The sequence below is a fragment of the Myotis daubentonii genome, chromosome 16, assembly GCF_963259705.1.
Source record: "Myotis daubentonii chromosome 16, mMyoDau2.1, whole genome shotgun sequence".
NCBI classification, from domain to species: Eukaryota; Metazoa; Chordata; class Mammalia; order Chiroptera; family Vespertilionidae; genus Myotis; species Myotis daubentonii.
Window position 1 is genome coordinate 56,626,160 of NC_081855.1, and position 102,739 is coordinate 56,728,898.

The window sequence follows — 102,739 nt, forward strand, 5'->3', positions numbered from 1 at the left end:
GTGCCAGGACGCACGGCTCCCGCCCAGCCTGCCGCCTCCGTGAGGCCCACGCCTCCAGGGGCCTCGCGGGGGAGGAGCCGCACCGCCTGTGTCCTTGGTCACGCCGCTTCTCGGAGCACCGTGTCCCGTGGGTCCCCACGTGGCAGCAGGTGGCAGTCCTTCCTGCTTGGGGCTGAATCCTGTTCCATCGGCTGGACAGACCCGTGGTTCACCATCGCCTGGGGAGGCCTGTGGGCTGCTCCTACCTTCATGTTTTTAAATATGTTATTGATTTCCGAGAGGAAGGGAGAGGGAAAGAGAGAAACACCAAGGATGAGAGAGAATCACTGATCCGCTGCCTCCTGCACGCCCCCCACGAGGGATCAAGCTTATAACCCGCGCCTGTGCCCTGACCGGGAATTGAACCCTGACCTCCTGGTTCATAGGTCGACTGAGCGACACTGGCTGGGTGGGTGGGGGCACTGGGCGGCTTCTTGTTGTGCGGGAAGAGGCGATCGGGGTCCAGTGCCCCCCTCACCGGCTCCCAGCCCCGCCTTGCTCCTCCGCCAGCATCTCACTGGCCAAGACCCGTCTCAAGGCCCAGCCTGGGTCCGGGTCGGGAAGCAGGCCTGCCTCCAGGGAAGAGCCGAGGTCACCAGGCAGAGCGGGCGCAGGGAGGGTGCAGAACTGGTGCAACGCTGCTGCCTTTCTGGAACGTTCCAACCGGAGCTGGGTGAGCACCGCCTGGGGCCCACCCTGGCCGGGACGGAGGTCTGAGCTCCCGCCGCGGGTGCTCGGTTCCAGCCCCTGTTCCCTGACTCTCAGTAGGCAGCTGAGCCGCACACGCGCAGGCGAGGTTCATGGCTGCGGGCTGACCCGGCCTCGCGGGCCCTTCCTTCCTCAGCCCGCGGCTGGTTGATGGGGATGCGCAGCGCTCTGGGGCTGGCTGGGGGGGGGGGGGGGGGGGGCGGGGGCGGGTTGTGGAAAGTGGAAAGTGCCTGGATCTAAGGGAGCCGTGCAGGCTCTGGGGGGAGGGCAAGCCCCGAAATCCTGCCTGCGTGGTGGCTGTCGGCCACCTCGACTGCCAGACTCACTCTTTTGGGGTGCATGCGTGTGTGCATTCCTGTGTGTGCACGACGGCATGTGTGGGTGCATGTGTGCACATGCGTGTGCATTATGTGCACGAAGTTGTATGCGCATGTGTGTGCGCACGTGCACCTGTGAGTTGCATGTGCATTTATGCGGAGTGCGTGTGCACATGTGTGTGCGCACGTGCACCTGTGAGTTGCATGTGCATTTATGTGGAGTGCGTGTGCACATGCGTGTCTCTCCCTCGCTCCGGGCTGTGATGTAGCTTCCTTGCTCTGGCTGTGCCGTGAGGGCCTGGATTACCAAGAAAACCCAGGCCCGTGTCCAAGGGCACACAGGCCTCCTCACCGCTGGCTCACACTCCCCGCAGCGCCTGGGGTTTGACGCTAAGCAGGATTTATGTCTCCCGACGGCAGGCGGAAAGGAGGGGCCGGCCCTCAGCGTGCGGGAGGCTTGGCGGCACCTGGCTCGCCATATGCTCGATGTGGATTTAAGGAGAGGCTTTTGTTATTAAAAGGGCTGCGTGGAAGCCGGCGCCGATGCTCTCCAGCCGCGCTCACGGAGCCGCGTGTGGCTGCGACGGGGCGCTGGGGCTCGGGAGCCGGGCGCTGCCTGGGCTGGACGCCTCCCGGGAGGCGCCCCTGTCCCTCACGGCCGAGGCTGCCGGCAGGAGTCGGGTCCTCACACACGCGTGGCAGGAGCCGTGCTCTCAGCCAGGGGACGCTGTGTCCGGGCCGTTTGGCACAGCCGGCAGCCTGTGCTGCCTGCGCGGGAGGAGGAAGAGCTGCGGCAGCTGGGGGCGGAGGCCGGGAGCTCACCCCCCCCCACGGGCGCCCACGGCGGAGTCATCGCCCGGAGCGTGACTCAGCGCAGGAAGGAAGGACGCTGACACCTGCCTCGGGGACGCTGTGCTCAGTGAACACGGCCCGTGACAGGGAACAAGCCCGTGTGACTCCTCACATGAGGCCCCGCGGAGCCGGACCCAGACGCGGAAGGGATGGCGGTGCCAGGCGCTGGGGAGGGCGGTGGAGTCTCAGACTTGCAGGGAGGAGTGTGGGCACGGTGGGTGACGGTGGCACAACAGGGATGTCTCTGTCCACTGGACAGGCACATCGGATGATTTAAAATACTGTTTTGTTATGTATATTGGCCAGACTTACACACACACACGCACACACACACATATATATTTTATTGATTTCAGAGAGGAAGGGAGAGGGAGAGAGCGATACATCAATAATGAGAGAGCATCATGGACCGGCTGCCTCCTACATGCCCCCCCCCACCCCCCCCAATGCTGGGGACCGAGCCCGCAACCTGGACATGTGCCCTGACCGGGAATCGACCTCCTGGTTCCTAGGTCCACACTCATCCCCCGAGCCACGCCGGCTGGGCTTTCCCAGTTTTTTGGATTTTAATGCCGAACTATAAACAAAAACAAAAACCCGACCATTTGCCCGAGTGCCAGGGGTGCCCGGCTGGGGGCCCTGTGCCGTGTCGGGCGAGTGGGGCCTGGCCTTGCCTGTGTGGCTGCAGCCGTCCAGGAGGGAACACACAGGGGGGTCCTGCCCAGCCCCTCCTCCTGCCACCCCCCTGCCCACAGGACCTCAGTCCCTGTCCCGAATTAGACGGGTGCCCATCCCCGAGGAGTCTTGCCATCCAGGTGGCTCCCCAGAGACACCACCTACACGACAGACAGATGCCCTGCCCGCCCGCTTGCCTTCCAGGGGCAGCGGGCCACACACCCATGCCCGGTGCCTGGTAAATGTGCTGGTGGTGGTGAGGGCTGGGGAGAGAGGAGAGGCAGGGTGAGGGGACGGGGGCGGGAGGGGGGCTTCTGGAGGCGTGAGGTCAGCGAGGCCAACGGCGGCGCAGGAGCAGGAAGCGCTGGGCAGGGAGGAGCAGGTGCCAGGCCTGGAGGGGAGGGGTGCGGCCTGCGAGGCCTGGGAGGAGCACAGAGGCCGGTGTCATGGCTGCCGATGGGCGGGGGCTGCGGCGTGAGGCGTGGTCAGAGCGGTGAAGGCTCAGGTCCAGGAACCCCGGGGTGGTGGGAACGGGTTTATCCTGCGTGAAGCTGGGCCGGGGAGGGTGGAGGCCCCGGTGGTTCTAATGTGCTTGAAGCTTCAAAGAGTCGCTTTGCAGAACATCCACCCAGCCCTGTCGCAGGTCAGCCTCACACCCAGGGCGTAACCGCCCCCGCCCCCCCCCAGAGGTCAGGGAGCTGCCCGGGTGCAGAGCTGTGAGCTCTGCGGGCGCCGGGGGCGGGGGTCTCACGCAGGGCTGGGCAGTGCCAGCCACCTGAGCACTCTCCCGCACCCGCATGCTGGGCGGCTACAAGGCCCCTGTCGCCTTGGGAATGGAACTGGCTCCTGGGGAATGCAGCCACAGGCCTGGACCCATCGCCTTTGAGGTGTAACCCTGGGCGTGAGGGCCGTGCGGTGGCGGAGGGACCCGCGGGCACAGCCTGTGATGTGACCTGGGCCCCAGGTCCGGGCTCTGACCTTGGCTGTGTTGCTGTCAACCTTGGGCAGTTTTAGTCCCACGGCCGCTGGCTCCGGAAGTGGGGTTCCCAGGCTGCCCGGAGCCCCCCGCGCCCCCCGCAGTGAAGATCTCGAACCCGGGGAGAGCACGTGACAGCTGCAGCTTTTACTGTTCTCACTAGAGGCCTGGTGCACTGAACGCGTGCGCAGGTGGGGTCCCTGGGCCTGGCCCGATCAGGGCCGATCTGTGGGGTGACTGACGGCGTTTGGGGGGCAGGGAGGGGCCCGCTGGTACCCTCCTTGGCTGGCCTGGGGCTTAAGGGCTGGGGGCAGCTCCTGTGTTGAGCGTCTGCCCCTAGTGGTCAGTGCTCATCATAGCGAGCGGCCGTACTGCTGTTCGGTTGATTTGCATATTAGGCTTTTATTATACAGACTAGAGGCCCAGTGCACAAATTCGTGCATGGGTGCAGTCCCTCAGCCCGGCCCGTAATCAGGGCTGGGGGGGGGCAGCCACCTAGGGGAAGGGGCCACAGAAGGTTGGCCAGCTGGGGGGAGGGACTGCAGGAGATTGGGCCAGCTGCCCCCCTTCCCGATCTGGGCTGCTGAGGGGGGCCAGCTGGCCATGGGAGATTGACTGGCCACAAGAGGTTGGCTGTAGGAGCACACTGACCACCAGGGGGCAGCTCCTGCATTGAACATCTGCCCACTGGTGGTCCGTGCACGTCATAGCAACTGGTCAGCCGGTCATTTGGTCGTTTGGTTGCTTAGGCTTTTATTATACAGATTATTTCATTCCGTCCAGTCAGCCTGCGGCTCCCATTGGGCTGATCCTCAGCTGCCAGGAAAGCCCAGCTCAGGGGTGGGGCAGGCGGCTCAGGGGATCACTGCTTCCCGGGGGCGGGAGGCGGGGAACCATCCCTCGGGGGAGCAGGGGGGCCGTCCCTGGGGAGGGGGGACGCTGCGGAGGGACAGCCAGGCTCCAAGGAGAGGGCCGGGTTCCCCGCTCGCCCCTGCACCCCCACACTCTGGGGAACGTGACTGCAAGATGCACAGAAGCGGAGCCACGCTCCCCACGGTGACGGGAGACAGGTCAGAGGAGACACCAGGCCCCGCGGTTCCTCGGGCCGGAAGCACCAGCTGGGGCAGGACCAGGCTCAGGCTCCTCCGGGCGCCTCCCTCCACCAACCACGCGGAGACGAGCCGGGAGGGAGCCGAGCGTCCGGGGGAGGATGATGGCCGGGCCGGGAAGGGCTCGCAGGAGCTGCCCTGCACGTGCTCCCGCTGGCACTCACCGGGTCCGCCGCCGTCACAGGGCGGCTGCCGCGTGGGCAGCTCGGGGGCGGCGTCCCGGACCCAGCTGCCTGCAGATCCTCGGCCCATCCATCCCGCAGCCACCAGACCGCGCCTGGGACAGGCCAGCCAGACGCCGCCCTCCCCGTGGCAGCTGGGCGTCTGCCGACAGCCACCCGCCCTCCCGGGGACATTAATCTCCGAGGGAGAGACCGGCATGTCTGTCCTTCTGCCCCTGCTGCTCGCTGTCTGCGAACAGAGAGCTGTACGCTGCGCATCTGCTCCTGCAGCCCCCGCACCTCACCCCCAGGCCCCGCGCCTCACCCCCGGCCCCGCGCCTCACCCCAGGCCCCCACCTCATCCCAGGCCCCGCACCTCACCCCCAGCCCCACACCTCACCCCCGGCCCCCCGCCTCACCCCCAGTCCCCACACCTCACCCCCGTCCCCCCGCCTCACCCCCAGCCCCCGCACCTCACCCCCAGCCCCGCACCTCACCCCCGGCCCGGGCCTGGCCGTGCGCCAGCCTTCGGTTCCAGCGAGACGTGACTGGTCGGCGCCCTTGGCGCTTCCCGTGTCCCCGGAGAACTGTCAATCACAAGGAAGACGGGCCGAGCCGGCGTGGCTCCGTGGGGGAGCATCGACCTTTGAACCGGAGGTCACGGTTCGATTCCCGGTCGGGCCTTGTTCGTCAGAGCAGGTGGGACCCAGCTCTTGTGGTGTGAGCCACTGCGGCCGCCATTAGGGAGGGTCCTGCGCTGGCATCGGCTCGCCCCATCCTGGCGGCGTCCACGGAACAGGACCGATCCGTTTCCCTATTTCACTCGTGAAATCGGGGCCTCGGTGCTGTCAGCACCGCTCCCAGGTCCCAGACACGAACCCAGAGTGAGCGTCCGACTCTAGGCTGTGCCCCCGGCCATCTCCAGAGGCTCAGTGTGCAGTCTGGGGGGGGGGGGGAGGGAAGGGGGGGGCCCGGCGCCGCACTGCGACTCCTGTGGGTGTCAGGGCCCGACCCGGCCCAGCCCGGCCCGGCCCAGCCAGGCACCGGATGGTTCTGTCTCAATTTCCTGGCAAAACGGATGCAAACAGGAGCTTTGAAGGAGGCTGTTGGGAGGGTTACACGAGTTAATTCTCAGGAAGAGAGCCGGGCTCCCCCGGACACGGCGGGTTAGGGCAGGTTCAGGACAGGCGTGTTCTCTAGGCCCCATCTGAGGCGCAGGCGAGGCCGGTCAGCCAGGCGCCGCCCCCCCACGCGGCCCGGGTGCCGGCTGAGCCCCGAGAAGCGTTGGGGGATGTGGACGTTCCAGCAGATAAACGGGGAGCTTGAGGGACGCTGAAGAGGGACCGTCGGCCCCCCAGCCTGTATTTCCGTCGCGTGGACTCAGCACAGGCGAGCCACCAGCGCGGACGGGGCCGGGACGCGGTCTGCATGTTGGGGGCTGATAACCGAGCTCCCCGTGCAGCCCCTGCTGAGGCTGCGCTGCTCTCCCGCCCGCTGGGGGGGGCGCGGTCCCGGGGACTCCGCGTCTGCCCTGGGGTGGGCGGAGGCCTCCCCTAACGGAGCCGGTCCCTTCTCCACGGGAAGCGGCCCTGAGGGGGCCTGAGGTCTGCCCGAAGGGGGGGCCTCAGCTGGTGCCCCAGCCCTGACGGAGCGGCCAGGGGCCCCGGGGGCCTCTTGCTCCAAAGTCCAGGCTCCCGACAACCTCTTCACTGCCCCGCCCGCCCCCCCACAAACCGCCCCTGAGGGGGCAGAAGGCGGGGGAGGCCCTGCTGTTAAGGACCCACGGTCCCCTCCTCTGCGCCCTCCTCGGCGCTGTCCGCTGTCCGGGCTGCCTGCTCCAGGCCGAGCCTAAGCCCACGCTCAGCTCCGAAGGCAGAAGCGTGGGCAGCGGGGGAGGTCGGTCCCCAGGCGACTCGGGCCCCACCCCTTTCTAGAACGCGGTCACACTGTCTGCTCATCGGAACCACTGCCATGTCAACAGAACCTGGCCCGCGGAGGCGGTGGGCTGGGGCTGCTGAACAGTGAGACGCTCAGACAGGAGCCAAGGGCTCGGCACCTGTCCTGGGTTTGAAGCAGAGATTTCTCTGGGAGGGACGGAGCTGGCCGGGCTCCCGAGTGGGAAACAGCCAGCCAGCGCCGGCTTTGCGCATGTCCTCCGGGCCCTGGATGGACCGATGCTGGAGGCGGGGAGGCAGCGTCCCTTCTCCGGGGCCTGAAGAGCGCAGGTAGGTCCCGCGAGGTGGCCCCGCTGCCCTGGAAGCCCAGCCTCCCGCGTCCTCCCCGGCGGGCAGCGACCGGCCTCCGCTCAGCCCGCTCCCCGCGCCCACGGCCGGGCCTTGCCCCTGACTTGCGGCTTCTGCTTGTTTGACCCGCACGCTCAGGTTGGTCTGTTTATTCTCTGCCCCCTTCGCTGGGCAGGGCTGGCAAAGCAGGTTTCCAGGTGTTTGTACGGAACACAATACAGAATCAATAGGCAACAGCACAAGAATCCATTCTGTGTCTTTGTCGTTGTTGCTGATCCTCACCCGAGGATATTTTCCCATTGGTTTTTAGAGAGAGTGGAAGGGAGGGGGAGAGACAGAGAGAGAGAGAGACATCGATGTGAGAGAGACACATCCATTGGTTGCCTCCTGCACACGCCCTGACCAGGGCCAGGGATTGAGCCTGGGATGGAGGTACATGACCGGAATCAAACCCGGGACCCTTCAATCCTCGGGCCGACGCTCTATCCACTGAGCCACACCTGCCAGGGCTAAACTCCGTGTCTTGCCGACTCACAGCTGCACCCGGCTTTGGCCCACCCACAGGTCTGTGGGTCCTGGTGGCCAACAGCCCAGAGTTTGGCTCCCACGGGTCCTCTGGTTGCCCTCCCTGTAGACCCAGGGCCCCGCCCGTCCAGGCAGGCGGGAGGTTGTTCAGCTGCTTCACGTCAGAGCCCAGCCTAAAGCCCCGCCCTCGCCCAGGGCCACCCCTGCAGCGAGGCTCCGGTCAGCAGGCTGTGCCCCCTCCCCCACTGCCATCACTCGAATCAGACCAGGTTTCTTGTGGTTTTTGAGGTTCACAAAGCTTGTCCTCGACCCGAGCCCATCTTCCCTGGAGGCCCAGCTGGTGAAGAGGTGGAGACACGGGAAACGGGTGCCGGCCGCCAGGGGAGGGGGCCGGGCCTGCGTGCCCAGCCTGTCCGTAGTCACAGACGCTCCCGGAGCCACACGCCCAGGTGTTGGCGGGGCTTGAACAGTCCCAGGCGGCCGGAAGCAGGCTCCTTCCCCGTGTGCATGAAGCTCATTCTCACCTTCGGGCCCAGGCCGCCCGGCTGCCCCCGCCCCCTCTGGTGTGTATGTGACTCACAGAACTTGACCCTGAAGTGTCCTTGGAGCCTCACCTCCTGCACATTCCTGGCGGCGCCGACTTGGAGATCGAGGACAGAAGGGCAGCGTGTCCGCATCCGTGTCCGTGTCCGTCGCCGGGGACGGGAATGTTGGGGTCGGGGGAGTTCGAGGCACCTTTATTTTAAAACAGCTTCCCCGGTAGTTCTGAAAGCAGCCAGGTGGGCGCCTTTCCTGTCTCCACTGAGACTGTCAGACAGTGAGGCGCTCTGCAGGCACCGAGTGTCAGGCGGGGGGCGGGGGGGGGGGGAGCAAGTGCCGTTGCCCAAGGTGAGAATAAGGTCTGCCCAGGGCCCGTCCCGACCCTAAGCCTGCGCCGCTGACTCTGGAACACGCGCCAACGTGCAGAGGGGGGAGGACGGTCTCGCCTCCACCTGTGACTCTGGGACTCGGGGACTCAGGGACTCGGGGACTCTGTCCTGGGTGTTGATGGGAGAACCAGGCGCACAGAGATGTGACCGAGTGAGTGCCTGGAATGATAATGACTTAATCCAAGAGCTCTCATCATGCGCTGCGTGTAGGCCAGGGCGACTGGGCTCGCACATTCCCTCGGTGCCGAAGGAGCACGGCGCCTGGGGAGCTTGAGGGGAGCCACAGCGGTCAGCGCCCCGCAGCCACGCTGAGAGCAGGGTCTGCCCAGCCCGCCTGAGGCTCCAGGTTAATCACACACCGTATGGCCACCGTCCGTGCCGGCGTTGCCCTGGGCGCCCACTGGCACCGCGGAGGGTGCAGTTTACCCTCAGGGTGGGTACTGTGCCCCAGCTTCACAGTCCAGGGCGCTGAGACCCAGCTGGGGAAGGGCCTGGCACGGCCACAGAGATGGGAAGCGAGAAGCCAAGACTCAGGCCCAGGTGAGCCAAACCCAACAGCGCCAAGGAAGACCCGCGTCTGGGCGCCCGGGGGACACCAAGCTCATAGGGAGGCGCGCGCTGGCCGGGCTCTCTGTCCCCCCGACCCAGGTCCTGCGCACGCTGGCGAGTCCAACCAGAGAAATAAAGCAGCGCAGGGCCCTGCCTCCCGCACAGGCGCCTGCAGCTTCTCCTTGTGCACGCACACACGCACACACACACACGCACGCGCACACACACACGCACACGCACACACACGCGCGCACATGCACGCACACACACGCACACGCACACGCGCGCACACGCACACGCACACACGCACACGCACACACGCACACACGCGCGCACACACACACACGAAGCTGCATCAAGATAAAGTGCTCAGCAAGGAAGATGGATTCAACAAGAAACCATAGTCGTTGAAATTGTTTCTCCACCAACAAAAAGAGAATCTGATTGACGCTGTGAGAGATACGACAGGCGCAGGAAAAAAAATAAATGAAAAAGACCCCTGTCTTCCCTTGGCATCTTATCCACGGTTCTCTCTGAAGCTTTCGCTGCGTTTTCAAAATCTGGAAGAAAACAAGAAAAGGGGTCGATCCCTTTAATCTCAGAAGCACGAAGGTCCATGTCTAATCACAAAAAGATTTTTTTCCAAATTAATTAACATCGTTTCATTTGTAGGGTTGACTTTGATCTCCTGCAGCCAAGAACAGCGGCGATAAACCCTGGAAAGCAGAATTGTGGTAACCATGGTGACGGGGCGGGGGCGGGGCCCGCTCTCGCCACCTCCTCGGAAGCGCGGCCGGAAGGCTCTGAGGTCGTTTGGCCTCTGGGCCGCGCCGTAGGGCGCGGTGCATGCTGGGCCCGGCAATATGGCGTCCTCCTTGACGCGCTGATGAGAGGAGTTTCACTGTAGCTTCAGACCCGAGGACCACACTCCGCAGACCCAATAAGCCCCCGATACCCGTGTTGGGCGCGGCCCCGCCTGGTCCCGTCACCTGGGACGCGCGCTCGGGCAGGAGAGGGGCGCGGGCGCGGAGGTCAGGACCGGCCAGGTCGCGCGGGCCCGGCGTGAGCAGCCGGCTACGGGCAAGCACGATGGGCCGGTCCTGGCTGCGGTTGCAGCCGCTGCGGCGAGTGCGGGACCCGCAGGGCTGACCGCGGCTGGCGGAGCCCCAGCGCCCCGGGCCCCTTCCCTCCGGCCGGACACCTCCGCGCAGTCGGGAACCGGCGGCCGGAGCGGGCGGCCGGCCTGCGCTCGGAGGCCGCGAGCAGGGTCATCGTGAGGCCTCGGGTGTCGCCCGCCCGTGACAGCTCGGCTGGCGGCCTCGGGAGCGGCCCGCGGCCCGGGACCCGGGGGCGTTGTGCGTCCGTGCGGCGCCCGCCGGGCTGCCCCGTCCCCACCGGCGAGTCCCGCCCCGACTTAGACAGAAGGGCCTCCGCAGACCCGGGCCCGAGTGAGGGTCCCCGCGCACCGCCCCCCGTTGCCTCCGCTGCCCCCCGGTTCTCTGCGGCCTCGCCGGCCGTGGTGCACACGACCTTGTAAGGCTGGAGGTGCTCGAGCGCCTGCTGCCCCGGACCCCCCCGCCCCCGGCCGCCCTGATGGAGGCCGAGCTGCTGCAGTCGCCTCTGCTGGGGCTCGGGGAGGAGGACGAGGCCGACCTGAGCGACTGGAACCTGCCCTTGGCCTTCATGAAGAAGCGGCACTGCGAGAAGATCGAGGGCTCCAAGTCCTTGGCCCAGAGCTGGAGGATGAAGGACCGGGTAGGTGGGCTCCCGGGCGCCCCTGGCATCTCGGTGGTCGCCCCCAGGGCGCGTCCTTGGCAAAGCGGCGATGCGTTTTCGTGGTTCCTTTTCCCCAGCCGCGTGTCGCGAGGCAACTAAAAAGCACAACCCGTGTCAGCCTCCAGCTCTGGCCGCCACGGGAAGGCTGTGGGTTGGTTCCGGGTGTTCGCTCGCCGAGTTCTGATGGAGGTGGTAGCAGGGAAGCGGTTCCGCGCGCGGGGATGTGCTTGGTGCTGCGAGCACCGAGCACCGAGCACCCAGAGGAAGGGCCACTGGGCTGTTACTGCTCGCCCCCGAGCTCATCTCCGCGGAGTTCAGCTCCTGCCCCGGGGGGCAGTGAGTGGGGCCTAAGCTAGTGGCGAGGAAACAAAGTTGCGGCAGGTGTTCAGCTGGTAAATGGATACAAAGTCACCGTGACCGTCAGCACAGCCTCGAATCCAAACAAGGGGTCTGGACCCCTGACTTCGCTCCTTCTATGGGGTGTCCCGTCGCTGTGACCTGGAGACAGACTTTCTCCAGGAGCGGCGTTAGGGTATGAGGGGTTGGACTCGGGTCCCCAGGATGTTGGGGTGTGGACAGCGACTCCCAAGCCGCTGGTAGCAAAGAAAACAGCCAGGTTCGTTGACTCTGGCCGTAGTCAACCACCGTCTGCTCCCTGGTCCCGAGCAAAGGGGCGGGGCTGTGTCACGGTGCACGCTTGGCACCCGTCTTTTCGTGATTTATTTTCTCCAAGACCGTCTTTATTCATGTGAACGTTTCGGTGCTAGAAGAGGGGTCGCTGTCGTTATAACTCAGTGTGATTGCTCTGGGCTTATGATTATGCTTAGAGAGCAGCGGTTCTCAACCTGTGGGTCCGACCCCTTCGGCGGTCGAACGACCCTTTCACAGGGGTCGCCTAAGACCATCCTGCAGATCAGATATTTACATGATGATTCATCACAGTAGCAACATGACAGTTATGAAGTAGCAACGAAAATAATTTTATGGTTGGGTCACAACATGAGGAGCTGTGTTTAAAGGGCCAGAAGGACACAGAACCTGGCTATGATGATCACCTAAACGCAGTGCTGCCTCTGTGTCATTCCTTCTTTGCCGGCTCCGTCCACACCTTTGGGAACCCCTGGACCTGCTGGGGTTGGACCCCAACAATAAAATATATATTTTAAAATAAATAAATAAATAAATAAATAAATAAAGGGCCAGAAGGTTGAGAACCGCTGTTATGGAAGATTATTGATTTGGGTATGCAACGTCAGACATGGGTGAGGTCACTGTTGCGGCGAGTCTAGTTACCCACGAGCTTCCGTTGTTGACCTGGCGCAGTTTTAACCAGCGAACTGCCATGCGTCCAAAACGGAAACCATCCCCGCACGCCGCGATATTTTGAATTTAATTAAAAAAAATCAATTTGCAATGAATATTATAAAAATAAATGTATTACAATTTGGGTGTTCTTGAATATTTTCAGCTGAAAATTCTCACGAGAAATGATTTTAAAGGAAAACATTCTTTTTAATAGACGCGCGTGGCGTGGGGGGAAGGCCTGCCGCTGCGTCTACAGACGCTCATGGCATCCAGCGGGTTAAAAAGTTAGGAACATTTGTTTCATCCACAAGTAATTTAAGAAGTAGAAGAGGTGGTCATGGGAAAAGACCGCATAAAGCCGGTATTTAGTATGAATTACATCGCTCAGAGCTGTGGTGGTTGCTCGGCATATGTGAAAACACATTTATTTTTTTTTTTATATTTTTTTAAATATATTTTATTGATTTTTTACAGAGAGGAAGGGAGAGATAGAGAGTTAGAAACATCGATGAGCGAGAAACATCGATCAGCTGCCTCCCAGTGGGAGATGTGCCTGCAACCCAGGTACATGCCCTTGACCGGAATCGAACCTGGGACCTTTCAGTCCACAGGCCGACGCTCTATCCACTGAGCCAAACCGGTTTCGGCACATTTATTTTAAAGTTACTGTCTAGTCATTTCTTTCTTTCTTTCTACTTGGGCATCTTTTTCTCTGTTGAAATGTGGTTTCCTCTGCTCCCTAAACACATGCTCCAACTGTGCAGAAGCGATTAATGGGTATATTTTCTGACCTTCGATTTAAAGCATTAATTTGTCAACCATCCACATAACCGATGAGAAGGGCCCCGTAGGGTAATAGGAGAAAGAAAGCTCGGTGTCGCTTAGAGCGGGAGGACTTCGCTGTCTCTGACGTTGGCAAATCGTTAATGAAGAAGAAAACAGCAGCTAAGGGTTTCAGTTACGTTTGGGAAAACTTGTCCCCTGAGCAGTCCTGGGCACCATCACGCTGGTCACACCCTGAGGGGACCTGGCGCCCTGGGGCGGCCCCCTGGAGGGGCACACGCAGGACAGCTGAGGGGCACTGGGCCCAGCCAGGACCCCTTCCCTTTCTCTCTCTCTTTTCTTTTTCTTTGTAACCAGAAAGCCTTTTTATTATTTTTTTTTAATGTGAAATCTTCCGTTTCTGAAGTGTTGGCACTGATTCAGGTTACAGAACACGAGCAGTTCGTTTGGGGCTGTGCTGGGCAGGGGGCCACCTCTCCGCCCGCAGCTCTCTCTGCCTCCCTGGGGCCGCCGCAGCCGCCCGGGGCAGCCTCATCACAGAGCAGCAGGCGTGGGTCTAGTTGTCCTGTGCTCGCACCGACGCCAGCGGGTTAGGGGTGCCGCCAGCGGGTTAGGGGTGCCGCCAGTGGGTTAGGGGTGCCGCCAGCGGGCTAGGGGCTGCTGCAAGAATCCTTAAAACATGCAGAACCTGACTATTTACTGGGCACTAACCAACCTTCCTCCCTTCCTTCCTTTCTTTTTTTCCTCTTTTCGTTAATCCTCACCAGAGCACATTTTTCCCATTGGTTTTTACGGAGAGTGGGAAGGGCGGGGGGGGGGGAGAGACAGAGAGAGAGAATCATCGATGTGAGAGAGACACATCAATTGGTTGCCTCCCGCATGCACCCCAGCCATGGCCAGCAGTCGAGCCTGCAACCAAGGTATGTGCCCTTGACCAGAATTGAACCCATGACCCTTCAGTCCATGGACCGACACTCGACCACTGCGACCACTGAGCAAACTGGCCGGGGTGCACTGACCCCGTTTGCCTTAGGTTGTCCAATTAAAAAATTTGGCAACAGCCAATGCAATAGCTGTCCGTTGTAAATGGATAAAAACTGTACCTAATTTTTTTTATCAGATTGGCAAGAAGTATATTTTTCGGTGTGGCGCAGAATCTTGGTAATCAGTTCAGGTGCCATGAGATGAAAAGGCTGGAAATCGCTGGCCTCCACACGACTTCCCATGGGCCCTTGTCTGCCCTGAGTGTGGGCGGTCTTGGCTTCGTCCAGGGATCAGTGTGCAACGCCTGCACTCTTATTTTGTCCGTATTTAGTGGCTGCTTCCTGGTGTCCTATTTATTGACGTGGCTAAGGATCCCTGAAGGGGACTGGCCACTCCAAAGAGTGTTCTGCCACTCGGCATGGTGCTCTCTTACAGAGCTACCCCCTCCCCCCCTCCCACCCCCCGTGCGCGCGCCTCGGCCTTTGCTGTGAATCAGTCCTGCTTTTCCAATGCGGCCACTGTGTGTGCTCATTAAATGCTGTTACCAAATTGCTCTGTTGTTTGGTTAATTCTGTTATGAGGATACATATGCATCAATAGCATGTGTGGCTTGTAATTTTCAAATAACAAGACTTACGTGGATTACAGTTCAAAGGGAACCATTCGTAGACCCATGGCTAAAACAGACGCGTCTAAACCAACCGCCCCGTTGCGGTTTACTGTGACGCTTCACAGGGATCAGCGTTCATTTCCCGCCGGGAGGTGGGCATGGGGGCTCCCTGGCCTCAGGTGACCTCTGTCCTCGCGTCTGTGGGCTGAATGGGAAGCCGGGGGCAGAGGCGGTGACCTGCCTCCAGCAGGTGTGGCTGCGACGAGCCGTTTCCCAAACCCGCTTCTAGACGGGCGGCAGGCGGCGGGTTCTTTGTGAGCCTGGCTTTGAGTCCCTGGTGGAAGCGAGTAGATACATTAAACTAATGCAAGGACCGTGAGGGTACATGGTGGCACTTGGCGTACGTGGTCACACCGTAATCTTGCCTTCTCCACTCCCTCCTTTCCGGACCTTCATCTTTCTCCGTTTACTCCAGCGAGGCCCTTCCCCCAGGCGCCGAGGCCGCCCCGCGGGGCCCTCTTTCCTGTTAAATCTGAGGTCGCCCTGAGTCCTTACCCCGTCTGACCGCAGTGCTTTCCATTTGCTTATGGCCGCTCAGGGTCTCGCTTATGGCTTCAAATGCCATCTGCATGCCCCCAGCCTCCAGCCCCTAAGGCTCAGTTCTGACCTGCGCCCGGGACTCCGTCTCCGACGCCTGCTGACCTGCTTCGCCCTAGTTTCCCCCACAGCACACCACCACCACCACCACCACCACCACCACTCGTTCAGGCCGAGTCCAGAACTGGCCCTCCGCTCCCTCCTCGTCGCCCTGTAAGTTCATAGACCCGGCAGTTTTGTCTCCAAAGCGTGACCGTCTGTCGGACCTCCTCGCCTTGTCTCCGCCGCTGAGCCCGTCCAGGCAGCCGCGCCTTTTGTGACGGCTCCAGCTGTGCTGACCGGCCTCCCGGCACCGCACTCGCTGTGCTGTCCATCCTGCACCAGAGGCCAGAGGGCGCTCTTAAAAGTGAGTCAGAGGCCCTGAGGGCCGGCTCCTGGGTGTGCGGAGTGGCCTGTTGAAGTTCTTGCATCTGGAGGATTGGTTTCCACCAAAAGTTTGGGAAATGTGCTGCCATGTTTTTGTCCCCGTCCCGCCCCCGCCCCCTTGAGTCTTGAGGAACTGCGGTTACATTTCTTCTAGATCAGCAGTTCTCAACCTGTGGGTCGCGACCCCTTTGGCAGTGGAACGACCCTTTCACAGGGGTCGCCTAAGACCATCCTGCATATCAGATAGTTACATGACGATTCATCACAGTAGCAACATGACAGTTATGAAGTAACAACGAAAATAATTTTATGGTTGGGTCACAGCATGAGGAACTGTAATTAAAGGGCCAGAAGGTGGAGAACCGCTGTTCTAGATGCTTGGTGCCATTCTCGCAGGCCCCTCCTGCCTTTCTGTTTCCGTTCCCATGGTTCCGTAGCAGCGTCTTCCTGCTCCCTTGTTTGTTCTGCGGTGTTTAATAGGTTGCTAAGCCCATCCATTGTGTTTTCCATTTCAGATACTATATTTTTATTCTCTAGGAATGGTCTTTTTTCTTAATGTGTTAAAAATTTCTTTGGCCCTGGCCGGTTTGGCTCAGTGGATAGAGCGTTGGCCTGTGGACTCAAGGGTCCTGGGTTCGATTCTGGTCATGGGCACATACCCAGGTTGCGGGCTCGATTCCCGGGCGGGGTGGGGGGCGTGCAGGAGGCAGCCAATCAATGATTCTCTCTTCATTGATGTTTCTATCTCTTTCTCCCTCTCTCTTCCTCTCTGAAATCAATAAAAAAACTATATTAAAAAAATTTTTTTTTTGCATATTTTTATTGATTTCAGAGAGGAAGGGAGAGGGAGACAGAAACATCAATGATGAGAGAGAATCATTGATTGGCTGCCTTCTGCACGTCCACACCAGGGATCGAACCCACAACCCAGGCATGTGCCCTTGACCAGAATCGAACCTGGGACTCTTCAGTCCACAGGTCAACGCTTTATCCACTGAGCCAAACCGGCCAGGGCTAGAAATGGTCTTTTCATAGTTTATATTTCTCTTTTTTTGTTCATGTTTTCCTTTAAATCCTTGAAAAAATTCATAATGTCCTTTTTTTTTTAATCCTCACCCAAGGATATTTTTCCATCGATCCTTAGAGCAGAAGTGTGGGGAGGAGCAAGAGAGAGAGAAAAATATCAGTGAAAGAGAGACATGTCGACTGGTTGCTTCCCACATGCACTGGGGCTGGGATCAAACCTGCAACCCAGGAGTGTGCTCTTGGCTGAGAATCAAACCTGAGACCCTTCAGTGCGCAGGGCAATGCTCCAGCCACTGGGCACACCTTCTGGGTGTTGGGTGGGGCCCCTTCTCCCTGACTTGTTGGGACGTGGGTGCTTCCCAGCCTCACCTGTGCTTTGATCCCTGGCCTCCTGGAGACTCACTCAGCGCTTTGTGCCGGCACTCGGCCCAGGACTCGGCCCAGGACGTGGGGACCTTGAGTTCCGAGCTCCCGCTGCAGCACTCCCCCCCCCCCCCCCCCCCCCCGCGCTCCGCCTCTCTTCCAGCTGCGGCCTCCCTGCCCTGGTCTTGCCTCCTTAGCTCGTGACCCCTGTCTTGCTCTGCATGGGGGCCCCTCTCCACACAGACGCTCAGTGGGCCCGGGGCTCACCCCACATGCTGCTTCTCTCGGGATCACGCTCCTGCAGCGCCTGCGGGTCATGGTTGGCTTAGCTTTCTGGTTGTCTTGGTGGGAGGGCGCCCTGGGTCATTAGGCGAGTGGAGGTCCCCCTACGGGTGACGTGGAGGAGCCACGCGGGGAGACGAGGACTCGGAGACGTTTACGGTGCGAGGCCAGGCACCCGTGTGAAGCAGGTTAGAGGCGCTGAGGTTGCTCCTCGCATTAATAAACTGCGTGCAGCTGCTCCCCGCCCCCCCAGCGTCACTTTCCAGCTGAAATGTAGCAGTGACATGTGAGATGCCATCGTGCTGTGAATTAGCATACAGATGGGGCTGGAAGACCTGGCTGCAACCGACCCCGACCCGGACAATCAGTGCAGCCCAGAGGCGGGGCCTCTCTCCTGATGGAAGCATTTGCATCTCACTGGGGTCTGTGAAGCCGGGTGGGTCAGAGGTTGACGCTGAATGCTTGCTAAACATGTCAGAGGATTTAAGCATAAAACCCTTTCCTGTGGCGGCGTTAGATCTAAACTGGCACCTTGTCCCGAGGTCTCAGTGCAGGGCCTGGTGCTGCCTTCGGGGTTCAGGTGATCACACAGAATCCTCGGGGTGTCAATCACCTTTAGAGCCCCGGGAAGGATTGTCTGAGCGCTCTTCCCACTTAGATATTGATGAAAGAAGTCTCTCCCGTCTTATTTGATCTGGCGAAGTTCCTTTTGTTTTTAATCCTCACCGAAGGACATGTTTTTTATTTTTTTTTTTAGAGAGAGGGGAAGAGGGAGAGCGAGAGACATTGATGTGAGAGAGAAATATTGATCAGTTGCCTCCCGTGCACACACCGACTGGGAATTGACCCTGCCCCGTACGTATGTGTCCTGACCAGGAATCAAACCGGTGCCTTTTGGTGTACGGGACGATGCTCCAACCAACTGAGCCACCCGGCCAGGACTGAATTTATTGGGTGACATTGGTTAATAAAATTATGTAGGTTGACGGCTTTTGATAACTCTCACACGACTGTGCGGGTGTAATTCTCCTTGCAGCGCTGCACGCATACCATGTCCACGTGTTGAGGCGATTGATTATGTCGTGCACGTGTGAGAGCGTGTGTCGTGCACGTGTGAGAGCGTGCGTCCTCCGGTGAACGGAGTCCGCACCGGGACAAGGTCACTGTCTGTCCCTCATGTGCTTTTTGCTCCGCGTCTCTTGCCTCAGCAGCGTGGCTCCGGGTCCTCCCGGCGGCAGGTGCACTGCTTGTTTCTGTCCCTTTACAAACCTCTCTGTGTCCTTCTGCTTTTCATATGTTTGTTGTAAACAGCTTGTAGACGGAGTGAAAAAAAACTAGTTTGACAATTTTTGTCTCTTAACTGGAGCATTTAGTGTGTTTACATTTATTTCGGCTGAAATCTGCCGTCTTATTTTGTGTTTTCTGTGCCTGTGCTTTTTCTTTTTTATGCTTTTTGTGCATCGGAAATACTTATTATTTAACGCCTTCCTTCCCTGTTTCTACCGGGACATACTGGTCCCCTCTCGTTGCAGTCATTCCCTAGAAACGGCGGGAGACAAGGAAGCGGGGTCAAGTTCGTCTCGACTTGGGCCCTTTCCTGGCAGCTTAGAGCCGGCCGGCCCTGCAGCCTGTGCTCCTGTGTGTCGGTGTCCGCGCGTCTTATTAATTTATTTAAAATATATCTTTATTGATGTCAGAGAGGAGGAGAGAGGGAGAGAGAGATGGAAACATCAACGATGAGAGCGAATCGTGGATCGGCTGCCTCCTGCACGCCCCCTACTGGGGATCTAGCCCGCAACCTGGGCCTGTGCCTTGACTGGAATCGAACCTGGGACCCTTTGGTCTGCAGGCCAACGCTCTATCCACTGAGCCACACCAGCCAGGGCTCGCCGTGCATGTTATTTCAGGGCCAGCATCACCCGCACTCGCTGTCCCTTTGTCCTCCTGTCTGTGCTCTAGGTTCCCGTGTGTTTCTCACTCTGCTCGTCGGTCCCCTGGGAGCTCCGACCTCCGTGGGGTCCCTCTCACGTGACGGGAGACTTGAGGCTCCCTCCTGGAGGCCTGCGATGCCGGGTTCCGCGTGCTTCTCTGACAAGACCTTGGCTTCGTCCTGGTCGGAGGTGCTTCCCGGGCCTGGAGCTCCAGCCTGTCACCCCTGCAGCTCCGCGAGGCCCCCGCCTCCCGTGGGCCCTGCTGCGCTCTGCGGCCTTGGCCTCCATTGGCTGTTCCTCCCACAGCCCACGCCTGTCCGATGGCTCCAGGTTTCTATGGGGCTGGGCCCGGGGTGATGGCTGGCGCCGGGGAGCGGGGTGCCCTGTCCAGTTCTGCATGTGTGTGGGTGTTTCTGTCAGAATCGCGGTAGAGAGGGAGTTGATTGGGGGGGGGGGGGAGGTGTGAAGCAAGCTGGTCACATTGAGCGTCAGAATTCCGCAGTGAGGGCGGCAGGCAGGGCAGCAGCACCACTGTGGGCAGCGTGCTTCGTCCTTCTCCCTCCAGGTTCCGCTCAGGGCATGCGAAGCGGCTTTCGTGAGCCGCCATGGCTGTTGCTTTTCTCGGTCAGCGTGGGGCAGGGCTGGCTGTGCGCGGCGGCGGGGAGACCTCGCTTAGGCCCTAAGTAACATAGAGCGAGGAGCACTAAGTAACATCGAGCGAGGAGCACTAAGTGACATCGAGCGAGGAGCACTAAGTGACATCGAGCGAGGAGCACTAAGTGACACCGAGCGAGGAGCACTAAGTGACACCGAGCGAGGAGCACTAAGTGACACCGAGCGAGGAGCACTAAGTGACACCGAGCGAGGAGCACTAAGTGACATCGAGCGAGGAGCACTAAGTGACATAGAGCGAGGAGCACTAAGTGACACCGAGCGAGGAGCACTAAGTGACATCGAGCGAGGAGCACTAAGTGACACCGAGCGAGGAGCACTAAGTGACACCGAGCGAGGAGCACTAAGTGACTCAGAGCGAGGAGCACTAAGTGACACCGAGCGAGGAGCACTAAGTGACACCGAGCGAGGAGCACTAAGTGACACCGAGCGAGGAGCACTAAGTGACACCGAGCGAGGAGCACTAAGTGACACCGAGCGAGGAGCACTAAGTGACACAGAGCGAGGAGCACTAAGTGACACAGAGCGAGGAGCACTAAGTGACATCGAGCGAGGAGCACTAAGTGACACCGAGCGAGGAGCACTAAGTGACACAGAGCGAGGAGCACTAAGTGACACAGAGCGAGGAGCACTAAGTGACACAGAGCGAGGAGCACTAAGTGACATCGAGCGAGGAGCACTAAGTGACATCGAGCGAGGAGCACTAAGTAACATCGAGCGAGGAGCACTAAGTGACATCGAGCGAGGAGCACTTCTGCTGAATTAAAAACACATAAAGGCCATATTACTGAGTTAGTGAACTAAAATGCGGTTATAAAATATGAGCTCAAAATTCATAGCACATTAACTTGCACATAAATAGTCATGATTTTAAAGAATGGTATCCTCCGTGTCGCAGTCTTTCCTTATTTCAGGCTTCACGTGTCCCCACAGACCGTGTTCCTGTGCGACACCAGGTAATAGGGCGAGGAGTTATGTGGCTGTTGACACACACGCACCTTTTCAAGCTGCAGAGCAGAGAGTGGCCACGGGAGGTGTGTGGCCGCCTCCCGGCCCGACCGCAGCCTCCTCAGGCCGGTCCTGCCCCTCCCTGCCCTGGAGCCTCCCCACCCCCCCCCCCCATCACGCAGCACTGGGAGCCCCGGTGTCTGGACATAAATCTCCTTCGTCTTGTGGTTTGCAGTTTTATTACTTTTACCTTTTAAAAAATTTATACTCGTAAGAAAGCCATTTTACAGAAGATTTGAAAAATCGAAGAAAATGGTAATAATAGTGAAATAATACTGCGGGCTACTGGAATGAATTCTGGAGTTTCCTTTCCTGCCATTTTCAAGTGCACATATGATTACATTGTTGCCATGTGAGATTGATACAGTTTATGTTTGATTTTTTTTGTATTTACCTTTTTATATGCAGTTTTTTATATTGTTAAATATTCCTGACGAATTTTTACGGCTCCTCATGCGTCCCAGGGAGCTGTGTTCACCTGTTGTTGGGTAGTCAGGTTCCGTGGGGCTCCTTCCCTACTGTGGGGGACTCGTCAGGGCGGATCGGGGAAGGCGGCGGCTGGGCGAGGGGCACGGGAGGCAGTGGAGGCGGAGGCCGGGGCCGAGAGGCCCTGCCCCTCGGGCAGAGGCTCTGCTCCCAGCCTGTCCTGTGGGCAACCCTTTCTCCAGGGGTGGGGCCCTCACTTAGACCCACAGGTTCTGGACGAGGCGCCCCGTGGGATTCGCAGGGCTCATTCTCGCATTTCCGATGGTGGCTGCAGGGGGAGTGGGCGCGGGGATGGCTCCGGGCCGCCCGCACTTGCAGCGTGTGTTCGCCGACGTGGTTTTCCGTGGAGGGTTCTTGCCGGGCGGTAGTGGGCTGTTCGGTACGCGGCCTGCGTGTGGATAGTTTTGTGCCCCTTCTCCCTCTCCTCGCTCAGCCCCTCAGTGAGGGGTGACCTGGGGAGGCCAGCTTCTCCTCTCGTGTCCACTTCATGGCCTCAGTGTGCATGTGTGAGCCAGGCATGGTGTCCCCCTCGCGGGATTGCCGTGCAGGTGGTCTGTTCAGCGCAGGCTGGTGCGTGCCAGCCGACCCGCGGTCACGGTGTGTCCAGTGAAGAACAATGAAGGTTGTGCACATCTCTGCAGAGGCTGCGCAGGAGCGGGAGGGCAGCTGGGCAGGGCTGGGCAGGGCGTGGCGCTCAGCTGGGGGGGGGCTGCCTGCACTTTTTAAAAAATATATATTTTATTGATTTTTTTACAGAGAGGAAGGGAGAGGGAGAGGGAGTTAGAAACATCGATGAGAGAGAAACATCGATCAGCTGCCTCCTGCACACTCCCTACTGGGTATGTGCCCGCAACCAAGGCACATGCCCTTGACCGGAATCAAACCTGGGACCCTTGAGTCTGCAGGCCGATGCTCTATCCACTGAGCCAAACCGGTTAGGGCTGGCCTGCACTTTTACACACCTCCATCATGTCAATTCTTTTTTAAAAACAATATTTTTAAAATTTATTTCACAGAGGAAGGGGGAGGGGGAGAAGGATGGAAGCATCACTGATGAGAGAGAAACATCCATCTGCTGCCTCCTGCACGCCCTGTTGAGGGCGATGCTCAACCACTGAGCCACACTGGCCGGGCTATCATGTCAGGTCCTTGTCAGTCAGGTCCGAGATGTTTTTCCTTTTGAAGCACAGATGAGAACTACGGGCCTTGATTACTAAGATAAATGCATTTTTCTTTAATATACTTGATATTTACACACCATTGATTTTACTGTAACCAGTGCCTGGGAAGATTAGTTGAAGGGTGAAAATAACTTTTCCTAGTTAAAAACCAGATTTTGATTTACTGTTAAAGTCGGGAAAATGCTCACAACGTGACTGAGGAGGACATGGGGCCCGGGCTGCCTGTGCGTGTCCAGGGGACAGCGTGGGGCACAGCTCTCGGAGGACGGTGGCTCCGCGCTTTCGTTTGTAACCACATTTATGGTAAAACCGCTTCAAAGGAAACACGGGTCAGAAGTGAGTGCCGAGCAGTGAGGAGCGGGTGGAGAGGGCGTCCCTGCCCCGAAGCTCACGGTCCCCACAGATGGGAGCAGGACCCAGTGCTTTCTCTCTGGGGGGGTGAGAGCCAGAGCCACAGGCCCCTCCCCCCATGAGCCCACTGGGCTCGCCCGCGGCTGCTCTTCTAAATTCAGAGCGACAGTGAGGCGATTTCAAAGACGTCTGCAGTCATCCTCCTCGTAGGTGCCCCCCCCCCCACCGGCCATGCGGCGGCTTCGCGTGCAGTTGGTCTGACGTTAAGTGGTTAGCTCTTTATTTCCATTCGAGGCTTTCATCCCGAGGCTGTGCCAGGAGGAGGACCCAGGTCCACCGTGTGGTTGGCTGGTTGCTTCCATAGTTAGAAAGGCTTTGAAAAAGAATCGATTCCGCAGGGGGCGCGGCTCCCCTAAGAGCAGGCGGTGTGTCCGGCTGCGACTTCCCTTTTCCAGGAGAACGTCTGGAATCACACACCTGCGACCGCCTCCCCTCCACGAACCAGGGCGCACGTCCGTACTGCGTGTTGGGCCTTCGCGCGCGAGGAGGACGGGAGCAGCGAGCGCAGGCCGGGCCCTGAGGCGCCCACGCGCTCCTCGGAGCCTCGCGAGTCCGCGGCCCGGACTCTGTTCCGCTCCCTCTTGTCCACACCCGGATAGGGAGGTGGAGGGTGTGCTGACGTCGGGAGGGGCAGGTACTCGCGCAGGTGGCGGGTGGGTTGCCCGTGGTCTTGAGGGATGGCATGCTGGTGGAAGGTGGTCAAGCAGAACAGGGTGTGCTGACCATCCTGCCCTGGCTCCCACCTCCCCTCGTGCCTCCCCCATAGTTCCCTGCCCCCCCCCCCCTTCATATTCCTGTTTTCTCCGCAGTTGCAGGAGTTCAGGTAAACAGTTAGCAGTTCCCGGTGGGGCCTTAGACAGGGGAGCTCAGTGTTTGACGCCCCCCCCCCCCCCAGGCCCAGGCGTGCCTGGGCATCTTATTTCCTCCTGGCTGTTCTGTTTGGAGAGGCTTTCACAGACCACACCCAACACCTGACGGCCAAGGGCAGAGGCCCCTCAGGGCGAGTGGGGAAGAGCAGGGAATGAGTGGGGAAGGGAGGGCTCGCAGGGACTTGGCAGGCTCCCCTCCAGCCCCAGGACCCAGCACAGCGGACTCGCCCCTCGCCCGGACCAGCAGCCTGTCGTGCCATCCTGGTGGAACCCTCCAGGAGTGGCTGCATGGCCATCGCCGGGAGGTGAACGTTTTCCGTGTGGCCAGGGGGGTGCTTCAGGGGTGGGAAGGGGACAGCAGGCGGCCCTGGACTCCGGTGCTTTGTGGCTCAGAGTGAGGGGATCATTAGTGACTGAACATGGTTTCCTGTGAAAAGGGGTGTTGCTACCTGCCTCCCAGGATCGATGGTCTAGCGCAGCCGTGGGCAAACTACGGCCCGCGGGCCGGATCCAGCCCGTTTGAAATGAATAAAACTATTGAAAAAAAAGACCGTACCCTTTTATGTGATGATGTTTACTTTGAATTTATATTAGTTCACACAAACACTCCATCCATGCTTTTGTTCCGGCCCTCCGGTCCAGTTTAAGAACCCATTGTGGCCCTCGAGTCAAAAAGTTTGCCCACCCCTGGTCTAGCGGCCATGCGGGTGCGAACCAGGAAGGCACTTCCTGTCCTTGAAAATTGGACTGTGTGGACCCGAGAGCCCGAAGCTCACCTGCACTCAGAGAAACGGAACCAGTAGGTCAGGCTGTGCACAGGCTCATGCGGTTCCGGAGGCTGACACGTCCCAAACCTGCAAGGGGGCCCCCCAGGGACCAGGGGCCTCAAAGGCTGTCCGCTGCAGAGCCCAGTGCTGCCCGAGGAAGACCCTCTTTAGTCTACTCAGGCCTTCAGCTGGTCGGATGAGGCCCCCACGTCGGCAGTGGGGACCCATTGCTGGCACCAGGGCCCGGCGTACGGGTCTCTGCGAGGTGGGTTCTGGCCGCGCGGGGCCTGGCGCGGAGCCTGCGGAGGCCGCGGCCTGTGCGGGTAGGTGGTGCCCTTGCTCCGCTGTGTCCGCATGTGGCGTTGGTCCGAGTGGCACAGGAGACCCGTCAGCAGCCTGGACTGCTCTGCGGGTTCATTCTCCGCTGCGTAGGTTTCACTGGGAACGAGAGAGAAACGCTCGCTGGGCTCGGAGGAGCCGGGGGTGGGGTGGGGTGGGGGGTGGGGTGCTGTGAGCCGTGAGGGTCAGAGCTCCTGGGAACAAGAACTGTGAAGACCTAAACATTTCAACTCGACGGTGACTCCAAAGCTCAGCCTTTCGAGAGGAGGGGCTTCTTGGGGAGGCGCCGTGGGGTCTCCTGCCCCCGAGAGGCCCTGCCAGGCCTGTGACCCTCCCGGAGAGAAGCCCTGGGAGAGTGACTCACGTCGTGTCACCGCCGCACGTCCCAGTGGCGTCGTTTCAGCGTCTCTGAGCCTCTCCCTCCATTGCCTTGTGGTCGCCCCTCTCCTTCAGAGCCTCTCTCTCTCTTCCCGCCGGGTGCGCGTGGCCTCATACTTTTCCAGAAGCACTTGTTCTCCTGGGGAAATGGGAACTGTTCTGAACTCGTAGTTAAATCAAGTCTTGGTAGCTGGCGCATCAGGAAATTTGGTGAAAATAAATGATCTCAGATGTGTTGGGACATCACCGGCAAGATGCTGCCCGGGCCCTGGCCGGTGTGGCTCAGTGGACAGCGCTGGGCTGCGGACCGGGTTCGATTCTGGCCAAGGGCATGTTCCTTGGTTGCAGGCTCCTCCCCAGCCCGGGCCCTGGTCAGGGCTCCTGCAGGAGGCTACCAATCGATGTGTTTCTGTGACATCGAAGTTTCTTTCTCTGTCTCTGCCTCTCTCTTCCACCCTCTCTAAAATCAATAGAAAAATGCCATCAGGTGAGGATTAAAAAAATAAAAGTGAGAAAAAGACGATGCTGCCCGAGTTCAAACCCTTAGAGCAAGCAGGGTATTGATACCCTTTCAGCTGGGGGAGGAGCAGAAGCCGCCTGCACGCCCTCGCCCCTCCTCACACCCCTCCTCTGCCCCTCCTCTCGCTTGTCCAGGGGAGGGGAGGGGAGGGGAGGGGAGGGGAGGGGAGGGGAGGGGAGGGGAGGGGAGGGGAGGGGCTTTGCTGTGAGGAGCCAGGGGAAGCGAAAGTGGGGAGGGCCGGCTGGCGAGGGACTGGACCCTGGGCTGGGAAGGATGTGCTGGGTGTGGAAGGTGCCGTCTTGTTCCGGACTCAGGGTCTGTCTGTCCTAGGATTCTGAGGCGCAGGGAGCTGTGCATCCTGGGCCGGCCCTGCCCACATGTTGGGGGTGCCATCGACCTCACGTGTCCTTACTATTACACCAGGTCTGTGTGCCTTAAGCATCATGCAGCTTAAGGACAGGTGTTTGCAAAGAGAATACTTGTGTGTGTGTGTCTGTGTGTGTGTGTGTCTGTGTCTGTGTGTGTATAAAGAATAGTTTATTTTTAGAGAGGGAGGAAGGGAGAGGGAAAGAGGAACATTGATGTGAGAGAGAATCATACCTTCCACTGGGGATGGAGCCCTAAACCCAGGCATGTGCCTTTGACCGGGAATCGAACCAGCGATCTGGTGTGTGGGACGGTGCCCAGCCAACTGAGCCACACCGGCCCAGGGCCAAAGAGATTGAATTTAGGGCTGTTCACTTACCGTTAGAAAGAAGACGCTTATACTCCTCGTTGTGAAGAGGACCCCGGAGATTCACTTCATCAAGACGTGACTTTTATTTTATTTACTCATCAGGGTGCTTCCATTCACTTCATTGCTTATTCTGATTGGATTTATTGGGGCGACATTGGCTAATGAGATGATGTGGGCTCCAGCAGTCCGGTTCTGTAATGCAGCTGTGTGCTGTGCTGTGTGTTCACCACCCCAAGTCAGGACGTGACTTGCAGATTGGTTTAAGTACTGGATGCCCGTTAAGCAAACACTTCAGTGACGAGAGGCTAGCACATTGCCGTCGGCATGAAAAACGCTCATTGCAAATCTGCCTGCTCTTAGCCGCACGCATCTGCGCAGTCTGCTGCGCCCCGACAGGCACTAAATATTGTCCTGACGCGCGTGCCCTGTCCTCGGCCGGCCCGGGCTGGCGTTCCCGCATCCATCACGGGCGTGTGCGGGGTGGAGGGGAGCGGCGCGGCAGATGGAGGGCGCTGTGTGGTTCCGCCGGGAAGCCATACGTCAACTCCTGCCCGACCCCTGCTGACTGCGGTGCCATTTGTCTCCGCGATGGAGCCCGAGACAACTCGCAGGCTTTGCTAGACTGAGGGCCATGGAACAGGCTGGTGCCTCCTTCCTGCCCCGGTGCTCCCAGAAGTGGCAGCCACATCAGGATTCAGGTGACGTGTGTGGCCAGGATTCTGCCCCGAAGTCCCCTTTTTGAGAAAGAATTAAAAAGAGAAAACAGCACCAAGGTTTGGGCAAGCAGCTGCCCCTAAAGGTGTCTGAGAGTGTTGTGACCTCCCGCTTGCCCGCCCTGCACAGCTCCCCTTGGCCGCGGAGGCCCTGGCCAAGCTCCTGAGTGGACACAGGGCAGGGAGAGACCGTCCTCATGCCCAGGGGCGGCTGGCCCAGGGCTGAGTCCCGTGCTCCTGAGAGGCCGGCAGGTTCCCGGGTCGTCTGCCTCCTGCTGACGTTGAGGGCTTTGCCGCAAGGGGAAGCATCGATTTGTTCTCTGGAACCCACACTCACCAGCGAAGCAGAAACCTAAGGCTGCTGCGGGGGGGGGGGGGGCGCGGGCACCCCTGGGGCCTGAAGAAGCTGAGCCAAGGGGGTTCCAGGTGCAGGGAACATGGACACTGATGCCCAGAGAGGCGGGCAGGGCGTTTGCAGCGTCCCCAGGGCCAGGGGAGGGGCTGGGTCACATGGAGGGGACACCTGGGCTGCTGGGGGACCAGGTGGGGCCTCCTCTCGGAGAGGCAGGGGCAGCTGTTTCCTGAAGACGACTGAGCAGGCAGGTGGGGGCGGCGGAGCGGGAGCCGGGGGTCAGCTGGCGGCGCCTGTGACAGGGCTGGGGGCGCGCGATGTGCGGACACTGAGGGAGTCGCCGAGGAAGAAGAAATCAGCGCTGCGGCAGCTCCTTCAGTACGAGGGATGGGCGGGGAGCCAGCGGAACGTCTTTTAATTGCTTTCTGAGGGAGTCAGTGGGGGGGGGTGAACGGGGTTTCTGGGCCGAGCTGTTCTGGTGCTGTGTCCTCCACGGCCCCCCGGCCTGCTCCTCCCGGAGAACCCTCAAGGGCCTCTGACCCCGGGCCTGGGTGCGGGCGGGGGGGGCCGCATCCTCTTCAGTCCTCGTGGCGGAGGTCCTGTTACACCCCGAGCTCGGCAGTCGAGCTCACTGCAGAGCAGGCTCCTCCATGTGTGGCATGTGTGTCCCACGTGGACCGGGCCTGGGAGACCACGCTGGTGGTCAGGGCAGAGACCCGGAAGGCGGCCTCCCCGCCGGACACGGGCTCAGGAGGACCCGGTGCTGCGCGCTGACCGTACACTGTGGGGGCTGCTTGCCTTGGGGGTCGGTGAGGAGCAGCAGTCACCCACGCAGGTGCCCTGGGGAGGCGCTGCTCCTGCAGAGGCCGGAGGAGAGGAGCCCCACCCACCCCCACCCCGCGCCTCAGGAGCTGGCCGTGGTGCTGCCCGCAGGGCTGGTGGCCTGAGCGCTCTCCGGAGCCTCTCTTCCCGGCACTTCTGGGAGCATCTCCCTCCCTGGAGGGGAACTTATTCCTTGAGGCCTCCCCAAGCCCGGGAGCCTCTGGTGCCGGTGGCGCGGGGGAGGGGGGGGAGGGGGGGCGTGACGTGAGTGCGCAGTCCTGTCGGGCGCTGCCGCTGTGCTGCTTCACCTGCAGCCGCACTTTGTGCGAACCCTCAGGGAGCAGCGGGGGCAGCTGGCTGGCTGCTGGGGAAGCTGACCGGCTCAGTGCCAGGCTCGGTGCCAGGTGTTGACATGGTGCGAGGTCCAGCTCACGTCCTCCCGCACCGGCGCTGGGCTTCCTGCCCCAGGGCTGAGGAGAGCCACTTCCTCGGGCCTTTGCAGAGGCCCCCGAGTTACCGCTGGAGCGGGGTGGGGGGCCTCGACCCTGGTCTGGAGACAGTCCCTCTCGCCCTTGTTCACCCAGCGCCTCCTCTGCACCCACAGGGCCCAGTGCCCAGCGTCAGAGGTGACGAGGCGCAGTCCAGGAGGCCCCCGAGAGCAGGTGCCCGCCGGCCGGGCACTGGTCTGGAGGCCTGGCCTCCGTGGCCGCGGGCACAGAGCAGAGGCCGGAGGAGGGGCCGCCGCCCCTGGGGCAGCTCCGGCCTTGAGCTGTGATTGAAATGGTTCCTGATGGGTGTCATTTTTGAAATTGGTTTTGTTTTTGAAGAAGAAGAAAAAACCAATCTAAATGTGTTTATGAGGCCCAGATTGGATTTTTCTTTAAAATTACTGCATCAAGAAGGGATTTTTTTTTTTTTTTTTGCCACAGCACTAAATCTAGTTTGCTTCCCTTCCTTTTCTTTTAAATAATAAGTTTTGCTGCACTTATTAGTGATTTTTTTTATGGCTCCTTCAGGGATGTTGGATTCCTGTGCTTGGTTGTCTTGGCAGAAAAACCCATCAAGTGTGCAGACCTGCGTTTTCAGATGAGGCCTCTCTCCGTCCCGGTGCGGTGCCAGGTGGTGATGAAATGTGGCCGCTCGTGGGGCGGTCAGAGCAGACAGGGCGCTAAAGGAGAAATAGGAGCAGCACCAGTTGCCAGGCTGGCGGCAGGGAAGGTGCGCCCTGCGGGCAGGCTGCGCAACCCTCCCCGGCCTGCATGGCGCCACTGAGGAGGCTGGGGGCGCTGGCGGGATGTGTGGGAGGCCTGGGGGGGCTGGCGGGATGTGTGGGAGGCCTGGGGGGGCTGGCGGGATGTGTGGGAGGCCTGGGGGCAGCTGGCGGGGTGTGTGGGAGGCTTGGGGGCGCTGGCGGGATGTGTGGGAGGCCTGAGGGCGGCTGGCGGGGTGTGCGGGAGGCCTGGGGGCGCTGGCGGGATGTGGGGGAGGCCTGGGGGCGCTGGCGGGATGTGGGGGAGGCCTGGGGGCGCTGGCAGGGGGGTGTGGGAGGCCTGGGGGCGCTGGCGGGATGTGTGCTGTCCGCATCCTGTGAGATGCTGGGCCGTGGGTTTGATGATAGATAGACGTGGTTTAGGCGGCGATAATGCTCAGAGGAGAATGGTGCCTGTGGACACCTTTAGCAGCACGACTGTGAGATGAATGGAAATGTTGCTCTTTGTTATTTCATGTTTGTAACGCCACCTTTGCCCCCCCCCCGGCCCCCCCCCCCCCGCCTCGGCCTCGGGCAGCTTCTCATTAGAATCGCTGTGAATAATTGGGCCGTGGGGGGAGCTGGCACCGTTTTGTTAGGATGAGGCTGCTGGGCCTGCGTTCTCCGGTGGGTGGCCGAGAGGGCTGCTGGCAGCTGCGGCGCCCGTGGCCTGCTGGTCTCCAGCTGCTGTGTGCGTCTGGGCCTGCTGCCGGCTCTGAGGCCACATCTGGCCCTCCTGTGGGGACCCCTGAACCGCCTCCGCTCCAGACCTGCCACCTGGAGGATAGGCGTCGCCAGCACCAGTTCTAAATCCCAGGCCGCGGCCCAGAGGCTGCTTTGGGTACTGCAGACTGAGCGTGCTCAGGGCCCGGTGCTTCCTGAATGTGACGGTCAGCGGTCAGCGGTCTGTGGTCAGCGATGTTTCCCCGTGAGCTTTCTCTCCTCCTCCCTCCTGTGACCTGGAGGTGAAAGCCCGCCTGTGGGCTCACAGCACCTTGCAGCCGCGGGTCCTCAGTCCCTGGTGGGGGGCGGGTGGCCGAGTGTTGCTGATGCCCGTGCAGGCACACCTCAGGGACGAGTGTGGTGCCGAATGTTCCCTCCCATGAAGAGCCTTTGGAATTCTCAGTTCCGGGTGTCAGAACCCACACCGGCCAGGAGAAGCAGGAGAGGGACCGAGAGGCAGACCCTGACGTCACAGAGACGGGGGTGGGGGGGGGGGGAGGGGGGAGCCTGGAAGCCCTGCCGCACGGCCCAGCTGGGTTCAGGACCTGGTTCCTGGGGGTGCATCTGCCTGGAGGAGCACAGGCCGTGCTGGCCCCTTACCCGCAGGAGAGTGGACACACAGCGTGCTTCCCACTTGGGCGGCAGGGCCACGGGTAGGAAGCCACCAAGAGCCCGGGAGGGTCACAGTGTTGTGGGACCGCAGACGGCATGGTGACTGCAGGTCCCCGTGGGCATGTGGGCAGGACCTGGGACAGGCCTGTGCCTTTCATCGCTGCCCACTGAGCACAGCTGTCAGCCGTTGCGTCGAGTGCGTAGAGGGCTCTTCCGTTTTCTGCTGCTCCTGCCCCTTCCCCGTGGCCAAGCCTGGTGCAGGCTGCTGTTTCACGCTCAGCTCCCTGGCTCCCTCCCTCCCTCCACTGTCCTCCGCCCCAGGAGGGCCTGCTGTAGACTCCACCTCGCCCTCCACCAGGCGCGGGGACCTCGGCCCCACCCAGAGGCTGGGGGAGAGGAGGAAAAGCCACCCTCAGCGACCTCGGACCGTGACCTCGGACCGCCATGCCGTGCATGCCCGTCACCACCCGGCCCAGCCAGCGTGGCGCTTCCCGGCCGGGCCTCTGTGCTTGTGAAGCCTGCTCCGGCTGACCCTGCGGCCAATGAGGACGGAGAGATCGCCCTGGGCAGGCGGCTGAGCCCATGGTGATGCTGGGACTCTCATTTCCATGAGGAGCCGGGACGCAGCCGCCCGTGGCCGAGCAAATGAAAGAACTCTGAACAGCCTTGGGTCCTTCTGTGGGCCCCTGGGAGAGGCCCTGCGGGGGGCGGCGGGGGGCCTGGTGTCCTCCGGGCCAGGGCCGGGAGGGGTCGAGGCGGCTTCGCTTGCTTTGCCAGGACACGCGCTCGCGGGACCGAGGTGACTGGGTTGGGGGCAGCGCTGTCCGCAGGGACGCCATCTGCCTCGCACGCCTGCGTGCGCTCACCTGCCTCCCTTTCCTCGCCATCGCTTGCTGTTGCCTTGGATACCGGCCTGAGCGTCAGCGAAGCGAGCGAGGCCTGGTCTCTCTCTTCAGAAGGTAATAAAATGACGTATGCGTACACGCACACACATAAAACACCCTTGGCGGTGTGACGCTTTATTACTTTCCCCGCGCTCGCACCTGTCACACGTGTTGATGGTGGAGATTTGAAAACACACAAGAGGCCCGTGCAGGGACGAGGAGGCAGCGCGTTTCCGCTCCTGGGGGCCGGCCGCGCGCCCCGTGTGTCAGCCGGGTCCTTCGTGTGTGCTCCGCATCCGGAGCACCAGCCACACACCCTCGCACCCTCCTCTCCGCACAGGCTCTGCGGGCTGCGTCCAGGCCCCGACACCCCGAGAACGGGCCTCGTCTAAGGGCTGCTTGGGGGCCCCATTCACTGCCACTCGGCTCACCTTTACCGGCAGAGCTCCCCGCGGCTGTGCTCCTGCAGACCTGCTGCTCACTCCCGCTCCGCCCCGCACCCGGGCCCCTGGGCTCCCCGGAATAAAGTTCGCCACGTTTGGGCTTTATCTTGCCCGGTTACCCGGAGTTGACGTGTCCGTGTGTGTATGTCTGAGACAGATACGGATTCTTCTGTTTTCTCTCCCCCTTTGCGACAAGTATGTATTCTTTTCCTTTTCAAGGGAAGGGGACTGAGGGGTCAGTCGGATGTGTGTGTGTGTGTGTGTGTGTGTGTGTGTGTGTGTGTGAATTTCACCCCGGAAGGCGTTACAGGAAAAGGCGGAGTCATCGTGCCCTCCCCAGCGCCCAGGGGTCACAGCTGGGCCTGCGGGCGGCACAGGGACACCGCTAGTTCCCGCGGGGATCTCGGTCCCTTAGAAACCCTCTGAGAGGTTCTCCCGCTGAGAGCCACGCCGGGTGAGGGAATTGTGGGGAGAGATGCGACCAACTGGCGCGTCCAGGCCGCACACTTCCGCCGTCACTTCATGTTGTACCGTCTCAAAATGATGCTCTTTGCAAATTTAAAATTAACTTCTGGGAACATAACTGTCATCTCCAATCACATTGCCCTGGAGAGGAAATGTGTTCGAGTCCAAATGGTTATTTTATGTATTATTAGGCCATTTTTGGCGATTAAATGGATGGCCCTTACATTTTCTTAATGCTTAACTGTATTATTAAAAAACATTAATCTAGAATTTTTGGAATGAGGTTACCATAGAAATGAAAATAAAATACGGAAAAGACACTTCAGGGTACGGCTGAGGATGTAAAGCTCCCCACGCCTGGAGTCAGGCTGATGCCGCTCACATTCGCAGGGGAGCGGCCGCGCGACACGCTGGCGGCTCCAGACGCTTCCTGGTCACGTCTGTTGCCGACTGTGGCGTTACGTGGGCAGTTAAGTGTGGGGCAGACACGTCTTCCTAGTTCAGGGTTGTATTTTTGACGTTCGTTTCTTGTTTTCTTAAAAGGTGTAGCACAGGGGGTCGGGCGAGGTGTGTGTGTACGCGAACCCTTTCACGTCTTCATCTGCGGAGTGTGGCGTGTCTCGCCCGCGGTCCGAGCCTTGCTCCCCCCTGCTCCCCGTGAGGCAGCCACGGAGAAACCCCTGCGCGCAGTGCGTTGGGCGGGGCAGGGCGGAGCCGGCTCGAGGGCAGAAAAGTGATTCCTGCGCTTCCACTAGTATTTCTGTCTGAGGGACTTAGAGCTTCGGAAACAAGAACTTTAACAATCAAAGCAGAAATTACTTCTCTTACTAGAATTTTAAAAAGTTCATTAGCTGCGGCTGTGGAGGTGGAGGTGGAGGTGGAGGTGGAGGTGGAGGGATTGTAATTTGTCTGGAGCGAGGGCTGCGGGCAGGGCCAGGAGCGGGAGCGGCTCGGCCGGCCGGGCAGGAGTGGGGCTCACAGCTGCAAGGCCCCCTGCCTGAGATGCTGTCCCCCCTCCCTCGGGGGTTTTTTCTTTGAGTGACTGATGCACCTAACGTGCATCTGAGGGAGTGAACGAAGGAGGAGGACCAGGTCTCTGCTGCGCGTCCAGGCAGGTGGCCTGGCTCCCTGGTCCAGGGACGCTGGGGGCGGGGGGCAGGTGTGGGGAGGTGTCTCGGTGCCGCCTCCTCAGGGACCGACCCAGGCTGTGGTGTGTCAGAGACATGAGATGGTAAACGCCAGGCGAGGGCAGTGCTTTCCTGGGGAGGGAGGTGTGAGTCAGCCAGCAGCGGCGCTGGGGCCGGTGTGCACGCGCAGGAAGCCCACAGCGGAGCCAGAGGAGCCGCCGGCAGCGCGGCCTCTCCCTCAGGCAGCGCAGAGCGACCTGAGCTGACGGTGTGAGTCTGTGCAGGGGTTTTGCAGAGGAATTTGGCAGAATGTTACAAGCGCCTGAAATGGTGACGCTTTTGATCAAGCACTTCTTTCTGGAAACGTGTTCTGGGGAAGCCTCGCCTGCCGTCCGCCCCCTTTACTCCCCGCGCCCCCCCAGGGAGAGCACCTGCGTGCAGGAGGGGGCGAGGCTGAGGCGGGGCGCGGAGCTGGACGTCACGGCTTCCGGGACGTGTGCAACCGGCCTCAGACTAAATGTTCGTTCTTCCTGTTGCGTTTGCAGATGAAGACGGTCAGCGTCGCCCTGGTGCTGTGCCTGAACGTCGGGGTGGACCCCCCGGACGTGGTGAAGACCACGCCCTGCGCGCGCTTGGAGTGCTGGATCGGTGAGTCCTGCAGGCCGCGGGCGGGGCTCGGGCCGGCGGGCGTCCCTCCCGCCCTGGTCCCAGGGGCTGGCGCCCTTTTCTGTAAACCTGGGATGGGGCGTCTTTCCGGAGCCCCGGACCTGTAGGTTGTTGGTCACACTCATCTGTGGTTTGTGGTGGAGAGAGTTTCAGGGAAAATTAATAAAGTCATGGCTATTGGGTTACGTCCTTTTCTCCTTTAAATGTGCCTGCATCTGGCGCTAACGGCCTAGTCACCGTCTCACAGGGGGCTGACTGACACCGGCGTGCCCGTGGCTCCCTCCCCAGGGAGCCGGAGCCCCAGGCCTCACCGTCAGGGGGATGTGAGCAGAGGTTTCGAGGGCAGGGGTGCTGTCCTCGGCGCGTCCTGTCGGGTGCAGCTGACTGACCCATTGCTGCTCACAGCCGCCTCATCCCCGGGCCGGGCAGGTGCCCCGGCTCCGCAGCGAGGTTCCGCTCCCGCTGTCATCCGTGAGTGGTTTGGGCGCGGTGCTCTGAGACCGCGCAAGCCCTGCCTCTTCCCACGCCCCGCTCACTCCCCGTGAGCTCACCGTGTCCTCACGCAGTGGATGACGATCCGACATTGTCATCGTGGTCATCCCCGTGGGCCGCTGCGGCCTTGCTTCTGTCATCCTTTGAGGCCGTCCTTCCCTGCTGGCCACTCTCGTTTTCCTGCCGCGTTGCTGGGATAGCCATTGCCCCAGGCATGCGGGTCTGGGAAAGGCAGGGACAGGAGACATCGATGAGAGAGAAGCATCCTAGACTACTGCCTTCTGCATCCCTCCGCCTCACCGTCCTGCCCGACCGCACACACACCTCACACCAGAGACGCCGTGCTCTGCTCAGGGCAGGTGGGCAGCTGGCGAGGAGCCAGGCTCTTCCTTCTGTTCGTGTCTGTGGACCGCGTGCGCGTGGCCCACACGTGGGAGTGGTGGCTCCAGAGGCTCCGGGAGTCCGTGCTTGTGAAGTGGCACTTCAGGTTTTCAGGGCGACAAGAGCCACACGCCAGGAAACACAAGCAGATAAGGCACCGCTGCTCCGTGAGCGCACGGCCTCCGGGGCGCCCGCGTCTCCCGCTGCGGCCGCCGCTGCCCAGGGAGGCCGAGGCCAAGAATCCCAGCCACGGGCCCTTAGCTGCTGGGGGCTGAGCAAGAGGCGGCGGCCGAGGGCTGTATGGAGGCGGTGGCGGCCGAGGCGCAGCTGGGCCTACGGAGCATCGGCACAGGCTTCCCACGTGGACGTGGGGCCCACCCAGCGGGTGGACACGTTGTGTTCACGTGGAAACCCGGGTGGTGAGCTCAGCAGTGGCCACAGGGACCCGGGAGCCGTCCTCCTCACTGGTGCTGGGCTGTGGCAGGAGATGAGACTCACCAGGAACAAGGGCCCTCAAGTGGCGAGGAGCTCAGAAGTGCAGGAGGCAGCGCCAGCCCCAGCACTGTGGCAGCACCGAGCTGTGTGGCCCCTGGTGACCCCGAGCCAAGAGGAAGGGGCCCCGGGCCCTGGCACACCCCTGTGCCTGCAGCTGGAACCTTTGTTCTCGGGGCCCTCACACAGCTGTGCCCCGTCTCCCTGGCCGAGGACTGTGCCGCACCTGGGCACCTCCCACCTCCCTGTGCAGTGACATCTGTGGACAGGACAAGGCTGTGCTTTAACATAGGGCATCCCAGCCACGCCCCCCACCCTGCAGAGCAGCCACCTGCCCCTGGTGTCTGCGCCACCCGTAGATGGGGTGGCTTGGTGGTTAGCGCTGCTGGAGCCAGAGCTACTGGCCCGGGCAGTGCAGCCGGAGCTCCCGGCTCCGCCCTCGGGCTCAGGAAGATGCAGGGCCCTCTCACTGTAGCCTCTGCTAATTAAAACGCATGCGGATGATGTGGTGACATAAGACGGGGCCATTAAAAGCCATTTCTGGTTTCAAAGTGGCCCTTTGCGATTGCATGTTTTCTCAATTAAAATCCTCCTCAAGGTGACTCAGCTAATTGGTGGCAGAGCCCTTCAAAGTCCTGAGGAGAAACGTGCGGACTAGTCGTATGCTCGTTACTGAGGCAATTAGCACAGGCTTACGGGAGGGCCGCTGCTCTGTGCACAGAGCAGTGGGCCGTGTCGCCTTTAGCCTGTGGAGAGGACGCCCACAGGCCGCAGCGGCCAGCCTGGAGGTCAGGCCCAGGTCGAGACACAGGGCCCGCAGCGTCTCCCACCTTCTAGCCCCTCCCCCTCCCCCTCCCGCTCTGCAGCTCGCGCTTTATTAGGTTTGGCTGATTTTGCAGAAGCCCCAGAGGCCTTGTTGTTGTTGTTAATCTTCACACAAGGATATTTTCCCATTGATCTCTTTAGAGAGAGGCGGGAGGGGGGAGGGGAAGAGAGAGAGAAAGAAAACACGTGGGCTGGGTGCCTCCCGACTGGGGCTGGGCACAGCGGGAGCGCACAGGCAGGCCGAGGGCCCAGCGCACCTGGCGGAGCAGGTGTTACAGAAATGGCAGAACGGAAAGCAGTGCGAGTCTCATTGCTTCATAATAAATGTTTATGTTCAAATGTAATGGTTTCTTATTTTAAATAAATAATTTTTTTTAAGTTTCTCATCTGAACTTTGAACACATAAAGGCTCATAGACACAACAGAGTTTAAAAGTGTGCAGAGAGCTCCTGGGGCCCAGTCCGGAGGCGGGATTGCTGGCTTGCAGTGTCTTGCTCTAGAACCGCCCCTGAGACACGTGGGCAAACCCCGAGCCTCGCTGTGTCCGCGGGTGTTCCCAGGAGGGCGGAGGCCGCGGTCCAGACCTTGCCCCTCTGGGTGTGCCCCCACCCCTGCCCCTGTGTGGAGGGAGGGGCCGTGGTCTGGCTGCAGGCCCTCCCCGCACAGTGTCGGTGGACAGGCGCACACGGAGCCTTTGCCCCTGGGCCGGACTGAGCACCAGAGGGAGCTGGGCGGAGTGCAGGCCACCGGCACCACGAGGCCGGGAGGGTGAAACAGGCCTGGTGAACCATTCTCCTCTGAAAGGCCACCTGCTCAGCACGGACGAGCCCTGGGCCCTGCCGTGTGGTCTCGGGTCGGGGTGACCTGGAAGGGAGCTGTGTGCGGGGACCTGCCCCCGTCAAGCCTCTCTCCTTGCTTCCTCAGATCCTTTGTCGATGGGCCCCCAGAAAGCCCTGGAAACCATCGGTGCCAACCTGCAGAAGCAGTACGAGAACTGGCAGCCCAGGGTAAGGCTCTGCGCGTCCTTTCTCGGGGGAATGGCAACTCCTGGCCTCAAGCAGCCTGGGAACCCAGGCGAGAGCTGTGGGCGTCGTCACCATGCAGTTGCATGCTTGGCCCCCCGCTGCACCCCCTCTGGCGCGCCCCGACCTGGCCGGTGTGTTGCTTACTTCGCTGAAGAGTGTCCCGTGTCACGTGAGCTCATGGTGTGCCTTTCGCACGGGAAAGTAACGCCGGCCACTCGGCAGCTCCGTCAGAGAGCCAGGTCTCGGGTCAGAAGGTGGTGCCGCTGCTTCCTCTGTCACGCCCCCCCACCCCCCACCCCCGCCCCAGACCTATTCCCTTCGCCGTTCTCATCAGCTGGTTTGAGGATTTTAATGGGAAATGAGAAATGTTGGGTGTCTCCAGAGGTGCCTTTCCCTCCGCCCTGGGGGACGGGCCGGCTCTGGCGCCACCTAGGGGTGCGATGAGGAGAGCGGTCCCCACCCCCCACCCCTGGTCAGCCTCCTGGGAGCGGACTGCCTAGGCCAGAGGCTCCCTTTGTGAACATTTACCCCGCGATCTGGAACCGGGACTCTGTACAGCACTTACATGGGAGGGAGGAGAGGACCGGGAGCCAGTTGGTTCCTGCCCGAGAGGCCCGCCGTCCCTGCTGCTCCCAGCGCTGGTGACTGTGGCGATGCATCGCGTCCTCGAGGGCCCCTGGTGGTCACGTTTCTACTCAAGTCGGCGCCCGCTCGCTGCACTGAGATGCACAAGGCCGGGCGCTGGAGAGAAGGTGCTTCCTGGACCGTCTCCATGGCGCCGCCCTGGGTGGGGACGGGCGGGCGTCGGCCATCTCAGCCCCTCCGAGAGGAGAAGTCGGGACGGGACCCGCCAGCATCGCCACAACCTGCTCTTCCCTCCTCCCTCTTCTCCTTTAGCTCTTCCTCCTTCCTTTCCTCGCTGTAGGCGACACCGAACCTCTGGTGGAGCTGGTTTGGGTCGGGAAGGAGCTGGAGAAACGCGGGCACCAGGCTGTTGGGCCCAGGTCTCCGCGTGGCGGCCAGAGCCGTTTCTGCATAATTGACCGGCGTGCGCTGGGGAGCTAGTTCCTCGGGCTGAATGTCAGGCTCTGCACGTCAGCCTCCGTGAGAGGTGGAGAGAGGGTGCAGCCGCGTTTCCGCTGAGACTCGCGGGGAGGAGGCCACACTTAGTTCACGCATTTGCGCCCAGCACTTCCCTGTGGGAGCAGATCATGAAGCCGAGCATGTGGGGGAATCTCGGGCTGGACAGGGGGCAGGACCAGGCAGGGCAGGGCAGGGCTGGACAGGGGGCAGGACCAGGCAGGGCAGGGCTGGACAAGGGGCAGGACCAGGCAGGGCAGGGCAGGGCAGGGGGCAGGGCAGGGCCTGGCAGAGCAGGGGCAGGGCTGGACAGGGGGCAGGCCCAGGCAGGGCAGGGCAGGGCAGGGGGCAGGGCAGGTCCGGGCAGAGCAGGGGGCAGGGCTGGACAGGGGGCAGGACCAGGTGGGGCAGGGCAGGGCTGGATAGGGCAGGGCAGGGCAGGGCTGGGCCGGGCAGGAGCCCTGGGAGACGCAGTTGGTGGGCTCCTCTGCTCTCCCCAGAGGGTGCTCCTCACCAGCGGGGGGCGGGGCCACACACCCTCGGACGGATCCGGTTCTCAGTGCTCCTAGGTCAGGGAGCCGGTGACACAGTCCCCGCGGCAGGTGCCTGCCCGAGCCCGTTGTGTCCGCCTGCGGCTGCACAGGGGACAGGGACGTGCCCACAGCGGGCGGCAGGATCCTGCTCATCTGTGCCTCCTCCTGGCCTTTCCTGCCCTTGGGGGGGGGGGGCTCCACCCTTCTCGTTAGTGTTTTTGTCACAAACTGCAACGGCTCACGTGTGCGTGCTGGTGGCTCGCGGGGGGTCTGAGTGGCGCCGCCTGCTGGCTGTGAGCGCTCACGTCCCGAGGCAGCATTGTATTCACCTTCCCGCTCCGGCCTCCATCCTGTTCCCGTCGCCACTCCCCTGACAGCCTCTCCACGGCCGTGCCTGGCAGCCCGGGCTCTGCTCAGCCGCCGCCTCCCGCTGCACGTCTTCAGAGGCGCAGGCCCTGGGCCCTCCTGGATGTGGAGCGCGGGTTCTGCACCAGCTCCCGCCCGCGTCCACACCAGCCCCCCCCCACGGTTCCCGAGAACAGCGCTGTGGTCCCCTGCCTCCCTCAGTGGAGACCGACTATGAATGACAGGCAGGGGTGTCAGCCCAGCGCCGTGGGGGGCGCGGCCGGGGCTGGTCTCAGACTGTCCGCACCGATGTGCTCGAGGGGCTGGTCGAGTCTGCTCTCCACACGCCGCTCCTCCCCTTGTGCCCCAGGGTCCTGGGCAGCCCCTGGCATCTGTGCAGCCCCCCCCCCCCAGGGAGCGCACCAGGGGGCCTGGCGGCCACAGAGGGACATGGACTTGTTACGTCTGACTTTGCTCCCGTAGAGATGGAGTGGAGGCGACCGCTAAGCCTGTAAGTGGGGTTTGAGCAGAGAAGAAAGCGAGGAAGTGTTCGCAGCAGGAGGCCCGCAGCCCGGGGCAGACCCCTCCCTCCCTCTCCCAGGGGCGCTGGCCAAGGCCGCTGCCAGCACAGCAGGCGCTGGGTCCTGCCCAGTCACTCTGCTCCCCCGCTGGCTGCTCCCAGCTCTCCTATGCACTGACCTACTTGCGGGGCGTATTTTTAGAGGAACAGGCCTGGCTCTGTCCCTCACCAGCCTCTCAGTCCCTCACGGGAGAGTTCGTTCTGTGTGCGACAGACCGCAAAGGAGGACCAGCCGTCGGTGTGAGGCCTGAAGCGGTAGCGCCGGCTGGCCGGGCGGGCGGTTTCCCCAGCTGCCCTGGACCGGGCGCAGAGCTCTGGGGGGCGTGCGGGTGGAAACGGTGCTGCGCTGTCAGAAGCCGGTCTGGAGCACGGAGAACGGGCGTGGAAGTGGAGGTGCCAGGGCGCCTGCCGTCTGCTCGCCATCTGTGCCTGGAAGAAGTGTCAGATGACACCCAGCCGAGTGGGGAGGTGCCACCGAGCGGGGAGGTGATGAGTTGGAGGGACAGCGCTTCTGCTTCCCTGTATCTCATCTTCCATCGCGGCCAGCACCCTCTCAAACGGTAGGGTGACAAATGGTGGAGATTTTTAAGAAATTGAGATGAAATTCATGTAACAAAATTATAAATGGAATCTTACAACACGTGGCTCATGTGTCTGACTTCCCCACTTAGCACAGCATTTTCCTAGTTCGCCCATGGGCAGGCGTGTTGTTCGTGTTTCAGTAATTCGGTCCTTTTTATCTTTTAGCCGAGTAGTATCCCCGTGCGCGCAGTGCTCACCCACCCGATCACCTGCTGGTGGACACACTGCTCCCGCCTCTGGGCTGTGCACAGTGTGCGTGGGTTTCTCGTGGACGGTTCCCTTCCCTCGGGCCTGTGCCTGGGAGCGGAATTGCTGGGTCAGACGTAGCTCTGCTCTCCTCGTGAGGACTGCGCGCTTTCCGTTCCTGCGTCTTTCCCGTGTCTTCCTCGCCTTGCCAACACTTGTTATTTTCTGACTTCTAAACGAGTGTTATTATCACAGCCATCCCGTGGGCGTTTCTATGGTTTTAAATTGCGTCTCCTTAATGATGAAATATGTCGGACATCTTTTCATGTGCTTACTGGCCATTTGTCCGTCTTCTTTGGGAAAGCGATCTATTCCTGCTGGTCAGGTTGGTAGGCAGGTCGCAGGACCCGGAAGTGGAAGGATGGGCGTAGAGGGTGGGCCGGCAGGTAGGTGGACAGACGTAGGTCTGCCATCTCCCCACCTTCCAGTCCGGGCCTTGAGGCCGTTCCTCATCTTTCTCGGTTCCTGTTCCCTCGTGGGGTCTTGCTCACGGATTAATTCCACTCGGAAACACCTTCCCCCTCCCCTGCCCCTCCCTCCCAGCTGGTCTGTGAAGAAGCACTTAGCTGTGCTCCGTGTCCTTGACCTTGCGGTGAGGGGAGAGCCGGCTAAGGAGACGTGGGAGGGGGGAGCCTGGCAACCAGGTGGAGTGTTTGTCCCGGGGTCGCTCATGGGAGGCGCCCACCCGCCTCCCCGGGACCTGCACCTTCCCTGCAGGGACGCGCTCCCGGGCGCTAGACCCGCATGTAGTCTGGGTGTGAGAGCTGTTCCTCCTGCACTTGGGAGGCCGCCGCCCGCTTCCCCGTCTCTGTCGGTGAGCGTATCTGAAGGGACATTTCTCGATGGGGCTGCCTTTCGGGGTCCCCGTCACCGGAGGTAAGTGGCTTGCCGGCTGTCCCCATCGGCTCCAGCTCCCAGGGAGAGCCGTGGCAGGAGCTGCTGACGCTGCTGCGCGTCCGGACCCGGCTCTCCCGAGTCACCGTGAAGGTGACCTGAGCGTTCACTGCAGGGACCTCCCAGCCAGGGCTGAGGCGGCTGGTCGGTGCGCCGTGGGCCCGCGTCGTCTTTCCTTCCGGGGCCGTGGGCGCTGCGTCTGTCGTCACAGCATGGCCACCGCTCGGGGGCTGTGTATTCCCAGTGGTTCCCTCCAGGAAGAGCTGTATTTGTTTTCTTTCCATGTGAAATACTAGAAATATTGCCACTCGGTATTACCTGAAAGTTAGCTTTCTCCAAACTTGTAAAAACAGAGTATTTTTATGACTCACTCCTTCTCCCTGGTCTAACCTTGAGAAAATCTCGTTCCCTCTCCCTCCATCCGGTCAGCTGGAGACATTAAGATGGGGTTAGCCCGGCTGGTGTGGCTCAGCAGTTGTTAAGCGACGACCTGTGAACCAGGAGGTCATGGTTCAGTTCCCAGCAGGGCACGTGCCTGGGCTTTGGGCTCGATCCCCGGTGGGCAGTGTGCAGGAGGCCGCTGATCCGTGACTCCCTTCACCACTGATGTTCCTCTCTCTCTCCCTCCCTTCCTCTCTGAAATCAATAAAAAGACGGGGATCCGAACACCCTTGTCCTCTCCGCCTGCGGAGACGTTAAAGGGGGGATGAGGAGAGGCCCTCGGGCAAGTCACTGGTGTCGTCAAGGCCTGACGCAGGCGTGGCTGAGTGTAAGCGAGGCGCCTGCCCGTCCCACGCTGGCCACGCTGTGTCCCGGAGGTGGAGCGGGAGCACTTCTGCGTGGCTCAGGCAGCAGGCGTGACGGAGCGCTTCGCACAGGAAGCTCTTTGCCGGCTGCCGTGGATGAAAGCAAGATGCCGCCTGCTGGCGGAGCCCCGGGGCCCTGCAGGCAGCTGGTGTGGGTGAATGGTTGGCGCAGGCGCTCGTCACGGTGTTTATCGGGCCTGCGCTGAGCCAGACGCCGAGTGAAGCCAAACAGGTCCTGCCTTTGTGGAACGCAGGGCCCAGACCCGCCTCAGCGAGCGCTGCCAGTCCCCTGTCCCCAGGTGGAGGCTGAGGTTGCCCAGGCAAACTCAGTCCTGCCCAGCTCCTGTCCTACCACCTGCTCGCCTCTGTGAAGCAGAGGGAGCTGTCATCCTGTGAGCTGTGAGGAGCAGGCCAGCTCTCACTGGGGCTCGGGGGGCGGGTTTTGGCCTTTGGGTGGAGGTGGCTGTGGGACCGTAGGCTCTGTCCCCAGGGACCTGGCCTCCTGGCCGTGGTCGCCCCTCATGTTGCTGGAAAAGGACTCACAAGGGGGCAGCACAAAGGAGAACCAGGCACAGCACCAGCAGACGCATCCACCCTCACCCCTCATGCCGTGTGCCTGCCCTGCGCGCCCCCTGCCCTGCATGCCCCCTGCACTGAGCGCCCCCTGCCCTGCGTGCCCCCTTCACTGAGCGCCCCCTGCCCTGCGTGCCCCCTGCCCTGCGCGCCCCCTGCCCTGCATGCCCCCTGCACTGAGCGCCCCCTGCCCTGCGTGCCCCCTTCACTGAGCGCCCCCTGCCCTGCGTGCCCCCTGCCCTGCGCGCCCCCTGCCCTGCATGCCCCCTGCACTGAGCGCCCCTGCCCTGCACGCCCCCTGCCCTGCGTGCCCCCTGCCCTGCGCGCCCCCTGCACTGAGCGCCCCCTGCCCTGCGTGCCCCCTTCACTGAGCGCCCCCTGCCCTGCGTGCCCCCTGCCCTGCGCGCCCCCTGCCCTGCATGCCCCCTGCACTGAGCGCCCCTGCCCTGCACGCCCCCTGCCCTGCGTGCCCCCTGCCCTGCGCGCCCCCTGCACAGATGGTGGCGGGGCAGCTGGAGGCTGAAGCTTCCTCGTGCACGTGAAGGTGAGGAGGGGAGGGGCTTGGTGCTCCTCAAACGGTTCTGTTTCTCTTCTGTTTGACCCCCTGGCAGCCTCTACCTGTCACCCATTTCCCTGGCCCTTTCTGTGGATGTTCCGTGTGCAGAGCGGCCGCCTGGGGACTGTCGGAGCGGGTTCTGTGGTCCAAGGACTGCAGTTGCTCTGTATTTCGGCCAGAGCCTCGAACGTGCTGAGCGAGCTCAGAACAGTGTTTTAAGTGTCAGATGTCACTTCCTGCGCCCTGTTTTGTGAAGGGCAGGCTGGTGTCGGTGACAGAAAGAGGCCCTGCAGCCCTGGAGTATGCTGGGCGGCTCCTTCAGTGCCTGTGTGTCTCTGTACACCCCAGTAGGGGCTGGAGCCAGAGCCACCTCCCAGACTCCCTGGCAGCTAGGCCCGCTAAGCAGCGCTTATGCAGGCGGGCGTCTGTCGCAGGTTCCTGCAGAGGGCGAGGGTTGGGAGCTGCCTGGTCTGCTGGCACACGGTTTCTGGCAGCTCGCTCTGCGTTCTGCCCCCGTGGTCCTGCCCAGGGCTCTGACACCTGGTCATCCTGGGGCAGGAGGACGCTGCGGGCAGCGGGGCAGACTTCCTCGGCTCCTTCTCTGCCGCCTCCTCCCCTCTCATTCCTTTATTCTCCTCTGCTGCCGCCCCTGAAATTCCGTGCTCAGGTTTTATGACGTTTGGGCTCTGGCCCCCAAGGGGCGATGCCTGGCACAACGAGCGGTATCTCGGACGCGCTGTGTTGTTCCCGCCCGGCTCACACGGTCGTAAATCCCAACAGGTCGCAGCTCCTGCCACTCGCCCTCGGCTGCGGGGCCATTGCCCCCGGCCTCCGCTCCCATGCAGCCTCGGCCGTGCGCTGACATGCAATTTACTGCTGCTCATTTCAGAGCCTTAAAAATATTAATTAATTCCCACGGAGCCCTGGAGGCACATTCCTGATCTCCGCAGCGCCCCTCGCGCCAGCCCGTTAACGCGTCCTTTCGGGCGCTCAGAAGGAAACAGGCTGTCGTCTCAGCCGCCCGCAGCGGAGACCTTCGCGGAGCCACGGTCCCCGTTTTACTGCCGCCCCTGAGGGGTGTGGCCCATGGCCCGTGGCCGGGGGGAGCACTCCTGTTCAGGGTGTGCCTCGGAGGCGCCAGGCAGGCCAGGGCTGGACGTCCCTGCAGGGGAGCCTCAGGCCGAGCGCCAGCAGCGTGTGGACCGGGCCGTGGACTCCGATACCAGGAGCTGCAGCCTGGGGGGCCGGCCAGCCCCTGGGTTCTGGTTGGGCCCTTTTCCCTGCTGCCCCTTCTCGGCCTGGAAGCTGCTCCCCGGCGCTCCCTGCTCCTGGTCGATGCCGCTGGGGAGACTTCATCAGGGGGGCGGAGATTCGCGTCTGCACTGCTCCCGGCTGTTCTCACATGGGGGGGGGGGGGGCTTGGTGTGGGGCGGCTCTGCTCAGCGTCAGCAGTGCTTCTGAGGTCACACGCCGCCGGCCTCTGAGGGGCTCTGGGGAGGTTGCTGGAGAGCCGCCGGGTCCATGCACTGGGCTTCCCTCCAGGTGACCCTGTGGCTGCTCTTGGTGGCAGTGAGAGTGCTGGTGGCTCTCTTGTGCCCACAAGGAAAACGAATGAGAATTCAGACCCTTTTATGCCGTTAACATTAGTCTGTGACTCAGCTCCCATCTTCCCGTTCCCTCCAGGAGCCGCCCGTGTGTCCTGGCCCTTCACGCTGGGGCCAGCGCAGCCGGAGCCGGCTCAGTGGGGCGCCCGCCCTGGGCCCATGGTGCGGCTCACGGTGCTGGCGTGCTCCTCTGCGCCCTTGAGTCAACGCTTTTTAAAAAGTGCCCATCACCGTGCCCGGGTGTTGTCACTCACACGCAGACCGAAGTGGTGGCCGCGCCGGAGCGGGGTTTGCCACGCTGTCTGGCCACCACGGAGCCCGATGCTGAGAAGCATCTAAATCCGGGCGGGCACCGGTCACGCGCAGTGGCTGGGCGTTTGGCCATGCGGCTCCTCAGTGCAGGCTCGGAGGGGGGCCGTCTGGGTGCTCCCGCAAACCCAGTTACGTTTCTGAATCTTCTCCTGCGACAGGCGCGGTACAAGCAGAGCCTCGACCCCACCGTGGACGAGGTGAAGAAGCTGTGCACGTCGCTGCGCCGGAACGCCAAGGAGGAGCGGGTCCTCTTCCACTACAACGGCCACGGGGTGCCCCGGCCCACCGTGAACGGGGAGATCTGGGTCTTCAACAAGGTGAGCGCAGCCTCAGGTCACCGCCGGGTAGTCAGGCTCCTGGCTGGGCATTTTTCTGTGAGGGGCACGGGGCTGTTCAGGCTTCCTGTTTCTTTCTGGGTCGCTTCTGGTAAGTTGTATTTTTAAGGCATTTTCCATCTAATTTGACTTTTTAAAAGTTTGGCATAAAATGGTTGCTGTGTCCCTACCTTTTCGGTGCCTGTAGGGCCCGTGTTGATTGAAACGTGTTGACTGTGTCTTTTTATTCTCACTCTTTCTAGCTAGAGGCTTGCCCACTTTACCGATCTTTTAAAAACACAACAAATTTTAGCAACGTTAACTTTCTCTACCAGCTATTCTCTCTTTCACCGCTTCATCCTCTTTATCTCCTCCCCTCTATTTACTTCAGTTTAACTGCTCATTGTCTAGCTCAGGGGTGGGCAAACTTTTTGACTCGAGGGCCACAATGGGTTTTTTTGTTTTTTTTTTAAATATATTTTATTGATTTTTTACAGAGAGGAAGGGAGAGAGACAGAGAGTTAGAAACATCGATGAGAGAGGAACATCGATCAGCTGCCTCCTGCACATCTCCTACTAGGGATGTGCCCGCAACCCAGGTACATGCCCTTGACCGGAATCGAACCTGGGACCTTTCAGTCCGCAAGCCGATGCTCTATCCACCGAGCCAAACCGGTTTCGGCCACAGTGGGTTCTTAAACTGGACCGGAGGCCGGAACAAAAGCATGGATGGAGTGTTTGTGTGAACTAATATAAATTCAAAGTAAACATCATTACATAAAAGGGTACGGTCTTTTTTTAGTTTTATTCATTTCAAACAGGCCGGATCCGGCCCAGGCCTACGGCTGGTCTAGCTTCTTACGGCAGGAATTCGGGTCTTGGCTTTAGCCTTTCTTCCTTTCTCAGAAGGACCTAAGGCTGAGCCTCTTCTTGCAAGCACAGCTCTGGTCAAGTTTCAGCCCGTCCTGTTTTCCCTTTGTCCTGTTCCAACTGTTTGTGCTTTCCTGTGATCTCTTTGTTGACACGCATGTTATTTAATCTCCAAAGACTGGAGGGTTTCCCCGCTTCCCTGTATCTCACATTCCGCGATCAGCGGCTGTGCTCCAGCCACTCAGAGGGTCATGCCCCTGAGGATGGGGTTCGCCCGGCCAGTGGGGCACGTGTGTGGCTCAGCCCGGGCGATGGGTGCGTCCAGTCCTTCTGTTATCAGCACTGACCTTCCTATTAGAAAACATAACTGCTGTGAGGAGTCTTCTCTGGGGAGGTGCTTACCTATCGGCGCTGCCCAGGGGTTGTTCAGACCGGGGGCCAGGATTGTGGTGTGGTCCCTGGTCCCGCTGCGAGCGGAGCTCCGTGTTCAGTGCGTGCGCATTCAGGGAGGGTCCTGGCGTCTGAGGGAGCCGCGCTCGCCTGCACCTCACGCCGCTTCCCGCTCTCCCCGTGAACTGGGCGCCTAGGACAGGCGAGGCTGCCACCTGGGGTCCTGGGACCCTGTTGGCGATGCCCCCCTGGGTGCACCCGGCAGGACAGGCCATGGCAGGCCGTGTGGCCGTCGGCTGTGAGTCACCCACGTGCTGTGTTTTGTTTCCAGAACTACACGCAGTACATCCCGCTGTCGATCTACGACTTGCAGACGTGGATGGGCAGCCCGTCGATCTTCGTCTATGACTGCTCCAACGCCGGCCTCATCGTCAAGTCCTTCCGCCAGTTCGCCCTGCAGAGGGAGCAGGAGCTGGAAGTGAGGCCGCGAGCCGGGGGCGGGGCCGCGAGCCGGGGGCGGGGCCGCGAGCCGGGGGCGGGGCCGCGAGCCGGGGGCGGGGCCTCGAGCCGGGGGCGGGGCTGCGAGCCATAAATGGTCCGCACGCTGGGGGTGAGGCTCCGTCCTGGAGGCGGGACTGGTACGGGGCGGGGCTGCACGCTGGGGGCGGACGATGGGCTGCATGCGGGAGGCAAGGTAGGGGGGGTCGGCAGGTGGGGGGTCCTTCTTCAGCAGGGAACTGTGTTAAGAGACTCCCCGGTCGGACACATCACGTCACAGTCTTCCTTCGTGTTCTCTGCAGGTTGCGGCCATCAACCCCAACCACCCTCTGGCCCAGATGCCCCTGCCCCCGTCCATGAAGAACTGCATCCAGCTGGCCGCCTGCGAGGCCAGCGAGCTCCTGCCCATGATCCCTGACCTCCCGGCCGACCTGTTCACCTCCTGCCTCACCACCCCCATCAAAATCGCCCTGCGCTGGTAAGTGGGCTCGGCCTGCCTCTGCGGCACCCTCCCCCGCCAGCCGAGGCTCACAGGGCCAATGTTTTCTGATTTTTTTCATTTTTGCCTCCGTCTTTCTAATGACCAGAAAGCGAAACCTTGAGTAATTCTGAAAATGAGCACATGCCTTGCTCTTCCCATAATTGGTCCCCTCACCCCCCACGAATATCAATGTAGTGTGAGAGCCCACAGTACATCTTACCTTTGTTTTTTTCTTGGTCTCCGGTTGAGTGGCAGAATTCCATTTTAAATGCACATGTAGCACTTGTGCTTTCGAAGGTAACCCGGTCCCCAGCATGGGCGCCATGGCGCGGGTGAGGCCTCTCGGCCCGCAGCACACAATCGCGTTGTCTGCCAGGCACACAATGGATGATGGATGGACCGCGGTGGGAAACTTCCCATTACCCTGAGGAATTTGAAAGAGTTTAAATATTCATGGCCCATGTTGCCATATCCTATCAGCACAGAAAATTGCTCCTGGGTTCGCCCAGTGAGAGGTGGCAGCGTGCAGACCCCACAGGGCAGGGGTGCAGGCCCTGCCAGCGTGGGGTCGTGTGGTCTCATCTCCAACCCTCACCCCGACGTTTGCCTGGTGGGTTTTCTTGATGACTCACCGAGAATCAGAATGACCTTGGGACATGAATCCCCACGGCTTCTCGGTGTGGGATTAATGGTTTGTACTCCAGTGTTTCCTAAAAGGCAGTGTCTGTGGGAGAACACGCTCTGTGCACCCCCTCCTTCGCCCCCCACTCTGCGCTGTGAGCCCTCCTGCCTCGGCCCCGCCGTGTCTGAGGACAGAGAGGTCGGGGCCTCGGCCGGGAGCAGTGCAGACAGAGGACAGAGTTGTCCCAGGTTTTCCCTGTGGTGACGTCAGAGCTTGGGCTCCGGCCGCAGGAGCGATGGGGCTAACAGGGAATGGGTTCTCTCTGGAGGTCTCCACAGGGTGGCCCAGCGTGGCCTGGCTCTTCTGCTGAACCCCAAGATGGCTTCCGGTGATTTCAGTCTGTTGGGTTCTGTACCCTGCCCATGCCCGCCTTGAGTTAGTCATTTTTCTCCACACCAGACGGTGTCCGTCTCCCGACATGCACTCAGTTCAGATGAATGGCGTGTCGTGTCGCGAGCTCCACGGAAAGTGGGCGTGCAAACCTGACTCACGGCGCTGAGAGGGATGGCGGCAGGCACCGGGGCCACAGGGAGCGCAGGGGTGATGTTCCTGCGGGGATCCCCCAACAACAACCTCAGGAACCCAGGGAGCCTGGGGGAGGGCCCGAGGGGGAGGGCAGGCCTAGGGCACAGCGCAGGAGGAAGGGCGGGGGACGGAGAGAAAGAGGGTCCTTTATGGGACAGCAGAAGCACCGCCCACAGGCACACACGTGTGCAGATACACAAACACATACAGAGGCACACAAGTGGGCAAATACACGGACACACAAATAGAGGCTTTCTCTCTCACACACACACAGCGGCTCTCTCTCTCTCACACACACACACACACAGCGGCTCTCTCTCTCACACACACACACACACACACACACACAGCGGCTCTCTCTCACACACACACACACACACACACACACACACAGCGGCTCTCTCTCTCACACACACACACACACACACACAGCGGCTCTCTCGCTCTCTCACACACACACACACAGCGGCTCTCTCTCTCACGCGCACACATACACACACACACACAGCGGCTCTCTCGCTCTCACACACACACACACAGCGGCTCTCTCTCTCACACACACACACACACACAGCGGCTCTCTCTCTCACGTGCACACACACACACACAGCGGCTCTCTCGCTCTCTCACACACACACACACACAGCGGCTCTCTCTCTCACACACACACACACACACACACACAGCGGCTCTCTCACACACACACACACACAAAGCGGCTCTCTCGCTCTCTCTCACACACACACACACAGCGGCTCTCTCTCACACACACACACACACACAGCGGCTCTCTCGCTCTCTCTCACACACACACACACACACACACAGCGGCTCTCTCTCTCACACACACACACACACACACACACACAGCGGCTCTCTCTCACACACACACACACACACACACAGCGGCTCTCTCGCTCTCTCTCACACACACACACAGCGGCTCTCTCGCTCTCTCTCTCACACACACACACACACACAGCGGCTCTCTCGCTCTCTCTCACACACACACACACACACACACACACAGCGGCTCTCTCGCTCTCTCTCACACACACACACACACACACAGCGGCTCTCTCTCTCACACACACACACACACACACACAGCGGCTCTCTCTCACACACACACACACACACACACAGCGGCTCTCTCGCTCTCTCTCACACACACACACAGCGGCTCTCTCTCTCACGCGCACACACACACACACACACACAGCGGCTCTCTCTCTCATGCACACACACACACACACACAGCGGCTCTCTGGCTCTCTCTCACACACACACACACACACACACACACAGCGGCTCTCTCACACACACACACACACAAAGCGGCTCTCTCGCTCTCTCTCACACACACACACACAGCGGCTCTCTCTCACACACACACACACACACAGCGGCTCTCTCGCTCTCTCTCACACACACACACACACACACACAGCGGCTCTCTCTCTCACACACACACACACACACACACACAGCGGCTCTCTCTCACACACACACACACACACACACAGCGGCTCTCTCGCTCTCTCTCACACACACACACAGCGGCTCTCTCGCTCTCTCTCTCACACACACACACACACACAGCGGCTCTCTCGCTCTCTCTCACACACACACACACACACACACACACAGCGGCTCTCTCGCTCTCTCTCACACACACACACACACACACAGCGGCTCTCTCTCTCACACACACACACACACACACACAGCGGCTCTCTCTCACACACACACACACACACACACAGCGGCTCTCTCGCTCTCTCTCACACACACACACAGCGGCTCTCTCTCTCACGCGCACACACACACACACACACACAGCGGCTCTCTCTCTCATGCACACACACACACACACACAGCGGCTCTCTGGCTCTCTCTCACACACACACACACACACACACACACAGCGGCTCTCTCACACACACACACACACACAGCGGCTCTCTCTCTCATGCACACACACACACACAGCGGCTCTCTGGCTCTCTCACACACACACACACACACACACACAGCGGCTCTCTCTCTCATGCACACACACACACACACAGTAGCTCTCTCACACACACACACACACACACAGCGGCTCTCTCTCTCATGCACACACACACACACAGCGGCTCTCTGGCTCTCTCTCACACACACACACACACACACACACACACACACTGCAGATGGTCCAGAACGAGGCATCGGCAGGGAGCCTGCAGCACAGCGAGAACAATTAGCTCCGCGCCGGAGTCGTTCCAGAGGCGACGACGTCCTATTAGGCTGCCTATTAATGTAATTCATCATCGTAATAGGAGGACGGAGGACAGTTATTTGATAAAATTGAAAATGAATTTTAATAAAAACCTACAAGAATAGAAGCAAACTCCCTTTGCGAGAGGGAGGTTTTCTCTAGGCCGCAGCCCCCCCCCCATCCCTTCCCCCCCAGCCAAGCCCCCCTGCGCCCTGAATGCAGTGGGAGCTGCACCAGGGTGTTGGCCAACTTGGATCAGCCACCGGCTCCTGGGAAGCGTGGTCAGTCCAGCAGCTGGATGAGCCGCGGGATGGAAGGTGCACATGCTCTGAGAGAAGCAGATGTGCAGTGTTCATGCGTGATCTGGATTTCAACTTCGCAAAAAGCCCATAAAATGCGTTGGAAAACTGTTAGCAGAAACACGCGTGTTCAGCACAGTGGCCTTTGGGCCGTGAACCGAGTGCGCAGGCCCACATGGCAGTTAGGGGGCTGCCTCCAGAGGGCGGGGGCGGGGGGCGCCCCTGGCGAGGAGCTGAGAGACGTGGAGAAGCGAAGGAAGGCATTACTCAACACTGAGGGTTTGGGGCACATGGCTAACCATTAGAAACCTAAAACCCTACCCGTACCTCAATGAGAGAAATTCCAAATACACCAAAGACTTAGGTGCCAGTGAGGAAACGCCCAGGGAGCGGGCCAGGGGGGACAGGGCCTGGGAGCCGGGGTGGGGGCGGCCAGGGGGCTTAGCCAGGGCTGTGGCTCTCCCCATGAGGACATTCGGGGGCGGCGGCATCTCCCCGTCGCGCGTCCGCCGCGTGTGACCGATGCTCTCCCGCAGGTTCTGCATGCAGAAGTGCGTCAGCCTGGTGCCCGGAGTCACGCTGGACCTGATTGAGAAGTGAGTGAGGCGGCAGGGCCGGGCGGGGCGGGTCTCCCTGCCCCCTCAGGCCCGTCCTGCGCGTGCGTCCTGCTCTCCGGTGGAGGCTGTGCGTGGATGGCACCTCAGTGCCAGCCTAGGACACGCTCAGCTGGGGCCACTTTAAAGAAAGAGAATAAGAAGCCAAATCCTTTTGATCGTTTAAAAATCCTCCAACGCTGAGAGAGGCACACGACACGTCTGCTCCCTGCGGCATCAGTTCAGAGCCGGGGTCGGCCGGCCCCTGGCCAGAGGGCAGGGCCAGGGCCTGGTGGGCTCACTGGAGCTGGTGCTGGGCGTGGAGAGCAGCCACCGTGGTTCTCGTGGCGGAGACTCGGAGAAGAGTCCCGGGAGCACGGACGGGCGCCTGCTGTGTGTGCCAGGTCTGCCTGGAGCTCTCCGAGTCCTGGCCGGGCCTCTGAAGGGAGGCTCCGCACTAAACGGGAGCCCGGGCAGGTCCCCTGGTGGCGCTGGAGCAGGGCTTGGCCCAGGCCTGTGCGCGGAGCCCAGCGTCGCTGTCCCCAGGGAAGGGGCCGTCCTGCCCTCGGCCAGCGCGGTGGAGGGGCTGTGGGGGGTGGCCGGGCGGCTCCGTCGCTGAGGTTGGGATTCTCTCTGCTCTCGGGTCGGCGTCGGGCCAATGCGTCATGTTTGAAAGGAAATTATGAACAGCTCCCTGTCTTCACTCGGCCGGAGCCTCTTTCCAACATAACATCGTGTCGGCGGGGAGGTGGGGAGTCAGGAGCCCGTCGGTGCCCCACACGCTGGTGGGTGAGTGGTGACGCGGGAGCCGATTCAGACGGAAGCCGGAAGCGGGAAAGCACAGCCCAGAGGCCGCGGGGAGGGCGTGCGTGATGGCGGGAGTGCGCTGCGGGGATGGAACAGCCACGGCCCTCCTGCGCCACCGTCTCCCTCAGCCACCTCCATCTGTCAGCTCAGCGCCCGGCTGTCCCCGGACCAGGGTGCAGGGCAAGGGCTGGGCCTGAGGGGCTCACAGTCCCGTTGTGTTGGACACTCCCCCCGTGGCCGGCGCCTGGCTTGTCCTGATGAGCCCCTGTGAGGGGCTCGGCTCAGAGCGGACCTGTGGACCAGGGAGAGCCTCTGTCCAGGGGCCTGGTGCCTGCACACACTGGCTCCTCCCCTCACAGGGGCCGGCACCCCGCCCTTGTCACCAGAACAAAGGCCACAGAGGCTGTTTCCACAGCTGCGACATGGGGTGCGGTTCCGCCACCCAGCGGATCTGTCCGGACCCACCAATGCCGTCCCCTGCCGGGCCCCCAGGACCGCGCTCCGGGACATGCTCTGACCCCAGGAAACGCACAGAAAATCCACAGGGCGATTCTCCCGGCCCCGGGCTCCGACTGACTTCCGAGGGGCCCTGGAATCTGCCTGTTTAGCAGAGTCTGTCCTCGTGTCAGACGCGTTGAACAAGCAGGTGGGACCTGCCCTTTCTCCTCGAGCCTGGTCTCCCCGGGAGCCCCTGCGCAGCCTCTGGCTCCGTCCCGCGGGGGGTCTGGCTTGGAGACGGGGCAGCTCCTTATTCTGCAGGAACGTCAACACGAGGCGGGTTAGCTCCGGTGGCTGTTAACTCCTGCTCACCAGTGAGCCGTGGAGGTCATCACCCCTCTTCCTTCCGAATTTAACAACACTTTTCTCCCTGTGCTCCACAAGCCGATGAGCAGCTCGCTCTGCGGGAGCTGTTGCAGGCAGAGCGCGGCCAGGCCGCACCCGCGCACGAACGTGGGGCTGAGGGAGTGCCGGGCGTGTAGCCAGCAGGCGGTGTGCCGCCTGCGTGGCTGTGAACATCGGTCGGCTTCTCGAGTGGGACGTGCGAGTGCCGCGCGCCTCGGGCTCTGCTCGCCCCACGGCCTTGTGTCCTGGGGGGGCTGCCCGGGGCCTCGTTCACGCTGAGCCTTTCCGACTGCGGGTCTGCCTGCGCGGCCTCAGCAGGACAGAACACGCCGTTTCCCCAGGAACACGGCTGCTCCCGGGCTCTGTGTCCGAAAGTGTGTTGGCGTGTGGTGGTGTCACCAGGTGAAATGCATTTCTTGCTAGGACTTGTGTCCACGTGTGCATCCGTCCGTGTCCGCGGTGCCTGAGCACCTGGTCGTCCTCTCCTGCGTGTGGTCCCCGCCCCTCACGTGACAGCACAGCCGAGGGGGGAGACAGCCCGGCGAGAAGGCAGCCGTTGGCTCGCTGGGCAGAGCGCCCTCGGCAGACCCTCACCTTGCTGGCACCTGACCATGGCCTCTGGTCTCCAGACTCTGAGAAATAGACCCCGGTTGGTTGAGCCGCCCAGTCTGGGCATTGCATCATGGCCGCTCGAGCTGACCAGGCCACGGTGCCTGGAGGTTTTCCATCGGCCACTGCACCCGGGACCAGTGCTGCCCCCCCCTCCGCCCTCCCCTTCGGGTCCTCTGAGGCCCTGTACTGCCTGTCCACACCCCGTCTTCTCTCTCCTCCTGCGGGCCCTTCCGCATCCCGAGCCCTCCCCTGCCTCTCCAGGCTCTCGGGGGTGCTGTTCAGCCCCCTGCTGGTTTCTTCATACGCAGTATTCATAGGTTCTTGAAATCCTGGTTTGCAGACTTTCACAGTCCCCAGCTCTCTGCCAGCGTCCCAGCCTCTCGTTTAATTCCGTGGACATCTCCAGTGCAATTACTGTCGCAGCTGATCTCGCGCCGTCCATGTCCTCGTCCTCTCTCCTCTCGGCTGTGTCTCTGGTGTCAGTGCCGGGAAGGCCCGTTGGGCTGACAGTGAATGCTGCGACCTGGACACGGACATCGTACCGGGCCTCGGGGTGGTTGGAGGTGTGAGGTCTGAGTTGTTTCCAGCTCATGCCCAGTCCTGGCTCAGAGCCCGTCTCCGCGGCAGCCCCTCCCCTCCCTGCCCTCCTGCCAGCAGCCTGCCGGCCGCTGCTCCGCCTCTCAGCCCTGCGTCAGGACCACAGGTTCAAGGCTGGGCTTCTCTCGGGCCTGGCCAGCCCTGCCCTGACATCAAAAAGGTTCCCCAGCCTGTCTGGCTGCCTCCGCGGGAGGAGGGTGAGTCACCTCGGCTGCCACCGCCAGGAGGGAGCCCAGGACACGCGGGCGCAGCTTCCTCAGGCCCGGCAGCAGCCCTGCGGGCGGCACACGCTGCACAGAGCGTCTGAGCCAGTGATGAGAGTCGGAGCGCTTCCTGCTCCAGCAGACGCGGCTGCACTTCCCACCCGGCTCCCTCGCTGCCTCCTCCTGGCCTTCGCAGCCGCAGGCACCGTCCCCCAGCCCCAGGCAGCGGGCAGCTGGCAGCGGGAGGAGAGGCCCCTCCTGCTAACAGCAGCGCCCACACCGCGCACGTCACGCTCAGAGACGCGGGTCCGCGCTGAATGGGCTCCGACTGCCCTCCCCTGAAGCCCGAGGCGGGCAGCGGGGCCGGTGGGACGGGCTCGGAGGACACGCGGAGCCGGTTCTGCACGGCTTTGGGCAGGAGGCCCGAGAAGCAGTGACACGTGTGGCTGGGTTGGTTCCGGAGAATGTCAGCCAATGAAGAAACGTTTCCAGAAAATGTGCTGGTGGTGGTGGTCCCAGCCTCCCCACGGGGCTGTCTCCCGGGCTGACCGCGGCCGTGACCCACGCTGGACACGTGCAGGGCTGGTGTCAGCGTCGCACCCGACAGAGAGCGTAGGCCCAGCACACAGACCCCCCCAGGGCTCCTTCGAGACGCTCACTCCCCTCCCGGCTGCTGCCCAGCTGGGAGTGTTTTCAGCATAGACATGTCGCTCAGTACACAGAGGCCATAGAATCGGGGTCACCGTGTCCTCGCCAGGCAAGCGTCACGGGTAGTGCTGGGTGCAGCCCTTCTCAGTGTATTTGTGAGGTGTTGTTTTGTTTTTGTTTGTGTGTTGGTTTTTTTGTAGCTTTTTAAAAAATATATATCTTTATTGATTTCAGAGAGGAAGGAAGAGGGAGAGATAGAAACGTCAATGATGAGAGAATCGTTGATTGGCTGCCTCCTGCACACCCCACAGTGGGGGTGGAGCCCACAACCTGGGCCTGGGCCCTGACCGGGAATCAAGCCGTGACCTCCTGGGTCACAGGTGGACGCTCAGCCCTGAGCAGGCCGGCCGGGCTGTGAAGGCTTTCACATAACAAGGACGCAGCGCCCCTGCACAGTGTTACGTTGACTCATCTAAAGTGACCTGGCTGTGCACACAGGGACCCCTGGAGGGGTGGTCGGTGCCAGTGTGGACGATTGTCTGCCTTCCTATCACTGGAGTCGCTTTAGGGAGTTTGTATCGTTTGCTTGGAAAGCGGCAGGCAGAGGTGCCGGAGCGGCCAGGCCCGCACAGCGGACGCGACTGGCCTCTGTCTCTGCCGCCCTGTGCCCTGCGCCCGGCAGTCCGTGCGGCCCGTTCCTGCGGCCTCAGCCTCAGTGACGCGGCGGCTCCAGGGGCCGGGACGTCCCTCAGGCTCTGGTACAGACGGGGAACAAACTCCACTGCTGAGGGAGTTCACGTGCCCGTGACGGCGCAGTGTGAGCGGCCCAGGCCTGCGAGGCGTCGGTGACGGGCTGCCCACGCTTTCCCGGGAGCTCAGTGAAGGCCAGTGGGCCTTCCTGGGGGGAGGGGGAGGGCGTGCATTTATCCCTGCGATTGTCACAGTCAGAACTCGGGGCACACCTGAGTGCACAGCGACCCCGACGTGGCCTGGGAGCAGCTGGGCCTGCGTCCCGGCCCCGGGCTGACGGGAGCTGCTCAGGGCTGTGCGCCTGCAGGTCTGGAGACAGACCGTGGTCAGGTGTCTGTCCTCAGGAGTGCCGTCCTGTCACCCCCCCCCCCCGAACCCCTGCGGCCTCCGGCTCCACGCAGGAGGGCGAGGCTGAGCCAGGCTCACATCCAGACGGACGAGCGTCGCCTGAGCGTCGCCCCGAGGTCTTTCCTTCTCTCGATGGCGTCCTTGCTCGCGCTGCCTGGCGGTGACGGTGCCGTGTCACTTGGTCGGAGAGCAAGCGCGCCCCGTGCCGCCACAGCCTCCCCCACAGCAGCTTCGGGGCTGCAGTTACTTCTCCGTGGCTGTGCCCTCGTGACCCCTCTCCCGTGTGGGTGCCGGGCTGCTTCTGACGCGTCCCTGCTACACACGTGTCTTCCCCTCGGGGTCAGGACGGAGGTCGGCTGCGGGCAGGATCTTAGTCTGTGAAACCTTATAAACGGTTACACTCTCGCCTCCGGCCACTTCCTGGGGACTTCCCTGCGGGAGAAGGGTTTTCTGTGACTGCGGGGCCGCAACGAGCTTGCTGTGCGCCGGGCGGGGCACCCACGCTGCAGGTGGCCGGCTGCCTCTGCCGACAGGCCTGCCCAGGTCCCCAGCCCTCACAGTGAGCCCCTTCTGTGTCCGCAGCCATGGCTGTTCCGCCGTCGCTAACGGAAATGCACGTGTCTCTTAGGATCCCCGGCCGGCTCAACGACAGGAGGACGCCGCTGGGCGAGCTGAACTGGATCTTCACGGCCATCACAGACACCATCGCGTGGAACGTGCTCCCTCGGGGTGAGGCACGAGAGGGTCCGAGGGGTGAAGTGGGTTCTCGCAGGCAGAGAGCTGGCGGGGGGGGGGCAGCAGGCCCAGGCACCCGGGGTTCTGTGGGGCGCCGGTCAGGGCTGCGTGGTGAGGGGAGCTGCGCGCCCCTGCTCTGACCGTCGCCAGTGTCCTCCCCGCCGCTGGCCAGGTCCACGCTGCCTGACGCAGCTGCCAGGAGCCTCGCAGCGGCCGGGGCTGGACGTCGGGGCCTCTGGCTGGAGCGCGGGCGTGCGTCCTGACGGGCCCGCATGTCTCGCCCTCAGACCTCTTCCAGAAGCTGTTCCGGCAGGACCTGCTGGTGGCCAGTCTGTTCCGCAACTTCCTGCTGGCGGAGAGGATCATGCGCTCCTACAACTGCACCCCGGTCAGCAGCCCGCGCCTGCCCCCCACCTACATGCACGCCATGTGGTGAGTCCCGGCTCCGCCTGCTTCGGGCCCCGGGGGTAGCCTGGCGCTCAGCTGCACCAGGAGGGTCAGCCCACCTGTGCCCAGGGTTGCCAGCTGCTGCCCCAGGCCCGGGCGTCTGGTGGGCTCTGCAGAGCCCGTGGTGAGACGGAACCCTCAAGCGGCAGAGCGCCCTCCCTCCTCATGAACAGACCGGAGTGCGTGGGTCCCGGGGGCCCACCCAGGTGGTCAGAGCGGCACTGGGGCTAAATGATGGACAGCAGGCTGCGATCTCCGAGGTGCGGTGGGAGGAAGGGAGCCGAGCGCAGCGAACACGGAGTAACACCGTGAACACGTGGCGGGGGCGGCGCTAGGGAAGCCCGGCTCGGCGGCTCCTGCTTGTCATCAGGGAGTCCTTCCCCTTCATGTCCAATTTCAGCCCGTCCCGTCCGGAGCCCTTGCAGTTCTTGGCGGTCATGACCTGTGCCCTCCGAGCCCAGCGAGGGTGCCTGGTGCCGACTGATCCGTGTGGGCCTGTGTCCTGAAAGCCCAGCTCTGGTCTGGGTGGCCCGTCCTCCAGGTGGTGGTCCGTGGAGCACCCAGCCGCCCGTGGGGGACGGGGAGGGACCGAGAGGGAGGGGAGCCTGAGTGCGGGACCACCACGTGGGCCGGGCCGTAGGGGACGGGAGGCGGCGTGAGCGTCCCTGTCCCTCCGCTGGCAGCCCCGCCGAGCCCCCTGCCGTCTCGGCTCCCAGGGGAGCCCGCGGGGAGGTGGAGCCTGGTGGCGAGGCCCAGAGTGGTTGCGTGGGGCCCAGGCGATGGGCTCAACAGTGCTGACAAGCCAGCCCTGACTCTGTGGGCACCACGCGGGCATTGGGTTTGGTGGGGGCCTCAGACAGACCTCCTTTCTCCCGGCCTCACACTGGCCTGTTCCTAAGGAGGCGTGTGGCCTGGCCTGTGTTTCTCGGTGCCGGTGTGTGACGCTGCCCCTGCCTCGCTGGGCGGGCTGCGCCGCGGACGCTGCTTCAGACGGTGGGAGGGGTCCCTCTGTTGTTCCCAGGCCTCTTTCTCATTTCAGCTTGAGGAGAAAAGAGCTACAGCTGCTGCCCTGCTCCGCCCTGGGTCCTGGCGGGAGCCGGTCAGTGATGCCCTGTGTCCACTGCTCTCTCCCCAGGCAAGCCTGGGACCTCGCCGTGGACATCTGCCTCTCCCAGCTGCCCACCATCATCGAGGAGGGCACTGCGTTCCGGGTGAGCCCCGCCCTCTGACCTGGTCTGCAGTGCCCGTGGGGGTGGGGACGGGACTCGCGGTGCCCTGCACGCACCTGTACTTAGAGCTTAAAAGATGCGGGTCTGTCCCTGGCCAGTGTGGTCAGAGGACAGGGCATGGGCCCCGCCCACCAAAGAGTCAGGCGTGTGCGTGCAGGAGGCAGCGGCCTGTGTCTCTCACGTGGATATCTCTCTCTCCTCCTCCCTCCACTCTAAAAATCAGCGGGAAAATACCCTTGGGTGAGGATTAACCAAAAAAATAAAGACAGATGTGCGTCCACCGGGGTTCAGCGTTAGATTGGAGGCGGTCAGCTCGGGGAAGCCCCGTCCGCTGAGGCGCTGCTGTCGTACCTGCTCTCCTCGCTGGCACCCCCGCCCCCGCCACCTCCAGCCGGGGGCGCTGCACCCACCCCGCCCAGCGCCTGCAGCCTGGCCGCCTCCTGCGTCCCTCCCCTCCCCCCGCTGGCGACTGGGGTTGCACGTGAAAGGGACTTTCCTTGAGCTGTGTCCTGTGTGCGTTGCCCTGACCGTGGACGCGGTCAGCCGTTCCGTGTCCTCCTTGGCCCCTGGTGGATCCTCTGTCACCTGCCTGTTGAATCTGTCGGTTTCCTCTCCTGCCCCCCGTTTCTCACTGACGGGAGCTGGTTCGGGCTGCGCCTGCACGCAATCTGACTCCTCCCGGCGCCAGCACGCGGCCCGATAGGTGCCGGCGTTATGAAGTGACCGCCGCGAGGCTCGTTGTTTAAACTGGACGTTTGTCCCCTTGACCTTCACGGTCACCTGCCCCGACCCGTCCCTCTGCTGACCGACCTCCAGTGTGCGCTCCAGCCCATCGGTGTGGCTGTAAACAGTATCTTTTTAAATTTCATTTTCTATTTTCTCTTTCTTTTTCTATATATTGGTCACAAGTGACTTTGTATAGCAACTTCATTAAAGTCACTTCCTTATCCCAGTAGCTTTCCTATAACTCGCTGGCCCGTCGTCCAACGCACGTGGCCGCTCTCGGGAGCCTGAGCCCGTGCTGGGCGCCCGGAGTGCCAGCTCCCACTCCCGCTCCTGCCGCACGGCAACCCCACGGCAGCTCCCCCGGGGCCTTGCCTCTCTGCCGGACGGACGGACGGACGGACGGTCAGGAATGCTCGTGTCCCTGGGCGGAGCCGTCTCTCCCGCGGTGACGTGGGCTCCCTCGGAGAAGGGCCCAGCAGGCGGGAGAGACCCCGAGTTCTTCGCTGCCGACCCCCCCAGAGCCAGGGCTCCGTGGGCCGTGCTCTCCTGCTGCGGCGAGGCCGCTCTTAGCAAGGTTGTCTTTTTAAAGCCGATTTATGAATAACTCACACTCAGAAACAGGAGAGCCACTCGAGGCTGCATCCCTACCCCGACTCCGCACACCTGGTGGACGTGATGGAGCTGACGCTGCGGGAGCAGGAGTCCTGAGGTGGCGGGTTCTCTGAACCCTCACGGCACACTCTGCCCCGGACACGGTGCTCTGGGCGCAGGCCCTCGAGGGACGCGTGGGGTCAGTCACACGGCTGCCCCCACAGGCTTCCCCTGCAGCGTCCGCCTCAGTTCATGGCCCCTCCCGGGCTCGGCCGCCTCCCTGCCTGCATCCAGTCTGCACAGGGCAGACCCCGCCTCCCAGCTCTGCTCCGGCCGTACCCCGCTCTCCACGGGGATGGCGGCGGCCATGTGGCGTGGGGACGGAATTGAAGGAGGGGGCGTGTGGAGTAGAGGAAGGCGGGCCCCTAATGCCGTCCCTCTGCCTGTCCACAGCACAGTCCGTTCTTCGCCGAGCAGCTGACCGCCTTCCAGGTGTGGCTGACGATGGGCGTGGAGAACAGGAGCCCCCCCGAGCAGCTCCCCATTGTTCTGCAGGTGAGGCCTCGGGAGCTGGAGACCCCGCAGTCTCCGGGGACCGCGCCCCCCTTGGCACGAGCGGGCGTGGGGCTCACCCTCTCGCTGGGCTGGGGAGGTTGTCACAGGAGTGTCAGGTGTCGGCGGAGCTCAGTGAGCGTTTGTCCCTATGGGCTTTCCCGCCCTCCAGGGAGCCCTGATTTGGGTTGTAGTCATCACCCCGCTGCTCCTTGCTTCTTGGGGCTGATGGAGCGCCAGCCCCCCGTGGCCTCTGGGGAACGGGAGCGCGAGTCTCCTTGTCCGCCGGCCTGAGGACGTGGCGCACTTCCTTCCTCCGGCGCTGGCTGGTGTGAGGGACCACCCCTCCCTGGGCCCCCTGCTCACTGTCACCACGGGGACACAGCGCCCTCGGGCACGGCCTCTCCCACGTCGCCCGCGGACCCTGAAGGCACCGGCAGCAGAGCCGCGGCCCCCGGGGCTGGACTGTGGCCGAGTCCACCGGGGCCGCCAGAGAAGGGACGCGGGGAGCCTGTGAGATGCAGCCCAGCAGCCAGCGTGATGTCCCGAGACGCCTGCGCGGCCTCGGACTGACCGCTTCTTTCCGATGGAGACGAGAATGCAGGGGAGCCACGCTCCGCTCCTGGTCTGGATTCGCTCAGGGCCGCCTGCGCCCGCAGGGTGAGCTGTGACCAAACAAACGAGAACGAGAAGAGCAATAACAAGACAAAGAAGCGGCCCGCGGCAGGGCCCAGGCTTCCTGCCGGGCGAGTGCTGCACGGCCGCCGGTGCGAGTGCGCCGACAGGCGGGCGTGGGCACGCGGTGGCCCTCGCACTGGCCTCCCTGTCATGTGTCTCCCGAGCCGGTGCGGCGGGCGTGTGGAGCCGGTTCTTGAGTCTGGCAAGCAGCCTGCTGTAAATGGCCTGCCATCGGCGGGTCTCGCGCCCCGTTTCCCCTGCACTCCCTGGGACGGACACCCACAGAGCCGCTCGCCGGTCTGGAGGAGGGAGGGGACCGACGGGAGCAGGGGCATCTGCCTGCGTGACCTTCCACAGCGACAGCCGGTCCTGCTCGCCCCGGGCCCGGGGGTCCTCGCGGGAGCCCGGTCAGGCGACCGAGGAGGCGGCGCCGAGAGCCTGAGTGAACGTGGGGCAGGTCGTGGATTCGACCCCCACACCCGTGCAGCTCCCCAGCGTTGGCTGCTTCCCGCAGGTCCAGGGCAGCTGAAACGGGGATTTTTTTTAAGTATAAACACAAAAGCCAGTCCTGCTTGGGGAAGCCCCTCATCCTGGCCTTCGGTTCCCTACCGCCCAGGGTCCCGGGTGGGAAGGCAGGGAGCACCCGTCGAGGGCAGGTTTCCCAGAGCCCTCACGGAAGGTCCCTCACGCAGCTACCACGTTTGTTCCAATGCCTCTTGCGTACCGTGTGGCCTGTGGGTGGACCTGTGTGACCTGCGGGTGTACCTGCGAGTGTACCTGTGTGACCTGTGGGTGTACCTGTGGGTGTACCTGCGTGGCCTGTGGGTGTACCTGTGTGACCTGTGGGTGTACCTGTGGGTGTACCTGCGTGGCCTGTGGGTGTACCTGCGGGTATGCCTGTGTGGCCTGTGGGTGTACCTGCGGGTGTACCTGCGGGTGAAGAACAGTGTCTCCTGGCCTCTGAGCGGAGCAGCAGGGACGGAAGCCCCTGGGTGGGCCACGGTGCAGGACACAGGGCTGATCGAGGGACTGGCCTCGTGCCTGCACGGCCTTGCAGTGGTGCCGCCATGACACCTCCTCTCTCTGCAGGTGCTGCTGAGCCAGGTGCATCGGCTGAGAGCCCTGGACCTGCTGGGCCGGTTCCTGGACCTGGGCCCCTGGGCGGTGAGCCTGGTGCGTTTCTGCTGCGGGCACAGTCAGAAGGGGCGTCCCTGTGTGGTCGAGGGTGACGTGGGCGTGGCCGGTGGCCCGTGAGGCCCTGGGAGGGCGAGGTGGGCCTGTTGCCACCGTGTCGGGGTTTGGTTTCGCCCTCTTGTCCCACCTGCTATTATTAGGTGTCACTTGCAGCATAGAAAGTGCGCCAGCGTGTGGCTCTCCAGGGAGCAGCTCAGGCTGCCTGGCCCCACCCCAGCCACACGGCACGTTCCCGGGAGCCCGCGTCGCACTCGGCTCTAGGCGCGGTTGAGCCCTCTCCCAGTTGCCCTGCAGAGGAGGGGGCAGCCGGTTAGAACAGGAAAGATGGGCAAACGCGGAACCGAGGAGCAGTCGTTTTCCAGCAGAGCAGGAGGAGAGAGCTGGGGGGGCCTTTGGGTGAGGGGAGCGGGGACCTGCTGGTCGGGTGCCGTGCGAGGCCTTGTCCGCTCTGTTACAAATAACGGAGTGACGGTGTGGGACGTTACTGCTCCTGGAGCACGGGCAGCTGAGGAGCCTGCGCCACCAGCTGCGCGTGTCCGTGGCGGGCGGGCCTGTGTTCGCGGGCGGCCTGCTGGCCGAGGTAAACTCCGTGTTCGCAGTGAGGTGGGGTGGCTGCCCTGTGCTCGGCCCGGCTGAGAGGGCAGACGGCTGCTGCGCGGGCCCCGCGCTCTCTGTTCTCCGTGTGTGGCTGTTTGAGTCTCCTCGTTACACACGTCACCGGCCCTTGAAGGGAAGAGGATTGGGAGGGACAGTCCGGCCCGGCACGGGGTGGCCCCCAGGTGCCGCGGCAGGGTCTGCGCACCTGTCAGCGCCACGCAGTCCCCGTGGAAGCAGCAGGGAGACGGGTATGGATAGCATCTCAGAGAGGTGTTCATTCCATGGCGGACACACACAGCTCGCTCTGGCCCGGGGGAATGGAGCCAGGCCAGGGAGCGTGTGACTCACTGGGAAAGCGAGGCCCTCAGGTGAGGCCTGCATGCCCGTCCTCGTTAGATGTGGCCCTGCTGTGGCCGACGGCTGGTGTCCCGCCCCAGGAGGGGCCCCTGTCCGGGGGGTGCCCCTGTCCGGGAAGGCCCCTGTCCGGGGAGGCCCCTGTCCGGGGGGTGCCCCTGACTGGAGTCCCAACACATTTGAGATAAGTCAGCACAAAACCAATGGAATAGACACTGCGGGCTTTGCCCCTCGTCCTTCTCGCTAAGATGCCATCTTCTCCCTGACGTCCCCGCCTGAGCGCACAAAGGATCCCCTCCCCCAAAGGTGCTCCCTGCCAGGTACGGGGCCCGGGAGCCCCGAAGTTGCAGCTCCCCGGGTGCCTTTGTCCGAAGGCCCCTCCCCGTGTCCGTGTGCCTGTGGGGCTGGCGGACGAGTCGTAGAGAGCCAGACGCCGTCCACACCTGAGGGTCACAGGCCTTTAGTCCTGTTGCCGAGAGCAGGCAAGGCCCCCGGTGAGGCTGGGGCCCCGGGACGGGCCAGCCGGCAGCTTCCAGACATGAAGTCGGACCAGGGCATCGAGGAGCCCATGCTGTGGGCGAGACACTGCTGCTGCCGTCCCACGGCCCATCTTCCGGAGCCCCAGCGGCGCCCCCACCCCGGCCGCCTGCTCCCCGCTGACACGGACTCTCCCTGCAGGCCCTGTCCGTGGGCATCTTCCCCTACGTGCTCAAGCTGCTGCAGAGCTCGGCGCGCGAGCTGCGGCCCCTGCTTGTCTTCATCTGGGCCAAGATTCTCGCCGTGGACAGTGTGAGTAGTCCGTGTCCTCCCCGTGGGCGTGAGCCATGGCAGCGTGTCTCGAGGTGCCAGCCCCCAGGGCGGGCGGGGCTCCTGAGAGTGGGCAGGGCCACCGCGGGAGACGGGGTGGCAGGGGCAAGGGGGGCCTGCAAAGGAGCTGGTCCTGCGGCCAGGCCCCCTGGCCCATCCCCGCCGCCCCGGAAGCGTGTGTGCTGGGCGCGCACCTCGCACCCCGTGCCGCGGCGAACCTCTGGCTGTCTCGCTCACCGCCCCCCCCCCCCCTCCTCTCCGCAGTCCTGCCAAGCCGACCTGGTGAAGGACAGTGGCCACAAGTACTTCCTGTCGGTGCTGGCCGACCCCTACATGCCGGTGAGGCCCGTGCTGTGCGGTGGGAGATGTGTCGTGGGTCCTCTGGCCTGTTCTGCGGGCACCGCGTGGAGGGCTCCGAGAAGGTGCCCCCCCCGCCCCCCAGCTGGGGGCCGCGCTCATGCTGCAGCCCCTTCACGTCGGCGCGCTCCTAAGCTCCCCTGAGCGGGCGGCCTCTGCCGTGTGGGGCCCGCTCTCCCTCACGCCTGGGAGCCGAGCTAGCTCACGACCGCGCACACCTGCGCGGTGACAGCTCACCCGTCGAGGGAGGCGCCGACGTGCCCCGGAATCAGGGGGAACGAAGCTTAAATTCTTTTTTTTTTTTTTTAAATATATTTTATTGATTTTTTTACAGAGAGGAAGGGAGAGAGACAGAGAGTCAGAAACATCGATGAGAGAGAAACATCGATCAGCTGCCTCCCGCACACCCCCCACTGGGGATGCGCCCGCAACCAAGGCACATGCCCCTGACCGGAATCGAACCTGGGACCCCTCAGTCCGCAGGCCGACGCTCTATCCACTGAGCCAAACCGGTTCTGGCCGAAGCTTAAATTCTAAGTAGGTTTTATTACGTGGAGTCGTTCAAGCTCGGCGCGTGTGAGCAGCGTGTGTCACGACTCCTGTGAACACGCAGCCCCCGCCGCTGCGCTGTGGGAAGGAGGGGACGCAGTTTAGCCCTCTGGCCGGTCTCCCTAGTAAAGGCGTGTGAACCGCCCCAGCACTGAAGGCAGGTCTGTGAAAGGCAGGTGGGCGTGTGTTTTAAGGGGCATTGAGGCGGCGTCATAGGGGAGGGTGCAGTGCCCGGTGCCTGTGGCCGCCTCGGGCCCCGCTGCACCGAGGGAGGACGGGAGAGTTTTGTTTTAAATGTTTTACTGACTTCAGAGAGGACAGAAGAGAGAGAGAAACATCCATGATGAGAGAATCATGGACCGGCTGCCTCCTGCACACCCCCCACTGGGGATCGAGCCCCAACCCGGGCCTGTGCCCCGACCGGGAATCGCACCGTGCCCTCCTGGGTCATAAGTCAACGCTCAACCGCGGAGCCAGCCGGCCGGGGACAGTGTCGGGTTGACCTGTCCAGCGGACGCCCGGGGAGAGGAAGGAGCTCCCTGTGCCTGAGGGGGGCAGCCGGGCCGCGGGTGAGGGGGACCACGGCTGTGCCCATCCTGTGGCTGCACCGCGGGAGCAGCGGCGCTCTGCGGGCCTGAGGCCGGCCGACCCTCCGAAGGGCTGTCCGTGCTGCAGCTCAGGGACAGGCAGGCCGCTCGCTCGCTCTCGGTCTGGGTGGCGGGGTGCGGGGCGCGGGGGGCGGGGCGTGATTCTCCTCTTCTTCCAGGCCGAGCACAGGACCATGACGGCCTTTGTCCTCGCCGTGATCGTCAACAACTACAACACGGGCCAGGTGGGTGCCCGGCGCCACGGTGCGGGGTGCGGGCGGGCCCCCCCCCCCCCCGGCCACCCACAGGGGCCGTTGGAACGGGTGGGACTTAGGAGGAGGGACATACCAAGATCTCAGAGGTGAGGGCCGTGACCCCGGCCGCGGCCCTCAGGCGCCCTGGGCGTGTGGCCCACGCTGTCCTCTGTCGCGCAGGAAGCCTGCCTGCAGGGGAACCTGATCGCCATCTGCCTGGAGCAGCTCACCGACCCCCACCCGCTGCTGCGCCAGTGGGTGGCCATCTGCTTGGGGCGCATCTGGCAGAACTTCGACTCGGCCCGGTGGTGTGGGGTGCGGGACAGCGCCCACGAGAAGCTCTGCAGCCTCCTCTCCGACCCCATTCCCGAGGTGAGTCCCGGGGCCGCGGCGCTGGAGGTCCTGCCGGGCGTGTGGGCCAAGGGGCGCCACTGGGATGGCACCTCCAAGGGGGCTGCTCCCACCAGGGTGCGCCTGGCGTCCGGAAGCTGCGCCCCCACAGCCCATGCCCTGAACCCTGTCCCCCAAACCCCGTCTCCCTCACCGCACAGCCCCTCGGGCCGGGCCACGAGGCCCCCTTCCCAGCAGGGCGGGCGGGCGGGCGGGCGGGCTGTGACCGGTGCCTCCGCAGGTGCGCTGCGCGGCCGTCTTCGCCCTTGGCACCTTTGTGGGCAACTCTGCCGAGAGGACCGACCACTCCACCACCATCGACCACAACGTGGCCATGATGCTGGCCCAGCTCATCAGTGACGGGAGCCCCGTGGTGCGGAAGGTGCGTGCCCGGCCGAGCCGCAACCCTGTGCGCAGCCAGAGCTCAGCTCCCCGTCTGATCCCCCAGAAGGCGCTGCCCCAGACGCGCCTTTACCAGGCCGGCCCGCCCAGGGCCCCGGAGGCCAGCGTCCCCACCACCGGCGAGCGCAGGGCTCTGTCTTCGCCCTCTTCTCCAGGGCGCTGCGCCTCCAGCCGGGGTCAGGGGTCGCTGCTGCTCACGGGCTGTGACCGTGCCTCCCTCCCAGGAGCTGGTGGTGGCGCTGACGCACCTGGTGGTTCAGTACGAGAGCAACTTCTGCTCCGTGGCCCTGCAGTTCATGGAGGAGGAGAAGAACTACCCGCTGCCCTCGCCCGCCACCACAGGTACGGCCTCGCCGGGCCCTTCGTCAGAACCGTGAGTGGCCCTCAGCTCTGCCAGAAGCGGAGGAGGCACCACGTCCTCGCACCTGGACGCCAGCTCTGAGTGGCCTGGTTCCCCCTGCCGCGCGCCCAGCAGGACAGAAAGGGCGGGACGGGCTGCTCTGGCCCCTGCCTCGTCCTCCCGTACCCTTTTGGAATGAGATTCCTGGGAGTGACGGCGGCCGGGGCTCAGCGCCCGTGCCCCCTGCGGGGACAATGCCATCGTGGTGCTGGGTCCCGGCTCTGAGGCACCTCAGGTGGCGCCTAACATCTGCCTTTTACCCAGTCGGTCTCGTTGCCCCGGCCGCCCCTGCCCTGGAGCTCCGCCTTCCCTCCGGGAAGAGGGCTCGTGATCGCAGGGAAGTGAAGGCACTGCCTGTCAGTGCGTCAGGGAGGGGACCGGGGGTGCATGTGCCCCGTGGGAACAGCCGTGCGCCACCAGAGGGCAGCGGGGGTCCTGCCAGCGCCCACTCACAGGGCACCTGGTGCGGCCGCAGGGCCTGCTCACGAAACCACACGCGTGGGTCACCTGCTCCTCCCCGCCCCACCCCGCCCCACCCCGCCCCGCGCGTGACTTTGGGCAGCTGACTGGCTGCCTGTGTCAGACCCTCGCTGCACGCATGGGCTCGGGGTGGCATTCGCACAGCACCCCCAACGCCTGCGGTGATGCGGTCTCCCCTTCCCCCAGAGAGCGGGAGCCTGACCCCCGTGCGCGACAGCCCCTGCGCCCCCCGGCTACGCTCCGTGAGCTCCTACGGCAACATCCGCGCCGTGGCCACCGCCCGCAGCCTGAACAAGTCCCTGCAGAACCTGAGCCTCACGGAGGAGTGTGAGAGGCGGGGCCGGGCCCGTGGGGGGGGGGGGGGGCGCCGAGGAATCGGGTGCCGCCCCACAGATGTGTGGCCCCCAGAGGCACTGCGGGCAAGTGGCTCCGAGCCCCCTCCCCCGCCTGGGTCCCCCGCAGCCAGGTCCCCTTGGGAGGTCAGCGGCCCCACGGGTGTCCATCATGCCGCTACGGGTGGGACCGAAAGGGGGTCCGGGCGCCCAGACTGATGGCCTCCGTGTGCCGGCAGCGGGTGGCGCCGTGGCCTTCTCCCCCGGGAACCTGAGCGCCAGCAGCAGCGCCAGCAGCACGCTGGGCAGCCCTGAGAACGAGGAGTACATCTTGTCCTTCGAGACCATCGACAAGATGCGCAGGGTCAGCTCCTACTCGGCGCTCAACTCCCTCATAGGTGAGGCCGCAACCACAGAGGGCCCTGGCCACCCGGCGGGACGTGAGAAGCGCCGTCACCCAGCTTGGAGCGGGTGACGGGCCGCTTCGCCGCGAGGGAGGCTGGTGGGACCTTCCGTCGCTCGGTCACAGCCCGGGGCAGCGGTCTCCGCCGTGGCCCTGCCGCAGGAGGCAGCCCCCTGCCCCTGACCCATCTCCCCTCCCCCAGGCGTCTCCTTCAACAGCGTCTACACGCAGATATGGCGTGTGCTGCTGCACCTGGCGGCCGACCCCTACCCCGACGTGTCGGACCTGGCCATGAAGGTGCTCAACAGCATTGCCTACAAGGTGCGTGTGCTGCCCGCGCCCCGGCCCCGCAGGCCCCGCAGGCCAGGCCTGTCCTGGCTCAGACACGTCTCCGAACCCCGACACACCCACGTGAGCTTCCCCCACTACCTACCGAGTCGCACCGTCCCTGCCCGCTCCATCCCCGTGCCCCGTGTGGTCGCCCTCGTGCTGACCTGCTTACCCCCCTCCTGGCTGGAGCGGAACCTTAGGAGCCACCTTCTAGTTTCACGCTCCACTTCCCGGTTGGTTGGCACCTTCATCTTTTATTTTTTCGGCTCACTCTCCCCTGAGTGCCAGGACCAGGAGGGCACAGCCCCTCTCGCTGGCACAGTGCCAGGCCCTCGGCCCCCAGCCCTGCTGCCCGCGTGGAAGGAGGCCAGCCCTGGGCCCACTGCCCCAGGAAGAAGGGCGCGCCCACTGGTGCGGCGTCTCCTCGCCAAAAGGCCTTTCCTGCCGAAGCCGCTCGGAAGGCCCAGCCTGTGGCCTCAGCGTGTCCCCCGCTGACCGTGTGTCCCTCTCCCCTGGCTCTTCCAGGCCACCATGAACGCCCGGCCGCAGCGCATCCTCAGCGCGTCCTCCCTCACCCAGTCGGCGCCCGCCAGCCCCACCAACAAGGGCGTCCACATGCAGCACGCGGGGTGAGTGCCAGAGCGGCGTCCAAGGGGCAGCGCCCTGGTCCCAGGACGCCGGCTCGCCCACTGCTGCCTAGTGTCCTCACCGCCCTCCCCGCGCCCCTCACGCCTGCGCGGCTCCCATCCGGCCCTTCCTGCGATCCTTCCGCCTTCATGGCACAGACCGCAGCAGAGCTGGCCGGGGCCTGGCCTCTGGCCCTCGCTCCGAGGCTTGTGGGCAGCGTCTGTGTCCCATCGTGGCTGCGGCGCCGTGCTCACTGCGGGAGGAGGCAGCCTGCCTCCCGCTGGCTCCAGTGGGTCCCCGGGACCTGCCGGGCTCACTGCTCAGCATCAGCAGCTGTTGGAGTCGCTGGTGGGCGGGAGGAGAGGGGGCCCGGTGTTTGGCGTCCATGGCGGCTCTAGGTGACGCCGGGTTTCTGCTCCCTGACGGCAGGGGCTCCCCGCCAACGTCCAGCGCCAGCAGCTCCAGCCCCACCAACGATGTGACCAAGCAGCCAGGCAGCCGCGACCTGCCATCGGGCCGGCTGGGCGCCGCCGGGCCCACAGGGGCGCAGTACACGCCCCACTCCCACCAGTTCCCCCGCACACGGAAGATGTTCGACAAGGGCCCCGACCAGGTGCGTGCCGTGCGCGGGGTGCCCGGGCCCGGCTCAGACTCCTGCTCGGTTCACGCCTCGGGGACGCGGGGGCCCAGTCTGAGCGCAGCCTCGCACCATGTGGCCGAGGCCTGTGGGGATCGGGGACCAGGCGCCCAGGGGCCTGTCCAACCACTAAGGCAGGGACAGCCCAGGCCACCCCACCGGCCCCCGGGCAACAGGGTTCCTACAGCCCGTCCCCTCACTCAGCCCCAGGCTTACGGGACGCAGCAGCCAGACCTGCCTTTGTCTGGTCTGAGCGGCTCTGAGGCAGAGAGACCGAGGGCACAGGCTCACTTGTCTCCCCCCCCCCCCCCCCCCCCCCCCCCGGCACCTGGAAGTCCGCCGATGACCCAGACGACACCGGACACAAGAGCTTCATCTCGGCCGCGATGCAGACGGGCTTCTGCGACTGGAGCGCCCGGTACTTTGCGCAGCCCGTCATGAAGGTGCGCGGCCTGGGGCGCGGCCGGCCCTGTCTCAGACGGGGCAGGAAGCCGCCCGCCTGAGCGTCCTGTCTGCCGAGCGGGTCTGGTTCCCGGGGGCGGGGGTGGGCCAGCAGCCAGGGCCTGGCCCGATGCGCCCTGCGGCCCCCAGAGCGTGGGCATGAGGTCCGGCAGGAAGTGTCCTCTCCGCACTGGGCCCTCGGGGGCATCGGGCTGTTGCGGTCGCGTGCACACGGATTGTCCCGCGGCTGCCACGCCCGTGGGAACAGCCCCGGTGCCGGGCTTCAGGTGGCGCCCGGCGTTGGCGTGAAAGACGCTGCGTCTGCCGTTCCGGGTGCAGCTGACCTGGGAGGCCTCAGGACTTCGCAGATTTCCTGTTACGTTCGTTGGAGATCTTTGCTAAAAGCGTGTTTTATCTCGTTTTGTTGTTTTGGTTTTTTTAAAGACTTTTTTAAAATATATTTTTATTGATTTCGGAGAGGAAGGAAAAGGGAGAGAGAGATGGAAACATCCATGATGAGAGAGAATCATGGATCGGCTGCCTCCTGCAGGTCCCCCACTGGGGATCGAGCCCACAACCCGGGCATGTGCCCTTGACCGGAATCGAACCTGGGACCTTTCAGTCCGCAGGCTGACGCTCTATCCACTGAGCCAAACCGGCTAGGGCTGTTTTTTTTTTTTTTTTTTTTTCATTTTCCTACTTTTCCTAGGTGGTATGCACAGGTGTGCGGTGCTTGCGTTGATTTAACTAGCTGTGTAATGGCACGTGTGTGCGATGAAATGCAATGGGAACTTTTCTAGTAGCCTGTGTCCCAGGAGAATTAGAAATAGCTCAAGGCTGGGATCGCACCTCAGAAATGAAGACCCCCCCCCCCCGCCCCGCCCAGATGCCTTGGTCACAGGACCTGCGTGCTCACAGCAGAGCTGTCGTCACGTGACACCAGTTAGCAAGGCCGAGTCCCAGGCACATGGCGGGAGTGACCGCGTTTGCTGGTTTGTTCACGTCGCAGGGACTTCTCCCAGGTCCGAGTGGCCAAGAGGAGCTTCCCGGACAGGGCCCCCCTTTGATGGAGGAGACCACCCCCTCCCCACACGCCTCCCAGAGCTCACACCCCCTCCCCACACGCCTCCCAGAGCTCACACCTGCTTCAGAAAGAACATTAGGCACGGTCTGTCGTGTGCTTTAAAGAAGACGAGTTGAACTTTGCTCTGATGACGAAGGGTACGGGATTTGTGCTCAGCCCCTGGGCGTGCCAGCCTCGTGCCCTGTCCCACGCTGGAGCCTCCCGCTGATCCCACACCCATCAAGGGCGTCGCGAGAGTAAATAGCTACAAGCCAGTGTCCCTCGTACCATGGGCCCAAGTCCTCACCTGATTAGCAAAGCAGCCGCAGCCAATAGAACACGGACGGCCACAGGCCGGTGACCAGGGGCTCTGTCCCAGGACGGCAGGTGGGCCCCGCGTTTTACATGCTCCTGTGAGGACTATTCCCATAGAGCAGGGGAAGCCAGGGGCGCCTCCACAGCTGCAGAGCGAGGGTGGGCAGGTCTCCGCGTCCGTTCCCAGTAACTGCGCTGGGCGGGCCGGCTGGGCTAGGCGGGGCTTCCCTCGCAGGCACCTGGGGGCCTGTCCGCGTTGTCGGCGTTGGCGGAAGACAGTGGTTTCCCGGAGAAGCAGGGGCAGGCGGCCAGGTGGGAAGCCTCGGGGGCGGGGGGAGGGGCAGACCTGTGTGCAGATGGCCCTGTCGTGTGCGCGGAAGCCCAGGTCCTCCGTGTGCTGCTGGAGGGAGTGATTCCAAGCCGCCGGGCGCAGCGTCAGGGCAGACTCGTGCTTCTGTGTGAAATCACACGTTCCCAGTGGCACCCAGAGAAACACGGAATATTTAAATACAAGCCCCAAAGAACATCGCGTGCCAGAGCCACATGCCGAGAAGTACGGGCACCGGGAGGAGATCCGCCCTGAATCCATGGGGAGCCTGTTCGTGGTTGAACGACTCAGCAATGTCTTCCCTAAATTGATGTTATAAGTCCATACGGTCGCCATCGAAGTCCCAACAGGCTTTTAAGAACCAGCAGCCTCGTCTCTGATGCAGGAGGAAAGCAGAGGCCGGAGTAGCCCGGACGGGGGCGTGGTCGTGGCTGGGACGCACGGTCTCGTGGCGAGGCTCACCGCACAGCCCAGGCGGTCGGGACACGTGACGTGGTGGCAGGCCAGCGGGACCCGGAGCCAGGATTGGTCTGGAGCAGTGGGCTGTCCATTCTCAACTAAGACACTGGGTTCGGCGGGGAAGGGGACAGTGGGCCGCAGCCCCTCACACCTGCAGGAACAGGCCCGAGCGAGTCAGCCCTGAATGGGGACCACGAAACGTCGGGAAGGAAACCTTGGCCCAGGCGAGGCGCCGGTTCCTTTAATCCTACGTCAGAAGAGGCCAATATGCAAATGCCCCTCCACCAGGAGGGGGTGGGCCAGCTGGCCAGCCTCCCGTGTCCCCGTCCCCCCCCCCCCTCCCGGGCGCGAACCCGTGCCCTGGGCCTCCAGGAGGAGAATGAGATACAAGAAGCAGGAGCCTTCCGAAGAAAGGGCTGCGGGAGCCACGGACTAGAGACGCGGCCGCGAAGGAGTTTGGGCTGGCGGCAGGCCCTCCGCGCTGGGCTTGGACTGCGGGTCTGCGCTCGGCCCTCCCGACTCCGCCACGGCTGGTGCTCCCAGAGGGACCAGCGCTCCAGGGGCCCGGCTGCCTCCGAGGGTGCCCGGGGCCCTGCTCCGGCCACACCCCTCCATGGCCTCTAACCAGAGAAGGAACCTGGGCCGGGCCTGAGGGCTGCAGGGGCCGGACCAGCCTCTGTGCGGCGTGCGGGGAACGGGCCTGGTTCTGGCCGATCGGCGTCTGACGGCGGGTGTTGCGCTTGCAGATCCCGGAGGAGCATGACCTGGAGAGTCAGATCCGCAAGGAGCGGGAGTGGCGGTTTCTGCGCAACAGCCGTGTGCGGAGGCAGGCACAGCAGCTCATCCAGAGGGGTGAGGCGGCCGACGCGCAGGAGAGCGGGGGGGCCCTGGGGTTCCCGCCCCCACGAGTGTGGCTCCTGCGTTTGACGTTTCACAGGGGGAGCGGCCCGCCCCAGGCCCGGGTGCAGGCCCGCGTCTGGCTGTGGCTGAGGCTGCCTTGCGTCCCTTGCGCAGGCATCACGCGGCTGGACGACCAGATCTTCCTGAACCGGAACCCCGGCGTCCCCTCCGTGGTCAAGTTCCACCCCTTCACGCCCTGCGTGGCTGTCGCGGACAAGGACAGCATCTGGTGAGTGTGTGCACACGGGTGAGGGGGTAGGGAGGGGAGAGTGTGTGCACACGGCACCAGTGTAAGTGGGGGGGGGGGGGGAGTGTGTGCACACGGCACCGGTGTAAGGGGGGGGGAGTGTGTGCACACGGCACCGGTGTAAGCGGGGGGGGGGGGGAGTGTGTGCACACGGCACTGGTGTAAGGGGGGGGAGTGTGTGCACACGGCACCAGTGTAAGCGGGGGGGGGGGGGAGTGTGTGCACACGGCACCAGTGTAAGGGGGGGAGGTGTGTACACACGGCACCAGTGTAAGGGGGGGGGGAGTGTGTGCACACGGCACCGGTGTAAGGGGGGGAGTGTGTGCATAAGGGTGGGGGGCTGGGGGGGGAGTGCGTGCACACGGCACCAGTGGGGGGGGGGCGCAGGGTGGCCATGACGGCCGTCCTGGAGGTGGTGCCCCGGCTCCACCGTGTCCCTCTCTTGCTCCTGGAGCTTCTGGGACTGGGAGAAGGGGGAGAAGCTGGACTACTTCCACAACGGGAACCCTCGGTACACGCGGGTCACGGCCATGGAGTACCTCAACGGCCAGGACTGCTCGCTGCTGCTCACGGCCACAGGTGAGCGTGCGCACGCGGGGCCGGCCTGGGGCCTGGGGACAGCGCGTGGCACAGCTCCCTCGGACCCTGGCCATTCGCTGGCAGCGGGGCCGTCCTCAGTCACAGCGAAGGCCACTGTCCCCGGGAGTTGGGTGGCTTCTGAGGCAAAGGGCTTCCCTCACAGGAAGGCGCCGCAGCCTCTGTCCACGCAGCCCCCGCGAGGCGAGGTGGAGGGAGACGGGTCGCCAGGGGCCCTCTGCCTGGCGTTGACCTCACGGTCCCTCCAGTCACCCACACCAGCGGCGGGTCCCACTCTCCCATTTGGTCTAAATGCCGGCACTGCGGCCTCACCCTGGAGCCTGGTTTGCCCACTGAGCCGCCTGGCGAACCGTCACCTCCCACAGCACTTCAGACACGGCTCTGCTTCCGGCTTAAGAAGCCGCTGCCCATCTACCAGCACCTCTATCCCAGAGGGCAGAGGTCGTGGGGGAGCGCGGAGCTGGGGTGAGGGAGGAGGTGGGCGTCCTCCCGGGCTCCGAGCCCTGGGACAGAAGGGCTGGCCCCGGACTGAGCGCTCCTCCCAAAGGTCCCTGGCCCCTCGGGAGGGCGCGCCCACGGGGACAGCCTGCTGGTGGCGCTGCTCCCACCAGGCCTCCGCGAGGCGCGGGGCATCTTCATGCTCCTCCTCTTGCCGGAGAGCCAGGCCTGCGTGCTGACCGCCGTCTCTCCTCTCCCCTCCCCAAGATGACGGCGCCATCAGAGTCTGGAAGAATTTTGCTGATTTGGAAAAGAATCCAGAAATGGTGACGGCGTGGCAGGGGCTCTCGGACATGCTGCCGACGAACCGAGGTCAGTGTCAAGGCCAAGCCTGGAACCGCGAGCCGGCCGCTTGCCCGTCTCCACAAGCGCGTCTGCCTGGGAGAGGCGGCGGTGCAGGGGCCGTCGGGCTGACCTCTGACCTGGGGCGTCCCTGGCCTGCGTGCACCTGTCCTCGGCCTCATCCCTGGCTGGCGGGGTGTCGCTGGGAAAAGCTGACAGGGCTGGGGGACTGCGTTCTGTGCTCTTTGTACCCAAATTAATCCCCCTTGTGGGGTGAGTGTGCCGTGGTCACCAGCGTGTGCTTGTGTCTGGGCTGGAGGCCATGCGCGCGCCTGACCCACCCTGTGCTGGCCTGGCCCCCCTGTGCTGAGGGTGCGCTGGCCTGGCCCCCCTGTGCTGAGGGTGCGCTGGCCTGGCCCCCCTGTGCTGAGGGTGCGCTGGCCTGGCCCCCCTGTGCTGAGGGTGCGCTGGCCTGGCCCCCCTGTGCTGAGGGTGCGCTGGCCTGGCCCCCCTGTGCTGAGGGTGCGCTGGCCTGGCCCCCCTGTGCTGAGGGTGCGCTGGCCTGGCCCCCCTGTGCTGAGGGTGCGCTGGGCTGGCCCCCCTGTGCTGAGGGTGCGCTGGCCTGGCCCCCCTGTGCTGAGGGTGCGCTGGCCTGGCCCCCCTGTGCTGAGGGTGCGCTGGCCTGGCCCTGCCCTGTGCTGAGGGTGCACTGGCCTGGCCCCGCCCTGTGCTGAGGGTGCGCTGGCCTGGCCCCCCTGTGCTGAGGGTGCGCTGGCCTGGCCCCGCCCTGTGCTGAGGGTGCGCTGGCCTGGCCCCCCTGTGCTGAGGGTGCGCTGGCCTGGCCCCCCTGTGCTGAGGGTGCGCTGGGCTGGCCCCCCTGTGCTGAGGGTGCGCTGGCCTGGCCCCCCTGTGCTGAGGGTGCGCTGGCCTGGCCCCCCTGTGCTGAGGGTGCGCTGGCCTGGCCCTGCCCTGTGCTGAGGGTGCGCTGGCCTGGCCCCGCCCTGTGCTGAGGGTGCGCTGGCCTGGCCCCCCTGTGCTGAGGGTGCGCTGGCCTGGCCCCGCCCTGTGCTGAGGGTGCGCTGGCCTGGCCCCCCTGTGCTGAGGGTGCGCTGGCCTGGCCCCCCTGTGCTGAGGGTGCGCTGGCCTGGCCCCCCTGTGCTGAGGGTGCGCTGGCCGCAACCCCACAGGCACAGCTCTGCACGCTGCCTGTCGGGTGGGGGCGCCCGGCCGCATGCGCAGTGGGTGCCAGGCCTGCCTGCTGCCCTTCCAGGAGGCAGGCTAGGGATCGCAAGGGTCCCGAGGCCTCGGCTCACGGCTCGCTGTGCCCCGCGACAGAGCCGTTCGGGTTGGGGTCAGGCTGTCAGGGTCTGGGTTCCCGGGGCCCTTGTCTCCCTCCCTTGCCCGGTGCTGCTGCTGCCAGAGGCTTCTCTGCTCCACCCCCCACCCCACCGTCCACACTGTCCCCTCCTGTCTCCTCCCCCCACCCCGTCCAAGCGCCTTAAGGAGACTCCGGAGCGGGCACCTGGCTGCCAGCAGGGACGGCTCCAGGCCGGCAGCACGGCGTGTGTTTAAATCGTAGCCATGCTTTTCAGAAACAAACTGTCAGCCGTGCACCCACCCGCCACACAGCCGTTTCCTGTCGCCTGGGCTGCAGGCCTGGCGGGAGCTGACGGGGACGGGCCCTGTCTCGGCCTCGCCTTGTACCTAGGACTGCCCAGCACCGTCTCCGGGGGCCCTGCCGCCCCGGCCCCTCTCTGCCTCCGGGCGCAGCCGCCGGGCAGCTCCTGCCACGTTGGCTGCACTAACGATGTGTGTTTCTGGCCACGAACCTCCCCAAAACGTCCCCTCGTCCCCACCTCTGGACCCCCCACCCCCGGCCACCCACCTGCACGGAGGCGATTCCCAGCCCCGGCACAGGGACGTGCGGTGCCGTGTGAGGTCCCATCTCAGTGGCCACAGCACCTCCCACCTCCCGTCCAGACACAGGCTGTTTAGAGGCAAAGCCCTGCTGACCGAGGGGGCGTTTGTCAGGTGAACGCTTGCCGGCCAGCAGGTGCGGCGAGGCCGGCTGCTCCACCTGTACCTCCCCTCCCCTCCCCTGCTGCCTGGTGTTCTGAGCCGTCGGTCAATCTGGTTGGGTCAGTGCGTCTGGCCGCTCGCCTCCCATCAGACCACGTCCCTGTCTCCTCGCAGGTCTGGCCCGAAAGGTCTCCATCTATCTTGACCACAGTAAGCAGGGAGGTGAGTGCCCTCTGCCCCACGGCTGCCCAGGGCCGGTGGGCGCTGCCCTCTCCTGCTGGCGCCTGTCCCCGCGCCTGCGGTGCCCTTCGGGGCAGCAGAGGGTCAGGGCTGGGCTCTCCCTCGTTCCATCCGCACCGATCCGTCCAATGCAAGGACGTTAGCCGGAGAGCACCCGCTTCCCTGGGCGCGTCAGGGAGCGGGAGCCCTGAGCCGAATCCCAGCCCAGAGGGAGCCTCCCTAGGGCCGCCCTCCGGGGCCTCCTCCCTCCGCAGGTGGGGGCTCCAGCCCAGCGGCTCCAAATCTCACGCCCTGTGGTGCCCACTCGTGGGCTCACCCTGCGTTCATGGAGGGTCCGCATTCTCTGTCCTCTCCAAGCCACGCCCACTGGCCCAGGAATGGGAACAGCAGGTCTCCATCTGCTGGCGAGGGCCTCGGCCGCCCCCCCAGGCCCCAGGCCCAGACCCAGGGCGCACGCGCCGTGTCCCAGAGCAGGTGCTCCAGGGCGAGGTTGTTCCCACCAAAACCGTCGAAACAGAACCTTTTCCCCGAGACGTCCACGCAGGGCCTCTGGCAGCCTCTGTTCCCAGAGGAGAAACCCGCACGGCTTGACGAGCGCCTGAGCGCAGGCAGCAGCGGGGCTGAGGGCTGAGGGCGAGAACAGCCTGGGGAGCCTGGCTTGGCGGGCGGAAGCCCCATCAGATGGTGTCCCAGGAGGAGACGGGGAGGGTGCTGAGGGCCATGGTGTCCCAGGAGGAGACGGGGAGGGTGCTGAGGGCCATGGTGTCCCAGGAGGAGACGGGGAGGGTGCTGAGGGCATGGTGTCCCAGGAGGAGACGGGGAGGGTGCTGAGGGCATGGTGTCCCAGGAGGAGACGGGGAGGGTGCTGAGGGGCATGGTGTCCCAGGAGGAGACAGGGAGGGTGCTGAGGGCATGGTGTCCCAGGAGGAGACGGGGAGGGTGCTGAGGGCATGGTGTCCCAGGAGGAGACGGGGAGGGTGCTGAGGGCATGGTGTCCCAGGAGGAGACGGGGAGGGTGCTGAGGGCATGGTGTCCCAGGAGGAGACGGGGAGGGTGCTGAGGGGCTGGGTGGGGACAGCGCCACCCACACAGGAGGCTGGTCGGCAGGTCCCACTGGGACTCTGGCTCTAGTGGCGTCTGCGACTTGCAGCTTCGTAGCGCTTGCGGGTGCGGTGCTGCCCTGTCCCAGCCCAGCGCCCGGCGAGGGCTTTGTGTACGTTTCACATCACCACGTGGGTGACTTACAAAGAGGCGGAGCCTTACCACCAGGCACCAGTGTCAGTCTTTTTCTAGGTGCGTCGGTATTGGTTCTTAGAGTAACGGCCTGGCTGTCCCCACATGTGCCCTGGCCAGGGATCGGCCAGGGATCGGCCAGGGATCGGGCGGCCAGGTCTTGGTGCACAGGCAATGCTCCAACCAACGGAACCCCGGCCTGGGTGACACGTGATTCCTGTCCGGGGCCAGGGCCTGACCAGCCTCCCAGCGACTGTTTTTCCTCATCTGTTTAGTGGCTCGTTCTCCACGGGCAGGCAGCGCAGCGAGGGGCCCGCGTGTCCCTGGGAGAGAACAAGGAGCACCTGCGGGCCCTGGGGCCCACCCCGCGGGGCTGAGAGCCCTTACAGGGAAGCCTGCGTGGGGGAGGGCGGAGACGGCCCAGAGGAGGGCGGGGCCGCGGGGGCTGCTCAGCGGGAGGACCACCCCGTCGGGGACGCTCTCCGCCCACCGCCCACCGCGTCTGGAAGGCAGGACGCAGGCCGGGAGGGGGAGCAGCAGGGCCTCCCTTGGCGGCTGTGTGTATGTGAGAGGCTTCTGCAGGCAGAGGCCCCGTCTCAGGTGACCCCCGGGAGGTGACCCCTGGGAGGTGCCCGCCTGGGGGAGGTTCGTCCCAGGATGGAGCAGCCAAGGGAGGCTCCCCGGCATTAAAAATTTCTCAAAAAAAAAAAGCAAAATGTTAGCAACTGTGAGATCGGGCGGTGGGTACCAGGGTTTCTACCGCGTTCTTCTCTGTGTTTAAAACGTTTGCAACTAAACATTTAAAAGTAAATCTTATTCTGCCCCCCGTGTGGCCAAGTGGTTAGAGTGTCAGCCCAGGGCCGCGGGGTCGAGGGGTCAATCCCGGCCCGCTCAGGGCGCTGCCGGAGACAACTGGTCAGAGTGTCTCTCAAGTCGATGTTTCCCTCTCTCTCTCTCTCTCTCTCTCTCTCTCTCTCTCTCTCTCTCTCTCTCTCTCTCTCTCTCTCTCAGTGGGGAAAATCCCCTCAGGTGAGGGTTAACGACAACACAGTAAATCTCATCCTCAATAGAGTCCTCCCGGGAGGTCTCAGTGCCGTCGTCGCTCGTCCGTCCGCTGTCCCGTCCCGCGTGGGGAAGGCGGCTCCCGGCCCGGTGCCCGGCCAGCCTCGGGGAGGCACTGCCGGCTCCCGCCCACGGCAGGCACCGCAGGCCCCGAGCTCCCCGCGGCCGTGCCCAGGGATCCTGGACAGAGTCGGGGGGGGCCTGTCCCTCTGGCAGTGCCTGGGCCCCAGGGATCTGTTGCCCCGCCCAGGACGGGTGCCCCGGGAGCCCCGGCCCGAGCCTGCGTGGGTCTGGGTCCTGGGTGCCGGGGTGGCGTCTGCCCAGAGCTCCCAGGTGAGGCTGTGCCCATCTGTCCCCAGGTGCTGGGATGGTGGTGGACTGGGAGCAGGAGACCGGCCTCCTCATGAGCTCGGGGGATGTGCGGATCGTGCGGATCTGGGACACGGACCGCGAGATGAAAGTGCAGGTGACGCTCGGGGCCCCCGCCCCCTCCCGCCCACGCCCTCCCTGCGGAAAACCCACAATGAGGTCACTGAGCAGCTGTGACATGTCAGTGACCGGTGGGGGGGCGGGGACAGGGGGCCTGGGCACGGGGAGCCTTCAGACCCGCGGGCATCGGGATCGGGTCACATGGCGGCGCCCTGCCCAGCGTGACAGCCCAGCCGACCCTGCTCATCCCAAATGCTGGTCACCACGCAGCCAGGGACTAATGACCGGGTTGTGCGCTCCCTAAAGTCCCTCTTACTTTCCCTGTTAACAAAGGGACCGGAGTACAGGGGTTTGTCTGGCCCTCCGGGGAGGTGCCGGCCCGACCCCCAGGGCTGAAGGCTCTGCTCCTCCCTGCGCCACCCTCTCTCTCTGCTCCTCCTGCACTTACAGCGGCCAAGACGAGGGCGGGTGCTGCGTGGGCCGGGAGCTCCCCTAGGGCCTAGGCCCTCCCTGACAGCAGGCGTTCCAGCGGAGCTGATGCTCCGACTGCCCAGGGGCTCGTCTTTCTGTCCAGGAAAGAGGGAGGCGTTGGGAAGTTTAATTGGCTCAGTTACCAGCCTGTTTGCCAGCTGCGGCCCAGGGATCACATCTCGGCGTGGCTCCCGGCTGGGCCCTGGTGCGGCCTGTCATTGGGGCCCCAGTGGCCTGACTCAATTCCCAGCGGCCCTGCAGGTCTCCTGGGCTCCGCGGGCTCCATCGCTTCCCCGGTGGAGCAGGCGCAGTCCCTGGCCTGGCGGCAGGCGCGCCCAGCCACTGCGGGGCTCACCGGTCTCTGTGCTCGGCCCTAGGACATCCCCACGGGCGCTGACAGCTGCGTGACCAGCCTGTCCTGCGACTCCCAGCGGTCCCTCATCGTGGCCGGCCTAGGGGACGGCTCCGTCCGCGTCTACGACCGGAGGATGGCCCTCAGCGAATGGTAATGCGGCCGCAGCCGACCCAGCCGGTGCCCCTGGGGCCCGTGGTCACATCTCTGCCCGGCTGCCGGGCCCAGACGAAGTGAGCCCAGGGCCCAGGGCCCTGCAGAGGCCTCACACCCTGTGAGCGTGGACGGGCCGCGGGAGGGGGGGCCGGGTCCAGGTGCCGCCTCCGAGCTGTTCCCCGGGGACTTCCCGTGCCGCACGTGAGCAGCTGTGGCGTCGGGACCACGTGCACGGGCGCTGGTGGGGCAGGCGATGAGCCGGTGAGGGCACCTGTGTGGGCGCTGAGGAGCTGGTGTCCGCTGTCCGCCACCGGCCCAATGACAGCGCACATTGCACCCTGGTCCCGCGCCCCCCGCCCGCCTGCCTGGGGCTCTGACCTGTGTCCCCCGCTCGGCCCGCAGCCGCGTCATGACGTTCCGGGAGCACACGGCCTGGGTGGTGAAGGCCTGCCTGCAGAAGCGCCCCGAGGGCCACATCGTGAGCGTCAGGTAACGGCTGGGCAGCTGCGAGCGCTTCCCGCTGGGAACGTCCCGGTGTCCACCAGCCGCGGTGGCGCCCGCACGGCAGGGCTGGCTCGGTCCTCCCGCTGGAGCGGCCGGGGTGCAGGGAGCAGGTGGGGGCTCGCCCCTCAGTGCGCACAGGCCCTCCGCTGGCGCCTGGCTGTGGGGTCCCTGCCTGAGCCACAGTCGTCCACCCATAGCCCAGTTTCGGCCGCCGGTCCCTCCTGTGCTGAGAGCAGCGAACGTTCACTTGCCGTTAAAGGGACAACAGATGTCATTTACTGTCACGGTCGCCGTCTGCCCTGTGATAGTAAACACAGAGCGTGGCTCTTGGAATGACACCCACGGGGCCGGGCCGGGGAGAGCGCCCCCGCCCCCCGCCCGTGTCCCCGCAGCCCACTCCCTCCCCCGGGGACGGAACGCAGCAAGTGCTCGCTCCCCCGCTCTGCCCTGCGGCGGCCTCGCTGCTCCCGCGGGGCCTGGCGGCTGGGGTCATGGGTGGGCCTCACAGGGCCTAGGAGGCGCCAGGCAGCCTCCGCATGCCCGTCCCGGCTGGCGGGCTGGCCTCCCCTCCCCTCACTGCGACCCCTCTCGGCAGCGTGAACGGGGACGTGCGCTTCTTCGACCCGCGGATGCCGGAGTCCGTGAGCGTGCTGCAGATCGTGAAGGGGCTCACGGCCCTGGACATCCACCCCCAGGCCAACCTCATCGCCTGGTAGGTGCCCAGCCCCTGCTGCTCGCCCCCCTCCCCCACCCCGCCCTCCCGGCCCCGCCCCTGGAGGAGGCGCTGACAGCCCCCCCTCTGCCCCTGCAGCGGCTCCGTGAACCAGTTCACCGCCGTGTACAGCGGGACCGGGGAGCTCATCAACAGCATCAAGTACTACGACGGCTTCATGGGCCAGCGCGTCGGCGCCATCAGCTGCTTGGCCTTCCACCCACACTGGGTCTGTCCCCCGCCCGGCGGGCAGGGACCGGGGCCCCTGAGCGCCAGCAGCGAGCGGGTGGGCTGCAGCCATGCCCCCCACCTTCCTGGGCCTCCGCCCGCCGGATCCAGGGCCATGCCCCCCCCCCCCCGCCCCTGAGGCAGCACCCCGTCCTCGGGGAGGACCCGGCGGCAGTAACGTGAGACACCCCCCCTCCCGTCACCTCTGACCTGCACTAATGTCACCCTGGAGGAATTGCCCCTGAGGAGTCTTCTGGGCAACCACATGCATGCACGCACACACATGCACACACATGTGCACACGTGCACGCACACGCACACACGCACATGACCCGTGCCTGTCCTGTGTACAGGCATCCACACAGTCACAGGCTAGCATGCGGCTCTGCCGAAAGACACGCCCTTGGGTCCCCAGAGCATCCCTGGGGCAACCCCGAGAGGTTCAGGGACCAGGCAGCTTGGGGGTTCCAGCTGGGGGGGAGGGGGCACGGTTCTGCTGGAAGCCACAGCCCCAGCCCCGTCTGCACCTGCCCCCCCTGGGCCCGCTCACCCGCTCACCCGCCCCCTCTCCTCGCAGCCTCACCTGGCCGTGGGCAGCAACGACTACTACATGTCCGTGTACTCCGTGGAGAAGCGCATCAGATAGCGGCGCCCGCGGGCCAGGCCGCATGCACAGAGGGGCCGCTGCCCGGACCGGTCCTGGCCTGGCTGCGAGGCTCCGGGCTGCGCTGTCTGCCTGTCTGTCCTCGCTGTGGCGCCGTGGCCCATGAAGTCCCCCCCGCAGCGTGATGGTGTGATGTCACGGTCACTTCCCGCTGAGACGCGGCCTGAGGCCGAGGCGCCGGCACTGCTCCTCCCGCCCTCCCTGTCCTGTCCTTTCTTCCGAGAGTTTTGAAGCGGAAACACTCGTTTTATTTCCACGGGACCCAAGCCTGAGCTCCACGAGCTCCGAGACGGACCCGGCTTCTCCAGGCGCGGCCGCCTGGGTCCCTGGGCCGGCACAGCCCGGCCACGCGCCAGCAGGAGGTGCCCAGCCGGCCGCAGCCTCGCTGTGCACAGGGACAGCTCCGAGCCGAGGGAGGGCTGGGGTTCGAGACCAGCACCGAGGAGATGGAGGAGCTGGCACCTGGGCTTCCTGCCAACTCCCCAGGCTCAATCCACCCCCCACAGCGCAGCCACCCGCGGCACAGGCGCGGCCTTGGGTTCGAGCTTGGGCCCCTGTTACCAGGTCCCTAGAGAAGGGGCCTGCAGCCTTGGCCAGGAGGCAGGTCTTTGGTGACTCAGCCACGGGCACGTTTCCCTGAAGGGCGGCAGCCAGGTCTGTGATCTTCCTGCCTGTGCTCGCACACATGCCACACACGTGTCACACACGTGCACACAGGGAGGCACAGCTGGAGGCCTGAGAGTGTCTGGTTAGACGACATCTTGTCTGCAGTCCCTGTCCCCACTGTGCAGCCATAACGCATAAGAGCTCCTCACTGCTCACTGTATCTCGTGTCTGTGCGTGAGCAAGTGCACAGGCCTGTGTATACACGTGTGTACACGTGCACAATCATGTGCAGATGTGCAAGTGCACAGGCATGTGCAGACGTGCGCGTCTGTGTGTGTGAGTGCCATGGCAGGGGAGCAGCAGCCACGGCTGATGGAGGCCCGGGAGGGTGTGCGCAGACGGCACCTGGAACTCAAAACCACCTCAATGATGATGTTTGAAACGCATTTGGGAATCAGGGTTATTCGTAGAGGAGCGAGGTGGCTTCACTAATTCTGCCAGCAAGAGGCCAATAATCGTGAATGTGCGTGAGCACCAGCACCCGCTGAGGTCGCCTGGCTGCCGCGTCCTGGCGGGCGGAGCTTGGCGGCAGCGTGGCCTGGGTGTGCTGGGCTGGCGTCTGCACTGGGGCTGGACGGGCGGGCGCAGGAGGGTCCTGCCCGCGGCCCTGCGTGCTCCCGCCAGGAGACGGTTCTGGGACAGAAGTCCCACGCCCCACGCTGCGTCCGCGGGCGCTCCAGCGCGGACCCCCAACCTCCTGGAGTGTCTGACTCATGGAGCGGGTCCCCTCCAGGTTCCAGGCTCGTGTGCGGTTGTTTGAGACGAAGCCATGAGCTGCCCCCGGCGAGGCTGTCTTCACAGATCTGATGCGGAAACTCAATCATGAAGTTACAGGCACAGGAGCCTGCCCTAAGGTCCAGAACCTATTCATTCTACCAGAATGAGACGCGAGAGGACGGACGAGACGCAGGACTGCCCCGTGGCCGGGAGCTCGGTGACGGACAATAAACGCTGATGAAATCGTGCGGGAAGGGCAGCTTGTCTTTTGGGAAAACGGCATGAGGGTCGAGTGGGCGTGAGCAGTTGGGGGGGGGGCCTGAAGACGGGTCGCCAGCCTGCAGGCCGGGTCCTGGGTCACTTCACACCTTCGGGCAGTGGCTTCTTGAGGAGGCCTGGGGACAGGCTCTGTCACCCCCTATGATAGGAAATGGGGGGTCGGGATCCTGACCCCAGGGGCTGGGCAGCCCCCAGAAAATGGCTGTGCCACCTGCCGTGGAAGGGGACGTGAGAGGTGACAGTGCCGGCCGTAGGGTGTGGATGCCCTGGGTGTGGTGAGGGGCTGCCCATGACACCAGTGACCCCCAGGGCGGGAGGTCACCCGTCACCGCCACTGGGAGGCCCCTTGGCCTCCAGGAGAAGCCCCCCCCCCGCCCCCCGTGCCAGGTGGGTGCTGCTGCGGCGAGGGGTCCTGGGTGCTTGTGTGTTTTCTTGGGGGCTCCAGGCAGGGTCCTTGGGGTGGGCAGGAGCTGTCCCGGCCAAGGGACGAGAGGCAGCCAGTGGCAGGGCAGTGGGGGCCAGAGAGGGGCCAGGCGGGCTGTGACCAGGGGCACCGAGAGGAGGGGCCGGGTGGAGCCACATGCAGCCCTGTGCCTGCTGCAGCGGATCCCCCCTCCAGCCTCCGCAATCGCCCACGACGCCTCCTCCAGGTAGCACGACAGCCAGTCTCACCCCCACTCCTCACGGGCTCTGCCCCTCAGCCTCTCCAGGACCCTGTGGTGACAGCCCCAGGCCTCCAGGGCCCGCTCCACATCGGCCGTGGGTGGCCCAGCACTGCTCCGGGTCGCACGTGGCCACCCTGGGGCTTAGATGCCCTCCAGGCCGGACCCATACACACCGGGGCCTCAGCCAGGAGCTGGGGTGGAAGGGAGCGCCTGTCCCCTGGGGAGAGGCCTCAGGCATGGCCCTGCGCCCTGAGCTGCCTGCGGAGGGAGGGGCGTGGCCTCAAGGGTCAGGATGGTCGACGGAGAGTCTAGGAGCCCGTCCAGCTGGGGAGAGGGTCCCGGGCTGGCCAAGCCTGGTGTCCACCGACCCTGGGGCCGGGCCGCGTTTGGGTGGTTGGTTACCGCCCAGCAGCTCGGACACAGGCCGCCCCTGCGTGTCTGCCATCCGGTCCTGCAGCGCCACCGCGTGGCCACATTGGGGACCGCCGCAGCCCGGCCTGGCCTCCTGCGCGAGGCTTCCAGGGAGGTGGACACCCGCCGCCGCGCGCTGCCTCCGGCCGGTCACCCGGCTCTCTGGCCCCTAAAGACCCGTCTCAGCCCTTGGCCCTCCGCCCCGCGTGTCCCCTCGAGCCACCGGCAGGTCATGCAGTGACGATCTTGGGGGTGAAGGTGTGTGTGTCCCTCATTCATGTGGGCGTCCCACCCCCAGCACCGCAGGGACGACTGTATTTGGACAGAGGTCGCCCTAGAGGTCAAGTTAGAGAGAGTTCCGCGTGGCCCTCGCCCATGTGACCGCGTCCTCGTGAGAAGAGGCACATGGACAGACGCACAGGCAGACGGAGGCTGGGGTGATGCCTCCCCAACCCCAGGGCCCCGCCAACCCCCAGCCGCCGGGGGCGGGGGGCCTGGGCCAGTCAGGGGGCGGCACCCCCACCTTCATCAACAAAAACCCCAGATCTGGTGGATGGGGCCTGGGGGAGGACTTGATGGAGTCCTGGCCTGCTGCCCAGCGGAGGGGCGGGGAGAAGGGGTCCCCTGTGGTCGGTTCAGGTGTGAGGCCCCCTCCCGCCCCCCAAGGGCCTAAACCGTGGCCGCGTCCCCGGCCGAGGAGGGAGCCACCACCAGCCGCGCGCTCGCACCTGCCAGCGGGGCGGGGCGCCTTCCGGCTCCGGCCCCACCCGGCGGCAGGGGAGCTGGGGGGCGCCCCCCGCGCTGCTGCGCCTCCGACAGGGCGGCTGTGCCTTCCGTGCGCCCGTGGCATCGGCGGGGATGCACTGCAACCTCCCGCGCGGGCGGCAGGGGGCGCTGTCGCGCTCCGCGGCGCTGGCCCCGCGCGGCCGCCGTCGGGGGCGGGGCTGCGACGCGTCCGCGGGGCGACGGGGCGACGGGCTCGGCGGCGGGCGGGAGGGAGGCGGGGGCGCGGCCGGCGCGATGGGCAACCTGTTCGGCCGCAAGAAGCAGAGCCGCGTCACGGAGCAGGACAGGGCCATCCTGGTGAGGCCGGGCGCGCGGGCCGGGCCGGCCGGGGAGGGGCCTCGGGGCGCGGTCGCCCGGTCCCCGAGTCCACGCTCGCGGGGCGGCTCCCCTCGCGGGTCCGCGGGCGCCGGGCGGAGACGCGGGTGGAGCCGTCGGGGAGGCCTGGCCTGCGCCCGAGTCCACCGGGCCCGGGACGGGCTCGCCCCGCGGGGCCCTCGCTCCGGTGCGGAGGCCGGCGCCGGCCTCCAGGCTCTGGGACGCGAGCGGGTCCCGGGGACCAGCTGCCCCCGCCGGGATCTGCTTCCGGGGCCTCCCGTTGCCATGGGGACGGCGATGCGCTCCCGCTTCCGGGGCGCTCGGGGTGGGAGTGTTTCCGTGGGAAGAGGAACCGGGGGCGCTGGACCGAGCAGCGCGGGCCGCGCTTTCCTGCTTTTCTAAGTTTCCTGCCGCAAAGACGTGGTTTTATCCCGAGGGAAGTGACTCCCGTGACGCGGTTCTTCTCCCCGGGCTTCCGGAACCGTGAGTTCCAGGCGGTTCTTCCCGGAAGCACGGCGGCCCCGGGCGCGGCTGTGGCGAGAGAATGGGCCGCGGCCCCGGGACAGCGAGGCCGCCCCCTCCCTTCGCCTCCGGCCGCTGGGCTTCTCCGCGAGGCCTGTCTCCTGCCAGGTGTCGCCTCGTGGGGTCCGCACGGGCCGTGGCCTTTGCACACACTTGCCCATCGTCGCCTGGGGTTTCCCTGGGGTGGAAGGCGGGGGGGGACCGTCCGCCGAGACCCCTCTCTGCACAGCGCCCCCCTTGGGCGCCCCTCCCGCATGGCCACCGCCGGGTCAGGGCTGGGTACCGGCCCGGGAGGGAGAGCGGCGGCCGGAGCTGGGAAGAGCGCGCACCTTTCATGGTCGCGCGTCCCCACCGACCACAGGCCGGGCGTGCGGGGTGCTGGGCCCGGCCCCAAAGCGACCGGGGAGGGCGCCCCTGCAGACGGAGCGGGGGGCCTGCACGGGGCCGGTTCCTCACCGTGCGGAGCCTTAGGGACGCGCACTCCCTGGCGCTCCGGCTCAGGGCGATGCCCCCGAGACGCAGGCGGCAGGTGCGATGCCCGTGTCCGCGGGCGCCCCCTGGCGGTGGCCTAGGGAAGGGCCACTCCAGGTGCAGTGACCGGCCTCCTCCCGGGGCTGCGCAGGGGCCCTCGGGGCTCCGCAAGGTCACGTGTTGTCCACTCAGACGCATAAGTGACCAGAGCGGGGAAGCTAAGCCACAGGCTGGAGGCAGGGCCTGCGGCTGGGAGGGTGACCGTCCGCCTTTGAGGGGCTGCAGCCCCCGACCCGACCCAGAGCCCCGCTCTCCTCGCAGCTGGCATTCGGTGCCCGCGTCGGTGGCTCAGAGCAGCACGTGGGCACGGCCGGCGGGTGGGGGCCGCCTCCCCACTAGGCTCCCGGGCCACCCCGCCTGGCGGTCAGGAGCGTCGCTGGACACTGCCCTGGCCCCCGGGAGGCAGAGGGAGCCTGGCCAGGGCCAGCACCGCGGGGCCAGCGTTCACGCGAGACCTGTGTCGGCAGCAACTGAAGCAGCAGCGGGACAAGCTGAGGCAGTACCAGCGGAGGGTCACGCAGCAGCTGGAGCGCGAGCGCGAGGTGGCCCGGCAGCTCCTGCGCGAGGGCCGGAAGGAGTGAGTGCGCGGCCCGGGGGGCGGGGGGGGGGGAGGGGCGCTGGGTCACGCCGGCTCCTCTGCAGGCGGGGGGCTGGGGGCCGGGCCCGGGGGCAGGGGGCGCTGGGTCACGCCGGCTCCTCTGCAGGCGGGGGGCTGGGGGCCGGGCCCGGGGGCAGGGGGCGCTGGGTCACGCTGGCTCCTCTGCAGGCGGGCCAAGCTGCTGCTCAGGAAGAAGCGGTACCGGGAGCAGCTGCTGGACAAGACGGAAAACCAGATCACCAGCCTGGAGACCATGGTGGGCGGGGCCGGGGGCGGGGGGGCCGCGGTTGGCGGAGTCCCCTTTGGGGCTGACACTCGCCTTCCCTCTCGGAGTGCTCATCCCGGGGCCTGGAGGGCACCTCTCCCGGGACCCTGAGGGGCTTGAGGGAGGGTGGGGGCCGGTGGCTCTCGCAGGTCGGTGGTTGGGGGCTGGGCCACTCTGGTGTGTGGGGGGGGCGGGCCGGGGTCCCGGGCTGGCGGGGTCCCTCCGTCTGCTGCCAGAGCTGCTGGGAGGGCGGGAAGGGCGCGGGGCACAGCCTGCGGACGGGGTGCCTGTCCTGATCCTGCCGCGGAGGCGGAGGAGGAGGAGGAGGAGGAGGAGGAGGAGGAGGAGGAGGAGGAGGAGGCGGAGGCGGAGGAGGAGGAGGCGGAGGAGGAGGAGGAGGCGGAGGAGGAGGCGGAGGAGGAAGAGGAGGAGGCGGCGGAGGCTGACCCCCGGGCGGCTTTCCTCAGGTCCAGAGCATCGAGTTCACTCAGATCGAGATGAAGGTGATCGAGGGGCTGAAGTTCGGAAACGAGTGTCTGAATAAGATGCACCAGGTGGGTCCCCTGGGCCTGGCCCCACACGGCGCCGAGGCCACGCCGGGACCAGGCCGGCCACGAGGGGCTGGTGTGGACGGGGTGGGGAGGCCGTCGCTGCGGGAGGGAGTCTGGCCAGGGAGGCCGACTCATGTCCCCCGAGAGCAGGGCGATGGGCAGGCGCTGCGGCTGGGGCCACAGGTGCTATCGTCACAGAGGGAGAGTGGGGGGGGGAGCTAACAGGAGGGCTTCCTGGAGGAGGTGACCAGCCTCGTCTCAGAGGCAGATGGTTGGCTGGTGAGGAGGGGGCGGCCGAGAGGCTGTGCCACACCCTGCCCTCCCTCCTGGTGAGTGGACGGGCGGGGGCGCGGGGTGGGGCGGAGGGCCAGGTCAGGCTGCTTTGTAGAATGTGTGTGTCTGTGTTGATCTCAGAGAGGGAGGGAGAGAGAGAGAAACATCAGTGATGAGAGAACCGTGGATAGGCTGCCTTCTGCGCGCCCCACACTGGGGATCAAGCCCACAACCCGGGCACGTGCCCTGACCAGAATCGAACCTGGGACCCTCTATCCACTGAGCCACCCTGGCCAGGGCTATGCTGCTTTTCTGAGGGCAGGTGTGGCCATGTGCCCGCCGGCCAAGCCCAGGTGCTGCCCTGAGGTCACCGGCCCAGAGAAAACGCTTTAGACCTCTGACTTCCCTTCCCCTGAAACTGCCAGGGTGGCTTCGGGCGCCGGGTCTAGTGAGAGGGGTCGGCGGGGTCAGGGCAGGTGAGGGGCCGGCGGGGTCAGGGCAGGTGAGGGGCCGGCGGGGTCAGGGCGGGTGAGGGGCCGGCGGGGTCAGGGCGGGTGAGGGGCCGGCGGGGTCAGGGCGGGTGAGGGCTCTGGGAAGCGTTGTGTCCTCTGGGCCGGCTCCACTTGAACAGGAGCCGGGGGGGGGGGGGGGGGGGGCCGAGAACCAGCGGCCCCCCCGCCGGAGGCCCCTAAAGGCCTCAGGAGCCTCGCCCTCCCGCCGCCCCTGCAGGTGATGTCCATCGAGGAGGTGGAGCGGGTGCTGGACGAGACGCAGGAGGCCGTGGAGTACCAGCGGGTAGGTGTCCGTGTCTGTGTCTGTGGGGCCCGCCTCCCGCCTCCCACCAGCCCCGGAGACAGCTGCCAACTCGGTGACTGTCCAGGGGCCACCCTGGGGCCCCGCCGCCCCTGCCTGTGGTGGCCCCTCTTCTCGGTGAGGGGTCTGAGTCGGGCTGCCCCCCACGGGCCGCTTCCCCGCCCGGCCAGCCCCCGCTCCACCTCGGCCCCTCCTCCTGCAGCAAATAGACGAGCTGCTGGCCGGGAGCTTCACTCAGGAGGACGAGGCCGCCATCCTGGAGGAGCTGGACGCCATCACGCAGGTAACGGCCCAGCCAGCACGCGGCGCCGGGACCCAGGGCCCAGCCAGCACGCGGCGCCGGGCCCTTCCCCCCGAGGGGCAGAGGCGGCCCTGGGCTGGCCTCAGCCTCCCCTCCGTCTCCTGCAGGAACAGGTCGAGCTCCCAGAGGTGCCCTCGGAGCCCCTTCCGGAGAAGCCAGGTACCTGCTCCCTGTTGGGCCCGCGGGACACAGCTCTGAGCAGAGCAGGGCTCTGGCCGCGGGCCGTCCAGGCTCCCTGAGCGCCGGCCTCGCCCTGGCCCTGGCGGGTCCTGAGGGGGGAGCGGGAAGAGGCCGGCTCAGCGGTGCAGGCTCCGGGCCAGCGCGCTCTGAATGCCGGGCCTGGGCCGGCCGGCCCCTGGCATCAGCTCACACCTTCCAGTTCTCGGCCGGCCCGCGTCTGCTCCTTCTCCGAGGGCCTGGGAGCTCTGTCCTCCGGGCTGCGGGAGGCCAGCCCCGCCCAGTGCCTGCTGCCCCCTCGCCCCGCTGACTTCTCTGACTCGCTGCCGTCGCCGTCGCCGTCCCCGTCCCGGGAGCTGTGCAGGCTCTTGCAGGGCGCAGCCCTGGGACCTGGCTCCTGGCCGCCTCTGTCCTCTGGAAGCTTCCGCCTGTGGAGTCTGCTCACCGTGACATCTTTGTTTCCTCCACAGAGAAAGTCCCCGTCAGGCAGCCCCGGCAGGCGGACCTGGTGGCAGCCTCCTAACAGCGCCTGCTGGCCTGCAGGGACCCAGGGACTGGCCCACAGAGCCCCGGCCGGGCCGGCCGCCGTGCCGCGGGTGCACACGGCTCGCTGCCCGGGAGCCTCCACGCGCCTCCCGGCGGGGGTTGCTGCCTAGTGCTCGTTTCTGGATTAAGTGGCAACAGTCGGACCTTCCGGCCAAATGCGGCTTCTGCAGCTGCGGCTCCACAGGCCGTGCCGGCCAACTCGCCTGGTGCTGGTCCCTCGCCTGGCCCTGCGTTCCCTGGCGGGGCCTTGGCAAGGCAGCAGGCACCTGACCAGGCTTCCCGGCCGCCGGCTGCCTCTGGGCTCGGGTGGAAGCACGCTTCTGTGTCTGCGTTTGGGGAGGGCGGCCGGGGCGCGTCCCTGCTGGACCGATGGCTCCAGGAGCCCTGGCCGCCCCTCGTCACCTGCGGGCCTGCTGAGAAAGGACGTGACAGCAGGTGCCGCCGGCCAGCCTGGTGGGGCTCCCGGGTGCTGCCGGGATGTGTGCCCGTGGGACTCTCCGGGGCTGGGGCTGGGGACCTGCCAAGACCCAGGGCTTGCCGGCCCGTCCACTCCGCGCTGTCGGCCACCAAAGAGGTGGGGGCACTTCTGACTCACGTTCACCTGGAGCGACAGTCTCACTGGGTCTCACTCCCAGCCCCACGCAGCACCCCATTAAAGTTGGTCCTGCACACCTGCCGCCTCATGGCCTGGGGGCGCCAGGGGGGGCCAGAGGTGCCCCACCTGCCCCGTGTCCCTTGACCCTCACGGCACTCACCATGGGCAGCGCCACAGCGGGGCTGGGGCTGGGCAGGTGGAAGGTGGTTCTGCGCACGGTGGGCAGGAGGCAGGCTGGGCTCCGCCTCCCTCGGGCGTGCCGTGCGGGCAGCCTCTCACCGAGAGGTGCTGTATGGCTCCAACGGGTGGCCGGCCTCAGTCCTGATGTGCGCGCAGGACGCCCAAGGCCCCAGAGAGCAAGCAGGCAGCAGTGGGGGGGGGCCTCCATGCGGACGCACCAGGGCTGGGGTCTGGAGAGGTGCTTGGGTGAAGGGACCCTCAGCAGGTGCAGTGCACGCCTCTGCCAGCAGGGGGCTCTGCCTGCCGGGCTCGGGATTTGCAGGAACCGGCAACGCCAGTGCCCGTCTGGCTGCTGGGCCCCGGCTCGTGTGGTGGCAGCTGCCATCTGTTGCCAGGACTCAGGAGGGCATCCCCACCTACAAGGAGGAGTAGCCCCGGACCCTGTCCCTCTGCAGCCTAGTTTCTGGGCCCGGGAGGCCAGGAGGGGATGGCTGGCCTGCTGGGGGGCGCGGGGGCGGGGGGGGGGGGGTGGGCACAGACACGGCCCCAGCCTCTCGACCCCACCAGCAGGGTGCGCCCGACCTTTCCCTCTGCCTCCCGGGACCTGAGCGCGGGGCTGTCCTTGGGCCTGTCCTGGGAGCAGTGGTGCCCAAGTGCCCGCCGGCCCCTGTGAAAAGGGGACGAGGGTGGGCATGTCAGGGGCTCGCGGCTCCCAGTGGCTCCCACTCCGGTCACCCCGGCCACGTCTGTTCCAGGCCAGGTCACAGCGCGTGCCTGCAGCACATGTCGGCGCTGTCCCCTCGCCATCTTGCCCGCCCACTAATTTAGGGAACCCGTCCGAGTGTCTGTGGGACCCAAATCAGGGCATTTATCCTGAGCTCAGCTGTGGTCTAAGGACTCCGTGAGCACACGCCTGTCTGCACAGGGGTCGTGGCCCCGTATTTCAAGGACTGTGTCCAGAGAGAACCCCTGCTCCCCCACTAAGAGGCTGCGGACGGATGTCTCCCAGGCCTGTGCCGCGGCCCCAGGTGGCCTGTGTGGGTGAAGGCCTGCAGCGTGCAGGTCATCTGCGGCCCAGCCCCCGGTGCGCGGGGTGCAGACGGTTCACGCAGCTCAGCGACCCCCACACAGGCGACATTCAGAGAAAACCAGGCCTGGACCGGCCAGGATTAAGCTGCTGAAGTCAGGCAACGAGGACTCGGGAGAGCAGCGATGAGGAGGCGCCCGCAGCGCTCGACGGGAGCCACAGGCGTGACATTGTCAGGCCTTTGATACCGGCAGCCCTGGGGGGGGCGGGGGGCACAGGCTCCCTTGCTGAGCAGCCTCGGGAGGGCTGGGCTCAGAGGAGAAGGGGCCTCGAGTCGAGAACCCTCTGTGGGAACCTGTCAGTCAGCACTGGGGGTGCCCGTCCCCTCCCAGGTCTGCCCAGGGCAGAGCGAGGCTGGGTCTCAGCAGGGGCCCCCGGGGCGGGGGGCAGGGGGGGCGGGTACACTCAGCCTGAGGATGGGACAGGTGGCCGGCCGGCAGGTGCAGCCACCCCCCCATGGGAAGAGCCTCCTGCGTGGGGTCCGCCCCCCCGTCCTGCGGGCAGGTTGCTGAGCCGGCTCCCTGGCTCCAGGCCACCGCCTGGCCGCACGGTCCTGCCAGGGCCACGGCCGGCCCCGCTCCCACCCAGAGTGTCCGGGGCGGCAGGTCAGGCCGCCTTCACTCCGTCCCAGGGCGTCCGCCCCTCTCGCCGCCGGGCCAGGCAAGGAGGGCCCCCCTCCGCTCCCCCCCCCCTCTCCCCAGGCGCCGCCCCCTTCAGGCCGCTCCTGGGCGCCGAGGCCGCCTGCTTCTGGGGCCGGGCGGGTGTCGGTTCTCCTTCCCACCGGCCCCCGTCGCAGTGCAGCCCGCGGCTGAGGGCCAGCCAGGCCTGGTCCCCGGGAGAGTCTGGTCTTACTTTCCTGGGGCAGGTGGAGGCGGGCGGGCTCCCCGTGGGCCTCGCGGGCCACAGGAGGGGGCCCTGCGGAGAAACATGCAAATGGGGGGGTGGCCGCCGCCGTCAGGTCGGCCACTGGCTGGGAGGCACCCGTCTGCCCAGCACCTGGTCCCACAATGGACCTTCCCTGCACTCGGACACCGCGGGGGGGGGGGGGCAGCTCGAGTTTCCCACCCGCCTCCAGCTCCGGAGGAGACGGGCCTGATGGCGATATTTCCAGGCTCAACACGGAAGCCATTTTTCTTGAAATCATCTCACTTTCAGAGGACGCGCCAGGAGCAGGGAGCGGACGCTGCCGTGTGAATCTGCTCCCAGCTGCCCGCCCAGGGCCCGCCGACCCTGCGCCCCCCACTCAGGGCCTGCCAACCCTGCGCCCCCCGCCCAGGGCTGCTCGGGGGCCTCACTGCTCCCCACAGGCCCGGCCCTGGGGTTCCCCACTGCACGCCCAGGGATGTCCCCCAGCCTGGCCTCAGCCAGCTGCACCTCCCCCTGCGCAGCCTCGCCCAGCCCTTCTAGCACATTCTGGGGGAGCTGCGGGAGGTGAGGCGGGTGGGTGCCAGGCCCCCCTCCCCCACGCAGAGGTGCACGCAGTCGCAGGCAGACGTCCCGCCTCAGGGGACACCCCTGGGCGCCGGGGGCCATGCTGTAGGCCCCACCCCGTCAGGGCGGCAGGGGGCGGGGCCGGCTCTCCTCCCACGTGTGGCCAGGGCACAGGGACAGGTCCCCCCACCCACCCCCCCCCCCCCCGGCACCGTCCCCTGGGCAAGGTGGGCGCAGGCCCAGGCCGGGGCCTCAGTCCCCTTGGGGAGCTCGGGGTTCCCCGTGGGGCTTTGGGATCTGCAGCAAGAAAAAGTCAGCTTTCAGGGCTGAAGCCAACACTTTAAAACCTGGCTTTAAATAAACACGGAGGACAGGAGCCAGCGCGGCTGCAGCCCAGAATTAGAAGCGGCGCCGCCGAGACCATCTGTGGCGGCGTCTGGAGCGAAGGCTGGCGCTCGGTCTGCGGCCCGCGTGTCCTGCGGGAGGACCCGGCGGCACCCAGGCTGGCTTCGGGGTGTCCTCCAGGTTCAGGTTCCAGGGAGCAGAGTTCCTTACGGCTCCAAAACTCAGATCCCACACGGGCGACAGGAGCCGTGATGGGAGCACAGGCGGCGTTTCAGGGGCAGGAGCCGCGGACTCTAGTCTGTGAGCCGAGCACTGGCCTCTGGGGGGCGCCACCCGCACTGGCTGTGGGCACGCGGCTGCTCGCCTCCCGTCCTCGGGGCCCCCTCGTTGGAGAACCCCCACAAGCTCAGTTTGTGTGCCAGCTGGTGCCTGGGCTCCTTGCCTACCTTCGGCTCCCTCCCCCCAACCCCGCCCCCCCAAATTAGCCCCCAAGCTTGGCCCAAACTCCCAGCCCGCCCCTCCCGCCCCTCTCAGCCTACCCTGCCCAGCGCCGTCCCAGCCTCACCTGGGCTGGGCTCCCCGAGGCCTCGCACCTGCCTGGCTATTTAAATCTGCTGCCAGGCAGCGCCTCTCACAGCAGGTGGGGGAGCTGGCAGCCGCAGGTGACGCTGAAATGCAACTGGGGAGAAACACCGCGCGAGGCTCAGGCTGGTTCGCACCCCTGCTCCCCCCACGCGGCCTCCCACGGCCCCGCAGCCTCTGGAGGCGGGTTATGTAAGGGGCTGCTGCTGGGGAGCCTCTCCCTGCCGCTGGGCGATGGGCCCCCACCTCCCCACTTAGGGAGCCCCCTGGGCCCCCTCTCAGCCTGGCCAGGAGGGAAGTTCTAGAACTTTCTAGGCCACTTCCTAAGAGGAGGCGGCCAGTCCACAGCCCGGAAAGGCCTGAGGGAGGCCAGGCCTTCACCCCACTCCTCCCTCCACCTTCCCGCTGCGCTCCACTCCCACGGCCTCGGTTCTCTGGCTCAGCCGGCTCAGCCCCCGCAGTCACCCCCCCCCCCAGGGCGGAGGACACGGCACAGGGCCTGGAGGTCAGGGCTGAACCACCCTGGGGCCAACATTTTATTTTTAATTTTCATTGATTTCAGGGAGGGAGGGAGAGGGGGAGAGAGAGAAACATCAATGATGAGAGAATCACAGACCAGCCGCCTCCTGCACGCCCCTCCCTGGGGATGGAGCCTGCAGCCCCGGCAAGTGCCCCGACCAGGAATCACCATGGACCTCCTGGTGACACGGGACCATGCGGGCGCCTCCCAGGTAAACCCGTGCCAGGACCAGCAGGCCCTCCTGACCCCTGGGAGCCGCGCCGGTCAGGCACCATTTTTATATAAAAGAATGTTTATTTAGAAAGTCACAGGCGTAGAAGCGAGGCTCAGGGAACAGGTTGCTGAGGCAAAGGGGAGGGGGAGAGGGTGGGCGAGCAGAGGGCGGGTGGGCGCCGGGGCAGCGTCTTGGTCACAGAGAAGCCTTGAACAGGGGTTAGGTCTGGGGTGGGGGTGGGGGGCAGGTGTGGACAGAACGGGGAGGGAAGAGCCCGGGTCTGGTCTGGCAGCTGCCCGTGCCCCGTGGCCTCGCAGGGCGGGCAGCCCTGCTGATGGGGACCCAGGCCGGCGGAGCAGGCCCTGTGCTTCTTGTGGGGACAGGCGATTGCTGCACCTGCTGACCCCACAGGGACCAGGTTGGGGTGAGGACGGGCACCGGCCTTCAGACCTGCAGGCCAAGTAGAGGCTCGCGCCCAAGGCTCTAGCGCCCGCTTCCAATAAACGTCCGTTTAGGGCAGCTTTTTTTAAAATTTATTTATTTTTAAATATAATCATATTCTGTTTTTTTATTTATTTTTATTTTTATTTATTTTTTTAATATATTTTTTTTATTGATTTTTTACAGCGAGGAAAGGAGAGAGATAGAGAGTTAGAAACATCGATTGAGAGAGAAACCAATCAGCTGCCTCCTGCACACCCCCCACTGGGGATGTGCCCGCAACCAAGGTACATGCCCTTGACCGGAATCGAACCTGGGACCTTTGAGTCCGCAGGCCGACACTCTATCCACTGAGCCAAACCGGTCCCGGCTAGGGGCAGTTTTTTTTTTTTTTTTTTTTTTTTTTAAATATATTTTATTGATTTTTTTTTTACAGAGAGGAAGGGAGAGAGATAGAGAGTCAGAAACATCGATGAGAGAGAAACATCGATCAGCCGCCTCCTGCACATCTCCCACTGGGGATGTGCCTGCAACCCAGGTACATGCCCTTGACCGGAATCGAACCTGGGACCTTTCAGTCCGCAGGCCGATGCTCTATCCACTGAGCCAAACCGGTCCCGGCTAGGGGCAGTTTTAAATACACATCATAGTTGCAAAGATACCCAGTCCCAGCGCCAGCTTCCGGGGTTGGTAACATCTTTCCTTGGCTTCCCCTGTTGGTAACGCCTCCCACCAACCCGTCCCCGTTGGTAACATTGTTACATGAACTAACCCCCAGCTGATACATTGTTGCAAACTCGGGTCCCGCAGGACATCCAGTCACCACATCGCCTTCCGCCGGCTCCTCTGGGCTGTGAGGGCCTCAGGGTCCCTTGTTTTGGGGTGACCTTGCCAGCGCCGAGTGCCGAGGGGATTGTGCTGGGCGTCCTTCTGCCGGGACCTGCCGGCAGGGTGAGGCAGGGATGATGGTTTTGGGGGGAGCCATGGAGGGAGGGAGGGAGGGAGGGAGGGAGGCTGCGTGCTCACGTGCTCACCGGCTCACACTTTCACGTGACCTGGCTCCCTGGCGGAGGCCTGTTTGTCAGCGTCCCCCTCCCCCGTCTCTGGAAGAATTCTCCACGCAAAGCCCACACGGAGGGGTAGGGTCTCCCGTGTTTTCTTTTTAATATATTTTTAATTGATTTCAGAGAGGAAGGGACAGGGAGAGAGAGAGAAACATCAATGCTGAGAGTCCTGGACCAGCTGCCTCCTGAGCCGTTCTGTCGAGGCCCCGGCATCGCCGAGATACCAAGGGCTCGCGCCACACGCCAGCGCCAGGTCGTTCTCCGGCCTTTGCTGCCGTTTGCACCTGCGTCCTCCCTACTCGGCTGGGGCAGGACCCGTGGGCTCCACCTACAGGTGGCCGGGAGCGGCCCAGAAACCGGCCCAGGCCCGAAGGTGTCCCAGTGACCGGCTCCTGGTCACGGCAACCCCTCCATTCTGCACCGGCTCGCTCTCCCGAACCCCCCCCCCCCCCAGGTGGCAGGAAGCTGGGCTCCGCCTTTCACGCGGGACAAAGCCGCAGGAGCTGGGGCTGAGGCTCCCGCCTGCTGGGTCCCAGGCGCCTCTGCGAGCTGATAGCGCTGATAACGCCGAGGCCCAGGGAATGTGGGCCTGGCCCGGAGCCGGAGCCGGAGCCAGCCGGGAAACAGTACTCGGCCGATCTGGGTGGTTCCCAGGTGACCTGGCCGCGGCTGCCCGCAACACCTGGCCCGGAGGGAGGAAGCGCGAGGCGGGGGATGGGCCTGCGGCCTGTCCCACCCGTCCCAGCCGGCGGCGCCCGTCTCCTGCTCTGGGACCTTCTGGTGACCGACAGCCGGCGCTCTAACCCAGGAGGCGGCAGAGGCCGAGCTCGGACTGGGCGGGTCCTGCCCGTCGAAGGGCGGCTGCCAGGAGGGGGGCGCTGTTTGCAGGCACAGAATCCCCGGGAGGAGACCCAGGCCGGGCTCAGCCAGGCGGGGGCAGAGGGCAGAGGGCAGAGGGCAGAGGGCGCGGGGGAGGAGCCGGCCCAAGGCCTGGCTGCACGGTCGCCTGAGGCTTCTGTTGAGCAGAATTCACAAACCCCGCGCCCGCGCCCACCTCCCGGGAACAGCTTGTGGAGCCGCCAGGCTGTCATTCTGTAATTAAACCCGAGACCCCTCCCTGCATGACGCTGAGACGGAGCCGCTTACATAACTCGCTCGGCTAAAAATACGCCGATGGGAGCTGGTGCACCCCCTCCAGCCTCGCCTGCCCCCCCCCCCGCCACAGGGTCACGGAGGGCGGCTCCTGGCACCCCCACCCCGACACCCCGCTCAGCCCAAGGCCTGTGGAGGGTGGCCAGCACACGGGCAGGGGGCCCTCTGGCTCCGAGCTGGGTGCTGACCATCGTCCCTGGCAACACCCCTCCTGGGCGCGGGCGGCCTGGCAACCAGAAGTGACAGGGAAGCGAGTGTGCAGGTCATGGCCACCTTCTCAGGGCTCGAGACCAGCTGCTCATCTATACCCCCACCCCCACCCCCCACCCCACCCCTGGGCGCAGGAAGAACCCCTGGGCAAGGACAGGGCCGGTCCTGGTGCTGCCCCCTCGCCCGGAGCTGGCCTTGCCATTGGCCCTTGGTGGGGAGGCCACACCCCACTGTGCAGTGCCTTCCTCTGGCTGGTCTCGGGGAGGGTGGCCAGACCCCAAGACTGGGCCATGATTTCTCGGCTGCTCCCACTGCCACCCTCCAGGCCCCCGCCACACTCAGAGGCGAGGTGACACGGGACCGTGCGGGTGCCTCCCAGGTAAACCCGTGCCAGGACCAGCGCGCCCTCCTGACCCCTGGGAGCCACGGGGGCCCAGGCCACCCCTGTCCCTGTGCCTGACCCTTGGTGCTTCCTGGGCCCCACCCCGGACACTGCACCATCTGCAGGGGCTCGTGGGCCCCGGCTAGTGTGGCTCAGTGGATGGAGCGTTGGCCTGTGGACTGAAGGGTGCCAGGTTTGAGTCCAGCCAAGGGCACAGGCCCAGGTTGTGGGCTTGATCCCCAGTAGGGGGCGTGCAGGAGGCAGCCGATCAATGATTCTCTCTCATCATTGATGTTTCTCTCCCCCTCTCCCTTCCTCTCTGAAATCAATAAAAACATATTTTTAAAAAAGAAGTCAGATCTTCAAGAGGGTGGCACCAGGCTGGGAAGGCCCCTCTCCTCCCTCTACTGTCCGGAGGCTGACAGCCCAGGGCCCTCCCCAGGCCGACGCCCCTCCCTATGACCAGCCCCCCGTCCTGCGCGGTCCGGCCCCCCATTCACTCTGGGCCAGGTGCCCCCTCCCCCCTTGCTCCACCTCAGCAGGTCCAGGGGCTGAGCCAGGGTGGCTCCGAGGGAAGTGGGTGCAGACTGTGCCGCTGGCCGGGGAGGGGAAGAGGCCAGTGACCGCCCTCACTCAGAGCCGGTGTCCCTCACACCCAGCAGAACCAGCCACTGCGGACCGGGACCCGCCCTAAACCTTGGGAGCAGTAAACACGGAGCCCCGGCCTGGCCAGGAGCCGGAGGGAAGGAAATTTAACCCATGGCGGGAGCCTCAGTCTGGGGGTCCCGAGCCCCGCAGGCCTTTCCTCTGCGTCCGTCTGTCCATCCGTCCGTCCTTAGGAAGCACAGCGAGGTCCCGTCCGCCGCAGACGCTGTGACTCAGGGCCTGTCGCAGCCCCTCGCTGTCCTTCGGGTCCAGTGGGTCTCGCGTCCCCTTGGGCGCCTGCCGCTGACGGGATGAACGGGGGCCGCCCAGGGACGGGGTGCTGGCCTCTCGGGACGGGGTGCTGACCTCCAGGGACGGGGTGCTGGCCTCTCGGGACGGGGTGCTGACCTCCAGGGACGGGGTGCTGGCCTCCAGGGATGGGGTGCTGGCCTCCAGGGACGGGGTGCTGGCCGAACCGGACACACTCAGATCTTGTGTTTCACAGGTAAAGCGAGCAGCCCCCCGCGTTAGTCTAACTCGTGTAAATGTTCCTGCGAAGACTCGTCCCCGGAGCCCAGCAGGTCTGGGCGGAACCTCCAGCGGCTCCTTCAGGCCCCAGCGGCCCTGACCCGACCCGACCCGACCCGTCGAGGAAGGTCCCCTCCTCCCAGGTTCCCCGCCGCCCACCGCCCCGACCCCTCCACAAGGGAAGTCCCCCGACGAGGACCCTCCGCCCTCCAGGCCCCGCAGCCCCTGCAGGGTCCTCTCCCCGCCCGCCCCTCCCCCGAGTCCTCCGCCCGCTCCGGAGTCCCAGCCGCACGGCTTCCCTTCCTCGGGGTCCCCCCTTCCTCGGGTTCCCCCCTTCCTCGGGGGCCCCCCTTCCTCGGGGGCCCCGCTCCCCAGAAGGGCCGCCCAGCCATCGCCGCCGCCTCGCGGACCCACCTACGAAGGTGCGGGGTCGGGACGGACCCGCGGGCAG

General features: G+C 64.4%; 2 protein-coding genes across 4 annotated transcripts; both read left to right on the top strand.

Annotated features, from left to right (window-relative positions):
* The first annotated feature begins 9,926 nt into the window (after nucleotides 1–9,926).
* On the top strand, nucleotides 9,927–86,127 carry RPTOR (regulatory associated protein of MTOR complex 1). 3 transcript variants are annotated; one of them, XR_009449405.1, is made up of 36 exons: nucleotides 9,927–10,838; nucleotides 34,469–34,571; nucleotides 37,704–37,786; nucleotides 46,074–46,232; nucleotides 47,821–47,967; nucleotides 48,290–48,465; nucleotides 52,774–52,833; nucleotides 58,267–58,367; nucleotides 58,661–58,805; nucleotides 59,956–60,031; nucleotides 61,820–61,921; nucleotides 63,686–63,769; nucleotides 65,420–65,530; nucleotides 65,813–65,887; nucleotides 67,221–67,286; nucleotides 67,476–67,667; nucleotides 67,927–68,067; nucleotides 68,312–68,429; nucleotides 69,154–69,294; nucleotides 69,539–69,697; nucleotides 69,905–70,023; nucleotides 70,558–70,661; nucleotides 71,089–71,272; nucleotides 71,632–71,739; nucleotides 74,649–74,754; nucleotides 74,917–75,031; nucleotides 75,504–75,628; nucleotides 76,352–76,456; nucleotides 78,620–78,667; nucleotides 81,340–81,446; nucleotides 82,258–82,385; nucleotides 82,791–82,877; nucleotides 83,488–83,604; nucleotides 83,704–83,833; nucleotides 84,410–85,358; nucleotides 85,421–86,127. XR_009449405.1 is itself a non-coding variant. In XM_059671474.1 (35 exons), the coding sequence occupies exons 1-35, from the start codon at nucleotides 10,677–10,679 to the stop codon at nucleotides 84,476–84,478; spliced, it is 4,053 nt and encodes a 1,350-aa protein (XP_059527457.1). In that variant the 5' UTR covers nucleotides 9,927–10,676; the 3' UTR covers nucleotides 84,479–86,127. The 3 variants fall into 3 exon arrangements, 2 of the variants coding, with proteins under 2 accessions (XP_059527457.1, XP_059527458.1); XM_059671474.1 differs by having other exon boundaries at nucleotides 84,410–86,127; XM_059671475.1 differs by lacking the exon at nucleotides 78,620–78,667 and having other exon boundaries at nucleotides 84,410–86,127.
* Nucleotides 86,128–88,146: 2,019 nt separating this feature from the next.
* On the top strand, nucleotides 88,147–93,583 carry CHMP6 (charged multivesicular body protein 6). The gene is made up of 8 exons (XM_059671476.1): nucleotides 88,147–88,317; nucleotides 89,856–89,965; nucleotides 90,155–90,242; nucleotides 90,719–90,805; nucleotides 91,805–91,870; nucleotides 92,091–92,171; nucleotides 92,297–92,348; nucleotides 92,837–93,583. The coding sequence occupies exons 1-8, from the start codon at nucleotides 88,255–88,257 to the stop codon at nucleotides 92,887–92,889; spliced, it is 600 nt and encodes a 199-aa protein (XP_059527459.1). The 5' UTR covers nucleotides 88,147–88,254; the 3' UTR covers nucleotides 92,890–93,583.
* Nucleotides 93,584–102,739: the final 9,156 nt, after the last annotated feature.

Coding starts and splice junctions, on each gene's coding strand:
- CHMP6 (XM_059671476.1), top strand. CDS start 88,255: ATGGGCAACCTGTTCGGCCGCAAGAAGCAGAGCCGCGTCACGGAGCAG. Junction 90,806..91,804: donor GTCTGAATAAGATGCACCAG/GTGGGTCCCCTG, acceptor CCGCCCCTGCAG/GTGATGTCCATCGAGGAGGT. Junction 91,871..92,090: donor AGGCCGTGGAGTACCAGCGG/GTAGGTGTCCGT, acceptor CTCCTCCTGCAG/CAAATAGACGAGCTGCTGGC.
- RPTOR (XM_059671474.1), top strand. CDS start 10,677: ATGGAGGCCGAGCTGCTGCAGTCGCCTCTGCTGGGGCTCGGGGAGGAG. Junction 76,457..78,619: donor CATGCTGCCGACGAACCGAG/GTCAGTGTCAAG, acceptor GTCTCCTCGCAG/GTCTGGCCCGAAAGGTCTCC. Junction 82,386..82,790: donor AGGATGGCCCTCAGCGAATG/GTAATGCGGCCG, acceptor CTCGGCCCGCAG/CCGCGTCATGACGTTCCGGG.